Source organism: Zalophus californianus, chromosome 3, assembly GCF_009762305.2.
Source record: "Zalophus californianus isolate mZalCal1 chromosome 3, mZalCal1.pri.v2, whole genome shotgun sequence".
NCBI lineage: Eukaryota > Metazoa > Chordata > Mammalia > Carnivora > Otariidae > Zalophus > Zalophus californianus.
The window spans coordinates 160,452,872-160,596,001 of NC_045597.1; the positions used below are offsets into that span (position 1 = coordinate 160,452,872).

At 42.7% G+C, this 143,130-nt stretch overlaps 3 protein-coding genes across 6 annotated transcripts; 2 read left to right on the forward strand and 1 right to left on the reverse strand.

Moving 5' to 3' along the window:
• The first annotated feature begins 988 nt into the window (after positions 1–988).
• AOX1 (aldehyde oxidase 1) lies at positions 989–80,169 on the forward strand. Of its 4 annotated transcripts, none has more exons than XM_027589610.2 (35): positions 991–1,292; positions 9,599–9,656; positions 11,818–11,914; positions 14,111–14,219; positions 15,662–15,788; positions 17,567–17,628; positions 22,137–22,226; positions 22,906–22,986; positions 23,576–23,720; positions 24,598–24,690; positions 25,705–25,856; positions 26,047–26,140; positions 27,459–27,568; positions 28,565–28,749; positions 29,749–29,911; positions 31,367–31,459; positions 37,364–37,533; positions 38,186–38,312; positions 41,118–41,240; positions 44,611–44,707; positions 51,015–51,139; positions 52,796–52,929; positions 54,099–54,186; positions 58,218–58,304; positions 59,130–59,321; positions 61,021–61,248; positions 66,432–66,527; positions 68,841–68,969; positions 69,684–69,758; positions 71,188–71,240; positions 72,458–72,572; positions 75,701–75,766; positions 77,535–77,723; positions 78,428–78,595; positions 79,557–80,169. In XM_027589610.2, the coding sequence occupies exons 1-35, from the start codon at positions 1,248–1,250 to the stop codon at positions 79,605–79,607; spliced, it is 4,017 nt and encodes a 1,338-aa protein (XP_027445411.1). In that variant the 5' UTR covers positions 991–1,247; the 3' UTR covers positions 79,608–80,169. The 4 variants fall into 4 exon arrangements, with proteins under 4 accessions (XP_027445413.1, XP_027445411.1, XP_027445412.1 ...); XM_027589611.2 differs by lacking the exon at positions 991–1,292 and adding an exon at positions 6,317–6,430; XM_027589612.2 differs by lacking the exons at positions 71,188–71,240; positions 72,458–72,572 and having other exon boundaries at positions 989–1,292.
• Positions 34,521–36,212, reverse strand: LOC113919831 (nuclear speckle splicing regulatory protein 1-like). The gene is given in 4 exon segments (XM_035726686.1): positions 34,521–35,842; positions 35,844–35,962; positions 35,965–36,190; positions 36,192–36,212. Coding segments are annotated over 4 exon segments (1,674 nt in total). The 3' UTR covers positions 34,521–34,534.
• A 46,771-nt stretch (positions 80,170–126,940) lies between the features above and the next one.
• On the forward strand, positions 126,941–127,984 carry LOC113919805 (40S ribosomal protein SA-like). The gene has a single exon (XM_027589536.2). The coding sequence runs from the start codon at positions 127,005–127,007 to the stop codon at positions 127,890–127,892; it is 888 nt and encodes a 295-aa protein (XP_027445337.2). The 5' UTR covers positions 126,941–127,004; the 3' UTR covers positions 127,893–127,984.
• Positions 127,985–143,130: the final 15,146 nt, after the last annotated feature.

Consider the following 143,130-nt stretch of genomic DNA (forward strand, 5'->3'; position numbering starts at 1 on the left):
CTCTTTGTAAAATAAATAAAATCTTAAAAAAAAAATACTCCAGAAAAAGTTAAGTGAATATGGTAAAATGTTGACCATTGTCAGAGCTCAATGAGGTATATGGCGACGTTAGTTGTACTCCTCACTTTTATGTACTAACTGGAAATTTTCACAAAATTTTGTGTTCACATAAACAAAATGACAGAGGAAAGTGTTCTAGGTATATTTTTTAAAAGATGTTTTATAATTACTTGAGAGAGAGAGAGAGAGAGAGAGAGCGAGCAAGTGGGGGGAGGAGCAGAGAGAGAGGGACAAGTGGACTCTGTCCTGAGGGCCAGCCGGACCAGGGGCTCCATCTCATGACCTGAGATCATGAGGAGAGCTGAAATCAAGAAGTGGAAGCTTAACCAACTGAGCCACCCAGGTGCCCCAGTGTTCTAGGTATATTAAATGAAAACAAGTCTGGAAAATAACTAGTTTGGTTCTATTTGAGTTTTTAAAAGGAGTTACAGGCAGATTTCAAAAATGTAAAGATAGACCCCAAAATTAATACTGGCAAATTCTAAGTTGTAGGCTTACAAATAATTTTTGTATTTATGCTTTTCAGTATTTTCCAAGTTGCCTTTAAAAAAAAGTTTTCCAAGATTTTTATATCTCTGTTCATATTTACCAGATAAACTGTTGTTGTTTACTGGATAGACTGTGAATAGTGATAAAGCTTAAAAAAAAAAAAAGGTTTATCTCTATATCAAGGTAGCTCTTGATTTTAAAAAATAAATTTGGATAGTTCTAAAACTGTAAGATAAAGTTGTAAAACCACCGGTTGTCCTTAAGCTCCTTTCCTGCAAAGTTGGAATGAATGGGATTGTTTTATGAGGACTGCACCAGGTGTGGTGGGAGCGTGGTGGGAGCAGTGGCACAAAAAACGGCTTATTCCCGTCGTGCACATCTGGCTGGAAAGCCACTTAAAACCTGCACCAGTGAAAGACGCCCAAAGAGACGCCGCAGGACCTGCTGCACTTGCCGAGAGGCGGAGAGCGCGGCGCGGACGCGGGGAGTCGGCGCGAGGAGTGGAAGGTCCCGCCAATGATCTCGGAGGCCGGAGCGCTCGCGTGACGTCCTGGGAACCGGGCAGGATTTCCCCGCCAGGCGCACGGAATTTTGGGTCTTCAGCGGGACTCTCTCCCTGGGGCTTGGCTGCCGGGTAGGCTCTGCCGGCAGCGCAGTCGGCGACCCCGGGGCCCGGTGCGGGGCCGTGCCCCGCCAGCATGGACCGGGCGGCGGAGCTGCTCTTCTACGTGAACGGCCGCAAGGTGAGCGCGCTCGCGGCGGCTCCAGGCGTCGGAGCCGCTGTGCCCCCGCGCGCACCTCCGCCCCCACCCGGCAGGTGCAGGGTGTGCTTTCCCGACAGCCCTGGAGCTTCGGGCCCCGCTCGCCGGGCTTCCTTTTCCTTCTCCTTCCGAGACCCGCTGACCACCGACCCCACCCGCCCCACCCCGCAAACAGGAGGAGAAATGGCTACTCTTCCTCGTCGGGGTCAGTGCTGCCCAACCTTCCCCCTCAAACCCGGAACGTCCCCGTAGACGGGGAGCAGTCTATAGACGGCTGAGCCTGGGCTCTCGGCTCTCCCGTGTGTCTGGATGAGCAGAGAGCGGTTTAGACCAGAAGGACGAAGGAATTCAAACGACTCTTAGCGTTTCTCAGGTGAGGCAGTTGTGACTTGCTCAAATCACAGCAAGTTCCTGGCAGAGCTGAACCCAGAGCCGCGTTCTGGGGACTTGGAGGTCCTCCCTGCGTCCGCTGTGATGCGGCGTCTGTGCTCTCAGAAACCGGGCTGGCTCTGCAGAGCCTCCGCGAGAATTCAGGCAAGTGCTCCACCTTGGAGGGCAGCAAAGCCCCTGGGCATCCTTGAAAACACCCCTCACCCCCGATGTGGCCATAAACTGCGTTCACTCAACGCTGTCGCAGCCTATTGGCACCACTTTGCTAGGGAGAAACTGAGGCAGGAAGGAAAAAGGGCTTCCTTAAGAGATGACAACCAAGCAGGGGCCGAGCTACCTGCCTTCCACAGTGCCAACACCTTCAGAGCTACCGGTGAGCCCCGCTTCTGGGTCTAGGGAGCCAAACACTTTGCCCGACTGACTGGCGCCAGGGACGCACCAAGAAGCTGAGGTCTCACTGGAGGCCTGTTCTAAGGCCCTGATGGTTTTTTTGCACTTGTGGTTTTGTAGTATTTTTCTTAAAGAGGACCCCTCCCCCAAATTGTACAAGTTCTAGGCCCCACAAAACCTTCCTCTGACCCTGTTGCCTGGGTTCCACACTGGATAACATGAGCTTGTTATTCCTGATCTGTAATGGGGTCTCTTAGGATCCCCTCAGAGGACTACTGTGAGGGTAAAAATTGGCAGTGGGATGAAGTGTTAGCATTATGTCATTCTTTCTTTGCATGACTGAATGGCATAGCAAACAAAACTCTGGCCTGTTTATTTAGACAAACAAGGATTCAATTCCAGCTCTCTTACTGTGATGCCCTAAACTTTTAGAGCCCCAAGTCCTCTGTTAAAAGGGGATACTGCTACTTAGATCAAGTGATAATGCATTATTTAATTTGTTTGTTAAGGGTCTACTCTAGAAGGCAGTGTTCCAATGTTCTCAGGGGATGCAACAGAATACAGAAATGACAAAGTCCCTGCTTGCATGGAGTTTACATTGTGCTAGGGAGGCAGACAACAAGCACATAAGCAAGTGGAAATGTATAATGTCAGGCAGTGATAAGTGCTAGGACAGAGCATAGAGCAGAGTGAACAGGAGCTGATATTTTAAGTGGGATGGATGTTTAGGGCTCTCTGGAAGAGTGACATTTGAGCAATGACAAATATGAAGTGAGGAGCAGACATCTGAGGGAAGAATCCCCAGTGGAGGGAATGGGGGTGCAAAGATCCTGAGACATGGGGATTTCTGCATGCTAAGGGATAGCAAGGAGGGTGGTGGGGCTGGAGATACGGCCAGGGGCCAGATTGCTAGGGCTTTGTAGGTGATGGTAAGGATTCTGGTTAAACGAGGAAACTGGTTTTTGAGTCTAGCTTCTTCCTCATCCTCGGTTCCCTGCCCTCAAACAAACTCTAGTTGGATTTTTAACATAATGGCTAACAACAGTTTGTGCTCTATTGATTTTTAAAAATAGATAAACTGGTTCTTATCTATGGGCTCATTTTTATCTATGGGTCAATGTCCTGTGATCATTTGGAAAGTACACTCTAAAGATACCGATTCAAAAGATATCGATTCAATTTTTGCAGTTACCCTTTTAAAAGAAATCATGCCACTCTTCCCCTCTCCTCCTCCTCCCCCTCCTCCCTTCCAGATTGTTAGGTATGTGTGTCAGTCCTGGCAAGCAATCCTGATTGCCACATAGAATTAGAATAAAGTTTCTGGTTCAGAGGATGAGGGGCTGTTGAGAAAAGTGAGAGAGAGAAACCACCAGGGCAGAGGGCTCTTAAGGTCAAACATGACCTCTGGGATTAAAAACTTGCCTCTGAGGCCCTCTGCCCATTGTTTAGTTGAATTATTTGGGTTCTTTTGGTGTTGAGTTGTATTAAGTTCTTTATATATTTTGGATAGCAACCCCTTATCAGATATACCATTTGCAGATACCTTCTCTCATTCACTCGGTTGCCTTTGTGTTTTGTTGATGGTTTCCTTTGCTGTGCAAAAGGTTTTTTTTTTTTTTTTTTTGGTGTAGTCTCAGTAGTTTATTTTTGCTTTTATTTTCCTTACCTGAAGAGACATATCTAGAAAAATGCTGCTGAGGCAGATGTCCAAGAGATTACAGCCTGTGTCTTCTTCTAGGAGTTTTATGGTTTCAGGTTTTGCATTAAGATATTTTATCCATTTTGAATTTCTGTTTGTGTATGGTGTAACGAGTGGTCCAGTTTCATTCTTTTGCATGTAGCTGTCCAGTTTCCCCAATACCATTTATTGAAAAGACTGTCTTTTCCCCATTGTATATTCTGGCCCACTTTCTCCTAGCTTCATTGATCATGCAAGCATGAGTTTATTTCTGGGCTCTATTCTGTTCTATTTATCTATGTGTCTATTTAGTGCCAGTACCTTATATTTGATTGCTACACCTTTGTGGTATATCAGGAAATCTTGGATTGTGATATCTCTAGCTTTGTTTTTTTCTTCTCAAGATTGCTTTGGCTATTTTGAAATAAGTCATATAGAGAAAGACAAATACCATGTGGAATCTTTAAAAAAAAAAAGCAAGCAAACAAAAACAGAAACAGAATCATAAGGTAGAGAACAAACTGGTGGTTGCCTGAGGGGAAGGGGCTGGAGGGACGGGCAAAATAGGTGAGGAAAATTAAGTATAAACTTCCAGTTAAGAAATAAATAAGTTACAGAGATGAAAAGCACAGCATGGGCAATATAGTGAGTGATATTGTAATAACATTATATGATGACAGATGGTGACCACACTCATTTGGTGAGCACTGAGTAACGTATAGAATTGTATAGAAGCCAGTTAGGAGACTCTAGGTGGTGTGATTAGCCTCCAGTCTGTGCTTTTTTGCAAAATCCCCTCAGGTCACCAAAAGGTGTCATCAGGCAGGGTCTGAGGCCATCGGGAGGGAAGGCCAGTGCATATTGGTCAGACAGCTAGTTGCAGAGAGATTTTGGAAATTTTACTTGCTCCACCAGGGGCCCCCAGAACAGGTGACCAACTTAACATAGAGTATGGGGGAGGAAGAAGCCATAAATAAGTTATACCCGGGATGAACTCTGTAACACAGCTCAGGAACTAAAGCACGTTATTCTACAGGGCAGTGAGGTGTAGAAAACAAAGGTATGAACTTTTGGAACTAGTTTGTTTTGGGTTTGAGTCCTGTGCTCTCTGCTCTGCCACTTGGCAACTCTGTGGCCTCAGGCAACTTGCTTAATATCTCTGAGCCAGCTTTCCCCTTGGCAAAATGGGGCTAATAACAGTAACTTCTCTCATGGAATTGAGATAAAGATTAAATTCCACGGAGAGCGGTTAGCAAGGTGCTTGGCACGCAGCAAGTACTCAATGTGTAGAAATGATTATTAATATCTGCACCAGAAAATAATCTGCTTCATGTGCAGAGCCAGATCTGCCTGGAAGTGCCAAGGGGGCTGAAAAGTAGTCACTGAGCATTATTTGCTCAAAAAAATGTAGGGTCTTGATATTAGTATAGAAACTGCGATGAGCTGTCCATTAGCTAGTCTTTCTTTGGGTTCTTGGTCTGCAGAGCTGAAAAAGGAAATTTCTGGGGTGGTTATAATGATTCAGAGACAAGTGGAGGGGGTTGGAGGTGGCTTAGGCAGGGAGAACCCACAGTTAAGATGAATCTTAAAGCCACCGGAAGCTCAGTCAGAAGTGTCCGCCTCTGTTGTAAGGATGCTGGGGGTTATTGCTCTTCTCTACTGGGTCCCACAAATACATCTCTTTCTTTCCTCTCCTGGTCCTTTCACACATATCTCATTCCCTTTCTTAGTTTCCATTCTTTTACCACTTTCTTGCACCTCCTCATCTCCCTTCTCTTTCTTCTTTCTGCCTCTGTCTTGGATGTGGTGAAGACCCCTCAGGTACTAGTCACTGGCCTGGCACAGAGGAAAGTGATTTCTCAATCTTGTGCAGTATGAACTTGAAATCTCACAGAGGGCTGGCGGAGATATAGAAGGACAGATCCTTACAGCACTCAAGGCTGTACTGAGCCAGGAACATGTCATGACCCTGATCCAAGAACTGGCATCATCTTCCCAAACCAGAGTCAGTGAGAGTAACTCTGTTCCTCATTCCCTTCCCAGCCCCCAGCCGCCAGCTTGGCCCTGATCTCACTGTTTCACTCCAAGACCTGCCAGCACAGGGCGCATGCCATATCTCTGCTCCTACCTCCCCCTCCAAATAGGTCATCCACCAACTAAGAAAAATAAACACATTGCAAGCCAGGGGCACTTTGAACCAGACTCTAATCTCTTGAGACATCTCTTAGAACAAGTACCCAAACAAGCAAGGCCTGCTTCCATTAATTCCTTCCAAAAATATACAAATATCCCTCAAGCCTAAATGCTCTTCTTTACTATCTAAGCTACTCAGATCCTGTTTCATCATTAAAATTGGGCTTCTGTAAAATTTACCATCGTATGTATTAACTAGGATTACTTTCAGCAGTGAATGGCACAAACTCAAAAAACAGTGATTCCAACAAGATACAAATCATTTTTACTTTACATAAAAGGATATCTTGGGGCTGGTCCAGAAGCTTCCTGATGTCATCTGAGACCCAGATTTCTTCTTTTTCCTCTACAGCTGTTAAAATATTGCCTTATGGTCTAGGATAGCTGCTGGAGTCCTAGCCATTTCATCCGTTTTTCAGGCAGCAGGAAGGAAGAAAGGGAAATGCATGCTGGGATCCACAACAAGCAGGTTCTGCCATCATTCTTGGCACTTCTCTGTTTTTCTTTCTTTTCTTCTGTTCAGATGCCCCAAGACTGTGAGAAATCCTTCCTCGCTCCTCAGTGTTCTCATGATTATTTATTAAAGTTAATTAACATTTATTATGTCCCTATGATATATCCCCAGCACCTAGCTCAGTGGTTGACATAAAGAAGAATAACAGAAGGTGGTGATCCTCTCCCAGGATCAAGAGAGGCTTATACACACACAAATAAAATTATGATGCAGGGTACAGTGCTGCCACTCACTCCCAATGTGTGGGTGGTTTTTCCCCACACCACCAAGCAATTCCCTGACTCCTGAGTGTTTTACAATTCAGCTCAATTCTTACCCTATCTACCCAGAGATAGCATCAGGCTCCATTAAAGGCTCAGTCCCACAAGAAGGCTCCTCCCTGCCCTCAAATGCCAATCATAAGTTCAGGTTGTTACCTAGACTTCTGACTGACTATAAACCGGATTTCCACAACTCCCTCCTTATGTTTGATTAATTTGATTAATTAATCACTCACTTGCTTCCTGGTTTATTACAAAGGGCATTAAAGGCTATGAATCAACAGCCAGATGGAGATATAGAATGAGGTCCAGAACAAGGCAGCTTCTGACCCCATGGAATTGGGATATGGCACAGGTAGCATATGGATGTGTTCTGGTTCACCAACTTGGAAGCTCTCTAAGCCCATCCTTTTGGGCTTTTATGGAGGCTTCATTATACAGGCATGACTTATTAAATCATTGGCCGTTGGCAACTGATTTAACTTGCAGTCCCTCTCCCCTTCTAGGGGACAGGACCGAAAGTTCCAGCCCTTTAATCACATGGTTGGTCTTCTGGCAACCTAACCGCTAGGTTAATTCCAGAAGTTATCCATTAACATAACAAAGACACCTTGATCACACTCAGCACAAGAAATTCCAGGGATTTTAGGAGCTATGTACCAGGAACAATGGCTGAAGATAAAATATGTATTCCTAATTATAAGTCACCATGTCACATGGAGTCCAAAGTTCCCTGACAGATGTGTGGACATTGGCCATGGGAGCACAGAGGAAGCTGGTTACCTGGAGCAGAGGATGGAAAGGTATATTAGATGGCAGCACCCCACAGAAGAGAACACTTGAGCAGGACTTTGAATGATGTATGAAATTCTGCCAAGTAAAGAAGTTAGGAAGGACTTTCAGAAGGAATCCTATATCCAAAATGTAGTGAAGGGTAAAAGTCCTGCCAGCCCAGCCCGTTCTCCCATGTGACCAGTGTTCAAGATACATGGGCTGAGTGGCAGGAGAAGGTGGGCAGTCTGTCAAAAAGGCCTTGTAGGCTATGCCAAGGAGTTTGAATTTCTTCTTGTATTCCAGGAACTCTAGAATATAAATTTCCCTAAGACACATTCATTGTGCTCATTAATGATGCACCTTTTCTTGTTCTTTCTCCCAGAAATTCTGATTCCATAGGGATGTCATTTTAACAGGCACCCTGAATGATTCAGGAATTCCCAGCATGGTGGTTTGGCAGTCAGGAGGCAGTGTTGAATTAAAGCAGATGCAGATGATGATCAGGCTTGGATTTTAGAGAGGTCCTTCCAGTAGTGGTATAAAGAGTGGTATTGTGGGTGCCAAGAATGGAGGCAGAGGCACGTTAGGCAGCTCTGATAATTGTTCCGGCAAGAGGTAGTGAGTGTTGATCCTGAGGAGTGACAGTAGAAGTGCAGGGTGTTTAGAGAATCATTTTGAAAGTATGAGTGACAGGACTTGGTGACACTGATTGTGGTGGATTGAAAGAAATAAAAAGTTGAAAACAGCTCAGGTTTTTAAGCTGGGATGACTTAGCAGATGGTGAGGCTATTAAACAAGTTAGTGAAAAGAAGGGAAAGAGTAAGTTTGGGAAATAAAATAGTTTCATTTGAGAGCCTATTAAGTTTGGGATGCCCGGAGGGGCACTTCATTTTTTTTTCTTTTTTGTATTACAGTATGGGTATGTGTACCCCCCTGAAACACACACAGACAATCACACCTCTCACTATATTGCAGACTCCTCTAGGGCACAGATCTGACCTTGGAAATTGGCATATGTTTCACTTTCCCTGGCATATGGCCACTTAGAATTGAGGGTGAGGAGGCATCCATAGAATAAGCATATGTCCCCTACTCACCTACTTCTTAAAAGGGTAGCAGAATAACACAGTGAAAGATGAACTCTACTTCTGAGATTGTGAAGCAAATCATAGTTCTCTTTGTTCTGTGACTAAAAGAAATACGGAGTTTTAATCAAAAAAGAGAAGACATGATCACTTTGGGAAACATAACCAATCATGACATTTCAGTCATGCCATCCATTGGGTGTTGCTGTCCCATTGCTGTGCTGCAAGGCTGCCCACACACACTCGCTTCTTAAGTGTATCCTTTCTTGCACACCTTTGGATTACTTGGCATATACATTTTATCTTCTCTTGTGTTTCTTTGATCTGGGGGTCATGGTTGGTTGTGTTCTCTTTCTGAAAACTGTAATTCGAGGTGCCTGGGTAGCTCAGTCGTTAAGTGTCTGCCTTTGGCTCAGGTCATGATCCCGGGGTCCTGGGATTGAGCCCCGCATCGGGCTCCCTGCTCCGCGGGAAGTCTGCTTCTCCCTCTCCCACTCCCCCTGCTTGTACGTGCTCTCTCTCTCTGTCAAAAAATAAAATCTTTAAAAAAACTGTAATTCTTCAGCCATGATAAACACGATTTTTAAAAAAAATTATATCAGTATCTCAATATTCTATTCCAGCAGCCACCCCCTACCTCTTTCTTCCCTATTCTGTTCTACTAATACCTTTTCACTGACCTGTTTCAGACTTTTCTGGGCGAAGCTGGGCAGGCATCACTAGTGTTCCTGTTGTTAGAAACAACCCCTGCATTAGAAAACATTGACAATTCAGGACCAAGGACAGTGGCAAACTGGTGTTGGGGCTCAAGATTTCAACTTTACTCTTAAGAGAGATGATTTGTATATCACAGGTGTTCCATAAACATTTAATCAAATTGAAGATATGAGTAGAAGAGTTCATTAATGTGCATTGCCATCAAATTAGCATGAGCTTGCCCATGTGAATATCACAGCAGCTCTCTCAACTTTGTGTACATAACTCTTCTTTTCCTTTTGGTACAGGTAATAGAAAAAAATGTTGATCCTGAAACAATGCTGTTACCATATCTGAGGAAGAAGCGTATCCTTTGCTTTGAGTGTGTGTGTGTGTGTGTGTGTGTGTGTAGTGCCGATATCCTCATCAGGTGATGTTTCAAATATCTTTTTAGAGCCGCACTGAGTCCTATTCCCTACCATTATGGTTTTATGTTCTTCTTTAAGAAAGTCCTACGTTTTAGTTTTGTAGGCAGTGCACAGTTGTGGCTGTCAGAAGAACCAAATTCTTTCTAATCTCTGTTTTGGCAGTAAATATGTTGTATAAAATGGAGAAACTAGCAGTGGGAATTAAAGCAAATCTTAAAAGGGCTTAATTAAGCATCCTTTAGAATTAAGAGTCACAATATTGAATTCTATCTTCAAGAACTAATCATCATGCCCATTAGGGAAAAAAAAGCACAGAAATCTCCTGAAATGAAAGTAAAAGAACCATGGAGAAATTAAACCTGAAAATGTTACCTTAGAAAAACTTTCTAAATTTAAGTCATGTAAAGAATGGATTCTTAGCCTGCTATGCATGAACTCCAGTAGGCTTCCTGATATCTATAGACCCCACGAACTTATATGCAGAATTATGTGACAATGGGAATTTGTACATTTTTATTCCCTCTAGAGAGAGTGAGACTCCCCAAAGAGTACACAACTCAAAAGGCATCAATAACAATGTTCTGGAAGTCATTCAAGATCTTTGGACATAAAAACAATGGGCGCTGATTTCCTGGTTATCCATGGTACTAATGTGTAATATTTAAGATTTGGTTCACTTGTGAGTTACAGAAAATCCCAAATTACAGTAAATAAGATAGAAGTTAAAAGTTTATTCCTTTCTCATTGTGTTAGTTTCAGTTCTCTTGGAAGCAGACACCAGAAATGGGATTAAATGTGCAAGGGTTGTATTAGGAGAGATGCCTGAGTGAAAGGAAATAGTGAGGGACCTAGAGAAGGCTCAGGGAGACATTAAACCACAATGCGAGTGTCACCTGTGAAGAAGAGTGGATGAGGAGGCTGAGTGGGAGGGTCCGAGGATGCTGTGCAGTCTCAGGCATATTCATCAAAGCCATTGGGGGTGGCTGACAAGGACTCCATGTCTCTGCATAGAACTAAATCATTGGTGGGGAGCAACCCATGGGAGTCATGACCTCAGTGAAAACTGGGGTGATAGAAATCAAAATGCAGCAGCTGGGTCTCTTGGTCATTTACCCTCCCATGTTGAAGGAGGTCTATGAAACACATTCTCATGGCTGTCATACTCACATAAAGGAATCCCCAAAGTAGGTGGCTTAGGGCTAGTAAAGCAGTGTCACAACCTTATTTGGGAGCCAAGCTCCTGAGTCTTGCTGCCCCACCCTTCTCAGTATGCACCTTTCTCCTTATGGTCAGAGATGACTAACTGAAGTGTAGCCATCATATCTGAACTCCAGAAAATAGGAGGTAAGGGATGAAGGGGGCACCCCTCTCCTTTTGAGGACATTTCGTTCTGGAAGTCATACACAGCACTATGTTACCTCCCATTGGCCAGCATTGTCATTAACCCCACCCAGCTGCAGAAGAGGCTGGGAAAATGTATTTTTTATTCTAGGCAACCACGTGTGTGACTAAAAATTGAAGTTTCTTTTTTTTAAGATTTTTTTTAAGATTTTATTTATTTGACAGAGACAGCGAGAGAGGGAACACAAGCAGCGGGAGTGGGAGAGGGAGAAGCAGGCCTCCCCCCCCCTTTTACAAAAAAGGAATGGGAGAACAGATATGAGCATACAAGTAAGAGTTTCTGCCACCAGGAAGCAGAGAAATACAGTCAACATGGATAATAACACACAAATATTCCAAGAATGATTTACAATTCTACATTTTTCTTTGTATGTCATCAAAGATGCAGATAAGGATGAAGACAAATGTGCAATGTACTCATGCTTTCAAATACTCAGGCCTTTATATGTACAGACTCTTTTTTAAAGTTTGGCCCTGTTTTGGCAATATGATGTCCGATGGTTTTGAGAGGGAGGAGACCAAATATAATATACCAATGGAAATCAGGAATCCACAAGATTCTAAATAATAGCAGCTAAGGCATCATTTGAACTTAACTATATATTCAGGAGTCTTTTTGACGGTGTTGTCCTCTAAGGTCAGAGCTATTCTAGAAAGAATTTTAGAAAACACATTATCTTTAACTATGGTCTTTCCAGTTCGACTCACAGGAACTAAGTATGGCTGTGGAACAGGAGGCTGTGGTGCCTGCACAGTGATGATATCGCGATATACCCCCACTACCAAGAGGATAAGGTAGCTCACTGCAGAATCCAGACATGGTTGTATTTTTGAAGTCTTGAACTTTGTTTTATTCCTTCACTTGAGAAATATGGAGGAGCACCTGCTATGCCACAAGAACTGTGCAGGTGCTGGGGTTACAATGACAAACAAGATAGACATGGTCCCCGGAATGTGAATGGGTTAGAAAAAAAATGTACCATCAATGAGGATAACATATAGTCAGAGAATCCCCTTTTGAAAGGCTGTCTGACTCCCTGTGCTGTCTGGGAAGGAAAGGAAGGGCTGAAATAGCTGTGAAGAATAATGGCATCATCACACTTTTATAGTACTGTGACAGCCTAATAACTGACGTCCTTGCTCCCACCCTTGCCCCCCGCCCATGTGATGAATTCCATACGTCAGTCAGAAAGATCCCTTTCAAGTATACAACACTCTCCTACTTAAAAATCACCAGTGATTTCCCATTACATTTAACATCTTCTCTTTATGTTTGATACTTATCCTTCTTCAGGTTCACCAGTTTCTTGGATCTGTGGGCTGATGACTTACATCAGCTTTGGAAACTTCTCAAGCCATCGTCTCTTCAGATATTTACTCTTTCTTTCTCTTCCTCCCCTCCTCCCTCCCTCCTTCTCCCTCCCTTTATTCTCCTTCCCTTCCTTTGTCTTTCCTCTTCTCTCTCCTCTTTCCCCACTCTTCTCTCTTGGACCCCAACCATGCATATCTTAAACCATTTACATCATTCTGCAGCTCTCAGATGAGGGCTAAGGATCTGAGCAGTGGTAAGATTTCAGAGATCTGCCTGTATTCCACAGCCAGGTCACCTGCTTCCTGAACTCTGGGTGATCCCTCCCTGCCATACAGCCTGGCTGCCCACTTTCTAGTTCACCGGGAATTTCTCTTTGCTCTCCCATCTCACTTCCATGCTTTGGGAGATCTCTTGCAGCCATGCCTCCCTGTCTTTAGCCTCTAAAGGATGGCAACTGCCCTACACTCTGTGAAGCCTGAGTGCTTACAGCTCTGTTCTCCAACTTTCCCCCCAACCTTCCTGATGTGCCTGGAGAGGTTTTTTTTTGTAGCACTCCTTCCCTACCCTTAGTTTTAGGTTATTACCCTCAGCACTCAGTGAAGTTTGGTGGGGAAGAGTTTGGGGAGAGTGCAGTCCAGCTTTGTATTTTAATTTGTTACATCAGCCCACATCAAAAATTTGTTGAAAATTGGTGTGGTTTCTCCCTACTCCTGTCTAAGGCAGATTCTTTCTCCTCCATCCATGTCAGAGATTAGGGACAGCTATATCTCATCTGTCTTATATAGGGCTTGTACTTAATAGGGTTTAGGTCATTTAAGTTTCTTTACATACTCAGCATCTGATGAGTTTTTTAAAAACTATAATTATATAGCTTATATGGCTTGTTTTGGTTTTTAGAATGAGAGTGAAGGTCTCTTACAAGTTTCTAAATGAAGCCTTACAATTACCTACCTTGTGTGTCTCTCAACCTGGAATTCTACCATTTCTCCTATATTCACTATGCTCTAACCTCACTGGCCTTCTTTCTGTCCCTAAACACCCCAAGCTCATTCCTGCCTCAGGGCCTTTGCATGTGTTGTCCCTCTACCTGGAATGTTTGCTCCCAAAACCTTCATGTCTGGCTCCTTCAAATTATTCATGTTCCAGCAAAAATGTTACATTATCAGCCCTCTTTCATCACCTTATAAATAGCAATGCCCACCTCACCTCTGCAACTCCTTATTCCCTTTGCCTGTGTCAATTTATTCATAGCACTTCTTACTATCTCAGTTTATATATGTATGTATGGTCTATGTGTATATGTATTGTCTATCTTCCCTCAACTAAAATATATACTCTACAAGGGTGGGAATTTTATCTGTCTTGTTGACCAGTGAATCTTAGTGCCTCAAACTTCGCCTGGCACATAGTAGACACTTAATAAATATTTATGTTTAATTATAAATGAATAATATTCTTCCAATCTTTCTTTCGTGTGTGTATATGTATATATGGATGCAATACTGTTTAGAAACCTGTATATTTTGCTTCTAAAATATGTGCATGAGCTGAGGACAGGATGTATTTGCAAAGCCTGAGGCATCATACAAAACCTGCCATATTGGAAGTGCTGGGTGAATGCTCAGTCCTGTTTCCCACTGGGTACAGTGTACTTTGTGCTTCTCTTTTGCATTCTGAAGCCATCATGCCACCAATGCCTGTCTGACCCCCATCTGTTCTCTGCACGGGGCTGCCGTCACCACAGTAGAAGGCATAGGAAGCACCAAGACCAGGATTCATCCTGTTCAGGTGAGGCTGTGCTTCTTCCTCATAGGGTTTCTGAGCTTCAGAAAGCATGACAAGCCACAGAGGTTAATGCAGTAGAACAGTCTGAACCCTGCTGCTTGGTCACTGCCCGTACATGAAACCGAGCTTGAGCCTGGGAGTGAGTGACACCTGGTGTGGGTGTATTTTATAACTGATTGCTTAGAAATATGCCTTTGGAAGACTAGAAGACTTTTTCTTTTGAAAGAAAACCCTGATGTTGCTGTGTTTGGGTTTTTTTGTTCTAATTGGATGGGACCTATCTGTCTTTCATCTTCCAAACTCAAAAAACAAGAGCTATATGCATTGAGGGTTATAATTTTTTTTTTTTACAAAGTGGAAAATAACCTGATTTTAAAGCTGGATGAAGATCTCAGCTCCCAAAAAGATGTGTTAAATAGAGGACTTGTTCAGAAGACAGATAATAGGAGTTTTCATAAATCTGGAGGCTTTTCTCCTTAAGGCAATACCTTGTTAGAACTTTACCTCAAATGAAAGGGCATCTCAGACTCCTGGCTCTTTAAATTATTTATATGTTGCCCATAAAAATGCTGTTGCTACTTGTTTTTATCTAGGTTAATGAAGGTCACTTATGAGGAGAGGATAGAAGAGAAAAAAGATAGAGGCAACATAGAGAATACCCAAACTTCGCATTCCCTGGACTTGAAGGAATGTCGGGGACTGTTCATGTCCCGTGAAACCTCATTACCTAGAGGGAATGAATTCTGCCTGGACGCTCTTGTGGCATATGACTGTTCCCAGCTGTGACACATACTTTCATTTAGTGGCTGCTGCTGAGCTCCTGGTGTTGCAATGTGGCCAGCAGACAGCTTCCAAAATGGGGTTGCACCTTTGAGGTTAGACTCCAAAGAGAAAATGCTGGGAAGGAAAATGTTTGGTAGAGAAAGAGGCAATGTTTCCTTCTTGACTGTTTTCTGGATTAATGGTTGCACTTTGTAAACAAACTTCTATGTGCTGAAGTGATAGGGCCAACGTGGGCAGCTAGGCTTGGTTTGGTTTGGTTTTTTCAACATGCACACACTTGGCTTCACTTCTCAGAGGGACCTAAAGGGGGTAAGCTTTATTTCAGTGATTCCCATTCTGGACTACGTACTGAAACCACCGGGGAATCCAAAAAATATATGTGTGTGCTCTTGGTGTGGGCTGCTTCTTGGGCTTTGGAAATTTTAAGGTTCCCCTGATGATTCCAAAGGCTGAGAACCTTTAATGAAAGGTGAGGACCAGTAATCACAGCCACCCAGTCTGAGAAAAGGAGACACCTAGATGAGAAGGATTTTCCAGGGCCTCTTCTCCAATTTTATTGTACAAACAAGTTGCGTGGGGATATTGTCAAAGTGCAGGTTCTGATTTGGTGGGTCTGGGATAGGACCCAAGATTCTGCATTTCTAAACTTGCTGTGCTTCCAGGAGAGGATCGCCAAGTGTCACGGCACGCAGTGTGGCTTCTGCACCCCTGGGATGGTGATGTCCATCTACACATTGCTGAGGAACCATCCAGAGCCCTCTCTGGAGCAGTTAACTGAGGCCCTTGGTGGTAGGTTATATGTATGTGTGCTTTTGTTTTTAAATAATGGTGACAGTAAGAGGTGATGTTAGACCCTCACTGTGTGCCACATGCTGTAGTAATGCTGTATAAAGGTTGTCTCATTTACTCTTTACTATACCTGTGTAACATAGGCATTGTTACTATACCCATGTTGTAGATGGAGGAACTGAGGTTTAGAGAGAATAACTTAAAAGTTGTACCAGCAATAAGTGGAAGAGTTACTTTGTTCAAATTAGGATTCAGACAAGATCCACACATTGCACTTGGCTGATATATTCCTTTGTGTCTCTTAATTTATAAAAGTCTCCTCCCTGCCTGGGTGGCTCAGTCCATCTTCCCTGTCCCCCAGCTCGTGCTCTCTCTGACGGTCTCGCTCTTTCTCGCAAATAAATAAATAAAATCTTTTTTTAAAGAAAAATCTCCTTCCTTTTTTATTGTTTGCTTATTTTTTTAAGATTTTATTTATTTATTTGAGAGAGAGAGAGCACAAGCAGGGGGAGCAGCAGAGGGAGAAGGAGAAGCAGGCTCCCTGCTGAGCAGGGAGCCCAATGCAGGGCTTGATCCCAGGACCCTGGGATCATGACCTGAGCCTGAAGGCAGATGCTTAACTGACTGAGCCACCCAGGAGCCCCTACTTGCTTATTTTTACAAACATTACAAAGCCAGCTTATTCACTTACTCTTGGAAAAGGTCCAGTTTTCTCCACATGTCTCTCTCTCCCATCACTCTCTCCTATGGAGTGAGTGCTCTCAGAATCATATTAGCTATCAGAGGACTCATCATGAATTCAACATGAGATCAAAGAGATTGAGATCTTCTGGTGATACTCATTTCAAATAACCATCTTTCTCCAGTCTAGAGTGATTTTATCAAGTTCAGAAGCTCAGTGTGTGTGTGTGTGGATGGAGGAGGTCTTCATTAATAAGATTCTAAACAATTTTTTAAAATAATTTCACCAAATCCTGGTGAAACTCTCCATGGCTCTGTCTGTCTGTCTCCTGCCTCCCAAGGACCCTATTTCCCTGCCAGAGAACATGAGGTTAAAGCTCATGTGTCTAAGCTCTTCCACACACATGGAAGACCAGAGCAAATGGGAAAATAAAGGAGAGATGCAGCACATAAACTGTCTCTTGCCTGCTTTCCTTTAGATCCTGTTATGCATTTGATCTCATAGCTGTTTATAATGGGAACAAGGGGTTTTCAAATTTGCGGGGAATTTGTAAAGAGTGAGGATTCCTGGGATTAAACCCCAGATAGCTTGCTTCAGTGGCTTTGTTTTTTCAATAAGACCCCAGATTTGGAGGGAGGGGAGTGAATGTGGGCTATGGACCACTGGGAGAGAAACGCTGCCCTAATGATTTATTGTAAATAAATTGTGTGCCCAGTTGTTTCCAAAGTTAAATAATTGCCTTTGCTTCTATAAAATGTCTTTGGTCTATCAACTGAAACTTAGTTTTTGAATGTGCCTGTAGACCAAGTTTTTAGCTTGAAATCATTGTGTTCTTTGAGCACCTATCATAAGCAGAAGATGTAAAACTGCTTAGAGAGAGAAAACACAAATAACTGAGTTGTTCAGCTCTACTTCAGGACTCTCAACCTAATATCCCAAGTTGCTGATGAAAAAAATCAGACTTTTTAGATTATGTAGACTGAAATGTCAAACAGGGCTTTCTTCTTGGATGGAGTCCTTACTTCCATCATGCATTTGGCAGACTGTGCCTCTTTCTACGTTACTTGAGTAATACAGTTGAGTTTTTCTCCTTCAGGTAACCTATGCCGTTGCACTGGATATAGGCCCATAATTGATGCATGCAAGACTTTCTGTAAAGTAAGTAGAAAGGAATACATTTTTTAAAGATTTTATTTATTTATCTATTTATTTGAGAGAGAGAGATTGAATGCGGCAGTGGGGAGGGACAGAGGGAGAGGCAGAGAGAATCTTAAGCAGACTCTGCACTGAGTGTGGAGCCCTGTGCGGGGCTTAGTCCCACAACCCTGAGATCACGACCTGAGCCAAAATCAAGAGGTGGATCCTTAACCAGCTGAGCCACCCAGGCGTCCGGAAAGGAACACGTTATTGAGTGTATTTTTTTCTAGTGAAACAAAACGGTAGGGAGTACCAGATGTGATTAAGGGAACAACCATTGTTACGAATACAAGGCCCCTTCTTATCTCAGGCTCTGTGATTGCTGTTTGTTATTTGGTCTTGGGCAGGTGCTTACTCTCATCTCAACATTGAGCTTGCCCTGATAGTCACATAATGAGCACATAAGCACTTTGATATTGGCTGTGGGACATTGTTTCGAGGGTTTTTTCCTGATCTGTTTGGGTCAGGTGCCCTGCCCCCTGCAGCCCTTTGTGCATGCCCCTGTCACAGCAGTGGTTACACCATGGTTTCACTCCCATTTGCTGTCCCATCTCTCCATCAGACAGTGGGCTGCTTGACAGTGGAGGCTGTGCTTCTCCAGGGCTGGTCACCACGCACCGATTGAGTAGCCACTCAGTCACTGTGTGTTGCATGAATAAATGAACAAACAACCTGGGAATGAGGGACAGAAGATTGCCCTTTGGACATTAAATTATGAAATCAATATGTCATAAATAAGAACTGAGTGGTAGTCATAGTAATTGTGAATATATATCATTAGTAATATATTAAATATTATTAATATTGTTAATATTTATAGCTGAGTGCCAGACTTTGTTATAAGATTTTTACATATTTTAACTTGTTGAATAATCACAACTATTCAAATTTTCTCATGAGCTTAGATTTTTTTATTAGAAGTTAGTATGGATATGTTTATATACACTTGGTTCTTTTTCATAACACTTAGCAATATTGATTATACATTATGTTTCAACTGGTAGTCACCTGTTTTATTTAATAGTTAGTAGAGGGGACTTTGCTTCCTGCCTGGAATTTGCATTTCATCTCCAGCTTCAGCAACTCACCTCAGAAGACCAGTCCTTCCTGGGCTGGACCAGCTGCTTTTCCACCTAGGTGAGGACCAGTACCAGGCTAGACTCAATAGAGGAGTGACATCAGCAAGATGGTGAAATGGGAGTTTTCTACTCTCTTCTTCCCAAAGAACACCAATTTTGACAATCACTCCTGTGTAAGAGTGACTTATGGAAGTCGAGGAGTCCAGTGGAGAAATCTCATTATACCAGTGGAACAACAAGAACAATAAATCCAAGATTGTAAGCATTGAAGAGAGTGAAAGGAACAGTTTCACTTTATGTGCATCATCCTTCCCCCAAGGTGGCACAGTTCAGTGCCAAGTCAGACCTTCTTGGCTCATGATTTATCCCATGGGGGAATGTGAGAGTATGTGAGTGGGTATCTGGCTTCCCCAGCTGTGTGGACACTGCTAGAGAGGCCCACTTCTTTCTCACCCCATCCAGAATACTGAGGAGTGCTGGGGGCAGGAAAAAGTGGGAGAAGAGCAGCCAGGGCTCTGAGAGGGCATCAAGAGAACATGGATCCTACTAACCATGAGCAACAAGAAAACACGGGAAGATAATTCAGCAAGATCAGGAAAACAATATATGAGCTAAATGAGAAGTTTAACAGAGAGATAGAAATAATAAAAAAGAGGCAAACAGAAATTCTGGAACTGAAGAATACAATAAATGGAATTAGGAACAAGACAAGGATGCCCACTCTCACCACTTCTGTTCAACATAGTACCAGAAGTCCTAGCCAAACAATTAGGCAAAAAAAAGAAATAAAAGGCTCCAAATTGGGGAAAAAGAAGTAAAATTGTGCACATGACATGATTTTATGTATAGAAAACCCTGAAGACTCCACCAAAAAAATTGTAAAACTAATCAATGAATTCAGTGAGGTTGCAAGATATAAAATCAACATACAAAACTCAGTTGTGTTGCTGTATACTAACAAGCTATCAGAAAGATTAAGAAAACAAATCCTATTTATAATAGCATTGAAAACAATAAAATACTTAGGAATAAACTTAACCAAGGAAGTGGAAGATCTATACACTGAAAACTATAAGACATTGTTGAAAGAAATTGAGGAAGACAGAAATAAATGGAAAGATATCCCATGATCATGGATTGGAAGAAATAATATTATTAAAATGTCCATACTACCAAAACAACCTACAGATTCAATGCAATCCCTAACAAAATTCCATTAGCATTTTTCACATAAATAGAAAAAAAATCCTAAAATTTGCATGTAACCAAAAAAGACCCTAAACAGGTAATACAATTTTGAGAAAAAACAAACTGGATATATCACACATCCTGATTTCAAACTGTTTCACAAAGCTATAACAATTGAAACAATATGGCACCGGCATAAAACAGACCCACAGACCAATGGAACAGAATTGAAAGCCCAGATATAAACTCATGCATATATGGTCAACTGATGTTGACAGGAGTCCAAGAACACAATCGGGAAAGGATAGTCTCTTCAATAAACGGCTTGGGGAAACCTGAATGAATTGTACCCCTACTTTACACCACTCACAAATGAACTCAAAATGTATTAAAGACTTAAATGTAAGACCTGAAACCATAAAACTCCTAGAATAAAACATAGGGGAAAAATTCCTTGACATTGGTCTTGGCAATGATTTTTTGGATATGAAACCAAAAGCACAGGCAACAAAAGGAAAAATAAACAAGTGGTATTATCTCAAACTAAAAATCTTCTGCACAATGAAGGAAACAATAAAATGAAAAGGTGACCTACAAAATGGGAGAAGATATTTGCAAACCATTAAACATAGGGAGTTAACATCCAATTATATAAGGAACTAATGTATCTCAATAGCAAAAAAAAAAGTAATTTGATTAAAAATGGGCAAAGGATCTGAATAGACTTTTTTTAAAAAAGGCATACAGATGGTCAACAGGTACTTGAAGAGTACCCGACAACACTAGTCATCAGGGAATTGCAAATCAAAACCACAGTGAGATACCTCACACCTGTTAGGATGGCTGTTATCAAAATGTCAAAAGTTAAATGTTGGCAAGGATATGAAGAAAAGGGTATCCTTGTATACTGTTCATGGGAATGTAAATTGGTGCAACCACTATGGAAAACAGTATGGAATTTCCTCAAAAAATTAAACATAGAACCTCCATAGGATCCAGCAATCCCACTTCTGGGTATATATCTGAAGGAAATGAGATTAGTACCTCTAAGAGATATCTGAACTCCCATATTCATTGCAACATTATTCACTATGTGGAAATAACCTAAGTTATTCAATAGGTTATAACTTATATATAACTTATAACCTAAGTTATACCATCAACAGATGAATGTACACACACACACACACACACACACACACACACACACACACACAGAGGAATATTATTCAGCCATGAAAAAGTAGGAAATCCTGCCATTTGCAACAGGATGGGTGAATCTGGAGGACATTATGCTAAGTGAAATTAGCCAGATAGAGGAAGACAAATACTGTATGATCTCACTTATACGCAGAAGGTAAAAAAGAAAAAAAGTTGGACTCATAGAAACAGAGTGTAATGGTGGTTGCCAGGGGCAGGGACTGGGAGAATGAGAGATGCTGGTTAAAGGGCACAGGACTTTGGTTGTAAGATGAATAAGCTCTGGGTATCTAATTTACAGCACGGTGACTATAGTTAATAACATTGTGTTGTGTACTTGAAATTTGCTGAGAGAGTAGACCTTAATTGTTCTCACAACACACACACACAAGGATGGTAACTATGTGAGATGATGGATGTGTTCCTTAACCTGATTGTGGTAATCATTTAACAAAGTATGCATATATAAAACAATCACATTGTGGGGCGCCTGGGTGGCTCAGTCGTTAAGCGTCTGCCTTCGGCTCAGGTCATGATCCCAGGGTCCTGGGATCGAGTCCTACATCGGGCTCCCTGCTCGGCAGGAAGCCTGCTTCTCCCTCTCCCACTCCCCCTGCTTGTGTTCCTGCTCTCGCTATCTCTCTTTCTCGGTCAAATAAATAAATACAATGTTTAAAAAAAACCAATCATATTGTGCACTTTTTTTTTAAAGATTGTATTTATTTGTCAGAGAGAGAGAGAGCACGAGCAGGGGGAGCGGCAGGCAGAGGGAGAAGCAGGCTTCCCACTGAGCAGGGAGCCCGATGTGGGGCTCAATCCCAGGACTCTGGGATCATGACCTGAGCTGAAGGCAGATGCTTAACTGACTGAGCCACCCAGGAGTCCCCATATTGTGTGCTTTAAATATATAATTTTATTTGTCAGCTATACCTCAAGAAAGCTGAAAAAATACTTAGTAGAATCAGCAACAAATTCTCAATTATTTGTTTTTTCACCCACTAGACTTCTGGCTGCTGTCAAAGTAAAGAAAATGGGGTTTGCTATCTGGATCAGGGAATAAATGAATTACCAGAACTTGAAGAAGTAAATAAGGTCAGTGAAATGTAAATTTTTTATAAGGCTTTCTCAGGACATGAACAGAACCAACTTACTTTCAGGAAGAATAAATGGCTGCCTAACTTGACTCATTTGATGGATTTCAACATGTACCCCCCCATTCTCAATCTTCATCCCCCCCAAAAAAAAATCTGTCTTAACAACTTTATTCTTCATTCCAGATATTATTCTGGTCAAGTACAACTATCCATAGGAGAGAAAACACATTGATCCCTTAATGTCTCTTAGTTTTGTTTTGTTTTGTTTTTTTAAAAAAAAGCTTTTCAAGTCTTTTTTCAAGAGCTAGAAGCAAAGTGAAGACGTTAGGGAAATGGAAGAACTGGCAGAGGGAGAAGTGATAGGTGGCAATTTGGGGAAACACTCTTGTTCTCAGCTGCTGGTGCCTCCTCTGTTTTCCCAGACTGCAAAGAAAATGTTTGCTCAGGAAGTTGAGCTTTGGAGGACCATTGGCATCTGCACTGAGTTGCTAGTAACCAGGTCTGTGTTAGAGCCCTTGACTTAGAACCCAGAGAGTGTGGCTGGCCAGTTGGCTTTTTTTCTGTCTGCTGTATGTCTTTCTTCTTCTGACCTCATTCCACAAAGATTTTAAAGTAGTTAGAGTTGTCTGATGATAATAACTCCTGTTACTTTCTTTTTTTTTTTTTTTTTTTTAAAGACAAGTACAAAACTCTTCTCAGAAGAGGAGTTTCTGCCATTGGATCCAACTCAAGAATTGATATTTCCTCCAGAGCTAATGGTAAGGCAAAGTTGAGCTCATTATAGAGGAATTCGTGGTGAGATGTTTAGGAAGGGTATTGTTTATGGATCCTTTCAGAAGGTGATTGATTGGCAAATGCCATCTGCCATTCTTAACCCAAGGTCTAAATAGTATGGGACTAAGGCAGAGATGAGTGAATGAGGGTAGAGCCATCATGAGGGGATAGTTGACTGTTAAAGCAAGAAATTGTATCTATAAGAAAATGTCATCACAACATTTATAAATGTAGATATGTTTTCTACTTCCAGCTTTCTTGAAGTTTATTCTTCCATAGAATGGTTTGACAAAAGTAAGCATATTAAGATATTTTTAAATATTGAAATAAATTCCTTTGAGATATAAAAGCAGCAAAGGTAGATATAGGAGAACAGTCTCCAGAAGGAATAAAATATTTTTATATGTTTAATCTGAACTCTGAGTCCTTAGTAAAGTTTTACTTTTAGGTCACTTTTATTTTATTTTTTAAAAAGATCTCCATTTCCTTTCTCTGTTTCCTATCAAAATGGGGCAGAAACAGGTGAAAATGCTGTCATGAGATGATCTTGAATCCCTCTTGCTGTTTTAACAGATAATGGCTGAGAAACAACCACAAAGGACCAGGATTTTTAGTGGTGATAGAATGACATGGATTTCTCCAACGACCCTGACGGCACTTCTAGAAGCTAAATTCAACTATCCTCAGGCCCCTCTTGTCATGGGGAACACCTCTGTAGGTACGTAGAACCCCAGGGACCTCTTATGAGGGAACTGAGGAAAGGGACTTTGGAGGAAAGAACCTCATATATACATGTTCTCAGGAAAAACAGTCTGAAAAAGCACTTTTAATTGTTTAGACTTGACTTCCTCGGGGTTGCTCAAGAGACTTTCACAACTTCCATGACATAAGTAAATTCCTCTTGCCCAGAATCAGAGCAGTGCATAGAGTTGCGCCCAGGAGATCTGCTTCATAACAACTCAGAAGTAGCAGTTCCAGTGACAGCTGTCTTTTCTTTCCATGTGGCGATTGATCTTGGGCTCATATTTGAAGTTACTCTTTGTTTCCTTTTTCGGTGGTATCTTGATAGATATGAAATGGTTTTCTTACACTGCAGTTACTGGGTCTCTCTATTATGTCTGTTGTGAACTCAGTTTGACTGCCTACTTCTTTGAGGAATCTCCCAGTGTCCTCCCAAAGAGAATTTTGAGTATGCCACAAGTCCTCTCATACTAGTCAGCCAAGACTTCAGGCTGACGAGTTCAAAGTATCCTCCGAGTTCAGTGGAAGTCCATCTGGCTTGTCTCTGGGTGATTTGGCAATGAGCAGACCAATGGAAAGATCTGTAATTTTTATGTATTTAAAGATAATCACTTTTTTTGAGAGAGAGAGAGAGAGAGACTGTGTGAGCAGGGGAGGAGGGGCAGAGGGAGAGAGAGAATCTTAAGCAGGCTCCACGCCCAGCACGGAGTCCCACCCTGGGCTCAATCTCACAACCCTGAGATCGTGACCTGAACCAAAGCCAAGAGTCAGACACTTAACTGATTGAGCCACCCAGGCACCCAAAGATAATTGCTTTTAATCACAACTTCAAAAATTTTTTTTCTAATCCTTAGGGCCTGATATGAAATTTAAGGGTGTCTTTCACCCAGTTATAATTTCTCCTGATGGAATTGAAGAACTGAATTTTGCAAACTGTTCACATAATGGTGAGTTCTTATGGTCCCTGTTTTCTTAGTTCACATTCATTAATCAATTTATGTCCTTTGTCCAGCAGACAAGCAGAAAAAGAATTATTCCTAATTATAATATACAGAGATTCTCTCCTTATAAAAATGATAACATTCTGGAGGAGACCCAGGGAAGAATTCTCTATAGTTACATGAAATACTAATTGTCTGAATAGTCTGCTGAAAAACGTTCTATGTCTGCCTTATCAGAGAAATGTAGCAACTGTTCAATGAAGGGTATTGTGCTAAGTCCTGGATAGATGATAAAGATAAATAGAACACAGTCTTTGCTCTCCAGAAGCACAGTAGTTAAGAGAGCAGGTTTATGTATTGAGCAGTTTACAGACTGGCTCATCTCTTCCCACAAAGGAAATTGATTTAATGACAATGATGAGAAGTAATATAAATGTGGGTTTGGAGTCTTGCTCTGGAGTCTAATTCTTGACTATTTCGCATATTAGCTGTGAGAACTTAGTTGAGTTCTGAATCTCAGTTTCTTCATCAGTGAAATGGGGCTATTCTCTCAAAGATTTCTTAAGCTTCAAGGAGATTCTGTGAAGCATTCAGCATAGTAAAAACATTTAGCCTACATCACCTTCATCACTACCACCACCTCTGCCTTCATCGCCAGCATCACCAGCATCACCTCCATTAACACTACCACCAGCACCACCTCCATCATCACCTCCATCACCTCTACACCTTCATCACCAACTCCATCACAACCACCACCACCATCACTTCCACCTCCATCACCACCACCATCATCACCAGCCCCATCACCTCCATCACCATCTCCATCACCTCCATCACCACCACCACCATCACCTCCATAATCTCCACCACTGCCTCCATCACCACCACCACCACTACCATCAATAAGCAGAGCAGCAAGTATCCAGGAAAAAGATCCCATGTCTGTAACTTTGGTCTAATGACATTAACAGGTCAGCAGTGATCACACTGCATTAATTATAAATGATTTCACTTCAGAGCTGACCTTAGGTGCTGGCCTCAGCCTGACTCAGGTGAAGTACATCTTGGGTGAAGTAATCCAGAACCTCCCAGAGGAGAAGACACAGATGTACCGAGCTCTCTTGAAGCATTTGGGAACTCTGGCTGGATCTCAGATCAGGAACATGGCTGTATGTGTTTGATGATGGTAAACTCTGGCATACATGTCTTACGTGACTCTCTCTGACAAATCATGACATTCTTTGTTCTTTTAGAACAGACAAAAAATAATTCTCCAAAACCTTGCTTAATCCTTACTTTATCAATTGTGTTTTTATAATTATATAAAAGGTATTGAAAATAACTCATTATTTTAAAAAGTCTTTAGGGGGCCATATCGTGAGCAGGCACCTAGATTCAGATCTGAATCCCCTCCTGGCCGTGGGCAACTGTACCCTCAACTTGCTATCAAAAAGTAAGTGACAATTCCTTCTTGGAGATTATTAAACCTGTTCCTCTTATCCGTTTTTCCCTCTGGGGAGGCAGGAGGTCCAGTTTTGAAAATGACTATTCTTTGTAATATTAATAATTTTCTCCACCTTTCTGGATGCTGGAAATTTGCCCAGTCTGTTCCTAATTCCATACACTTCCAATGTCTTCATCGCTTTCTTTTGAGGCCGTGTGCTAGGTATTTTCCTGTACTGGTCACCCAACATTGGCCATGCTTTGTTGGTTAGTGTCCTGCTGTGACCTGAGTAGTAGAGAGAACTAAAGTCTGTCGAGAACTACAGAGCCCCTTTGTTGAAGACTTTCTCCAGGTGGTACAGGAGGGTTGTGGCACCCCTGTCATGTTGTGCGCTCATACTTAATTGTTCACGGATGGAAGCCTACAGACCTTTTTTTGTTGAAAATGGTTGGGCTCCATTCTGTGTTTATATGAGTTTTGTTTTTGAACAAAGTCCAGGGCTTTTAATATATTTCTGTTATTCCAACTTGGTTAATAGTTACTGCTAATTGGTCCCTTATAAATCTGTTTTTATTTTCATTTAAAAATATGGACTAGCCTTCTATTACCTGCATTGTTAAATACCTACTCTTCATATCACCTGAACCACAAAATTCTCTTAAGGAGGAAGGTTAGTATTTAGAGTTGTATGTTCAAGTAACATCCCTTTAAAACAATCATATGATGAGAAACATATCTTGTGTTGTGAATGTAAACATGAAAAGCTTATTAGCTTTCATCCTAAAGTCATACTACATTATAGCTTTAAGTGGTTCCTCCCCCAATGTATTGACTGGAGAACAGAAATTCTTTAGGTGCTGGAGAAAGATATAAAAAAAATAAGTCAGCACTTCACTAGTATACGTTTATTAAAGGCAATTTATTTATTCATTACTGAACGTAGTAGGGTTCCTGGTTATAAACAATACATGTTTGTTGAGTGACTTGATCAGAATATCAAGAGGGATATTATTATCTACTGCCTGCTTACAAAGCTCAGAATGAATTTTGCTGTTTGGGAAGAGGACTGTTCATGTCCTGTTCTATGTGATCTCTGGACTACTCTGCTAGATAGTTTTACTTATAAGCAAGCAAAGAAGCAAACAATAACAACAACACAGTTGGGACCTAGCCACAAGATGCCATTGTAGGGGGAAAGATTTGCTAAGTATAGAAAGAACACTTCTTTTCCCAGACAACCAGTTTCATCAGATATTTGGTAGAATTGTTTCCAAAGTTTTATTGTTTAACAGAACAGATTCCAGGAAAGTGTCATTTCTTTCCACAGAAGGAAAACGACAGGTTCCTTTAAACGAGGAGTTTCTCAGAAGGTGCCCCAGCACAGATCTGAAGCCTGAAGAGGTCTTAATCTCAGTGAACATACCCCACTCGAGGAAGGTGAGAATGTCCTTTCAGTCTCGTGCTTTCACTGTGAGTCTGAAGCTTGTTAATTCCAACACATGGTGAGTTAAGAAAAGGTGTTGACTATTTATAGGGGAGATTACAGTATTTGTGAGTACTTTTTACTTGTGTTATGCGTTCCCTGATCATCCCTAGAATCAAGAGACCTTTGTCTCAACCATTCTCTGTCTGCCTCTCTGTCTCTGTTTCTGTCTCTACCTAACCCAAACTCTGAAGTTACTTCCCTATAGATGTTTATAAATTCTTTGACCCATAAGGCTTTTCCCTAAAGAAGACTTGAAAATATTCTCTGCCTATATCTTGGGGTTTGAAAGAGGCTTAAAAAAAATGCACTTCCAATAGAACTTAGGGGAAGGAAGGACTTTGGACTCAAAGTGAATTCAGACTCAAGACTGAATCCTGGTTTCAGGATCTGTGACCTGAACTTACTACCAAAGCACTCTGAGGCTTAAATTCCTCATCTATAAAATGGGAATAATCAAGCCTGCCTTGAAGGGTGTAGTAGTTTGCTAGGGCTGCCATCGTAAGGAACCATAGGCTGAGTGGCTTAAACAACAGAACTTTATTTTCTCACAATTCGGAAGGCTAGAAGCCTGATATCAACATGTCAGCAAGATCAGTTTCTTTAGAGGCTTCTCTCCTTGGCTCATAGATGAGCATGTTCTCCCGTGTCTTCCCATGGTTTTCCCTGCTTATGTCCAAATTAACGCTTGTGAGGACACCATCCTGTTAGATGAGAGCCCACCGTAATTACCTCATTTTAATGTAAATACCTCTTTAAAGACAGAGTCTCCAATTACAGTCCCGTTCTGGAGTACTGGGGGTTAGGACTTTAACATAGCAATTTTAGGGGACACGGTGCAGCCCATAACAGAGTGTGACAAGGGCCCGAGAGGCAGTGTACATAAACTGTTTTGTGCGTCGTGGTCACTCACTGTATTTCTGCACATGCCACCTAACTTTCGCCTTTAGTGGGAATTTGTGTCAGGCTTCCGACAAGCCCAGCGGCAACAGAATGCTCTCGCCATCGTCAATTCGGGAATGAGAGTCTTTTTTGGAGAAGGGGGTGGCATCATCAGAGAGTTATCCATCTCCTATGGAGGCGTCGGTCCGACCACTGTCTGTGCCAAGAATTCCTGTCAGGAACTCGCCGGAAGGTACGGCATCCTGTCCTCAGACTCCAAGTACTGCAGCAGCTCTGTGTGTGGTAGCACACAGTTACAAGAAGAAAAAGCCTCACTACCTTCCTATTTAATGGCATGGGATTCCAGTACAATCTCATGATGATTTCCATGTGTCTTGATGAGAGTGAATTCTGAAGTGGGCATCACGTAGTCTGTGTGCGTGCGTGCGCGTGCGTGTGTGCGTGCGTGTGCGCGCGAGCGCGCCCGTGCGTGTGTGTGTGCGCGTGTGCGTGTGTGTGACAGAGAGGGCAGAGGGACGGAGAAGGAAAGAGGGAGAGACCCCATCTCCCAATTGTACAGTAGACACAGTAAGCAAAATAAGAAAATACGCATTTTCTACCATGAGAGAATAATTTACCACGATAAAAAATAGACTGTGGGAGTTTGTTTTATAATAAATGGCTAAAGTCATTGCTTACATGACTTTTGTTTCTATAGATAATACTAATAGCTGATATTTCTGGAGCATTTACTGGGTTATCAGTTACCATTTCAAAGGTAAACAAAGGGGAATGGTTAAAAGTATGAACTCAGTCAACCCCAATTAACTATGTGATCGCAGTCAGCTTACTTAACCTTACAGAGCCTTTCCTTCTCTGTCAAAGGGCGATAATCATCCCCACCTCATAGGATTAAATGAGTGAATATATACAAGGTGCTTACAACAGGACCAGGCATGCGGTAAATATTCTAGTGATATAGGGGTCAGTTACTGCTGGGGTAACGACTTAACACAAGTTGTCATTTCTTTCTCATGACATTCCAGGAGGTAAGTTCTACTCTCATTCTACTTTTACTGATGAGGAAGTGGTGGGCCTGGGCCAGACACCTTGAGAGTCAAGGACTGTGATTTGAACGTGGGTTGCCCAGCTGTGGAGCTTTTATTCTTATTCCCTGCATTCCACTGTCATTATTTGTCTCACACACGAGCTGAGCCTGTGAGGTAATGAGTCTTCTCTTTGATTCCCATAGGCCCTGGAATGAAGAGATGCTGGATGCAGCTTGCAGGCTGGTTCTGGACGAAGTTACCCTTCCAGGCTCAGCTCCGGGCGGGAGGGTGGAATTCAAGAGGACTCTCATCATCAGCTTCCTCTTCAAGTTCTACCTGGAAGTGTCACAGATTCTGAAGAGGATGGTAAATGGAACGACCACATTCATGATTTGAACATACTTTCAGTAGAACATCTCTCCCACTTGTTGGGTCACCTTCACGCATTTGACTCTCTTCTCTGGATTCAGCTTCATTTCTCTCACCTATAAGATGATGATGGCAGCCACTCCACAGGTTATTGTGAAATGGATCATCACAGGAAAAGGGCTCAGTAGGTCCCTAGTGCTTCAGAGGTACATGGGAAGACTGCCTTGTAGTCGTCGCCTTGTAGTCGTCTTGGTGATAGTAGTGATCACCCAGGCATTCTTTTACTGGTCTCCCTCGTGCCAAACAGTTACAAGATTGTTGGCTAGGGAGGACACAGCTAAAAGGGTTTCTCTGAATAAATTTTCTGGACCCAAAGGGAACTTGAAGCATACTGGCCTCATTAATCCCATGCTACAACCAGCTGACCAAACTAGACTAGAAGCCAAGAACGGTCTTCATGTGGTATAGAAATATAGAAATGTGGTATAGAAATTAAAGCGGTATGACCCCTTTAATAAGAGTCACAAAGTTTTCTCTTAATATTGCTTCTGAGGGTATTTTTTTATTATAGATGGAGTCAACTAAGAACCAAAAGGGTTATATCCAGTTTCTGAGAATGGAAGATTGACAGTGTATAAGTGACATACTCTCACCAGGCACTCAAAGGAGGAAAAATAAAGTCAACTGTAGACTCTTCAAATTAATAGCAAACTAATACAATTTCTTGGGTAAATCAAGTGATACCACTTAAAGCTTCTACCTTGTAGTCTTTTGCCTTCCATTCAACCTCCTCTAGTCAATATTGCTCTATTAAAAATAGTAGCCTTTGTTGGCTTTAATTTTTATACTAAAATTTTTTAATTGTAAAAAATAATCATTACGTATACTGTTGAAAGTCTTGTATAAAGACCCAGTGATCCATTTCTCTCAGTTCCCAAAAGTGTTCCTCCTAGGGCCCTGGGCAGCTTCCTTCTGTGGAGTTGTGGCAGGCATATAGCCCTCTGCATTTTCCTTCCTCCCCTGTTGACCAGGTGGTGCAACACAGTTTCACATTCCTTCGCAGTGATGTGTTTTGGCTCTCACTTTTTCCGGCTTGAAGATTCTCTTCCTTTCCATTTTATTTACTTAGCTCCTATCTTCCTGTTTTATTAGTTTGTAAGTCCTCAAATCATTTAGGAAAGCATATGAGAGGATCATAAGAAACATAAAGATGTTGCAAGTCAGTGATCTGTATTCAGTTGGTGCTTCATAATGTGTGGTATTAGGTATGGGCCTTCCAGAGCATGTGTCCTGATGGTCAGGGAGCTGTTGCTACCCCCAGGGTTCTGCGCAGAGCAAGTACCTGCTACATGTTAGACTTCCAAGTAGAGTTCCTTGTTAAGAACCATGGTAGCCTCCCTACCAAGACCATTCGGGCCTATTTTAAATATCTACAACGGTTCTACCTTTCAGGACCCTGTTCACCATCCTAGCCTTGCAGACAAGTATGAGAGTGCTTTAGAAGATCTTCATTCCAGACATCATTGCAGTACATTCAAGTACCAGGTGAGTGGCATTTTTTTTTTAATTCAAAGGGCCTGGCCTATAACTCCTTCACCTGGACACTCCACTAACCTCACAGTGATTCTCAAGCTTTCTAAGCTCTAGCTCCCCTTCTGGTGAACTCAGCCTTCCATAGTGTTAATTACAATTTCAAACTTAATGAAAAATTATGATGAAAAATAAAACTAGCAATGGCAGTTTTTAAAAAAATGTCTTCTTTGATCTTGAAGTTCGTCTGTTTGACTCTGTGGCCTTGTACCACTGACAGGCATGAGCTGGCTAGCCTGCCATACACTTTCTGCCCTTGGCATTGTGGAAGCCAGAGCACAACCAAAGTCACATTCTGTGTCAAGGCTGGGGGGCTGCTTTGATTTCATTTATAGAGGAGCAGGAAACACAGCCCTTGGAGGTTGGTGAAAATGCAGTAATGGTTTTTTAAAAGAGCTACTGATTTACTTTTTTTTTTGAATAAACAATTCTATATGCAGTGGATACATTGTTGAACACTACATCTGAGACTAATGATGTACTGTATGTTGGTTAATTGAATTTAAATTAAAAAACAAGTTTGCTTCCCCAGTCTCTATTCTCCAGGTATCTTTTCTGTGAGTTACATTTAGAGTTTGAATCACACTAAGGTCTAAGAGCTATTCAAGCGCTCCTAATGAAAGCTATTAGAACAGAATTCCTCATGACTTTCAAATGGAGTTTTCCACCACAACATCATAAAAATGCCTCCTGAAGTCATCCTGTTGGTAAACTGGATAAGATTTGATGTGTTTTTCCTTGAAATTATTATCAAGAAGCTTTACCTTGAGAGTTTTATTCAGTCAAGAACATGAGGAGGCTTTTGAAAGCATCAGTTCATTGAATCTATTGCTGGATTTAGTTGTAAAAGCTGGGGACGGTATGTCATAATGAACGTTGCAGTTGGTATATATCTCTTGAGGTTTTAGGTTCAGGATGTTCAAAAATTTAAGGACACCAAACTCCATTGAAAGTGATGATATTGAAAGTTTTAAAAAGCTGCAATCTTTCCTGGTATTCTGCAAAATATGGAAGCTGCAACCTTCAGCTTATGAATACCCTAACCTTACCTTCACGATGGAATAAACCTCTGAAAGGAACAACAACAACAAATTAATGGGCATTCAAATCATCCATAGAAAAGTGACAATCTTCACACAGTAGATAGTCAAAAAAGGGAGCTTGTTATTATAGAGTGCAAGGCCGAATTTTGGAAGCAGTTTATCTCCCACAGAGATGAGTTTTCTTTTTGTTTTCCTGTGGTTTTTTTACACACACACAAATATCTGCATTGCTAGAGCATCTTCAGCTCTCATGACAAACATTTCTCCCCAAATCAGTTCATTTCCTTTGAAAGTATTTTGACACCGTTTCAGGAGATCACCATTTTGAAGAGACAAATTCATTCCTCTGTGGTCCCTTCAGCCACATAACAAGCAGAAATAAGGAGTCGGGTACAGCCTCTTTCACTGGTAGATTCACCCCAACTAACTACCAAAAAAAAAAAAAAAGTATATCTTCAGCTAAAATAATCAGCTGCATTTTTTATTATAGACTAGTAAAAAGATATATTTTGGGATTTTTCTTCAATCTTTTCTCAGGCCTCACCTAGCAGGATTTCAAAAGGCTTTTTTTTTCAATGCTATGTTGTGTTTCATTATTGACAATAAAAAGTATTATGTTGTAGAAAACTCCCAGAGCCTTCACAGGTACTTAAGGATGTGTTTCCTTAATGTTTAAGCTTATGAATTACCTGGAATTTTGCTCTTCAGGATGGAAAAAAAATCCCTTAGGATTAAAAAAAAAAAATGTGGGTGATTTTTTACTCAAATGTTCAAGTTGCAAGCCCGCCACGGAACCCTAGCATGACACGTTGTGGGTATTTACAGAGGGAGTTGATCCTCACCATCTGGAACACAAAAAACCATACTTGATGGAGCACTCATAACATTTTTTTTTCTCTTGATCACCATCTCAGCTTCTCAAAGGAGAGAGACCAAAGGCCTGCTGAGAGCATTTGGTCCTGAGGACAGAGCAATGAGCTGTGTCACTGGGGCTGGTGTATGTGGGAGCTGCTTCAGATCCCCTTCCATCCCCATATGTAAAATTTCCTCTCAGTTTCCCTCTTTGCCTACATTCATGGCCTAATGTCTATCTTTATTTAACGGTGCCTGGGTCAAGTCCTAAATTATTTTTCTTCATAATCTTCTGCTTTCTAGTTGTGCATTATGTTCTAGTAACTACAAAATTGAAGTTTACGTTTAAATGAAACAAATATGGACACTAAAAGTATGCCTATGGGTAAGTGTATATTTTACTGTAAAACAGTAAATTTTGTGTGAGAAAGGAGTAAGTTCATAGCATCCACACATGTGTCGTGTACCAAGTTAATTTTAGAAATCACTCTACTTTCTGCATATAGTTGTCAGTCAACATTTGGCTGATATTTTATTTTTATTTTATTTATTTTTTTTAATTAAAAGATTTTATTTATTTATTTGACAGAGAGAGACAGTGAGAGAGGGAACACAAGTAGGGGGAGTGGGAGAGGGAGAAGCAGGCTTCCCGCGGAGCAGAGAGCCTGATGAGGGGCTTGATCCGACCACCCTGGGATCATGACCCGAGCCGAAGGCAGACGCTTAAAGACTGAGCCACCCAGGAGCCCCTCAAATCCATATTTTTATCTAGAATACAGTATTTATAAGCCTAACACCTCCCTGCAACAAAACCAACATTATTAGGGGAGTTGTTTGAATTATTTTTTAATGGCTACAGTGGAGCCCATTTTCCTCATTAAATAACTATAGGGACGTAACATTCTTTAAGTTGCCTGAATACAACCAAGAATGTGGTATTGGTAATATATATATCAATTCACTCAACATTCAAGAAAAAAGGACTTATTTTTTACTTAAACCAAAAATGAATTCTGAAAATATATTAAAAAACACCCTCCCAACCACTGTTAACACACTCCTTTGTGCCTTCACACAGCATGGTCAAGGAGTTACAATTTTTGTGCTTCCACAGGTCTTTCTATTTGGGCAGTTATCAGTCGTCTTCTTTCTCAATATATGTCTTTGCATTAACCCGTGCCATTTGCCTGGCCAGGTACCTGTCTCTAGCCGACATTACAGTCTCTTCATTGCTTCGCTTTGCGAACTTGTTCCCCACCTCACGTGGTCTCTCTTGTTCTCTGCCCATCTCTTGGCCTCCCTCCGTGAGTATGTGTTTTGCTCCCAGGGATGTTTCAGAACTGGTGGGTTTTTCTGGGTTTCTTTCTTTGTCCTTTTCCATATTTCTCATTTTATTGGATCTTTCCCAGTCAAGAAACCTATCCTTTGCCCTAGAATTTGGGCTGCTTTCTTTTTTGTCTCGGCTTCTTTCCGAAGACTGAACACTTATTTCTCGTTCTCGATCTCTGTACTTACCACTGTTTTCATTTCTGTCTTTCCTTGCTTTCATACGCTCTTCCTTTTCTTTGCTTTTCTCTTCCTTCTCTCCTCCTTTCTCACTGTGTCGGTCATGATCATTCCGTGGTCTATCTCTTTCTTGTTCTCTTGGGGAGTATTTCTCCCTGTCTTTCTCCCTTTTCCAATCTCTGTCATTTCTTTCTCTTTGGTCTCTTCCCCTCAGTTTATCTTCGTGTTCATTCCTCTTCCAGTGAGAAGCTCTGTGACTGACCTCTCTGTGCCTCTGAGAATCCTTCTTTTCTTTTCGGAAACCACGGTCAGTGTAATAGTTCTCATGATCCCTGGATTGTCTCCCTTGGTGCTGATCTTCCCTTTTCTCCTGAACTCCTGACTTGGACCTTTTTGTGTGGCATTTGGTACCATGCTCTCTTTCTTCACTAGAAGACCGTGAGTGCGCTTGATTTCTCTGATGCTTGGAGTCACTCTCGGAGGTCTCTGTGACCTTTTTCATTCTGCAGTTCACTTTATTATTTTCTTCCATTTCATCATCCTCACTATGAGCATAAAAGTCACAGTCTGCATCTGGGTTTTCCTCTGCTTGCACAACAGTTTGGAGACTGCATTTCTCACGTGGTATTCTGTTCTCCGAACTTACTTCATCAGAATAACCCCTTGATTTCTCTTCCTTTATCCCAGACCTGGCTTCACGAAAGCTGCATGTAGGTACTTCCTCTTCACCAACTGCTTGATTTAATAGGTGTCTATAAAATCCACTGAGATCTTTCTGCTTGGTTATGTCCAAACGTGCTTCGAGTGCAGCAGCCCTTTTTTCTCTTTCTTCCTCTTCAGCTCTCTCTTGCAGTTTTTTCTTATAGGCAGATGTCACAAATGCCTCCTTATCATCAAATTCTCCCTTCTCCATTTCTCTTTCTCTCTGTATTTTTTTTTTCCATTCTCTTTTCCTGTTCCTTTTTTCTGATCTCAACTGCTTTTAGTAGGTTTTGAATATACTTGGGCTTTTGGTCTTTTCCCAAAAGCAATTTGGGATTATTTTCCTCCTTTTTTTCTGCATTTCATCATAAATACTGTCATATTCATATACAGTGGAATCTTCTGCCAGGGCCTTCTGGATTTCTAGTTTGGTCTGTTTCATTGCTTGCTTCTTAGCAGCTTCCCTCTGAAGGCTTTCACTCACGGAGGTCTCATCATCATCATCAGAATCATTCCCAAACACTGATGGTTTTTGCAAAACAGGGTGCAACTGCTGTGCTTTCTTTGGCAAAATAAGCCCATTACTGCCTGCCCGGAATCGCCATCTTGCTCCCATCTCCTGGCTGATATTTTACTGTCATTTATATTATGAAGACAGTAGGTTTTTATTTTTTCCCAATAACCAGTAAAAATGCTGAACATGTTTTCAAATACATGTGCCACTCTCCTTTGCCATCTCGATGCTCTAGGCCTGCCCCCTGCCTGGACAGCCTCTGGTCTCTCAAGCCAAAGATTTATTTTTTGAGTCCTTCAAGTAGGTTGGCAGTGAACCAGGACCACTCTTCTTGAGTCCCATGAGCAGCAGAGGGCATCGGAGAAGTATTTCAGTTATCTTCATCCTGGAATTTCCACCACCCACACTCTCATCACCAGCCCCCTTAGCAGCCATAGCCTTCATGCTGGGCTCCAAGCTTGGTCTCTGTCCTATCCCTTAACCCCTCTTTCTTCATACGTCCAGGTCTTCTCCCAATAACCAGCCAACTAGGAAAGCTAACAACTCTCTCATATTTGAAATACTGGGGAAGACATCATGTTTCTTAATGTCCGCTTTGGTTAATGAAACATATTTAAGGTATTTAAAGAACCAGTAGCAAGACATTTTATTCCATGGGTCTCTAAGAAAGAGTAACATTAGTAAATCATTCCTCAAAATGCAGGTCCGTTTGTCTTCATTCTTTATCAGATTGTCTAAGTTACGAGTTTTACCAATTATTTCTTAACTTCCTCACTTGGAATAGAGCATGACAGCATGCCCTCAATATTTTATAAAACATAGTCATGATATCATCATGCTCTTCTGAAAAACGTTATATATGCCATTGCTTAGATACAATGGTAAAATAATTTTGATAATAAAATTGAAAGAAATATGGGAGCATTAACAAGAAGATATAATTTTACATTTTTAGGAAGAAATATTTATATTCATTTACTTACATAAATGGAATTTGCATTAGAGATATTTGTGTTCTATATTTAGGAAAAGGAGGAAAAAAGTAAGAACAATATCATGACTATACATCCCAGTTTGCCTACTCTATTACTGAAATAGGCTTATTGTCCTGGTGTTATTATTAAACAGTGACTATTTTCAGTTTCAAAAGTGTTCTGGCTTGGATGTAAATTGCATAGCTACCTTCTTATGGGAGATGTGCATAATATTATAAAAATGATATGTTGGTTACTGATTAAACAGAGTCCAGACTCAAAGCAGCTTCCTCAAGACCCAATTGGCCATCCTATCATGCATCTGTCTGGTATTAAACATGCCACGGGTGAAGCCATCTACTGTGACGACATGCCTACAGTGGACCGGGAACTTTTCTTGTCTTTTGTAACAAGTTCAAGAGCTCATGCTAAGATTGTGTAAGTGATGAAGTTCCTAATTAGATATTAATTATTGCCTTTTCGTCCAACTCACATAAGTGATAAGTAATGGTACAAAGAGGATAGGCTATTTGTTGGCAATATCCATTGCAGATTAGAAGGGAAATTAGATCAAAATGTAGGATTTACTACAATTTGTCCCTCCAGATACAGTTGGCCCTTGAACAACACGGGTTTGAACTGTGCAGGTCTGCTTGTGTGTGGGTTTTTTTTTTTTTAATGGTAGTACTATGAAAACATTTTCTTTTTTCCAGATTATTGTAAAAAAAATACAGTATATAAGACATATAACATGTAAAATATGTGTTCATTCACTGTTGATGTTATTAATAAGGCTTCTGGTCAATAGTAGGCTATTAGTAGTTACATTTTGGAGGAATAAAAGTTGTATGCAGATTTTCAACTGTGTAGGGGATCAGTATCCCTAACCCCTGCATTGCTCAAAGTCAGCTTCATTCAAGTTCAAGTAATAGCTTCATTGTCCCAGGAATTTGTTACCATGGTCTGGCAAGAACTATTAGAGCTGGGTGTATCTTACCACTCGAATATCTTATTCTCCAATTAAGCATGTTCTCCATGGTCTTCAGGCTGGGGGCTTCTCTGAGGACCTGCTCTGTGTGTTCTCATCTAGGTCTATTGATTTGTCAGAAGCTCTCAGCCTACCTGGCGTGGTGGACATTGTGACTGAGGAACATCTTCGTGGCGTAAACTCCTTCTGCATTTTAACCAAACAGGAGGAACTTCTGAGGACAGAGGAGGTACGGCATTTTTGCTTTCTGTTTCAAAAATAATTTCCTCAGTTAATGGCATTGCCTGTTTTCTTAAAGATGGCTTCAAGTTTGGCACATCATAAAAAATTCCAATAATTCTTTGAAACACCATATTCTAATGGTGAATGAACTCAAATATATTCATTTTCCACATAAGAAAAGAAGTTGACTAGCTCTATAAAAGATGCTTGGTGTTTTCCTATTTTCTAGTAGTAATCTTACTACTAGAGAGGAAGGGGCAGAGGGAGAGAGAAAAGAGAGGAATCTTAAGCAGACTCCACACCCAGCACGGAGCTCAATGTGGGGCTCAATCTCATGACCCTGAGATCAGGACCTGAGCCGAAACCAAGAGTTGGAAGCTTAACTGACTGAGCCACCCAGGCGCCCCTTTTCTTATCCTTTAATACGAGAATTCTGTCTCCCTTTCTGAACTTGGTCTGACTCATTTGTGTATACTGCCATGTATTCAAGAGGCGTTTTTAAGTGAGCACTTAATGTGGCTGGCCACCATAGCTGAATAAGACCCGGGTGGTCCTTACCCTTACAGAGCTTAAAGTCCAGAGGAGGTGAAGCAGACCTTTAATGCACTTCAACTTTGTATTAAGCTTACTTATTTATTCCTTTGTCTTATGTATCTCCCCTACCTAATAAAAGTCCTTGAGTGAGACCCTATGTTTGATTCATTTGCATAGTCCTCACACTGCTTCCCATGTAGCAGGGTAGAGGAACAGTGATAGCACTGTGGCCATTTAAAAGTTGCAGATGATTCAAAATGATTTGGCTATTGTGACTTAAGTTTTCAGAAAATGCAACAAGGGCAGTGTTCAGCAGGTTTTCTGCCTAACTCAGGCTTCTCAGTTCAGTGTTGACACCAAAGAGCTTCCTCCTGTAACAGTCCCTACTTCTGGCTCTTGCTGGCTGATTTAGTTGATAAAAATGAAATCTTGATGACTGAGGCAGGGCTGTGTGGGGCTTGCGGAAGACAGTGAGAATTTGCCAAATGTTAATTAAACAAGCAAAACCTTTCTGAGCTGCACGATAGTACTTCCACTGGGAGGTGTGCCGATGTTGATGATGAGCATCTCAGGGGCACATCTGTGTGCCAGGTCACTGGGGCAAACCCAGACATCGTGCAGAGTGGAGCGTGGAACCATCGTGAATGCCTTTGTTAGTTTAATTCCTTTTTAAAGTTAGGCCTTTAAAAAAATCTTTTCACTACAGGGTGGCTCAGTCATTAAGCGTCTGCCTTCAGCCCTGGTCATGATCCCAGGGTCCTGGGATTGAGCCCCGTGTGGGGCTCCCTGCTCAGCGGGAAGCCTGCTTCTCACTCTCCCACTCCCCCTGCTTGTGTTCCCTCTCTCGCTGTGTCTCTCTCTGTCAAATAAATAAATAAAATCTTTTTAAAAAATCTTTCACTGTAGAACTTTTAAACATACATAAAAATAGAGAATAGTACGATGAATCCCCATAGACCCATCCCCCAGCTTCAACAATTGTCAACATTTCAGCTTTCCTCTTCACTTATCTCCCCACTGTCCCCACCCATCCACACCCAGCAAACATACTTTTGTGTGTGGGTGTGGGTGTGCGTGCCCGCACGTATGCTAGATTTAACTTTTTTACTACCACAGTTTTTTCTGATGACAAAACTATGTGCTCATCGTAGAAAAGATTTAATAGTTTAAAGTCAGTTTTAAAATGAGTGATTAAATTTGAATTGTGATCATGGTTTAAGGTGAGAGAGAACGGAGCAGTCATGGTGAATTCTTCCAGTCCTATTTTCCCTTTCTGGAGCCTTATTTTTTGTTCCCATCAATTTTCTGCCTGTGTGAACTCCTTAGGCCCCTGCGCCCCCTGCAGGTGAAACGATGAAGCGGATGCTCTCTGCTTGCTTATGTCTTGGCTAGTTACAGGCTCAGTGTCTTCAGGACGAGCCTGTGCGCCACCAAGGTTTGGGACAGAGATTTGCTCACTAACAGTGTTGTGTTTTCCTTTTCTCCCTCCGTCGTGTCTGATGAGATGGGCTATGACCTTCAGGTCCTCCCTTTCCAGAAGCTTCCTCCCAGGGTGGCCCTGATCCTGGTGGCAGCCACAGGTCAAGCCAAGTGACTGGCTCTCCTCGGGCCCCGCCCCCACCCTCGGGCCCCAGTGCGTTGGCCTGGAGCCTGAGTCTGCTGTGTAACAGTCACTCCTGCCCCTCGTCAGCCACTTCTGCCAGGGAAGGCAGCACAAAGACCTGAGCTCCCCTGGAGCCTGGGTGTTGGTGCCCACCCACACAGGGCGAAAAGAAACCGCTCAAAGAGGCGGACCCCTCCAGATTGGTAGGGAGTGGTTTGGATAAGAAAGGGAACTTCTGAGGCTTATCTTAGGCAGCCACAAGACTAGTAGATCTCTGCACCCATCTGCCAGTTTGTATGTGTGGCCTTAACTGGGCCATCCAGATGGTCTGTACCACACCTTACTCTAAGGCTCCATCCTTGAAACAGTTCCTAGTGTGGAAACCGTACAGTCTTAAGGACAGGGAAGGAGTGAGGAGCCTCCATTTGCCTGCATCAAGCTCAAGGGTCAGCCAGGGATCACGTCTTGTCAGTGGCCTCCTCCAGCACTAGGGTCAGCAGGGCAGCTCTGACAAATGTGCTTTCTCACCAGGGCCTTTGTAACAGCTGCACTGCACATGTGAAGGGGCTCTGTACTGTATGTCTGGCTCTGTGCTAGCGGGGAGGAGGAAAAGGAATGAAAGGCGGGGGCCTGGCACCTGCGCTCCCTGAGCACAGAAGTCTGTCTGTGTTGTAGGTGTCCTGTGTGGGCCAGCTCATCTGCGCCGTGATCGCAGAGTCCGAGCTTCAGGCAAAGCGAGCGGCTCAGCGAGTGAAGGTTGTCTACCAAGATTTGCAGCCACTGATCCTGACAATCGAGGTAATGAGTGCAAGGGTGGGGTCAGAAGAGCACATTTCCCCAGGGGAGCCGTTAAAATGCTTTTCGCCTACAGTGACAGGAAAGAAAATCTGACTCCAAGTGATGTGCAATACTTAGGGGCTTTGTTGGCCCTGGACTGTATCAGTGTTGGCAAAGAACCTGGTTTTGTGCCTCTCCTCTCTGCTGCCCACAGTCCACGCCTTAGCCCCTGCAGTCACAAGATGGCAGCCAGGAGCTTCTTGTCCATGTCCAGGGAGGAGAGAGCAGCATTGTCCCAGCATTCCAGGCTCCAGTCCTGAGATCCAGCCTTATCAGGCCACTGAGGTCACACACCCATCTCTGAATGAATGATTAGCCAGAGGAATGGCGGACCTGTTGGTTATTGCCGGGCGGGGGGGGGGGGGGGGGGGGGTAGATTTCTTTTGAAGTGTATGGGCCACAGTGGGGTAGGAGGGGATGGAGACGTAAAAAGAAATCTGATCCCTGAAGGGGACTGGTGAGAGGAGTGCTGCATGGGCAGGCAGCAGTGTCCGGGACCCTGGGTTCACCGGCACCCGGACTTTGTTGGGGGCGTGCAGGAATCAGCAAGATGCTCTGTGCAGCAAATACTAGAGACACTCTTTAGATTCTTCAGTGCATATCTTAAGTGAGTATGAGGAATAGAATCCTGTGATGCCTGTCGGTATTTTGACCACTTACACCAATTGGAGAATTGCATTTTCTATCCTGTTTTTTTAGAAAGAAGTTAGAGATTTATAGAGATTATAAGACTCATCTCCATGAAATGATAGGGTGTTCTTCTGCATCCATTTCATTGGTTCTTATAATTTACTAAATAATGAAAGCATGCACGTTGGGAAAGCAGCATGAATAGATTAGATTCAGCACAGACAGACTCCATGGACTCTGGGAATACATTACCTTCACAACAAAATGAATCAGCTGTTCTCTAGGTGACTAGCGTGCCCTCTGGCAGAGAATGAGAAACTGACTTGGCTCAGACTAGTGTCTCCAGAAGAACTTGGCTTTGGTGTGTTTCCTATCATGCTGCTTTATTCCTAGAAACATAGCATTTGTTTCTGGACAGTGTTCTCAGTGTTTTAAAAGTAAAATAAAATCATGTCAAGAAGACAAACATACAGAAATTAAGCTGGAGTCAAGGAGTGATAAAGCTTCCCCAATTTTCCTGGCCGGTTTCAGATTCCAATGTTCTCTTCCCTTTTTAGTCAGATGTTGCCTGCTGCATTTGCCTGCTTTATACACTCAGTCCCCAGCATTCTGTTTTAGAGGTACTTCTAACTAAGAAATAATTTCTTAATTACTTTTCATAAGAAAGTATTTACATGATACTTCATCAAAATTTTGTTTACAGTCCTTTGCCCAGTACTGGTGGCTAAGTGTCTTCTCTTCCCTGCCCCCACCTGCCAGCCAAATGAATTTCCAAACAAGTAAACAGATGCCACCGTTCTCCTCACCTGCCCTCACTCCACCTGGCAGATCCTCAGTTGTTTGCCAGAAAATACCAGCCTCAAACACCAAACTTTGACACGTGGAGGAGAGCTACCTCACATTTTTCATCAGAGTTCAAGCTCTCCAAGGTCAGTCAACTGGATCAGAGTAGATTTAATCAAAATCTTTAGCAGGGAAATGTGCCCAGCTCTGTACACATTACAGTTTTTTTAATCACTTTTTTGACCAAGAAATATTTGGGAAATTGTCTCAAAGTTACTCAAAAAGTAAGCAGCAAGTGAAGTGGAAAACGATTAAACTTTAAAAAATAGGATTTATAAATCTTAACTTCTGTTTTCAACCTGGAATATCTGAATCTTAGATTAATAAGAAAGGCATATAAGTTCATTCTAGAAGGAACTGTGTTATCAATCTAAATAGGATAAAAATAAATGTATCTCTGTCACTAGCACTGAGGTTTAACCAAGCTAATGCTTTCTAGAATGTTTAACAGTTTGAATGGGGAAACTCCATCAAAACTCTTGGCTCAAGGGATCAGGCTGATGACCATGGTGAGACAAATATGCTCCTGACCATAATCTCCCATCAGTCATCATGATCAACAGCATGACCATAGCTAACACTTACACAGAGTTCACTACAGGTCAAAGCAGGTTTTAGACATTAACTCACTAAACACTCACAACAGTCCTGTGAGGAAAAACTGTTACTGTCTTTATTCTGATGAGGAAAGAAGAAGACGGGTCAGACAGTCACACAGCTAGTCAGAAATAGAAGCAAACAACAAACCCTCCATCAAGGAACCTGGGTCCGCTGGTGGTAAAAACAAATGAACCCACTCTTGGAGTGGGGGAAATGGCAGGATCACAATACAACAGTCCTGTAAGGTATGCTGGTAGGTCTGAACATCTCCTTGTGGCCAGAGGGAACCAGAGTTAGGATAATTCCTAACTGCCAGTAGGCTGGACTTTCGTGGATGGCCAGTAATCCACAGTAGGTAATGGTGGCAGGAGCTGGGATGGCACATTTGCCAGGGGACACAGGGATTACAGCAAGATAAATTCCTTGAATAGCTAAGGAAACCAGCCTATATGATTGTAGCTACCTCCCTGATGACGTGTACCCACACGGTCTCCCTTCACTAGGCACCCAGAGGAAGCCAATAGGACCAGTGTGTAAGTGGATTTGACATACCCAGACTGGGCGTGTAATGGAATCTCACCTCCGGGGTGGAGTCCCAGCTGCCCTACTGCCCTGCTCAAACGCTGTGCATGTCCTCCCAAATGAGGGGCGTGGGCTGGCTGGCAGGTCCACCATGATCCTTATCATTGGAATGTCTTTGGCTAGCACTTACTGAGCATTTATTATATGCCATGTAAGCCTTTTACATGTCTCATTTCATTTTATCCACACCACAATGCTCTTGGAGCTGTGTGCACAGCTGTATCTCCGTTTACGGATGAGGCTCGGCGAGAAGAAATAATAGGCCCCCAGTCAAACAGGTAGTAAATGGAGAGAATGAACATAATTCTGACTGGGTCCAGAGTCCAAGCTCTAAACCCCTGTGCTGTGTGGCCTTAGCTTCATACAGTGGGTTGTGGAATGAACAGTACAGTCTTCCTGGAAAAATACTAGTTCCATTCCAGGACTACCTTACATGCTGGGGTTTTTCCTGGGCATACTCTCTTTTGACTCGACAGGCACATTTGTATTGGCTCTGTGAGGAGTCTCTCTGAAGGCTGGTTCTTAGCCCTTCCCTGGGATTGTGCTGAATGGAAGAGCATGGGATTCCAGAGCAGGAGCAATGTTGGCCCGACTCAGATGATGCCCCACTGAGGGTGGCTACGGCCAGAGGGCTGCGTCTCTAGCCTACAGAGCCTCACTTTTCTGTTCTGTCCAGGAAGCCATACAGCACAGCTCCTTCTTTGAACCAGAGAGGAAACTGGAATATGGAAATGTGGATGAAGCATTTAAAGTGGTTGATCACATTCTAGAAGGTAAAGCTATCTGAAAAAAGTGAGGAGGGGGAAGCAGCCCGGAAGGCTTATGCGCTTGTCTAGTTTAATGCTACCTTTGCCTTTCAGAAATCACCTAGAAATCAGCTGAGAACAGGCACTTCATTCACACATGCATTTCCCTCTGTGTCTGTGTGTCTGTCTGTGTCTGGGGTGTGTGTGTGTGTGTGTCTGTGTGTGTCTGTGTGTGTCTGGGGTGTGTGTGTCTGTGTGTGTCTGTGTCTGTGTCTGGGGTGTGTGTGTGTGTGTCTGTGTGTGTGTGTGTCTGTGTCTGTGTGTCTGTGTCTGTGTCTGGGGTGTGTGTGTGTGTGTGTGTGTCTGTGTCTGGGGTGTGTGTGTGTGTGTGTGTGTGTGTGTGTGTGTGTGTGTGTGTGTGTGTGTAGAGCACAGCAGGGAGGTGAAGTGGGAGGCCCAGCCCCCTATACTGTGCACTGACCACCTGCCTCATCATGGCCGCAGTTTTTATACGATGTTATCTCTTTTCCTGCTCATAACCACCCTGCAGATTGGGAAACTGAGGCTCAGAGTGCTTGCAGAGCTTGAACAGTCATACAACAGCTACTAAGTGATAAAGTTGGTCATCGAATTGATAGCTTTTCTTAGCATTTCCAAAGCCCATGTTTCTTTCTCTTCCATCCTTTCTCTGACTTCTCCCTCCCTTCCTTCCAGACTTCCTTCCATCATGTATATGTGTAATTAAAATGAAATTTCTCTCTTAGAAAATAGTTGATTTGAATTTTCCAATAAAATTTTTGTAACTTTTTATTTTGAGATAATTTAAATTTACAGAAAATTTGCAGAAACATTAAAGAAACTCCCAGGTACTCTTAATTCAGATTCCCCGATTATTAACACTTTACTACACTTGCTTAATCATTCTCTCTTTCTGTACACACACACACACACATTTCTTCTGAGCCATTTGGGAGTAAGTTACATGTTGGTTTACCCCTGAATACTGGTGTGTATTTCCTTAGAGCAAGAACATTATCTTACTTAAAGAGTTATCAAAATCAGAACGTTCACATCGACACAATACAATTACTTAATCAACAGACCTTATTCAGGTTTTGCCACTTGTCTCAGTCATGTCCTTTATAGCAGAAAAAAAATGTACCATGGGTCTTAAATAACACATACTTTCCCCACTCTGCTCTGCTCTCATCCATGCTAGAGAGCCATCCTTAACGCCCGCCATGCAAGGTCTACTTTACCCAGATGCTGGGTGGGCATGGGCTTTCTGTCCCACATCTCAGGGCAGAGACTATCTCGTTTGGCATTGTCTGTCTTTAAGTGAATTTCCAGGGTATTGGCGTCTAGTGCGCGTTTGAAGCTATCATCACCCTAAGTTTTCTCTCCAACCCTGATCCCAAGCTCAGAAGAGTCCTAAGGCATACCATCCCCGAGCGTACAGCCAGAGGTCTGTCAGGTATAACAGCCCAGCTACTTGAGGTCAAAGCCCATCATGTTTCTTAACTCCACAGCTGTGTTAAACCAGAACATGGTCACAGGCTGCCTGGATGACGTCACCTGGAAGCTGTAGAAAAGACACCTTGCGCCATCGCCCTTCCAGTATTCTCTTGGCATGCCGTCTTATCAGTGTGTGACTTGGCAGGGCCCGTCCCCCTGCTTTAAAATTATTATGAATAAAATAATCCTGATCTCAGAGATCCATTGTGAAGATTCTAAGAGATAACATAAGTGTGCTTGGCATAGAGCTTGGCCCGTAGTAGGGAGACCTATAAGTGTGAGCAGTAATTACTCCTAGGCTGAGATGTTTCTGTTGTTCTCTAGGCAGGATTTTACAGTCTACTACTGAGCTAACCCCTGGCAGGTGCTTGTTTAGCACACCCAGTGTTTCCCGGCGCCTCCCAGTGGGAGCCATTTATGAGACCTGCCTGGGGATTCCTGGAGCTGCCTCCTTTCTGGAATTCTGGAATTGGGGGACCCAGGGTAGCACAGGAATGTGCTTTTGATGAGTTTTCACAGGGCTCCAGGTGGTTCTTAGGACTAGTGAAATGGGGCAAACACTCGAAGGATGGGGCTGTTTTCCGGGAGACAAGGAGGGAGCATTTTTAGTATAAGAGATGATGGTGTGAGCATCTTGGAAATATCCATTTTTAAGGGAGTTCCTCCACTTGGACCATAGTATGTTCTTGCCTCTGTTCTTGCCATGTGTGTTTTTGTGTGAGTTCAATTGTTTTTCTTTCCCTTGACATCTTCTTTAATCATTTAATTCAGTTAAGGAATTTATTCAGTCTCTCTCTTACTTGAATTTTAATTTGTATCCTGCCCCTTACCCTACTGATAAATATGAAAGTGATACAGGATGCTTTAAAGGGGACATTTATACCACTTTTAAGTTTTCATCTTCTTGACTCACTAGTGTGAGGTATTTTTTTTTTCTTACAATGCAGTTGTCATTTGAGTTAAGAATTTTTGGCCACTTATTTCAGCGGGAGGTAACTGGAGGTGATAGTTATAACAGCACTTTGCCCCTCAGGAATATAGCTGCTTTAAGAAAAACAAATATTTAAAAGATAAACTATGTGGAGCACTAATGACATCAAGTCTAAGACTGTGTTCTTGAAGGGAGTGAGATTATTGTTTGTTTTTATTCTCTGTGAAAATATATTTGGTCCCTTCCTAGCCCTGATGTCAAAGCACTGGGAGGGCATTAAAAGCCCCCATTCACAAATAAGCCAGCCGAGGCTGGGAGGCGTGTGATTGAGCAGGAATCAGACTGATCTAATTTTCCAACACTGAGGTGAACGTCTCTCTCTACGTGATGCCACTTCTCATTTCTCTCCTTAAAAATTCCGTTAGCCAGAACGGGCTTCACACTGGAGAGCACAGAAGGCAATCTGTGCAGCAGGATTTGCAAGAGATCTAGGAGCCCTGAAACCAAGATTATCTTCCCACATCCTGTCCCACTGGGCTTAATACAGATAGACTCCTGCATACCCTAATGGTTTTTCAGTCTTGAAGGGCTTCTTATTAAAATGGAAATGTGCCCGGAGGAATCGCTCCTAAACCCATAGTGGAATAACATTTTATCTCGGGGATTAGCTGATCAAATTAGTTGAGAGCAATACCCTGAGAGGAAGAGAGGGAGGGCCCTGTTGGGGGGAGGGCTGCAGGATGGACGGCGCAACGTAACAGGGTTCTAAAACTTGGCCTGCTTTCCAGGTGTGAGCAGAGAGAGCTCTAATAGGTTGTAGCTTTTCATGTTTTAAGTGAAGTAGGTATTTAACAAAATAAATTCTGAGTGGATCGGTGGGAACACTGATATGGTAAACCATGAATTTGAGCCCACTGACAAGTGGATTTTCCAATGTGTGGTCTTTGATAAAACCCTACATTAAAATTGAGATTTGAGGGGCCCTGGGGTGGCTCAGTCAGTTAAGCATCTGCCTTCAGCTCCGGTCATGATCCCAGAGTCCTGGGATTGAGCCCCACATCAGGCTCCCTGCTCTGCAGGGAGTCTGCTTCTCTCTCTCTGTCTCTCTCTCTCTCTCTGCCCCTTACCCCACTCGTGCTCTCTCTCTCTCTCACTCTCTCAAATAAATAAAATCTTTAAAAACATAAAATTGAGATTTGAGTTTTGACATTTTAATTTTTATATTTTATAAATGAAACATAATCTCATTTTTCTATATTTTTTTCTTTATTCAGATTTTGGATAAGATAGGAAATCCAGACTCCAATACAAAAGATTTCTTTGGGAATCTCCCTTAAACCATCTGAAAATCACTGTTATTGGATACATTCTTAATTTGTTAAAGTTCTGCCTTTCACCTAACATAATGGCTGGTCATAATTGTATTCTGTTTTTTTTCTCTGTTTAATTTTTTCCCCCTATCTTCCAATGACTTAGTTGAACATTTTTCAGCACTCCATTTTGATCTATCTGTAGTATTTTCAAGTCTATCTCTTTGTCTAGTTTTTCTGCTGGTAGTTCTAGGTGTATTTTACATATATATAATATATAATGTATGTATTACAATATATCTGGTAGCAACATTTTATCAGTTTGCACATAGAAATCTTGCCTTTCTTCACATCCTTTTACTCTCTCATTTGTAATAGTCTTAAAAAATTTCCTCTTTATACTCTTGAGTACTACATGAAACAATGTTGTAATTTTGCTTTCAATGCAATTTGTAAAATTCAAGAGGAGAAGGAAAGTCTGTGGTGTTTACCTGTATTTGTAGTCTTTCCATTGTTCTCTCTCCTTCCTGAGGTTCCAAGATTCCTTTAAAAAAAATCATTTCTTGTCTGTTTCAAAAACTGTCTTTAGCCATTATTTTAGGATAGGTCTGTTTAAGACAAATTCTTAGTTTCTTTCATCTAAAAGTGTCTTGATTTCTTTTTCATTCTTGAAGAATATTTTTGCTGGATATAGATTTCTGAGTTTATAGGTCATTTAACAGTTGAAGAAAGATGTTGTACCTTTCCTCTAGTCTCCATGGTTTCTGATGAGAACTCTGCCTTGTGAAGAATCTTCCCCCCCTGTAGGTGAGGTAGTGTTTTCCTCTGTCTGCTTCCAAGATATTTTCTTATTTTTACTTTTCAGAAGTTTGACTCTGGGGCGCCTGGGTGGCTCAGTTGGTTAAGCAACTGCCTTCGGCTCAGGTCATGATCCTGGAGTCCCGGGATTGAGTCCGGCATCAGGCTCCCTGCTCGGCAGGGAGTCTGCTTCTCCCTCTGGCCCTCCCCCCTCTCATGTGCTCTCTCTCTCTCTCTCATTCTTTCTCTCAAATAAATAAATAAAATCTTTAAAAAAAAAGTTTGACTCTGATGTGGCTTGGCATGGATTTCTATGGATTTATCATATTTTCAAATATTCACTCAGGTTCTCGAATCTGTCGGTTTATGTCTTTTGCCAAGTTTAAGAAATTTTCGGCCGTTATTCCTTCAAGTATTTGATGTCAGTGACTCAGATGTTCAGTCTTTTTATAGTCACACAGGTCCTAAAGTTCTCATTGTCTTTTCAGTCTCTTTTTTTCTGATGTTCAGGTTAGGCAATTTCTGTTGTTCTGTGTTCTAGATTACTATTTATTTCTTCTGTTGTCTCTATCCTGTTGTTGAGCTTTTTCCATTGAGCCTCTTAAATTTTGGTTGTTGTATTTCTTAGTTCTAAAATTTCCATTTGGCTCTTTTTTTATCTTCTGTTTCTTTGCTGAAATTTTCTATTCCATTTGTTTTAAGTGTTTATGTAAATGCTCACTGAAGTATTTTTATGATGGCCGCTTTAAAAACCCTTGCTAGAGAATTCCAGCATCTGTGTCATCTTGGTGTTGACATCTGTTGATTGTCTTTTCTCATTCAAGTTGAGTTCTTGGTATAATGAGTGATTTTCAATTGTATCCTGGTCATTTGACTATTCTGTTTTAAGACTCTGGATCTTATTTAAATCTTCTGTTTTTCCAGAACTCGTCTGACCCCATGTTCGTGGGGAAAAGGGGTTTCTTCCTTCTTATTGCTAGGTGAAGGGTGGAAGTCCAAGTTGCTCGTGTGGTTTCCAGTGATACCACCACAACGCAAGGTTTAGGGCATCTCATTATAGCCTGACAAGGGTGGAAGTCTAGATTTTTCCATCCAACTTTTGCAGATAGGGATGGGGCCACAGTTTTTTCACTGGAGTAGAGTGGTTATTTTATAAAAGTTTTCTTGCTAAGCTTCCCATCTCTTGGTCCTTTGGCTGGAGAAAGTAGGCTTTTCTTGGGGCCTTTCTTTCTGTCTTTTCCTATTGATATTTTGGGATTGCTGGCTTCTCTGGTACCAAGTCTGGGATATATGAAGCAAACAGCAACAACAAAGAACATAACTCACTAAACTCACCATGTGTGTTTCCTTGGATCCCAAACTTCCTAGCTGGTCTGCCTTCTCTCTACCTTTCAGAGTCGTCTTATATTTCTTTTGCATGTAAATAAATAAAGTTGTGTGCTGTATTTAGTAGAAGGAAACAAGAGAAGTGCATTACTCCATCTCATCTTGGACCAGAAATCTCCTTGGCATAGTGTTTTGACTGACTGTAGAATGTCACACATCTTTTCCTAGAACTTTGTGACCTACCATATTGGGAGACCTGACAGATACCCATACAGAACTCTGCTTCAAATCTGCAGATATAATGAAAGCTAAGTGTTTGTGGCCCTTAACTGTGTAGCTTGCTGACCTAGCAATAGCACTGTTGGTGGAATTTCTCCATAATGGGATAAGAGCTGGTGAATTCTACCTGTTTTATCTGAAAGCCTCCTTGACTCTGTGTACTTTCCTATAACAGGTGAAATACATATGGGAGGTCAAGAACATTTTTATATGGAAACCCAAAGCATGCTTGTTGTTCCCAAAGGAGAGGATCAAGAAATCGATGTCTATGTTTCTACACAGTTTCCCAAATATGTACAGGTAACATGGGGCCTTTGCAGAGGAGAGGTGGCTAAATGGTTTCTGCTGGCAAAATATACCAAGAGCAATTAGAGACAAAAATGTCACTGCAGGAACTGAAGGAATTTGGAGTACTAACAGCCCTATCCATTTGGGTATTAATAGCTATACAATTTCAAAGCTTTTAAGAGAATGTTATGAAAGTAGGCACCTTTTGTTTGTGGATATATAACTTCAGAACCAGTTATGGAGTCCGCAGATCTCTTTTGCTGTACTCTTGGCATTGTTAAGAATATGAAAGGAAAAAGAGGAAAGCCTGCCCTCCAAAGATTATAAGTACCTAACTCTCATGAAGCAGTTAGGAAATGGTATTGGACAGAATGGAACTCAATGCTTAATCAGCTAAGTCAGAATTTACACAGATGGAAGAATTAAGAGAAAGGAGGGTTTGCTGAGGGCTAGAATCACCCAGAAAGTCCATGAAGATGAAGTCTTCAGTTTGGATTTGTAGGGAGAATGAGGTTTGTCTAGATGGTGAGAAGAGAGGCCATTTCTAGGCAATTCCACACCAAGATCAAATGCCACTCATTCATCATTCATTCATTCACTCATTCCTTCTGTAAACATATAGGCCTCTGTGCTGTATGCCAGGCAGCATGCATGTGAGAAAGGAGGACGGGCACTGCCCAAGCTGGCATCAGGGATGCATTTAGGAATGGCTAGTTGAAACAGGGTGAAAGCAAGGGGAACAAAACAAAGGGGTTGATTCAGTAGGTCATACAAGCCGATGCTATTACCAGAGAAGGTAGAAATGTGGGAATGTGTGGACTGAGGCCTTTTAGAAGCTGGAACATTAAGAAGGGTCAGGTGAGTCCCATTCCAGTCCTGTCTGCTCCTCACTCCCTATGTGATTTGGGGCCCATTGCTTCATCCCCCTGGGGCTCCACATCCAGAAACATGACTTGTTAAGATTTAATGACCTCCAAACATTAGGATGGCAAGGAAGAGCAAGACCTGCATCCAGGGAGGACCCATAGGCCAACTCAGCAATAATCCAGATGGGAGGTGAGAAATGTCTCCAGTGGAGATAGCAGAATGTGGGAAAAAGATCCAGTCTGAGACACGTGTGCAAGGCCTCAAAATCTCACTGCTTCAGGAAACGTATCCCAAGGGATTAGTACATAAAGGATACTTTGGTTATGGTTCATAGGGGAATTTTCCAAAAATTTATTAGCACAGGGACGCCTGGGTGGCTCAGTCGGTTAATGCATCCAACTCTTGATTTTGGGTCAGGTCGTGATCTCAGGGTTGTGGGATTGAGTCTTACATTGGGTTCCATGCTGGCTGTGGAGCCTGCTTAAGATTCTCTCTCTCCCTCTGCTCCTCCCACCCCCACACCCCTCTCATGCGCTCTCTCAAAAAAAAATTATTAGCACAAAAATATCCCATTGATACTAAAAGGACCACTTAATGATAGTTCTTACAATGTCATAATAGCTAAATGCCACTGAGATCAGTTGTGAATGTATGCTTAGGTTATTGGCAACTGTCCTGTTATTTAGTATAACTACACAGTTTCTGTATTGTATACAACATTTTGGAATCCAAATGTGTAAAGGCTTCCCCACTCCCTTGCTGCAGATGGATCAGATTAATGGGAACTATTATCATTCGCAGGACATAGTTGCTTCGACCCTGAAGCTCCCAGCTAACAAGGTCATGTGTCATGTAAAGCGAATTGGTGGGGCTTTCGGGGGGAAGGCTTTCAAAACCGGCATCCTGGCAGCCATCACTGCATTTGCCGCCAACAAGTAAGTGGAGAAAATCTGCTAAGTAGACTAAAAATAAAATGAAGTCATGCTGTGCATTCTCAGTATTGGGGTTCAGGAGAAAGAATTTGGGTTAAGATTATTTAAAATCACCTATCGTATACAAATACACAAAGCTGCCATTTTATTACAACTTTTTAATCTTATATTGTCATACCAGATACTAAGAACCAAAGTGAGACTCAATTACTGAAAAGAATGAAAGCCACAGTAAAAATACCTAAAGAGTGGACAGAAACAAGTCCCAAATAGATGGTCGTTACTTGTCCTTAGCACCTATATGTGTATATAAGTCAGTTCAATGGTTTGAAAAAAGTTCAATCTTTTATAAATATATATAACACACACATATATAAAATCCTTTATGTGTATTTATATATAATATATATATTTATATATAATAACATATATGCTATATAATATAGATAGTAAATATATCTATATTTTAAATGTGTTCATACATAAAATCCTTTATGTGTATTTATATATAATATATATTTATATATAATAACATATGCTATATAATATAGATATTAAATATATCTATATTTATAAATGTGTTCATACATATATTTTCTTGATTTAAATGGAGATTTTTGCTTTTGTGATGCTTACCTTTATTTACATTGCCATTTCCCTTTAAGGATCTCAAAACATTACCATAGGAAATTGTCTTTGGAGCAGACACATTGTAGGCTTTAATTTCTTTGCTGAATAATATAAGTCAGTTCCGGTATTCCATGAAGCAAAATGACCTTCATTCAAGATCTGTCCTTTCAGGGAGCACTTGGTAATCAGAAACCACCTGAGTTCCTCCATTTGTAACCAGTCCATAATGTGGCCTTGGGACCACTTCCCTATAGCAGAGGTTGTTATCACAATGGGAAATACTCCCAAAGCAATACCCTAGAGCCCCTGACACCCAAGACCCTCCCTTGCATAAGTAGCGAATGCCAGGCATTGTACCCTGACCCAAGGGGAGGGGAGGCCACCGTGCTTGCCTGAGATCAGGACAGCCCCAGGGCAGTAGTTCTGTTGTCCTGTAATGTATGTGGATTGGATACTGTATACCAAAGAGCTACTATCTGGGAATCCCCAGATCTACTATCTTTGGTATACAGTTTACCACTCTTTCTTTTTTTCTGCTTTAGACATGGTCGTGCAGTCCGCTGCGTTCTGGAGCGAGGAGAAGACATGTTAATCACTGGAGGCCGCCACCCTTACCTTGGAAAGTACAAAGTGAGTAGAAGAAGAGTGGGGATGGAAAGGATTTATGTTATCAAGATAACATTGCATGGTTGCAGAGGGCAGCGTTGGGCTGCCTCTCCTGGGGACTAACAATGAGCAAATCACCAAACCCTGCTTCTGTTTAACTTTCTATTCCTTGTGTTCACTGATTATCGCCTGGTTCACATCTGCTTTACTCAAAGATGTCAGTTTGTGAAAAAGTCCTAAACTGGATTTGGCTGGTACAGAGTGAATGACTGGAAAACATGTGAGTATATATACATCTATGAAAGTAGATCTGATAACCAGACTACTTCCACATTTTCTAAAAATAGAATAATTCCCAATAGTGTTCTGTGAAATTGCAATTATTTGCCAACGGTTTCCTCATTTTTCAATAAATGTTATTTCTATAAAACTCTGTCCCAGAAATTCCTAGAAAAATTTCCACAGCAGAAAATAATTATTCTTTTGCTTTATAAGAAATAAATTAACTTGTCAGAATGGATTAATTGCCAAAATAAACAACTAAAAACTCTCAGGGGCTTAAACCTGTATTGTGTTATTTCTTGCTCAAGTAACAGCTCAGTATAATCAGCAGGGGTTGTGGAGAAGGGGAGAGGAGAGGACTGTGCTCCAAAAAATTATTCAGAGACTTAAACTTTTTCCATCCAGTAGTGCCACCATCATCCCCTTAGACTCCATCATGTGGTATGGAAGTCACAAGGCTCATATGGCTATTCACGTGTAAATTTAAATTAACTAAATTAAATAAAACAAAATTCAGTTCCACAGTTGTGTTAGCTGTATTTCAAGTGCTCAGTAACTACATGTGGCCAGTGGCTGCCATATTGGACATGTAGATATAGAACATTGCTATCATCTCGGAAAGTTCTATTGCAGAGCACACCTTAGGGACTCTGAGTCCTTTACTGAGTCTTCTGCAGAGGACAGAACACAAGGGAAGAGCGAGAACATGGAGTGTTGTGTGTGGGATGTTTTAGGCACCAGGTGTGTTAAATGTGGGCCTTGCTTCTGTTCACATGTGTTGAGCCAGGACTTTGTCACCTAACTACGAGGGTGGCTGGGCAACGTAGTCTTCTGTGTGCCCAGGATGAAAGATAACAACATTTGTTGAACACAGCATCATCTTCCCCACAACTGGTGTACCTGCATACATATTTTTAGGAGATAATGGATGTATTTATTTCAACTCACGTTCACTCTGAGCTATGTTTTGAATTTGGTTTAGTTTAACAAAGATTTATCAGAGTGAACTTTGTTCTGACAGAGATTACATTTTAGGGAATGAGGGGAAATAAAACTTACACATATGAAGTCATCATGAAAACATAATGTCAGGTTAAAAGATGAGATGCACGTGGTAAACCTATGAGGAGAGAGGAATATGAGTTGCAGTATGTTCATGAGACATCCTAGAGAAGGTGAAACATGGCCTTCAAGAACAGATGCGCAGAAAGAAGACATATGGGTGGTGGGAATAGGAAGAGCAAAAACACAGAGGAGGGATCAACATGGTATGTTTGATGGGGGTGGGGGCATAAGGAGAGAGGGCGAATTAGAATACACAGTAATTACTGAGGGGTGGTGGAAAATAAGGTTGGTTAGGTTAAGTGATGCCAGACTGAGAGATGCCTAGAGTTTCAGGATGGGTAGATCCTTGATCAGTCAAGTCGTAACCAAACACAGGTGCATTGGGGAAGGTAATATGATGGCATTGGGCAGGATGGCCCAGGGAGGAGAGAGGGCGGAGGCAGGCGGACCATCAGGCAGCAGCTGAAGCATTCAGACATGAAGTATTTTGGGTCTGAGCTGTGACAGTAAGATGTAGAAGAAATGAGTCCAAGAGCCATGGTAGTATAAAATAAAATAGGAGTTGGTGTCAAACTTGGCAAAGAACAGGGGAGAATAAAACCAGAAACATGACTTGGAGGTTTCTAGGAGAAAGCACCAAGTTGGAAGGAGGAACCGGTCTGGAAGAACAATGATGGATCTTGTTCCTTCACCAGTATGGTTCCTTGTACTTCACCAATATGGAACCTTATTAAAAGGACTTGTTACAATTACAGAAGCCTTAAGCATAGTGGTGATTATAATTATGAGAAAATGATGTTTTCTGATGTAGCGTAAAGACAGGAGATGATATTAATAACACTTATAATAGTAATATTAATAATTTATATTTAGAACGCTTGCTGTGTTTCAGTCACTCACCTGTAATTTTCTATGCATTATTTTATTTATTGCCATTTCGCAGATAGGTTATAGAGCTTGCCTAAGATCACAGAACTAGTTAAGTGGCAGAGCCAGAACTCAAACTTCTGGAATTCATAGGCCGTGTCCTTGACTACGACTTTGGTTTGAATTTGGTTCCATTCAACAAAAATCACAAAGTGAACTCTAATAAGTTCAGAGATACTGAAGCAGAGTGCAGATGGAAAGCACGGATATTGGATACATATGAATCACAAAGAAGATATTTATGTAAAAGACCTCGAGCAGCGCCAAATGCTGCTGAGAGTTTTCAGCAAATTGGGCCCTTTGAGAAAAATGTGCTGAGTCCGTTCGAAGCAGGCCACCAGATTCGGAGATTAGAAGATGAGGTGGCCTCGGGGGAGAAAGTTCAGGTAGAAACGTGGAGCCAGAATTCAAGGACTTGTGACAAGAAAGGGAGGTTACGAACTATGCAGTTGATTTGCTTTCGGAGGAAAGAAAAGGGCTGGTAGAACAGTAGTGATGAATTTTCCAGGAGGGATTTTCGTTTATTTTGCTTTTATATCTTTCTCTACACTTACTTTCTCCTTTTTTTTTTTTTTTATTATTTTCAGTTGTGGCAGAATACATACAACATAACATTTACTGTCTTAGCCGCATTTAAGTGTAGTTTGGTGGCGTTAAGCACGTTCACATTGTTGTGCAACCATCATCACCATCCATCTCTGGGATTCTTCTCATCTTGTAAAACTGAAACTTGGCACCCACTAAGCAATATGTCCCCATTTCTTCCACCCCAGCAGCCCCTCAGAAGCCACCATTCTTCTTGCTAGGAATCAGACTACACTAGGTGCCTGATATAAATGGAATCAAACAGTATTTATCCTTTTGTGACTGGCTTATTCCACTTAACATAAGGTCCTCAGAGTTCATCCATGTTATAGCAGGTGTCAGAATTTCCTTCCTTTTTAAGGCTGAATACTATTCCATTGTAGGTAACACATTTTTTTGATCCTTCATCCATTGATGGACATATGGGTTGCTTCTACCCCTTGGCTATTGGGAATAATGCTGCTGGGAACATAGCTGTACCAGTAGCTCTTCGGGACCCTGCTTTTAGTGCTTTCAGATAAATACTCAAAAGTGGGATTGCTGGATTATATTATATTGCTATTTTTAATTTTTTGAGGAATGGCCATACTGTTTTCCACAGTAGCTCCACCATTTCACATTTCTACCAACAGTGCGCAGGCAGTCCAATTTTTCCACATGCTCACCTACACTTACTATTTTCTGTTACTGTCTGGTTGCTTTTTTATAGTAGCCATTCTAATGGATGTGAGGTGGTATCTTGTGATTTTGATTGGCATTTCCCTAATGACTGGTGATGTTGAGCATCTTTTCATGTGCTGATTGGACATTTGAACACTGTCTTTGGAGAAATGTCTATTCAAATCCTCAGGTTGGGTTTTTTGTTGTTGTCAAGTTGTAGGAGTTCATATACATACTGGATATTAACCCCTTATTAGATATATGATTTGAAAATTTTTCTCCCGTTCTCTGGTTTGCCTTTTCACTCTGTTGATTATGTCCTTTGATATATGGAAGTTTTAAATTTTGCTGTAGTCCAGTTTATCTATTTTTGCTGTTGTTGCCTTTGCTTTTGGTGTCATATCCAAGAAATCATCGCCAAATCCAATGTCATGAAGCTTTTTATCCATGTGAGGAGGATTTCCAAAGTGACAAAGTAAAATGTAGAGAGACATCATCCCCAGCACCAGCATTAAAGATCAGTTCTCTTTTCCTAGGCTGGGTTCATGAACGATGGCAGAATCTTGGCCCTGGATATGGAGCATTATGGCAATGGAGGCGCCTCCCTGGATGAGTCATTACTTGTAAGTGCTTTAAGAAGCAAGTTCACATTCTGGAAAGTATTACATAAAATGATATAATTCAGAAGCTGTTCAATAGTTAAATAATATTTTAATAAATAAATAAAGATCCACATTGCAGGGATAGCCATGTGTTACTTACTGGTGCCCCCAGAGTGAGCCCAGAGATACTGGCTAAGTCTGTGTCTGTATGTTATCTCCATGTTTCCCGTACTTAGAGCTTTTTTCCCAAATGCAAGCATTAGACCTCAACCACGGCTCTATTGATATTCTGGCCTGGATCATTCTTTGTTGTGGGGCTGTCCTGTGCATGGTAGGATGTCAGGCAGCATTCTTGGCCTGTATGACTAGATGTCAGTGGCACAGTACCTTCTGGTCTCCGACAACCAAAAGTGTCTCTGGACATTATCAGGGAAGACAGAGGACAAAATCACCCCTGGTTGAGAACCAGTGCGTTAGACCAAATACCAAAACATTTTTTTTCATGCTCTGTAGGATATTTTATTCATTACATTCTGTAGACCCAGTGTTTAGAGCCTATGAATGCCTCACAGTCTTTGGCAGATGTCTGAAACCTGGGAAGAAAATACATTAGCCCTAAAATATGAAAATAAAAAATGATGATTTCAAAAGAAAAATTATTCAAATCCTTAAAAATGTTTTTATAACAAAAATTCTTTTAATTTAAGACATGGGTCTATTCTAGCATGTTTGATGTGATGTAGAGAGGGTTGGTCATTTCCTGCCTGGTTTTGGTCCTAGGTCTCAGGAGGGCAAAATAGGTATGGAAGGATGAGAATCTGATCACACCAACTCTGGCTTTCCCAGGTGTTGGAAATGGGACTTCTGAAAATGGAAAATGCTTACAAGTTTCCCAACCTACGCTGCCGGGCGTGGATGTGCAGAACCAACCTTCCATCCAACACAGCTTTGCGTGGCTTTGGCTTTCCTCAGGCGGGGCTCATCACTGAGTCTTGTATCACCGAAGTGGCAGCCCAGTGTGGTTTGGCCCCTGAGAAGGTACGGCTAAACTAGTCTCTCACACACAAAACATCAGGCTCCAGAGCAGGGAGGACCATTGGGGGTCATTCAGGTTGAGGAGTTTGGATCCAGAGGGGCTAAATGATGTGCCCGAGGTAACCCAGCTAACTAGTTAAGACAGAGCCTGGACTCCAAAGTTCAGTGACCCTACTCAGGCTCTTTCCCAAAAATCCTGGAGACAGAGGATATTGAAGAGGGAGCTTTGGATTCCAGCTCATTCAGTGAGAACTCTCCTTCGGCCAGGGATATAATTGCTGCCACCGAGTCTGTCAAGCCCTTCTTTTTTCTGCTTCCTGAACGTCTCAGGCAGCTGTCAGAATGTTTCAGTCATTTCAGTTACTAAAATAGTTTCCTTTCTGTTCCTTAAGTCTCGGTCCCAGTTTCATTCATTAACAAGCTCTGTGCCCCCCACCCCACCCCCATGCCTCTTGCACTCAGAATCCTGGAGCCGAGTTAGGGTGGGGAGACACGGCGTGCGTCCCCCACCCCCCCTCCCGGCTCTGTGCCTTCTGCTTTGCTGTTGGGGCAGAGAGGGAGAGGAGGACCAGAGGAAACAGCCTCTGCCCAGCAAGCTCTCGGCCCCTCCTTGCTGAGATGTGGCCACTTTTCAAGTATGTTCCTGTGGGCTCCATTTGTGCTAGCTCTCTCACAAATGGACAGCCTCTGTGAGGGTGGGTTGCATTGCCAGCCGCCCTGAGCTGGCACCTCTGGCAGGTTTCCTCATGCCTCTGCCCCATGCTGCAGTGAACCTTGGAAAGCCCCAGTCCCCACTTCATCTGCCTTCTTCTTTCCATTCGATGTTAGAATCGGTGGCCCTAGGCGGGAGCCATTTCCTTTATGTTTCTTGAACTCCTGGGGGTCCCTGCTCTTCCCTTCTGGTCGTCTCAGCACAGCCTCCTTCCCAGATATGCTGGTGCCTTTGGTAGCATAGGGAGAATTAGATAATGACCTCCTTCCACCCCTGGGGAAGTTGGAGCAGAAAACAGCCACCCTTAAAAAAACACCGCCTTCCCTGGGGCACCTGATGGCTCAGCGGGTTAAGCATCTGACTCTTGGTTTCAGTTCAGGTCATGATCTCAGGGTTGAGCGATCGAGCCCCAAGTCAGGCTTCGTACTCAGCACAGAGTCTGCTTGAGATGCTCTCTCTCCCTCCCTCTGCCCATCCTGCTCGTGCTCGCTTGCTCGCTCACTGTCTCTTTCTCTCTCTCATAAATCTTAAAAAAAGAATCTTCATTTGTTCTTCATCCTAGTTATCTGTTTAAACATAACCGATAACTAGGATGAGCAGTCTTGTCTTGCCACAGCTGAACAATCCAAATTGTGTAGATCATGTAGCCTGGAAGTTAAATTCAGGATTACCTTTCAACAGATGTTCACAAATGCAACTAGAATTAGAGGAGTCTACAGTGTACCAGGACTATACTGAGTTATATAAGAAATATAATGAAAGGATGCCTCCCTTTGAACTTATACCAGAGCAGCATAGAAAGCCTGTTAAGTGCTAACATATTAGATAGAGGCTTCAGGTAGAGAAGGCTTCAGGAAGGGCTTCAACAAGGAGTAAGTGGAACTCAGTTTGGGCCTGATGGGATGAGCAGAACTTGACTAGGAAGACAGTGGATGGACAACACTACATCTGTTGCCTTGCCTCCCGTTTTGATCTCCTTTTCTTTTATAGGTCCGAATGATAAACATGTACAAGGAAATTGATCAGACACCCTACAAACAAGAGATTAATGCCAAGAACCTGATTCAGTGTTGGAAAGAATGTATGGCCATGTCTTCCTACTCCCTGAGGAAAGAGGTTGTGGAAAAATTCAACTCAGAGAATTATTGGAAGAAAAAAGGGTTGGCCATGGTACCCCTGAAGTTTCCTGTTGGCCTTGGCTCAGTTGCTATGGGTCAGGTCAGTTCTCCAAACAGACCAATCAGAAGGTGTTGGGGAGACTTTCTGTGAAGGTGAATTAGCCATAGGCTTGCAATGCCTGTTTGTAAGCCTTCCCCAGAGCTGTCCTCCATCAAGCTAGCTTTCTCCAGAGGAGATAAGAGCTCCTTTGCAGGAATCCCCAGGGTTAGTGACAAGCATTCTTGCTGGGAAATCGGGAGACGTGGTATCTGCTTTTGGTCCTGGCATTAAGCAACTGAGTCAACTTGCTGTGGGCCCAGACCACTCAAGTTTGAAGTAAGATGGTGGGATGGATGCCTGCCAGCGCTCCTCTTGCAGCCCCTCTGTGCTGCAGTGTCACTGGACCATGAAATAGAGATGGGAAGCTGCACGGCATTTGGCTTCTGGAGGGTGGGATAAACTAAACCCAGAAGAGTAACTTAAATAATTTTTTAAAACAGAATTTTAGAAATTTGCTCACTTCTTAGCTGTTAAAAATGTGAAGAAATTTGTTCTTGTAGTTTCTTCCGTTGATCATTCCCTGCTTGTTTTTGTTTGCCACATCCCACTTGCTGCATGCATCTGCCCCCTCGTTCTTGACTGAGACGTACCCGAACAGCTGGTGGTCTGTGGGACCCTTGTAATCTGCGTTCCTACACGTACGTCTGCATATGCGCACATGTATGTACAGAAGGCGGCGGAGCCCTCAAAACTGTGGCCACTCCCCTCTGCAGAATTCACACCTTTCCCTGAGCTATGAAGAAGGAATGGCAGGTGCTTTGAGTGATGACAGATGAGGGGCAAATGGGGGCGGAGCTGTGGGGAGTGCTAGTAAGTGCGCTGTGTGCAGAGGGAGGGGAGGGGGAGGCCAAAACAAAAGGGCAGGAAGCGTCTTCCTCCATCCCTGTGCTGACCCGTCCACCTGACCATCCTGGCTCGGCTTTGGCATGATCCTGAGAATATTCCACGCTCGGTTAGACCAGTGGTGGCTCCAAGGAACATCGTAACAATACCAGTCGTGGTCTCTTGTGCAGCCCTCCCATTCCTCGCCTGTTTGTGACAGCAGAAACGACACAGAGATGTTTAGTCCTCTGCACACAATTTACCCCTACGAGGGAGACAGTCAGGAGGCTGTGCGCGAGGAATAAAGATTGTTCAGAAGGAGGGGAGAGGACAAAACCACCATTAGGAGAGTGTTAGTGAGCAGTGAATCTTGGTTTGGGGGTTAGACTGATTAGCGAGCAGCTGACGAAGACATGAGTCTGGTCAATCTGTCCCTGAGCAGACCAGCCAGGACCCCTGGGTAAAAGAATCCCTGTCGTTTACAGACCTACTGGCAACCCCAGGGCGTAACTGTGGTAGATGCGGTAGGGTGTCTCTATTTAACTGTTGCCCTTACCCAACATCTGGTCTCCACAGTAGACCAGACCTGGCCCATTTCCCGTATCAGAAATTTCTCAAAAATTTTTTATCTAAGAAATAATGATAATTACTGAGCACCCCTTTTAGATTTTGTCTCATTCAACCCCCAGGACAACCTATAAGATTTGTAGCGTCATTTAGTGGTGAGGAAACCGAGGCTTCAAGAGCTAAAATAACTTGCCTAAAGCCCCACATCTAGAGCGTGGGGGGGGGGGGCTAGGGCTGGAGATTTGTGTCTGAGAGGATCCAGGAGCAGTGTTTTCTCAGCTCCATCAAGCTGCCTCTCCGTGGCACCATTTGGAGGGAACTGAGGTGGGATTCAGCTCAGCTGGGAGGAAACCAGACCACAGCCAGCAGTACGACTTCATTCTCAGACCACCAGCCCTACCCATCTTCCCCGGAGACCAGTGGCCATGCTGGAAACACTGGTGTGGGGCCGGATCGAGGAGTCCGATCAGTCAAGCTGCTCCCTGGAAGCCGTGTGCCAAAAGGTGATCCCGAAGCAAACCAAACAGAGGAGGGAAAGAACTAGGAAGGATATTAGAAGGCCCAAGGCTGGGGGATTCGTAATGCCCCACTTCACCTTCGTTGGGTAGGTATGATTCTGTTTTATAGAAGGAGAACCTGAAGCCCATAGGTATTCCTTCTCTGGCCCAAGGACATCCAGCTATTAAGCCACAGAACATGAGGAGTGGACTTTGAGATGGTCTGGTCACATGTCTTCATCATCCCGTGCCATCTCCCTGAGCAGGGGCAGCCCTTGTGCCTTCGACAGCTGTGGGGCTCACGCATACCTCCCCTCCGATGTATTTAAGGACTAGCGCCGGGACATGGAAGAGCAGACAAGACCTAATTAAACTCTGCATCCCCAGTACCTTAGCATGGTGCCCGACACAGGGTGGAAACTCAAATGCTCCAGTGCCTGAGACATTTTGGGAATCTGTGGAACACAAGCAAACTGCTCACCAACCCCGGCAGCCCCTGCTGGATGATTCAGATTTCACAGACTAGGTCCCCGATTTGTGTCGGAGAACCATCTGTTCTCATGCTCCAGTCGTGCCGATTTCACAGATGAAGCTTTGCAGAATTTTGCTTTGTGGCAGTAACAATGGACCCTCCGGTGGTGCCACTTAACTGAACCAAATTTGATATTTTCAGTGCCCCGAGGGGATGGCAGCAGCACAGGGAACAAATTCCTCAGCAGTCCCACGCGGGCCGAGCCCCGTGGCCAGCAGGGTCACGCCATGGAGGAACTGCACAAGCCACTGTGATTGTGGCTCGGTGCATGTGGCAGCTACAAATTCCCACAAGCAACTTCTGAATTGCTTGCAGAGCCAAGGGGGCCAATACAGACTTTAAAAGTTCAGAAACAGATCAAATCTTTATGCTGTTGTAAACTCGTTTATCAGACTTTTATTGGGCACTTACTATGTGTGAGATACTATGTTGCATTCCAAGGATGCCTTAGGACATGGCCCTTCCTTTCAGGGGGCTTCCATTCTAGCAGAGAGCAATAAAGTGGTGGAGAATGGAGCCCGGAGCAGCCCTTGCAGCCATCCCTGGGCATCTGATGAGCAGCTGGGGCAGCCAGCACTAGGCTCTCTGTAGGGGATGCCACTCCCTAGCTTTACTGTTTTGAGAACAAATGGTCGGGATCACAAGATGATATCTCCAGGAGTGATGAGTGAACAAACAGTAAAACACTCTGCTCCATCCTCCCAAGGATCTTGGGCATGATTATCATGGCAACAATGCCTTCCTCAAGGTTCTAAGATTCTCCTTCAGGCTGAGAAAGGTTATCCCTATGTCCCTATTTGACCAATACATCCCTAGGGTACACCTGCTGGGGGTAACTTGAGCCCATTTTCACTGTCAGTGTCTTAGAAGCTTCTGTTTCACTGGAGTCATGTAAACCTTTGGGTACCAGTAAAGAGGCAGTCCTCCAAGTGTGGCTCATGGCCCACAAGTGGCAATAAAGGTCCTTCTGGTCATCAGAGAATCGATCAAGGAATGTAGTTCATTCCTTGGGTGTATCTGGTAATTGTCATGTGATTTCATTGACTTTCGCTTATGACCAGGGTTGTTTATTGGTAATCTGAGTAATGAAAGTTTACTAAAATTTTCGCTTCGTTGTATACCTATTAGCTTGTTACTAGAATTTTCTGAAGACCCTGCCTTTACAAATCCTAGATTTTTGTGCCATGCTGCCTACAAGCTTAGATATTAAGAAACTAGCTGACAGAGCTTTAAGTCACCCCTTGCTGGCCCAGACCACACCTATGAGGTTGGCATTTCCCAGTTGAACAACTACAGAAGTGTGCCTTGCAGGGCTTCCTGAACCGCAGTGGAATCACTGGGGCATTTTCGCTAGGACCACATGCTGTTAATACTACTCTTACACTGGAGACGCAAAGTGAAAAGGCCGTCCTTGTTTTCTGCAGCCTCCTGGGATATCTTCATCCCCCTTAGTCTAGCATGGACAAAATTGCAAGAAGGCACATTGGTGTTGATTATAAAACATTTTTAGCTAGAGTCTGGATGTTTCTGATTACAGCAGCCTTTAATTCTGTGTTAGCAGTTTAGTTCTTTCTGGGTCCCTGTGGGGAGCTATACAGTTAGATAAGATTACTTCCAGGTTCCCTTCCAACTAAAGCCCTATAATTCTGTGCCAGGATAATTTGGGGTAGGCTTGGCTCATTTTGCAGCAAACAATGTCTGTCTGTCCCATATTACTTGGGTTTTTGTTTTTGCTTCTCTCTGTCATACCTACAACTATGGGATTATGTGTTCATGTAAACAATTCTCCCCTGCCCCAACCTATCTGCACTTAACTTGGCATTTTACAACTGACCCCCCCCCCACAAAAAAACCAAACCCCAAACCTAGATTGTTGTTCCACTCTGGATTAGGAGATCCTCAAATGTCCTTATGAGGAAATAGCATTTAAGGAGGGTCGTCCTGCCCCAGCCTCAAAGCCCCAGCACTGACCTGGCTCTGCTCAGTGTTCTCAGGGCACTGGGAAAAGTATGCGTATTTCAGCAGGAGATGAAAAGGAAGGGATCATTCCCAGGGAAAATATTTTGTTTTATTTATTTATTTATTTATTTATTTATTTTCATCTGGTACTTTTTAATACCTTCTAGAATAGACTGACAGTGCAGCACATATTTGGTTTTTGAGGACAGTTTTTATGCTGACATCTGGTTAACATTAAACTACTAAAGTAAGGGTTGGCAAATGACAGAGTGGGTCAGGTTCTGTCCATGGCCTGTTCTGTATGTCTTTGAGCTTAGAACAGTTTATTACATGTTTTTCATTTTAATTCCAGTATAATTAACATACAGTGTTATATTAGCTTCAGGTGTACCATATAGTGATTTGACAATTCTTTGTTTGTTTGTTTGTTTGTTTTTTAAAGATTTTATTTATTTGAGAGAGAGCGAGAGAGAACACGAGCAGGAAGGGAGGGGAGAACACGGGGAGAGGGAGAAGCAGCCTCCCCGCTAAGCAGGGAGCTAGACTAGGGCTGAATCCAAGGATCCTGGGATCATAACCTGAGCCGAAGGCAGACACTCAACTGACTGATCCACCCAGGCACCCCCACTCACTCACTTTTTTACTTCTTTGCTTATTTCTTCACCTACTTATTTAATTTTTTTTATTGTTATGTTAGTGATTTGACAATTTTATACATTACTCTCCAGAGAAAATGTTTTAATTGATGAGACGTGATAATATCAGTCCAAATGATCATGGAAACACTTGTCATCTCTTCTGGATAGGCTGCTGCCTTGGTTCACATTTACCTGGATGGGTCTGTGCTGGTGACTCACGGTGGGATCGAAATGGGCCAGGGCGTCCACACTAAAATGATTCAGGTAAGTATGCAACTAGTTGGATTAAGTTGGATGTGTGCTTGTAGCTGTGTGTATGAGAGAGAAACCAAGCATGTGTATTTTCTGTTCCAAAATGAAAAAGATATGAGATTTTAGCTTTGACAGCTTAAACTGTTAAGCTGTTAATAGAAACTGAGTAAACCAGCCGGTTTTGTAACTGAATGTCCTAAAAGAACGTGGCAGAAGAGTCTCAGGTTGTCTTATTGCTATAGAAGATTGTGTCTTTATTTGTTGCTTTCCTTTGGGTAAGCAGGTCTCTCCCACCATCTGCAAACAGAGCATTGCTTTGAAACCTTTTGTAAACCAAAATGGCATAAAGCAAAGATGTAATTACCATTAATTTATATGAAAATAGGGGTGCCTGGGTGGCTCAGTCAGTTAAGCGTCTGCCTTCAGCTCAGGTCATGATCCCAGGGTCCTGGGATGGAGCCCTGAATCAGGCACCTTGCTCGGTGGGGAGCCTGCTTCTCCCTCTCCCTCTGCCTGCTGCTCTGCCTATCTGTGCTCTCTATCGAAAAAAAAAATTTATATGAAAATATTTTTGAGTCTTTCCAGACCCCCCAAAATTACCTCTCAATATTTTCTGATTTGCTGATGGACGCACAACATAAATGGAGATAAAGCACAGATGGTGACAGATGCAGTTCACAGCTCTGGCAGCTTGATGCTGAGATGCTGAGTGTGGCCCCGGGCAGGAGCTTGGGGTTCTGCTCTCCCTGCTGGGGGTGAGCGCTGCTTCTGCAGCCCTCTGCTGCCAAGCAAACACTGAACGCTATCTTGGCTCTTCACCTTTTTATTAAAAGTGAAAATCCTCTTCAGATTTATTTCAGTGAGCAAAAACAAGTACCAATGTAGGTGTTTTGTAAAAACCAAGAGACTCTCAAACTTTCACAAAGAGGGGGACACCAGTATTAACAAGTGAGTTGTCTTTTTTAAACCTTTGCTGGCTAATAAGATGTGTAGATGCTGATGTATTGCATTTCTCGCCCTTTTTAGGACTCGGAGCAATTGATAATATTAATCACATTGGATATTTCTAATCAAAGTCTACCTGTTTTTTGACTCATTCCCTTTAGATTAATTTTTAGGTACTGTTTCTGTTTTGTGAAGAATAGTAATATTAAAGATTTTAAAACATTTGGAAGGGGCAAAAAAAATTGTTAAAAAGACTCTGAACAGTTTCACCAGTTAGCAATAAGCACTGTTTTGAGGTCTTTCTTTTTTCATAAATTGCTAACATGCTGTTTATATAATTTTTTGTATCCTGTTTTTTTGTGTGTGTTTTATTTAAATTTCAGTTAGTTAACATACAGTTATATCAGTTTAACATACAGGGTAATATTAGTTTCAAGTATACAATATAGTGATTCAACAATTCCATATAACACCCAGTGCTCATCAGGACAAGTGCATCCTTAATCCCTGTCATCTATTTAACCCATCCGCCCCCTCCCCTCTGATAACCATCAGTTCTCTATAGTTAAAAGTGTGTTTCTTGGTTTGTCTCTCTCTCTCTTTTTTTCCCCTGTGCTTGTTTCTGGTTTTTTTTGTTTTTTGTTTTTTTTTTCCCACCTATCTATCTGATATAGAGTGAGCACTTCCTCCTGTGGTTAAGAATTCTTTGCAATCATGCTTTTTAATGGCTGCTTGTGGATGTATGTATAATTTATTTAACCATCCCCAGTTGTTGAATACTTCAGTTAATATGTTTGTATGTAAACCTGTCATCAAATTAATGACTATTTTCTTAAAATAGATTTCCCGAAATGGGATTCCTGGGTCATAGAGTGTATCTTAAATCACGGACACTTATTACCAAATTGTTTTCCAGAAAGTATGCATTTCATTACACCACTAACCAACTTTATCCGTTATGGCTTTTTTAAAAACCTTAGATAATTTAATAGCTGTGAAGGATAATATCTCATTATTGCCTTGATTTGCATTTTTCTGATTATAGAGCCTTTGCTAGAATTTTGCAGAGTGAGGTGGTAGGAAAGGCCTCAAGGTGTTGATTTCATGAAGATGTGAAGCATCTCCTTCTGTGTTGACTTGGGGCCTTGCCTCCTTTTCCTGAAAGTCAAAGAAACAAGAATGTGTGCTTAAGGTTTAGGGTCCAGACTAGCTATACAGGGTCTTTAGAAAAGAACTTTTTGTGGCTGGAGGAATTCATGGTTCTACCCGCCTGTCCCTGTTGCATGTATGGGGGCTCACACATGGGCTACTGTGTGGGTATATGCACAGGTCTGTGACTAAACAAAGTAATGTGAAAAGAATCTCTCCTCTAAAATTCAGGTGGTTAGTCGTGAATTAAGGATGCCAATGTCTAATATCCACCTGCGTGGGACAAGCACAGAAACTGTCCCTAACACAAACATCTCTGGAGGTTCCGTGGTGGCCGATCTCAACGGGCTGGCAGTAAAGGTAAAAATCATTGCCATGGCATCCAAATCATTAGCCCCACCAGGCCAGGAACATGGGTGGAGCTCAGAAGATGTTGAGATTTAATCCAGTTCTTACCTCCTTCTCACACCCTCCTGGTGAAAACCGTGCTTTCCCCCAGCGTCAGGCTCAGTACATGGTACAATAACCAGCTGCTCTCCTGAGCTGGAAATCCATCTCCTTTCCTCCCTCACTCCTGACATCTCATGGATCCTTCCATTCCACTCAGAAATATCTCTGTGTCTTTCGACATCCACTTTCTGGGAGTATCGCTGCTTGGATTCAGACTCCCACCTCTTGCCAGGACCATTACAAGGCTCCGTCTCTCCACTGGAGTTTTATTGCCTTTCACTCTGGCTTCATGTTGACAGAGTGAGCTTTCCCACAAAATAAAACTGACCACGCTGTGTTTAAAAACAGCGGTCGGGGGTTTGCCATCAGTTTTTCTGTTAAGTCCTGACTTCTTAGCACGGATTATAGGCCCCCCAACTTAGACGGTTCATCGTCAAGACCAGCTCACACTTCAACCCCACCCCTGGGAAACCTTTCACATCGCCTCTTAAAGGGTCGGTCTCTACCTTCTCTGTGTCCTGTGGGCCTCCTAAACAAACTCTGTAATGACACATATCTTACGGTTTTGAAATTAGTGTTTGCCTGAAATTATGATAATAATTTTAATTAAAAAATAATCCCTAGGATGCTTGTCAGACTCTTCTAAAACGCCTTGAACCCATCATCAGCAAGAATCCTCAAGGCACCTGGAAGGATTGGGTGAGAATCACTGTTACTTTTGTGTTTTATGTTGGGGAAAAAAGGAGGGAGGAAAAATGTGTGAATTAAATATCAGTTGAAATGGCACTTTAAAAGGTACTACAGGTACATAACGATAAGTAGAGGCCTTTTGGCTCTCTGCACGTGGAAACGTTTTCATAATATGGTAGAGGAACTCTTGCATCTGGGAAAATTCTCCATTAGAGAGAAAGATTGTTTTTCTACCCAAAGCCCTTGTTTTTAAGCCAGAATGAATTAATGTTTCTTCCGATGGATCCCAGGTATTTTCTAGATAATAGCTGTAAGTCTCTTTGTTCTCCTTTGGGTCCCACCGTTCCTAAACGGAAAGCCAACACTACAATCCTTCTATAAAAGTAAAAAAATCACATAAGCACTCATTTAGAAATAGGAAACCAAGCCACTGGATATGTATTCAACCAGTAGTAGGCACTAAATGCAGTGGAAATTTCAGCTGCTTCCTTCGATGTACTTACAACCCCGTTGGCAGAGAAAACGAACATTCTGCAGTCAACTAGCACACTTTTAAAGTAATAGGTTATAAAGTACCAGATGGTGTGGAATGGATGTCAGTAAAAGCTGAGAGTGTGTGTCAGGCTGACTGAGGATGTCACATTAAAAGCATCGGTCAGGGGAAATAGCATTTGGGGAATCCTCCTTAGAAATGGGTCCTGCTCTTCCACAGAGTTAGGACTCATTCTGTAATTCATATTCGTGGGAGCTCTCAGTCCTTTTGGGGCATCTTTATTTCTGCTCTCTGCCCTGTGCTCTCCGAGCCAATGAAAGGCAGAGAGAGCTTGACTGAAGAGAGATAACGTGCAAGACAGCCAGGCGTCTGCCCGCAGAGATGCTACCATTCAGCGTGCTTTCTTCTGCTGCACTCCTCACCTTTTCCTTTCTCGGACTTGGGGACGTGGACCTAACCCCCATTTTTCTGTCTATTAGTCAACTACGTGCACTGCAGAGTCAGGAGAACTTACCATGTCAGTGGTACAATGTACCAAAATTATGCCATTTTCCCAAGACCAATGAATACCTGGTACTAAAACTAAACACCCAGCCACCTCATTGTCTCCTGAAACATTCCCGGTGGATAGGCTGTCTTTCCAGAAGACTGAGTGAGGTTCTTCATCAGGAGAACACCTGTGGGCCGCTCTAGTCCTGACTACGCAAGGCAGTACGTACCTGGGCAGTCACGGGACGTCACAGGCCCCGAACATGTGCTGTTACTCACGGCAGTGATGGCAAGTGCTCGTGAGGGCAGAGAATGCAGAAAGGAATACCTTAATCTTGGTTCTTCCTGGTTATTAGTATTTAGATGAATTTCACCTAGAGCGAAACGAAGATTGAAGCCACAAACGATTCTTTCTTGAAACATCATCATCGCATCATCTTTGCTCTTATTTCCCAGGCACAAGCTGCTTTTGATGAAAGCGTTAGTCTTTCAGCTACTGGATACTTCAGGTAAAGAGTCCTTTCAGTCACATGCTATGAAAAATAGCAGCTGTTGCTTGAGGAAGAGTTTCACTTCCATTTGCAATTTTGGAAAGAAATTGATTTGGGTGACCTTCTATTAACACACTGTTATATACAACATTTAGCTTCTAGTTAATCCAAATGCCCAGAGAGGCTTCTGTTGGGAAAAATAGGCACATAAAATAAAATACGGCTTGAGCTGATGATTTGAATCCTACTGAGCGGTACTGGAGGGTTCTCTGAGATTAGTGCTTAGAACCCACAGCAGTGGCTGATGTTTTGTTGAAAACTTAGCGTATCCTTAAGTTAAGAGACGAAGGTAAGAGGATGCAAATTAAACCCATAATAAGATAAACACCATTTCACACCTTCTAGATTGGCAAAAAAGAAGAAACATGACAATAAGCACGTTGTCAAGACGCTGAACAGTTGTCACTCACCTACTTTGGAAAATGATTATCAGATTATTTTAATGGAAAATGAAAGCCATCAGAGAACAGGGTGAATCAGAAAGTCTCAACTGATTTGTCATGCTGCTAGTTCTCCAGGGAGTCTCAGGGCACTGGTCGGCTATCAGGAGTAAGTGTGAGAAGCGTTTTGAACGGCCACCTCCAGGCCTAGGGAAGCAGAGGAGAGAAGGGGAGAAAGTGCGGGCAAGCTGCTGGCCTGCGCGTCTCTTACACCCTGACATCCATTTGGTGTCCTTGAGGAAGAGTGAGGAACAGAGCAGGCGTGGAGACCAGAGAAGTAGCAAAGAATGAGAGCCAGGGGCCTGATCTTGCAAACAGAAGGCTGAATCCTGGAGCCGGAAGGAAGACGAACAGGCGAATGTGCACCCTTGAAATAGTGTTTGGTCTAAAATGCAGGTGAAATTCCCCAAACCTGATGACAGTAGGATGACATGATTCAATATTAACGAAAAGTAATAGATCGGGTAATCACAGAGTGAGCACCTAACTTCCAGGCATAAGGAGTCATTCATTGGTGAGGAGCAATTGAATGTTTTTATCAGACAAAGCAAATTTAATAAGAAAGAAGTATATATTCATTCAACAGATTTATCGCACACACTACATGCTGGCACATCATTGTACAAGTACATGCAAACTGAACACAGCCTCTCATGGATCTGTTTAATCATCAGCATCTGCAGTTAGGGGACTGAGTCACTTAACAACGCTCCTCAAGAATTCTGTTTCTTCCAGGGGCTATGAGTCAAACATGAACTGGGAAACAGGCGAAGGCCATCCTTTTGAATATTTTGTTTATGGAGCTGCCTGTTCCGAGGTTGAAATAGACTGCCTGACAGGCGCTCATAAGGTCAGTACCAATTGGGAAGGTCTTCAAGTTGTACCTCAGATACACCTAAATTCCACACATGACATCTGTCTGAGCACCGTAGGAGCACCATGTATTTGGCTAAGGATAGTTTCTCTGTGTTACCAGAAAAAAATTAGAAGCTCAGCAATTGCCTTGGTATTGTGGTTGCTTCCATGGAAAATGTCCGGCGGCCTCTTGTCTTTATTTTCCTGGCCTTTTTAAATGGAATCGGGAAAGAAACCACTTCAAGGAAGAAACACAGCTTAAAGAGAGCTTTCATGTAGACTGTTGGTCTAACCAGCAGTCCTGAACTCTTACATAAAATGCCATCATATGACATTTTTGAAGGATTTTGTAAGCATCCATAACCTGCTAACAAGCACCAAGGACCAATCCAGGGAAGTTAGTGGCCAGCTTTTGATATCTTTTATCTAGCTAGATCCTGCTTTTTAGAGAGTTTAAGGGCATCCCTATGCTTTTAAGGGATGCAATGAGGAGATACGCACAGTTTCTCTTTCTCTCTCTCTCTCTCACACACACACAGACACATGCACTTCTGTTTCAAGGAGAGTTTCTCCTCTTTTATCTGGGTCCTTGTGGGGACCCAGCTACAGTGAAGCTACTTACTGGCCACTGTTTATAATAATAAATGATCATTAATACATTCAATGGGACTGTGATACCCTCACAACTGTCATGTGAGAATCTGTCCCAAAACCTACCCAGAAGCAAGCTCAAGGTCTTTGTATTTCCCAACATACTTTGTGACTATATCTTGGATTATGATAAGATGTAAGTTTTCATTTAATAGGTCTCTGGCATGTATGTTTTTTAAAACTATAGTCAGCCTAATCTTTGAAACCGTATATGCCTTTTTTGGACCTGCCTGGTAAAGTATCTGGTTTGTTCAGATTCTAAGCCAGACCAGACCACTTTTGAGGAATCTTGGACTGGGACAAAACAGTGGTCGTTCTAAGCGTGGTTTTTGTGCTAGAGTAGCTGTCCTCTTTTAGTTCAGTAGAAAGTTCTCTCAGGCTGACTAATTTCTACATCACCTTCTCCCTCAAAGAAAAATTTGGTGAAAACCTAATCACTTGGGTTTTCTTTATCTGTATATGCCTTGGCCTTGTTAAGATCTTAGAACAAGGTAATAATTAGTATGAATAATTGGTATGAAATTCTAAGGTGTGTTCTTATAACTTAGTTGAACAATCTTAAGAGATGTGCTAAAAGGTCTTTTTATCAGATACATTCAAAAAAGCTAGATCTGTAGCTCAGGTTAGGTATACCCCTAAGTAAAGGGCTATAATGTAACATGCCACCAGGGGCCCTCCCTGGAGGCCTCTTGAGGCCTCTTTCTCAGTCATTCTCCTTATGTTATTAGAATTGTTCTTTTTTTTTTTAAGATTTTATTTGAGGGAGAGAGAGAGAGAGAAACAGCATGAGAGGGGGGAGGGTCAGAGGGAGAAGCAGACTCCCTGCTGAGCCAGGAGCCCAACGTGGGACTCGATCCCGGGACTCCGGGATCATGACCTGAGCCAAAGGCAGTCGCTTAACCAACTGAGCCACCCAGGCGCCCCTAGAATTGTTCTTACTCCTACAAAATTTCCCTCACTTTGAACCTACATCTATTTATTACTTATCTATTGCTGGGTAACAAATTACTCTCAAGTTTGGCAGCTGAAAATAACAAATATTTATTAACCGACAGCATTTCACAAGGTTGCCGTCAAGCTGTCAAGGGGGGCCGCAGTCCTCCCAAAGCTCCACAGTGGCTGGAAAATCTGATCCAAGCTCCATCACCTGCTTGTTGGCAGGAGGCCTCAGTTTCTCACTGGCTTTTGGTCAGAAGTTTCCATTCTTTAGCACAAGGACCTCTCTATGGGATGTCTCGGTGTCCTCAGGACACGCAAGCTGCCCCCAAACCCAGAGGGACTGATGCAAAGGAACAAGAGAGTGTGAGCAAGTGAGAGAGCACCCAGACAGTAGGCACAGTCCTTCATACCCTAACACCGGGGTGATGTGCTAGCACTTCCATATATCCTGTCTGTCGCACAAACTAACCCTGGTAGAGTGTGGGAGGGGACTCCATCAGGATGTGAACCCGGCATGCAGGGATCGTCATAGGCCACTTGGAGGCTGGCTACCGCAACCTAGAAATGCTCTCTTCAGCCCTAACAAAACACAGTGACAAACGAAAACTTTTACTAACACTGCAGACTTGAGAGCACCTCCCCTCACCAGTAATGGAGGCCATTGGTCTGCCAGAAGGCCAGCCTTGCTAAATGGTGTCACAGAGAACTTTACATTTCATAATGTCCTTAAAGAGGAAAGGTGTTTTATTATTTTATTGTAATAAAACATTCTGGATCACTCTCTAATTTTCTTAAGAAAAATGTTAGATGAAAGTCCCAAATCAAATAAGAAAACTCTTGGGTTTCCTTTGTTCCATTAATAGTTGTAAGTAGAATCTGTTTGTCATGGCAGAAGTCATTATGTCAAGTAAAAGAAGGTACAGACTTGCTGGAGAGCAAAGGTATTACCAGTAACCTGGCTGGGCCTGCCATAGTCCTCATTTGTAGCTTATCAGGAACTTTTGGTCACCAAGTTGTGCTTTAGACTTATCTTTCCTCTGCTCTCAAAATGAAGAATCTACAACAGCAGATAACAGTTGGAGACTTTTTGGCTGATGCACCCTGAGTTCTGGCCTTCAGTCAACGTCACCCAGCCAGCTGGACTCTGGATGTTGGGTTGTATGGTAGCCACAGAGCTTTTCAACAAGGATCATGAGGGCTGTAAACATTTTCTGTGTCATAGATTATGTCTGCTGCGCTGGGTTGAACTCAGTAAGTTACATCACTCAGCCGGAACAAAGTCAAATATTTTTCTCTCGTTTCTGAAGAAAAAAAAAAATCAGTGCTTAAGCTGGTTGAGTATGTGTATAATTTTGAAAGTTATACAAGATAGACTGGTGACCCAATAAAATCTTTGTTGATTCTTTCTCCTGAAATGTATTGTGGCCCCAAAAATGTTCTATACCAATGGCACCCTGGCAGGAACTGTTTCTCAGCCTTCTCTCCTAAGTTGTACTCATTAAAATAAACATTTTTGCTCTTTTTTATTACCAGAACATCAGAACAGACATTGTTATGGATGTAGGCTGCAGCATAAATCCAGCCCTTGACATAGGCCAGGTATGTGTACCTGCTTTGCCTCAACCCCATTTGTAAAAGCCAGAACCGCTGTGGGGGTCTGTAGGGAAAACATTCTGTCTGGCTTATTCGTCATGGTAGTTTTCTACCCCTGTAAGTCAGAATCCATCTATTCAGGCCAGCCACAGAACTCAAATCTCTTACTGTTTAAAAAAAGGGAAGGAAACAAAGATGTTTTAAGTAGTTTCTGAAGAGACATGCAGTCTGTGACTGAGGAGCTTGAGGGAGGCAGAAGAAGCAAGCCTCGAGGTGTCAGAATGCGCCCCACACCTCTGGGATTAGAAGTAGACTGGAGGCTAAGTGTGAAGTCTTGGGCATACAATGGGCTCTAGCTTCTGTCGGGTTGGGATAACATCAAACAGTTACAGCAGTAGCCATTAATAATAGGTAGCCTGTTTTGCCCACAGTTTTCTTTTATTTAAATTTGAAACATAACATAATAAAATGAAATAAAAATAAATAAATTTGAAATAATTGACAAGATTAAAAAATCACCGGCTGTGTTACCTAAGTATTCAAATGGCTAGTGTTTCTTGGAAACACAGAAAATTTGCCAACACTGGCGCTGCATTTCCACAAGGAAAAGTCAGTTGGCTCCCTTTTTTAAGAGAAGCATGTACTCTGTGATTCTATGAGTCAGGACTCACCTGGAAGCTTCACTCACTTTCCTTTCCTGTCTCCTACCTGTGGGCAATTCAGCTAACTACCCGCAGTTTAGAACATAATTGGAGGTACTCTCCAATCATGACACGTGTTCATGGAGAATGGGAAGAGTGGGTGGGTTGAAGAAGTCAAAACAGGCTTCAGGGAGGCCCCAGGTTTAGGGAATGAACAGGAAAAGGCATTCTGGGTGGGAGGAGAGTGGAGGACCTAAAGAAAGACAGGAAATCCAGCCTGCTCTGTGTTCAGGGGCAATGGGGGGCGGGAGAGGGGCATGACAACGGTGGTGAGTGCCTGCGTGCCCGTCAGTGGAATGGAAGGTGTGGCTGCAGGCAGAGACCAGTAGGGGGCTGGGTTGGTGGAGGCGCTCCAGAGACAGGCGCCTGCCTTAGTAGGTGGAGGTGATGGTGGCCTGGCGCGTCATCTAGGCTTTTTAAAAGGAAGATTCATCTAACATTGTGTTAGAGAAGAATCTCCCCGCAAATAGACGCAAGGTAGGCCGGAGGGTGGGGTGGAGAAAATGGCACACAGAGGAGACCCAGAAGTCAGGAAGATGTGTGGAAAGCCAATTTTGTCCACATGCTGACATCTAAGAATCGGAGCGTTTTAAAGCTGTGTAGGAAGCTCGGAGAGCACACGGTTCATATAACTAACAAGTGAGGAAACAGGGGCCAGGAATGAGAGGCCACGCCCACTTGCGAGCCAGGATTGTGGTGAGGTGAGGGGACTCTCCAAGCCCTGTCAGTGTGCTGGGGGCTATGGACAGATCGGTCAGAGGGTTCCTTCTGGCTCATGGCCCGAAAAAGGAGGGCCTTTGGGCCACAGGCTATTTGAGGCCTCTTCTAGGGCTACACTTTCACTGCCAAATTGAGATTCAAAGTCAAGTTCTTTGCCTTTGAACTGCGCACCGAATAAGATGTTCAGAAATGAGGTAAACTTCTAAGTAAACTTTCAGAGGCATCTTCCAGGACATGCTGCAAACCCTCTTGCGCTGTATTTTAAAAATTCAAATAAACAGCATGAAGTTGAAATGCTCCTGTTGGTTGTATTTTCTCATATATGGAAATTCTTTTCTTCCCCCCTCCCCCAGATTGAAGGTGCATTTATTCAAGGCATGGGACTTTATACAATCGAGGAGCTGCATTATTCTCCTCAGGGTGTCCTGTATACTCGTGGTCCAAACCAATATAAAATCCCTGCCATCTGTGACATCCCCACAGAGTTGCACATTTCTTTATTGCCTCCGTCTCAAAGCTCAAATACCCTGTATTCATCGAAGGTGAGCTGTGCTTGATAAATAAATGCATGTTTATGTGATTTGTGATATCTGTGCAGGGGGCTGGGGGAGGTGCCTTCATTTCTTGGTTGTTTGAGGTTTTTACCAGCCTTATAGAAGAAAAGGCCCTATTAAATATTTTAATTTTAAATTAATTTAACATTGTTACAACTTTTTTTAAATACTTCAAATTTTGGAGCCTAACATGAACTACTGTTACCATCAGGTTGTATCTGATCTTTTGTTTTGCAATAATCATCTCATACCTATGTCTGCTTTCTCCATTTGGCATCATTTCCTTAGGCAGGAATCCTAAGAATGAGAATACTAGGTTAAAATATCAAATTACTTTTTTAAAAGAAAAAAGTTACATGTATAATAATATTTTATAGGGGCACTTGGGTGGCTCAGTTGGTTGGGCATCTGACTCTTGGTTCTGACTTGGTTTGTGATCTCATGGGGTGTGGGATTGAGCCCCCCATTCTCCACTCTCAGTGGAGAGTCTGCTTGAGGATTCTCTCCCTCTCCCCCTCCCCCCCCCACACATGTGCACACTCTCTCTCTCTGTGAAATAAATAAATCTTTAAAAATAAGAACATTTTATATAGGCATCTATACACATGTTTACCTATAGATGCACATATACATATATATACATAGAGGTACAAAGAGAGAGTCATAATCTGGTTGACTTGTTTCTCTTCAAGGGTCTAGGAGAGTCTGGGATATTCCTGGGATGTTCAGTGTTTTTTGCCATTCATGATGCGGTGAATGCAGCCCGACAGGAGAGAGGCCTCTTTGGACCATTAAAGCTCAATAGTCCCCTGACACCCGAGAAGATTAGAATGGCCTGTGAAGATAAGTTCACAAAAATGGTATGATCTGCTCATAAAATTCTGAATTTTTGTTCCCTGTCCTTGCAGTCGGGTTTTATTAACTCACCACGGTGTTTTCCCGTGGAAAAAAAGGTGACAGGGATCCTGAGGGCATTTGAACATGGGAAGAGCAGACTGACCCTTAGAGTGCAGTTTTTCATCAGCCTGGTCCTGCCTGCCCTACAGCGGGGCTCAGTTCTACACCACTTGAAAATGAAGGTTCATTGCTCTTTCATCAGTTACGTGTTCCTCCTTGGTTTTGTTCCCTTCCCAGGATATATTGGTCAGGAATGGGAGTTCAGGAACTATTTCCTGAACCTAAGACCCCCAGGCCAAGAATATGGGCCACGCCAACAGTCTGTCCCACTCTATCCAGTCAGATACTTGAGAAAGTGTGTGTAATTCCTGATTTGAACTGGAGAGTGGGAGGGGCCCTTTCTGGCCCAAGCCCAAGAGCAGAATCCCTCATGCATCAACACCCCTGCGGAGCAAACCTCTCAGCTCTCCTTGGTCACATTCAGTGATGAGACTTGAACTGTGGGAGAAAGTCATGCTGTTGACAGTGACCCCTCCGACTGTATACAAGGTATTCCCTATATTGAGGGGAGAGCCCCTCCTACCGTTTCTGTCAGTGCTGGCTCTGTGTGCTACCCCTTACAGCTTGTCCTCAGCCCCGTGGATCATCTCTTCACTATGGAGGAACACAGAGACTAGTTCCACTTTTCATTTGTCCCCTTCAAGTGTGAAATGATGACTGTTGTAGCTGTTCTGCCTCGCAGTCCCGTCCGGCCCTCACACCCTCCTCATGCTGTCATTCTGAGGCCTCACTTTGTCCTGGTTGTCCTCTGCGTGGTTTTTATCCTGTTTCGTTTCGTTTCGTTTCGTTTTGTTTTATGCTATTTTTCACCTGTCACAAATGTTTTCCAAATTGCAAACGTCCACATTTGTTCTTTTATTCCAGATCCCAAAAGACAAACCTGGATCCTATGTTCCTTGGAATGTACCCATATGAATCAAATACAAACTTCTGGGGAAGTGGGACGACTCTTCCGCCATAGCAGTCTCTCCAGTCTTTGTGCTTTAAGACGCTAGGTCTGAAAGATAAACACTCAGAGTTTAGAAACCATTTCACAGAGTATTGCTTTTATATGATGCTGATTTTAAATGTTCCGTTTGGATTTTGATAGATAGGCTTAAGCAATTTAGAAATCATATTTTAAATAGCACAGATACTAACTGGTTTCCTCTAGAATGATATTCTCCATTACCCTGTTTCTTAAATCCACCCAGATGAATGGAATAGAAGATGATGATTTGTATGTGATTCATATTTGGCTTGTATCCACCAACAGAAATTACACTGTCTAGTGAAAGACAATTTTCTAAATAATTTTATTAGTAGTGTGAACTGAAAAGTTGTCATTTTCTCATATGTCCCCATTTGCTATCAGCCTCCTTTTATTGTCAAAATGGATCCAGGCACTGTATCCAAGCATCTGTGGGACTAAAGAAAAAATAACTGGATAAATTAGACTTCATCAAAACTGAAAACTTTTGTGCTTCAAAAGATACTACAAGAAATTGAAAGACAAACCGCAGAATAGTAGAAAATATTTGCAAATCATGTATCTCATAAAGATGTATTATGCAGGATGTATTTTAAAAAGTCTTACAACTCAGCAATAAAAAGATAAATAATGCAATTTAAAAATGGGCAAAGGAATTGAACAGACATTTCCACAAAGAAGATACATAAATGGCCAGTAAGCACATAAAATGCTTGAAGGCAATAGTCAGTAAAGAAATGCAAACGAAAACCACAATGGAAACCATTTCATTCCCACTAGGATGGCTATCATCAAAATGATGGATAATAGTAAGTGTTGGTAAGGATGTGGAGCAGTTGGAACCCTTATCCATTGCTGGGAAGAATGAAAATGGTGCAGACACTGGAAAAAAACTGGCAGTTCCTCAAAAAGTTAAACATGGACTTACCAAATGACCACTCCTAAGTATATAAACCCAAGAGAATTGAAAACGTGTACACACACAGACTTGTACACAAACGTTCATAGCGTTATTCATAATAACCGAAAGTAGAAACAACCCAGCTGTATCAACAGATAACAAAATACGTTACACAATATGTGGTATATCCATACCAGGGAATATTATTCAGCTATACAAAAAAATGATAATACTGATATATTCTACAACATGGATGAACCTTGAAAACATTGTTTAAATGTAAATAGCCAGACACAAAAAGCTACATATTGTATTATTCCATCTATATGAAACATTGAGAATAAGCAAATTCATGGTAACAGAGAGTCAATTAGTGGTTGCCAGGGGTTGAGGGGTGAGGGGGAGAGGGAAGTGGGGAGGTGATTGCTAACGGGTACAGGGTTTCTTTTTGGGGTGATGAAAATGTTCTGAAATTAGATAGTAGTGGTTGAACAACCTGTGAATATACTAAAAACCACTGAATAGCATGCTCTAAAAGAATTTTATGGTATGTGTATTACATCTCAATTTAAAAATAAAAGCATGTGGAGAGAAACAAAACGTGGGAAAGATTGAGAAGTTGTGACAATCATAAGAAATTTATCCCAATGGACTTCCCAATGGACTTCAGTGACAAGACCTCAATGGGGGCTAAGCAGCAGGACAAAAATCACTGGAAGGTTCCATTTGCATTAAAAAAATATCTACACTGAAGTATAAAATACTAGAGCCTAATGGATGGCACCTTCTCCCTGTCACACTCTCAACTCAAGAACTCTTGTCCCAAGGCCAAGTTAAGATGGCAACAGTTCTTCGTGTTTGCCTTTCATTGCCACATGGATGTGTCTCAAAGACACCTCAGACTTAATGGGTCCCAAACAGACCTCCTTGTCAGTACAGCCATCCCCGAGATGCTAAGCCAGAAGTGAGGGAGTGATCCCAGATGCCCCCTTCTCTTGGTGCATGCCCTTGTTCAGGCATGAAGTCCTGTCAGTCCTACCTCGGAGAAATTTCCTGCATCTGTGCCTCCCTCTCTTTATTCCCATGGCTGATATGTTAGTTCCAAGCCACCATTATTTCTTTTTTTTTTTTAAAGATTTTATTTATTTATTTGACAGAGAGAGCACAAGCAGAGGGAGAGAGAGGGAGAAGCAGGCTCCCTGCTGAGCAAGGAGCCTGACGTGGGACTCGATCCCAGGACCCTGGGATCATGACCCGGGCCGAAGGCAGCCGCTTAACCGACTGAGCCACCCGGGCGTCCCCAAGCCACCGTGGTTTCTAACCTATGTGGTAGTCTCCTTATTATTGTCCTGCATTCATTCTGCTTCCCTTCCAAACCATTCTTCAGATTAAAGTGAAAGTTATGTATAAGTTTATGGACACACACACACACACACACACGATATGATTATGTTACACCCTTGCTTAAAACCCTTCAATGGCTTCCTATTCATTGCACCGGAATAGTATCCCAAGTCTCTAAGGTGGCATATGTTCCCTCTGTGATCTGGCCCCAGACTATCTCTCCAGTGTTGTCTCACAACCCCCATTTTTGTCATCAGAATTCCCCATTCTGTTTCTCACTCTGGGGCCTTGGTCCTCTGCCTGAGAGATGCTGTCACTCCCATCCCTCCTTTTGTCTGCCACTATGTAGTGCTTCTTAAATTTTAAAATGCACACAAATAACCTGAAGGTGTTGTTAAAATGCAATCAAGCAATCCCAGAAGCAAGAAGGTGTGATGGAAGTGGTCCATCTAGAATCAAGCACAAGTAGGACCAGAAGGAACCCAGTTACCCTCTGCTGTTACATCGGCATTCCTCCTGCAGGTCATACAAATGGCTACGTGGTGGGGCGAGAGGCCCCTCATGACAAGCTGAAGGAGAAGGAGAAAGTGAGCTTGGTTCACAGATGGGTTGGTTGGAAAAAAGTCCAAGCTTGGTTCACAAATCAGTATGTGCATACAAGCCAGATATGGGCAGTGACTGCACTACAGACCCACTCAGAGGCGGTGAGGGGAAATTCTCCCAATGGGCAGAGTTTTGGGTAGTGCACCTGGTTATCCACTCTGTGTAGAAAAAAGAGTGGCCCGAGGTTAGGGTATATATGTGTAGTAGCAAATGGTTTGGCCAGCTGGGCAGGACCTGGAAGGGGAAAGATTGGAAGACGGGGGGCAAGAGGCTCATGAATGGGTATATGGGAATGGGCACAACGTGTCAAAATGTTGATATTGCACATTAGAAATATAAACTGTTCACTACATAAATTTAGAAAAAACAATGTGGAAAACTTACCTTTCTTCCATTCACAAAATAAGTTCATCTGACTCTTCAGAATGAGATATTGTGCCAAAATAATTGGCTGGATATTATGAAGTTGCATCAAAAACACTTGCTGCTGTGTCTGCCTGAGACCATGTTGGTGAAGGCTGTGGGGAACAGACTTCCTTTTGCAGGCTTCGTTGGACTTGTACACACATTTTGGAAAGTGAGTTAGTTGGGCCTCTCAGCAGTCCCACCCAGAAATCCCAGTTCCAGTTGAAATCTCCCACCATGAAAGAGGCACTAAACAACAAAGTATGTACACAAAATGGCATTTGACATTAGCCATCTCTGCCATTGGTCACCCCACTGCTTGACACGGTGGGCGTGGGAAGAGTCATGACAGCAGGGTTGGGTGCTATGCTTCCACGTAGCTGCTGCCACAGCTGAATGTGCAACCTGCCCCAACACAAGCCAGGACTAGCCCCCAAGTTAGCACCATTGTCCCAGGAGACCAGTTAGCCCCTGGGGGGCACACTTGACAACTCCACGCTGGAAGGAGCAGTGATTTATTTTAACAGAAATAGATACGCATTCTGGGTAAAGGTTTGCCTTGCCTGCCTGTACGGCCTTAGCCATTACCACCTAAGGGCCTGTGCAATGTTACGTGCACCCTCGTAAGATCCCCATGTAACACTGCCTCAGACCAGTTTACAGCCAAGTAAGGGCAGCTATTCTACAGCAACGGGGTGAGAGTGTGACCTGTGATCCACTGGTCTTTTCACATCTGTACCACTCAGAAGTGCAATGGATATTGCTCCGATAGAGCAATGGAATGGCCTAGAGAAATGCCAGCTAGGAGGCTTGGGAGGATGGAGCCCCATCCTCCAGGATGCAGGATACTTGAAATCCAATGGACAGTTAACAAGCTGGCAGAAAATATCTGGACACTTATAGCAGAATATGGTTAATATCCACTGTATATAATTAAATTCTTTAAATTGATAAGTCAAAAACCTAATAGAAAACAAACGACAGAAGAATAAATACAAATATTCACCAAATGTATACCAAGATGGAAAAAAACCTAAAAATAAGAAATGCCAATTTTGGACTGTCCCTTTTCCCCCACATATTTGAAAAATGGTAGCATGGATAATACGCAGTGTTGGTGAAGGCTGTGGGGGAAAAGACAACCTCTCATACATGATTCACCATATTAGCACACACATTTTGGAAGATGAGTGAGTTGGACCTAGCAGCATGCTTACCCTTCAACCCAGAAATTCCAGTTCTTAGAATTTATGCAGCAGAAATACTTGCTCAGATGTGCCACGTTAAAGCCTAAGAGTTTTCATTGCAGCATTGTTTGTGATAGTGAAAAATGGAAAACAAATTAATGTGAACTAATAGAGGAGAGTTTACGGCAATAATGAAAAGGCTAACAGACACATGAAAAAGTGCTCCACATCATTCAGCATCAGGGAAATACAAATCGAAACCTCAGTGAGATACCACCCCACATCAGTCAGAATGGCTAAAATTAACAAGTCAGGAAATGACAGATGCTGGCGAAGATGCGGAGAAAGGGTAACCCTCTTACACTGTTGGTGGGAATGCAAGCTGGTGCAGCCACTCTGGAAAACAGTATGGAGGTTCCTCAAAAAGTTAAAAATAGAACTACCCTATGATCCAGTGATCACACTACTAGGTATTTATCCAAAGAATACAAAAATAGTGATTCAAAGGGGCACCTGTGTTGAGAGCAACAATGTCCACAAGAGCCAAACTACGGAAAGAACCCAGATGTCCATCCACAGATGGATGGCTAAAGAAGATGTGGTGTATACATACAATGGAATATTACTCAGCCATCAAAAAATGAAAATTTTGCCATTTGTAGCAACATGGATGGAACTAGAGGGTATTATGCTAAGCAAAATAAGTCAGACAAAGACAAATACCATACGATTTCACTCATGTGGAATTTAAGAAACAAAACAGATGAACATAGGGGAAGGGAAGGAAAAACAAGGTAAAGACAGGGAGGCAAGCCATGAAAGACTCTTAACTCCAGGGAACAAGCTGAGGGCTGCTGGAGGGGAGGTGGGGGTGGGGGACTGGGTGATGGGCATTAAGGAGGACACATCATGTGATGGGCACTGGGTGTTATAGGCAACTGACGAATCACTAAATTCTACCCTTGGAACTGATAATATACTATATGTTAACTGACTTGAATTTAAATTAAAAATGTTTTTAAAAAAAGAAAAAAAGGTAACATTTATTAAGAACTTACTAGGTGCCAGGCACTCTTCCAAGTACTCTACATGTATGAGCTGATTTCATCCTCACAACAACCCCGAGAGAGGTACAGCCTCTTTGTCCATTTCACAGGCGAGGCAATTGAGGCACAGAGAGCCTAAGTAACCTGAAAAAAAGCAAAATTTGAAATAGTATGAATAGTTGATTTCACTTTTTAGAAACCAACAAAAAAGAATTCATGTATGTAAACGCGTGGGGGGGGGGGGGACATTCTGTATGTATATGGAGGAGTCTGGTAATCATTAACTCTGAAAAGTGAATATTGGGAAGGAGTTTTTTCATTTTATGCTTTATACACTTTTGTATTTTTGATTGTTTTTAAAAAAATAAGCATTTGTTTTAGAATTTAAAAACAAATACATTAACACCTAAAAATGCACCTGAATGCATTGTGTCTGCATGATTTAGTTCCATTTCACTGACCCAAGAAGGTTTTCTTGCTGATTATAAGAAGAAATTTTATTCCAGGGCGGAAAAATTATGCATTGTTTAAGAACTACATTGAGATCGAAGTTCAACTTGGCTTAAGGCAGGAAGAAAATGGGGGTAGCAGAGGAAGATGCGGAAATGAGAGGATTGGGAGCATAGCAGACAGGATTTGATTAGAGGAAAAACAGCAGACTCCTCAGTGCAGAAACAGACCCCAGGAGAAGTTTAAATGTCTGCCCTCCACCCTCCTCAGAGCCCTCCTGAAGGCAGATGACCACATTCAGGGGCACATTCAAGTTCTCTGATTCTCCCCTTGAGAGGTACAGTGAATTTCACGTGCATTCAGCAGCCTGACCATTTGGGGGAAAGCTTAATTATCCTCATTCTTCCTCCCACCAGTATTTTTAAGCTTCCCCTGTCCTAGGCACTGGGAACCAGTTACCTGCCTTCATGGAGCTTACACTCCGGTGAAGTTATTGAATGACTTGCCTTCGAGGTGGTCTGCTTTGACTTTTCCTTATATCCTCTGGATCTTTATAAAATCACACATAACCTCGCGATTGGAAGGTAACGAGTTAATGATTTGACCAACCATAATAGCTGGTAAACTGAAAAGGACATAGGAATAAATAGAGGTCATTTCAACTCCTGAAATACATTTTTAACAAGATTGTTTGGAGGAGGAAATGGCTTTCTTCATTCCAAGTAATAAAAGATTTTATTTTTAGGTAACCACACTCAAATTCAAAATCATTTATGTGACGGCTCGGCTTTAATATGTACTCAACTAGTTAGACTCATGTCAAAGTAATTGCTATTATAATCACCTAAATGCATTTTTCTTTTTTCGGGAAACCACTGCTGTAGTGAAAGCAATGCTCAGCTTCATTGTCCAAACTCTGAAACCACATCTCTGTCCCCGCCTGCCTGGGGCCCATCTTCTGCTCTCTCTTTGGAGCTACCGTCACCACCGCAGAAGGTGCAGGAAGCAGCAAATCCAGGATTCGCCTAGTTCAAGTAAGAGTATATGTTAACAAGTTCAGAATAACTATGGATTTAGGGGGCTTCTTTAGTGGCCTGAGCCATGGGTTAGGGTTTTAGAGGACCAAGATCACAGGTGAAGGTTTTCATCCCTTTTATAGGAAGAAAAGTTTCCCTTTTCTCAAGTTCTTTTATCCTCCGGATTTCTATATTACCATTTGAAGTTATACTTCCGTAAAAATGTGAGGGGAGGTGGTCCAGAGGGAGTGACACCCCATCTGTGTGACCTTGGACTGTCTCATTGCCTCAGGGAGGAATCCTCCCTTCAGGAAGGCTGTGGGTCCTATGCACACAGAAAGGGGACAATTCACCTTTATCTTGGTTCCTGTAATAAAATGAGAAAAACAAGGAGGCATAATCTATGTTTGGTCCGTGTAAATAGTCACACTACAAATTCTACCAGAAAAAAAAAAAAAAACTTCTGTGATTTGGATATTTAAATTTCGCATGTTATGTAATAGTCTTTAATCAAGACTATATTTGTTGAATATTCCCTAAACTGAGTTCTAAAGCCCTTGGGAGTGAGGATTATGTCTGTTCTAAAAATACCTTCCCAGACCATAAGGAATTGGTTGCCCTAAAAGTTGCTGGCAGACCACTGAGCCAGAGGCCAGAAGGAAGAAATATCACAGGGCTTTTTGTCCTTTTGCCTTCAAGAAACTCCTCAGGTCATCAGAGGTACAGGTGTATTGATCTCAAGGCTGATTTTGTATAGGATTTTTTAACTCATGTACTGAAGATGCATTAGTAAAAATGTCCCAAAGTGAATGGAACACCAGATGACCCTCCAACATCAGAACAGGTAGTGAAAAGTCAAAAAGCTGGAGCTCTCTTTATGAACAGAAGACTTTACAATAAATTCCTCCAAGTCCAATTCTTTTTTTTCCCCCCAAGCAGTAGCAGAATGAGAGAGGCAACAAAGTAGACGCAGATGATCTCAATGTCTGTGGTCTTGGTTGAATCCGAACTGAGCTCTAGAAGCCATGCCCTGAATTGACTTTGAGGGCTTCCTCTCCCACCTGCCTCCATGGAGTCTCTACCCAGAAAGCTTCTGTCAGCATCTTAAATGTGAACAATTACAGCATTTCTAGTGGATTCCTGACAGGCCTGTGCCTACCTCTGCCTTTACCAATCAGAATCCTCTGTCTCATTTCTGAGAGCTTTCTGCCCATCACTTTTAGCCTGGATCCTCTGTGTTCTTTGTTTTTAGGAAGTTTGCTAATGGCCATGGCACCCAGTATGGATTTTGCACCCCAGGCATAGTAAGGAGTGTCTGCACTCTGAAGGAACCATCTGGAGCCCTCCACAGAGCGGTCCATGGGAAGCTTGGGGGTGAGTCACAAACCCCTACACTGTAGAATGAATATTATCTTTAACAAGAGGACCAGAGACGCTTGAACATTTTCCTCCAGGGAAGTGGGCCAAAGGACTTGACATTTATTTGTTGATCTTTATGATCCATGCCTCTCAAGCGGTGTTAGCAAGGATTATCCATCCCTGTCTAGCAGAAGGGGAAACTGAGGCAGCCAGCCAGAAAGTAAAGTGAATTTTCCATATGACTAGTACATTCTTGGCACCAAATCAATTGTTCCTGATCATTTTAGTGTAACATATGTTTGGATAGCATATGCTTATCGAATCCATGTGCATGGGTGACTTTGATGAAATTGCAGTGTTAATGGAAGGGTGTCTGGAAATATTTTTAATTATGTACTTAGAGCTAACTAAAAGAAGCAAGGACCTCTGGGTTGTTTTCATTTTGTTGTAGCTGTTGCTGCTATAGTTGTTATTTAAGTATTATTAATGCTTAGGAAATCGTAGACTGTTAGGGATTCGGAAAAAATCACTTATGACTCGTAAACTTACATTCGGTTGAAATGCCTTAGGACTTTTAAAGTGGTATTTCCCCCTTCTCTGCCTTTTGGAAACTTTTAAATTCTTATTAAGTTTCATATATTCACTCTGTTCTATTAAGATACTTTTTAACTTTTATTCTATTATTTGAAAATCTGATGAACGTTGCCTTCGATCTGCACATAAGTTGTTGATTAAAGTATCAGACACAGTAAGCCAAGCAAAGAACTCTGAGAAAATTAAGCAACACTGTTAACATAGAGCTGTTGTTCAGTCAAGTGCAGACCCTCCTGTGGTATCATGCATTTCGATTTCTCTGTCCCCTCCACAGAGGGGGCACAGACACCATCAGGTGGCTTGTGAGATCCCCACACACTGTGTCTGCCAGTTTCTCAGTCTAGAAATCTCTTCTCAAAAGGCACTGAGGCTAGTTTTCCTGAGTACCCAGTCTCCTCTTTGGGCCCGCTGCCCTAGGCCCTCTCATCAATACTCCATTCCAAAAGAGATCCAGAAAGCTATCCAAGAGCAAAGTCAACCTCACCTAAATCCATCTTTTTGGAAGCCAGGATCCATGGTCACCTGTCTCCAGTGCTCTGGCCTTGCTCTGGTTTTCTGTGATGTTTCTAAAAGATTACTGACCATGGCTTCACAATCTCATTCACAAATTATTTTAAGGTCATGGGACATAATTCGCCTTGACTGATCTGACCATTTGAATAAATTTAAAGGCTAAGCCCTTTCTTATAATCTCCACATGTCCTGGGCTTCAAGTCTTTCTCTAACTATGCTTGTTTGATGCTTTTAATTTACAAAGCATTCCTTTGGTGAGAATTATGGAAGCAAAAATAGGAATAACTTCTGCCTTCTCTCTGACTTCTGTTAATATTCTATCTTCATTGAGCAGTATATTGAGTCTCTGATACATTTTAGGCTGATAGCATTTTCTGCAAAATACATCCCTTAGACAACTGGACATTGCTCTGTGCCACACTTTTGCCTTTGTTGTCAGTTTGCCCCAGTACTTCCATCATTTGCTCACATCGTTTCTTTGTTTTTGCTGGTCAGAGAGCAGTCTGGTTACAGTGCCTTCCCAAGTCCTTAGTTCTTCCTCATTTATAATTATATCCTCCAAATTACATTTCTGAGCGCTTCCTGTGCATTTTATGCTGTATTTTCTTGTTACAGTTTCTGGTAAATGGGAGAAAGTCCATCATTGTTCTGTACTTTCTGAATTTGGCTTTTTATAAGCCTGTGGCCCTGAGTAACAACACTGGCATTCTTCTCCTTCTCTTGTTATAAATCCAAACATGTTCTCCCCCAAACATTCTGTCACAGGTTCTGTGGTTAGCTTGACAGCCATTCCCCTCATTTATTCCTCTCATTTTTGAGCCAGGCAAAAACTTTTTAATCCCCTCTTCCTTAGAAATGGTAGAATTTTTTAAACCTGGGTAATTGAAGGGTCCCTTCCCAGCTGTATCCTTCCTCTGTTTCAGTTTTCTAATTTGCTTTAGGGAAGCCCCATCCATACCTTTGGTTGGATCAAGTGACCTGTGTTGTCCACCCTGCTGAGAGCTAGATGTTGGTTCAACAGATAGGATGGGATTGGAGGTATGAAGAGATCCCATATTGCGGCTGCTGAGGATACTTCAGACCAAGGAAGCTGGGTTCAATAAGCCAGAAGTAGGAGTCTCAACGTTTAGCCAAAAACTGGGGGCCTAGCGATTGATATGAAAAGCAAGGAAGACCAAAGATCAGAGGGTCCAGTTAAAAAACAGGAAGGAAAGAAGTAGTGAATCTAGATAGTTACCTTCAGCAAGCACTGCAGAGAGTTGTAGGCACATTTCTGTTTGTTTCTCTTCAAGCTCTCGCCCTCAAAGTCTCTACCCTCTTCTTTCCTTTCAGGTTCCTGGATTTCCTTTCATGTTTTTATATTTTATGATCATATGGCCTCTGCCTTCTTTGTTAGTTTTTTTTTTTTTTTAATATGGCCAGATACCATTAGTGGGTCTCATCCCTCTGGGTTCGGGTGATGTCTAGTAGACAACAGTTGCTTCACTGCACCAAAATTTCAAGTCCTCTCTCTTAATACCCCAGTCTGTGCTTTCGTATCTGGACACCCCCAAGTAGCTACCTTGTACCAAGTGCTTCCTATAGTCCTGGCTCTGTGCCAATTGTGCAGAAGACAAAACTGAAGTCCGGAGTGCTCAAGCTATTGCCCAAGATCCCATCACTAGCAAGTGAAAGGGTCAGGACTTGAACCCAGGCAATCTGGTTGTAGAATCTGTGTTCTTTTTTTTTTTTTTTAAAGCTTTTATGTATTTATTTGACAGAGAGACACAGCAAGAGAGGGAACACAAGCAGGGGGAGTGGGAGAGGGAGAAGCAGGCTTCCCGCTGAGCAGGGAGCCCGACGCGGGGCTTGATCCCAGGACCCCGATGCAGGACTCGATCTCAGGACCATGGGATCATGACCCAAGGCAAAGGCAGACGCTTAATGACTAAGCCACCCAGGCTCCCCTAGAATCTGTGTTCTTTAACCCCCTCATCTGAATCTGCTTATTTTCCCGATACCGTTTTCTTTGCTATTTTTCCTGGAGAATTACCAGCACCCCTTTACTATAATTATTACTTCCCCGCCCCCCCACGCACACAATATAACTAGTGTCCTCTTTGGTTTCATATTTTGGAGTATCATCCAGGTAAGGTTTTAGTCTTCTAAGGTACTTATTTCTTTCTCACACTTATTCACGAACCCTTCTGTAAGCATTAGTTGAGTGCCTTCTGTGCTATAAGTAGTGTGACCACAGTTCATACCCTTAGGGAGAATCAGTCCCAATCAGCATTTCTGAGTCAGGGACAATTCATGTCATCAAGGGACCCATGAATATGCAGAATTTTGTGCAAAGTGTGTGTGGATTCACATGTGACTTTCGTACCTGGGTATATTCACAGAATAGAACTATCATCAGATTCTCAAGAGTCTGTGACTGCCTCCCAGAAAGGTGAGAATCACTGGTCTAAAGGAACACAGAGATAACTATAAAGGACAGTGACATCCTGATTAGCTTGAGGCACCATGCTTCTAAACATGCTTTCCCAACCATGTGAGAGTACTTCCTCTTTGATCGGGTCAGTCCTTCCAATGTTCTATGATTTTTTAATACCATCTAGTGACTGTCAGGAACTTTAAAGGGTCTGAGATTTTACTTACAAGCTAACAAGATGGGCTGATACAGTTCAATGGACGCTAGCAGAACACACAGGACTCCTGTGACTCCTGAGTCAGAGACAAAGACTTTATTCTTCACAGCAAGGGTATAGCTAGGGTCTTAGCATTTCCTATTAGCTCCCCAAGCCCCAATTCCCACAGGGCAACATGGGCCAGGTGACACCAGATGTGCCGTGGGTTGCATTTCAGCAGAGGAACCCTGAGATTAGGGAGCTCAAATTTTTACAATGGGTGGTAAGCCACCCACAAGGTGATGTCCTCTTTAGGGTACTGGACCGTAAGCGTTCCTGCTAATTCCCTCACAGAGAGACACGGCTGCTTGCTATAACAACTCCTTGGAAAGATAGTCTGGAACAGAAGCGGTCAGCGCCTCTGCTCATGCAGCCTGTTCATCTCTGCCATGTGACTTGTATCCCGTGAGGGGTTTCCTCAGTCCTTTTCCTTCCTCGTCACTGACTTCCTGCTCTGCACAGTTCCATGGAGTGCACTCCAGAACTGTGTCCTAAATGTCTTCTGAGGACACTAGTTCAATCTAGAAAAACTACCAGGATTTTATATATGATTTTGGAGGTAGGGGAGGAGAGTCCCAGTTAGAACAAGGGAGACATGCCAAGGGCAGAGACGTGGCCTTTGGGTTGAAATATCACGCATTTCCTTCTCCCTGGGTAACGTCTGCTGCGGTCCTGGGCAGAGACCCATTGGGAAGAGTTGTGAAGCGTCTCTCAATGTTTAGTCCTGGTAGCTGCTGAGCCCGCTCTTCTGCATTCAGTAGCAAAGCATCACACCCATTACGTGGAATTGGCTTTCAAGGAAAGCACAGTATTGTGCATTAGAGACTCAGGTTTACCATTTTGCCCATCTCAGTGAGGGTAACCACTGATATCTTTCTCAGAAATGCAGGCAGGTAGCACCTTAGTGGCTTATTCAAAAGGAAAGGTTATAAAAATACCATATTCTGACTGAAAACGGATTAGGCCATCTTCCTAATGTCTAGCTTTGTGACAAGGAGAAGCAGAGAAGAGTCTGTTCCTCACACTGCCATTTCAGCTGCACATTTTATGGAATCACAGCCAAAGTAAAACATTTTTGTGAAATAAATGCCTGTCCTCTCTGAATCCGATTCCATCTCTGATTAGTACTAATGGTCTATGAGGAAGAGAGGAGAAACCATTTCCGTCTTTCATGTTGTGCAGAATCAATAGCCACTGAGCATATGTAACATTCATAGAGTAGAGCATTAGCGTCAGACCCTCCTCTGCCCACTCCCTCCACACACAGCCCCCCAAAAACCTATGATAAGTAACTAAGAGAGACAATACAGAATTATTAATTTTAAAAATACAGTTTTCTCCTGCAAAAATATACCTTATAAACTGCAGAAATTGTATAGCCAGAGATGGTTGGATTCCTAAATCGTTAAAAAGGAAAAAATAAAAGGATGTGGAAAAGTGAGAAATGAGTTAAGATGATGCCAAAGGGGACATGCAAGGAAATATGTCCACAGAAAAGACTGAGGAATGGAGATTAAAGAACTATGTAAACAAAATAGACATGAATAATCCATGTAAAACTTCTGTTATGGTGCATTGCAGCTGTAAATATTAGTATTACTTTTATTTACCTGAGCTGGGGAAGCAAGACAAATTGCAGTAAGATGTATTTATATATTTGCTCATTTATTTTTCAAGTCATTTATTCATTCATTATTTATTTGAAATTATGTGTTCTAGAATCTAGGTACCTTCCATTGTCACCTATATTTCATTTTGTTTCCTCATGAATTTAAAGATTACTTGAGTCAATTTAATTAGCCAGGACACTGTCATCAGGTAAACACAGAGGAAAGACCTGTGCCAGATTCCCAGGCTGAAATAGATAGAAGGGTTATAGATTTGGCAGAAGGAAGACTCCTTCAGGGAAGCCAGCCCCTGAGTCTCGTGGCAGCCGGGGATCAGTCTTCTCTTGGGCAGTCTGCTCCCCACACCTGTCTCTCAGTTGTTTTGAGCATTAGAGGCCTTAATGAATGGGAAGTGCTGGACTGTGGTAGACAACCAGGAAATTATAGTTGTTATTAACAATTACAGGCAATATGGTTATGTTTTACAAGCATGAACTTCGTTATCAAAATGCATAGCTTCAAATTCTGCTCTTCTTTAGCTATATAACCTGATAAATTATTTAACGTTCCTAAGCCTCTGTTTCCTTATCTGTAAAAGAAGATTATGATCATGAGGATTTAAATTATATCATGTCTGTAAAGTACAAATCAGGCTGAGCACATACTAAGTGCTAAATAAAATGTCTACTACAATTAATACCCCTACAACTACCACCACCACCACCACCACCACCACCACCATCATCACCATCGTTAATACCCCTTTTGGTATCACAACGGTAAGAATCCTGCTTTGCCATCCTTGTTTTCCTTTTATAGAGTTCATCTTGCTGTCAAACGAATGGGGAAGGGAAGTGTTGCTTGGGTCAAGAAGAAAAGAAGCCTGAGAACAAAGCTAGTGTGTCTTTCTTTCTCCTCTTTTATCTGCAACTTTCCATATTTGGTCTGTAAGGATTAACCTGACCAACAGGGCTTGGGGCGCTGGTGGGGACCTCGTGAACGTTCTGAAAGCACTTGCCCTTCTCCCAGTGCTTCTACCCCTTCCCTTCCATTGGCTCTCAACCACCACAAACCCAAGTCTTCCTGGGAGGAAGGAATGCCTGTGCTGGGCCTGTAGGAAATGGCAACTCGACAAAGATGGTTCCAGCATGGTGACACCAACTTTGGGAAGACAGGACCCTGCTCAAGTCCCAGCCTTGAAACTTTCCAGCTTGGGTTTAACTTCCTCCTCAGTATACTTGGGATAATCCTTCAAGTGAAGTATTAGATGGGAAGACTAGATGACGCACATGAGTGATGTACATAAAGTCCCAAACACTGTGACAAGCACATTGCTGTTACATAGTCAATGCCAGTTTTTCCTAATGACTGATGTTTGGAATTGTTCTTAGAACCAGTCTTGGCAAGAGATGGCTTTCTAGAAATTAGAAATTAAATAATTTAATTATTTATTAAATGGTATGATTTAATACATTATATAATTAATTATAAATTAAATAATTTGATAAAATTAAAAACTAAAAATTTCTATGTATACCCTTTTTGAACCAGTATTTCCACTTCCAGGAATGTATCCCAGAGAAATAATTAGAGGTAGGTCAAAGATTTACTATATATGCTTGTCACAATGTTATTTATAATAACAAAAATTAGAAATAAATGTTCAACAATAGGGGATCATTTAAATAAATCATGGCATACCCATATGATTGGAACTTCAACCCTTGAAAATCCTTTTTTGTGTAATAATTCAATTTGAAAATAAAAATGATTTAAGTAAAAAAAAATTTTAATTGAGCACTCTGACACCAAATTTGTAAGGAAAAACTTGTCTATATATACAGTATGTGTACATATACACAGCAAGAATAGAAATGGAAGGAAATACATTAATAGTAGTTCTCTTTGTATGGTTGCATTATGAAATTATCTTCTAGATTTTATAGCAACTCTACTTGACTTTTTTTACGTGAACATGCATTGTAAATTTTATAACAGAAAAAGTTTAAACAAAATAAAATTCCTATGGATGATACAGTAGTTACAAATGCATTCCGTCTGGGGGCACCTGGGTGGCTCAGTCAGTTAAACATCTGACTCTTGGTTTCGACTCAGGTCATGATCCCAGGGTCGTGAGATCGAGCCCCCCGCCCCCTGCCCCGTTGGGTTCTGCCCTGAGTGCAGAGTCTGCTTGAGATTCTCTCCTCTCCTTCTCCCTCTGTCCCTACCCCCACTCACTCTCATACTCTCTCCCTCTCTGTCTCTCAAAAAAATAAATAAATCTTTAAAAAAAGAAACACATTCCCTCTGAAAACCAATTTCACTTGGTTTCCAGCGTAGATTGGGAAGGAGAGAGGAAAAATTTAAAAATTGGCATGGCTGCTTATTGGTGACCACCAAATATCATTACCTGGGCTGGCAGGAAAGGGCCGACCTGCCCCTCGCATTTGCAAGAGCTGAAGCAAGAGTTCAAACCGAAGACATCCGCTTCTCTTCTCTTCCTGCCCAGCTCTGCCCTGCACAGATGCTCACATGTCCAAGCTCCATCCATCCCCCAGACGGGCATCTCTTGGCCACCACACAGGCTTAGGGGTGAGTTCCTAGTTGTACTTCTGCCGTCTCTGGGAGGAAGGACTGGAGCAGAGTCAACATGGGCCCTGGAAGTGGGTTTGGGGCTTTGGGGGCAGGGAATTCTGAGGTAGCGTGTCCCCACAGCTTGTGGCTAGAAGACAGAGTGCTGGCTGAGCGTGGAATGTCCCTTTGATCCCGAGGACTCCTTGCCCCTGGGGGAGGGGTGTGGCAAAAGAGGGACAGAGTGGGAACCCAGAGCAGAGTTCCAGTGACCTGAGGCCCAAGGATGAAGCTGGGAATAGATTCCTGGGAGCCACCTTTGATGCTTCTGACATCAATAGAAATATAAATAAGAATGAACTCCAGGATGTCAGTTTATATGACTAAAAAAATAACGTTATAGAAAATCTAATAAAGTGCTTAATCTAACCATTACTCATTCTTCAGCTGTAATTTCCCCTACATCACCTTCCTGCCGTGTGTCAACTAATCATGTTTCATTGCTGTTAGAACATCCACTTCTCAGTGGTGAGCTTCCCTGGAGCTCCCCCAGCCAGCACACAGAGCGGCACTTGGCAGTCCCCCAGGAACAGCTCTGTTGTGGAAAGCCATTTCCTATTCTGACTCACTCTTTTGCCACTCAGCTTCTGCTACCCCTAATTGCAGTTCATCTTTCTCCAGCTGGGCCCAGAGCTGGGCAGGAGCAGCCTTCAGGTTCCTCTCCCCGCCCCCCCCCCCGCCTCCCACCCCCACCTTCTCCTCCCGCCAGAGTGAAACCAGCAGCTGGTCTTGTCTTGCACCACCTCGTGCCCTTGCCCCCAGTCCCCTGCCTTTCAAACAGGACGAATTCAACACCTGCCTGCTAATGCCCACGATGCTTATCAACCTCTGACTTTGTTTTTACCAAAAGACTAAAACATTAACTGTTTTTTCTTAAGGAAGGCCTATGTCAAATTGTATGAAAAAGAAGGATTTCAGACCTAGGACTCAACCCAGGAACATGTTTCCACCTGAACTAGTGGTATGTTCTTTTTCTCCTGATTTATTTCTCTTTTCATGCCAACGATGAGGGAATAAACAGTCCCGTCAGCTCATCCCCAGTTGATACTTTCCAGCATCTTTTACTCAGATATCTTAACCTGAATGTCAAAAGGAAAATGTGAAACATCTTCAAGGCAAAACACACTCATCCTTATAACTTGTTTCTTTAGTTTTCATCCATTAAAAATAAAGCCAGGGTGAAAAAAGACTTAATATCTGTCATAGCAAATTTTACTTAGAATGTTCATTGGCTTGACATCAATTTGTCCCCATGGACAACTTTGTGTTACTGTCAGTCTCAGTACGTTGTGAAAGGCATTTTTTCTCCCAGGACCTGCCCCTGGGTGGACCCACCTTGTCACTGAACTCTCATCTAGTACAACTCTCCCTCCGTGACCAAAGCAGGAAAGTCACAGTTGATTCTGGTACACAAGCATCTTTATTAAAAATCCAAGGAAGATCCAGGGTACAAATACTAGGCCGGTGAGGGAAATTACCACCTCCAGATCTTACTTTCCTGAGAGTTTGGCAGAGTTTTTAAAGCATCTAACTGCCTCCTTTTATTTTTTTTTTAATTTTTTTTTAAGATTTTATTTTTAAGTAATCTACACCTAAGGTGGAGCTCAAACTCATGACCCCAAGATCAAGAGTCTCAGGCTCTGCTGACTGAGCCAGCCAGGTGCCCCTTTTTTATTTTTTTACGTGTTCCTCCAAGCGTCCATGGACCTACTTGTAATTGTTTCACAAACTTCTGTTGAGAGCCTCCCAAATGTCAGCACTGAGCTGGGCACTTGGGATACAGAAATGACGCACTGCCTGTCCCTTGGGAGCTCACAGTCAAATGCAGGGATCAGATGCGCCAGCAACAATTAACAGTGGAGCATACAGAATCTGGGAGTAGAGCAGAGAGCAAGAGGTGGGATGGGGAGAGACGAGAGAGACTTCTCCAGAGAGCCAAACTGAGCTAAAACTTGAATTGTAAATAGTAGTTATCAGGAGGTGGGGAGGGGGAATGAACGGGACATAGAGAGGGAATTCTAGGTAAAGTAAAAATCATGCACATTGGCTTGTGGCTTTGAAGAACTTGTAACTTTCAGGAAAAACAAGCAATTCCAAATGACTAGGCCGTGGCATGTTGGAAGGTCTGCTGTAACCCCACTCCTACCCCATAAGGTGAGGCTAGGCAGGGAAGAGGCGGCCAGATCCTGATAGGCCTATAATACAGACCTAATGGATATGGAGTTTTTGTACACGTAATGGAGAGCCATTACAGGATTTTGATAAAGGATATTTACAGTTTTGAAAGACCACTCTGGCTATTGTATGGAGAAGATTGGGTTATGAGTGAATGCAGGGTGACACGTGCGTATGGCTGCAGCCCAGGAGAGGGACGGTGGTTATCTCGGATTAGGGTGCTAGTAGTGGAGATGGAGAGAGAGGACAAATGGGAGAGATAGTTAAGAGGCAAAATCAAGAGGGATATTGGTGGCGGATTGGATGTAAGTGGGTGAGAGAGGAGCAGGAGGGGTCAGGAGTGACTCCCTGGCTTTCAGTCTGCACAGGGAGATGTGAAATTAGAAATGAGATACTGGAGCAGAAGCTCCTTTGAGGGATTTTCACATCCTTTTTAAAAAATCCAAAGAGGAGTGACAGGTAGGTAGTTGGAAGCTCGGAGGAGAGGTCGAGATTGAGTGTTTACAGTTACAAACCATTTGGGCTCAAAGCCAGGGGAACAGTGAGTACATAGCTGAAGAGAGGCCCTGGATCAAAGTCCTTAGGGGTTTCCAACAGCTAATGAACAGGTGGAAGGATGAGTGGACTCGAGAGAGTGAGAATGAGGGGTCAGAAAGGGCATACCAATCAGAAGACAGGAATTCCAGAAGCATTGAGAGAAGATGTTTTGAGAAGGAGAGAGTGGTCAAATGCACAAAGTATTGTTGAGAGATCAAACAGGAAGAGAACAGAGAGCAGTGACAGAAGTGGTGATGTCAACTATCACAAAAGCAGGAAGGAGTGTGTTGCGGGAGGCATGGGAAGGGAGGAAATGGAGTCAGGGAGGCCAGACTGCTTAGCACAATTAGCTGAGGGAGAGAAAATAGAGAGCACAGCAGCTAAAAGGGACCTGGGATGGAAGGTTTTGAGTTTTGCCTCTTGTGTTATGAAGTTTGACTGTTGATGGGAAGAATGCAGGTAAAAGGGAGACACTGAATACTTACGAGATGGGAGGAGTGGGTCCAAGGCATGGGCTGAGAAACGTCTTCTCCATTTCTTTCAGAAACCCTTCACTGAAGCATTCCTGCCTAGTTTGGGAGGAGGCCCACAGTACCCCCTAGAACTCTGCCTTTTCCCACAGGGTGTATTCTGCCCAACGGCATTGCCTATTTTCTCACGAGGTTGTGAGCTCAAGTCAGCTCTGGGAGGCAAGTATGGTCTTCACCATTGTGTCACCATTGCCTAGTACAGTGACTCTCAAGCTTTTGAGCTTTTGGTCTCAGGGCCACCTGTACCTTTAAAAATTACTGAAGACCCTAAAGAGCTTTTGTTTATGTGGGTCAATGGATGTTTGTAGTATTTGCAATTAAAACTGGGAAATATTTTAAATATTTATTTATTTACTTGAAAACAACATGGGCAAACCCACTGCCCATTAACATAAATAACACGTTATTCATGAAAAATAACTATATTTTTCCAAGGAAAAATCATTGAGAAGAGTGGCATTGTTTCACAATTTTTGCCTAGCTCTTCAACACTGGCTGAAGAGAAGACAGCTGAATTCACATGTCTGTGTCTACATTCAGCCAGACATGATGCCACACAAGATCCAGCCTTTGGGAAGCTCCACTGTAAACTCATGAGAGAATGAGAAGGAAGAAGGCAAATAACACGTTGCATTATAAAATCATTTTGACCTTGAGACCCCTGGAAGGGTCTCAGGGACTCTCAGGGATCCTTGGTTCCCCCTCAGGGAACCAGTGCCCTGACCTGTGGAGAGGAGCATATGAATTATTTCATTAACCAGAGCTTTTAATACGTCCCCAGGGACTTCCATCTCTCTGTCATCCTTTCCAACAGAACACACAACGGAAGGCAACAATGACAGAACCCTTATGATAAAGAACTTCTCATGTAGCCAATCCGCCTTTTATTATTGTTCCCATTTCCATTTCTTTAGTCAGTTAAGCAGCTTCTACCATGATTTTTGTTCAGTGTTGAAATTACTCAGTGTAAAACAATTTATGAAGACACGGAACTCTCACCAAAAGATTTGCCCTTTCGATGGCTCCCACAGTAAACAAAATAGTTCTGCATAAAATGTTTTTACAGGGGTATTATCAAATTTAATTCCAAGGAAAGTAAACAATTCAACTCCCTTGAGAAATGGTTCCCTTGTTTATTATTAACCAGCAGAAGTGGTTTAAACCATGTTTCTTCTGGACACATGGAGCCATTTCAGTTTCAGGGCACTGGGCAGGGAGCCTGACACCCTCCGGGTCATGGTCCCGTTCACATGAACCATCTGTGTCACCTTCACCAGGTCATTTGCCCTCTCTGGGCCTCACTGTTACTTTCTTCTTCAACACTAGGCCAGTGCTTCTAATCCTCGTGTGAAAGAGCAATGGGAAGCCAAGGGTTTTCCTTGAATACCATATTCTTTGCTGAGCACCATAAAATAGTGGCAAATTTAGTTAGGCTGAGTGGAAAAGGAAGTTTTAGACTTAGAAAATTATATGATCCCTGTACTGGATCAAACCAGTGGGCACAGAAGTTCATTAAAAAGAAAAGAAGAGAAAGGGGAAGAAAAGAAAAAAGTCATGCAATTCTGCACGGTCAACTCTCTGCGAATTATCCTCACAAAGAGTTATTTTTTATTTGTTCAGTCCATCTTACTGTCAACTATCACTTGTGGAGCCATGGCTTTTAGAGAAAAAGATGGGAGGAAAACTTTAAAGAAAGTCTGTCCATTAACTACCTGTGCTAATTGAGAAAAGTCCCAGTTTTCAACTATAGCTTGAAACCCCTCAATTTTGCAGTGGAAACAACAAACCTTCCTCATCGGCTTTAAAAAGTCCAACATTCTAGGCTTTTTGCCTCAACAAATAGCCTCTGAAAGCCAAAAGAGCTTCTAGTCAAATCCGTAATTGTAGATAAAGCAAAGCCAGGCCTAGAGAGATTCTGGGGTTTTCCTAAATTATTTGGCTCACTTGCAGCCAGGCTGGACTTAGAACCTGGGTCTCGTGTTCGCTGGTGTACTCCGTGTTTTTCCACTCTATAAGCTTGCCTGATAATAAATCGCATACACGCTCCAGTACACATATAGTTTATTGTCTGTTGATGTTCTATCATCATTTGTAACTTAGCCAACAATTATTTCTTTGGTTGAGAAGTTGACATTAGAAATCTCATCTCTGGCACATAAGATTCTTGTTTGTTTATAAGTTAAAATTTAATTAAAATTCACTTAGTTCTTTTTAAGCTATAAGAGATGGAAATATGCAAAGCAGTGAATTTAATTATGAATTGATTAGGCCACTGTTCTGTAAGTGTCTGTCTTCGTTTTTTTTGTTTTGTTTTGTTTTGTTTTGTTTTTGTCTTCGTTTTGTTACCCATGGTAGGTTCTGTTCATTCTTGTTTGGTTTGTGAGCTATAATGAAGTCTATGTGTTTGTCATTGAGATCAGCATTAAGTCTGCCTTTATCTATTGTAGTGGATGGCAGAAGATCTCAAAAAGAAATTTCTGACTGTCCATTGGGAGAAGACTGCCCGGATCACTGTAGAAACCCTAAATGACCTTCCAAGAATGAAGTACCCCCCTCGTGTGATGGGGAACACCTCTCTTGGTGGGCAGCAAAGAACCCAGAGTTCCCACATTCCCATATTGAAAATCAAAGTTCATGAAAGAAGATGTGAGTTGTAGCATCCAGTCACCAATGAAAATACATGCATGGTGAGTCAAACCTACCATGTTGCCCAACTAATAGCTGACTTGTTATATAACTAGTATCTCTAGCTCCTCAACAGCAATTGAGCACCTCTTTCCTACTCTGGAATGCAATTGGATTTTTTTCTGAGGTTAAAATTTCCATTCTTTAAAGTATCAGTAAATAGTTAAACAGATGTTTCTCTCAGGTTCTAGAGTGAAGAAGCCTGGAGATGGGTTTACTGCTTGGGTCAAATTCCACTCAAATATGGGGGAGGTTGCTGAGGCAAAAAAGCTTATTTGTCGTAATTTTATTTCACTTTGCCTATTAGGCTTATAATAATCACTTCTAGGTCATAGCATAACACAAAACCTAACTTGCTTCTTTTCCTCTTATGATAATTCTACCTTTTAGGGCCTGATAAGAAGTTTAAAGAAGTTTAAAGTTTAAAGAAATTTTCCATCCAAGGGTGATGTCTCTTGCAAGGATTTAGGGATTATTTACAGTGACTCGCATAGAAGAAGGTATGTTCCGTTTATTATAACAAAGTCCTTATGTTGCCGATGTTTCTGCTAAAGAAAGCTAAGGCTATTTGACACTAACTGAATCACAGGATCAGGCAGATGGAGGAAATCATATTTGGTCCTGTGATGCTGACCCACATCTGATCTTTTGAAAAGAGGATGTCCTTGGATTCAGGAAATCCTAGTAGAGATGGTTCATCCTCTCTCGAGACTCCATTTTCTGCTGATAGCTGGGGTTCCACAAACGTTTGTCAATTCATCCAGAAACTCAGTCAGCTGTCTCTAGCCACCTCCATTATTCGCGGAGTCCATATGCTGTTTGTCGCCCCCAGCAGCAGATGAGAACAACTGCCACAGTGTCTCCCACATCACCCGCAGCGTTGTCGGCGGCCCACCCGCCACCAGCTGTTTCTTCAGGGTCCCTCCTCCCACTCAGCAGGACCAATTTCAGTGACTGTCCCAAAGGTATCCAACAGCAAGAGCCATGTATTTTTTTTTTTTATGTTCACAATTTAGGACTCAATTCTCTAGATCCGTATTGCTCTGTTTTATGAATGTCATCGTTATTCAGTGTTTACCCTGTGCCAGGCCCTGGACTGTAGGCCAGTAAATCAAGCCGACTGAGAACGACAGGATTTCTTCCTGGGGAACTCATGGTATTATGGGAAAGATAGATATTTTAAAAGATAGTTATAGAGTGATATAATAAGTGTAATATTTGACCTTTATATTTTCCTTTATCATCAGGGGAATCTTCCCCCACAATCTAAGGAATGCTTTCCAACTTCTACTGTTTTTGCATTAACCCAGTTATAGCAATGTTTAATTTCAATTAAGGAGTATTTGGGGATTTTGAAGGAAGGAAAAGATGAAAACAAATACCCATTTCAGATGCTGCATACATTAATTGTAAGGCTAGATATAAAGTTATAAGCACTAAGTAAAATAAATACCTTGTGTATTTATCCCGTTATTCACACTTTCTCCTGTATTTTCTATTAACAAATCTGTTTGACTTTGATAATGAGAAAAAATAGGATTTTTTTAAAAATTGTGTTTTCTATCTTATAGAAATATACTAATTAGATTTGTACAACAAGAGCAGGGGTGATACTAGGGAAACTTCTACCTAATATGCTGTTTTCTGTCATTATTACAGTTTTTTGAATAACTGGAAAACTGTAGTTTACACACACACACACACACACACACACACACACACACACACACCCCCATCTGTTAGTGTTATTGATTCACCTCTGATTTCAATACTGCAGAGTCCCTTCGTGGTTCTGGCTTTTAATCTGAGAGATGAATTTATTTTCTCAATCTTTATTTACTTTGCCTTTGAACTTGGATCATGTGTAGTAAACATCCTTTGAAGGCTAAATAAATATCTTTTTTATAATCTCAAAGGGCAAGTGTTCAATGTCAAATCATAGTCATGTTAAAACAAATCAAATAGGGGTGCCTGGGTGGCTCAGTTGGTTAAGCGACTGCCTTCGGCTCAGGTCATGATCTCCGGGTCCTGGGATTGAGCCCCGCATCGGGCTCCCTGCTCAGCAGGAAGCCTGCTTCTCCCTCTCCCACTCCCCCTGCTTGTGTTCCCTCTCTCGCTGTCTCTCTCTCTGTCAAATAAATAAAAATCTTTAAAAAAAAATCAAATAAGTTTACGTCCTGAGTTCACAGCGAAATATAAAAGGCCATAGAAATGTGGACATGTAAATAGTTGTCGTCTTTCCAGATGAATCCTTAAGCTCTTCAACTGGGATACTTGTTCTAAGTTAGACTATTTGGTAAGCAAAACAGAACCTTATTGAAAAAAACTCTGCCCACAAATGAACTCATTAGTCACATCTATTTATGCAAATGAAAATTTAAATTATCCTTAATCAAATGGTCTTTGCTCCAAGAAGTACTAAAAGGAAACCTTATTTAAAATGAGAGCTGCAAAGTTTATTTCAGGTTCTTTCTACAAGAGCCTTGCTTTCTGTCCAACTTCCCAAAATTAAAGCATGAGCTCCCTCTGCTGAGTGAATTAATATATGTCGATGAAACAGGAAGGAGGAAGGCAAGCAGGCGGGTCTGCAATTACTTACAGTGTCACTTAGGATGATGCTTCAATTACAGACGATGCAGGGCTAATCATATGGAACTGGATACAACCTTAGTAGGAACTGAGAGAAAGGGGAGAATTAATGAAGGCATGGTGAAAGAGCTGTGGAATTCAAACCCAACCTTAAAGGTGGGAAGGGTTTAGTCAGGTTAGACAAGGAAACAAGTATTGTGTTAGGCACTGGGGATACGATGTTTTACTAACAAGAGGAGGGGGGAGAGCATGGACCCTGTCCTCACGAAGTCTACAGGCTGACAGCGAAGATGAATTTCAAACAAATAAGCACCCAAATAAATGGGGTGGGAGGGGGGTTAGGGAAGACTTCTCCTAGTGGTAATCAAAGGGTAAGTGGGAGCAACCAGGTAAAAAGGGGGGAGGGGGCACAGCTTGTGCCAAGGGTCAGAGACAGAAAAGAGCACTGTTGCTGGAGTCAGGGAGGAGAAGGCAGGAGACTGACCTCACAGCCTGGGGAGGGGGCACTGTCTTCGTCCCAGGAGCAAGAAGTGGTTCTAATGGTTTCCTTCAGTTTTTCAGGGATTCTAAGTTATTTTTACTCTTTTTCCTATTTTCTGTACTGACAAGGTGGTCTACTACAAGTGTGTGTTACTTAAAAATGAGAAATACGCAACATTTATGAAAGAGAAAGGGGGCATTATATGGTACCATAGCCCTCTTGCCCTACTTGCCTTGTGCTTTGTCAGGCTTACAGGATTAATGAAGGTATCTCACTTTCGGGCTGACACCAGGTACTGGCCCGAGCCTGGCCAGGTACAGGGCATCCTGGGAGATGCCACCCCAAAGCTCCCAGCCACAAAGACGCAAACATAAATCATCTGAGGACCTCAGGGACATGGCAGTAGATTCTCTTTACCCACCACCTGGGTATGGGTACTTCAGTGAGGATATTCTCTCATTTCATGTTTTTACTATTTCCTGATATAGCCATCTGTGTTTTTCACATGGCTGAATCAGATGGATTCCTTAATTTCACATCATTGTGGCATAAGCCACTAAAATGACCGCCTCCCTGGTCCCCCCCACCCATTACCCAAATCTTTTCTTTGGTTGTCTGTTAGGATCTATCCTGTCCAGAAAGATCTATATTTAATGGCTCCCGAAGGGGTTCTTCAACTTGTTACCTTAGAAAGACAAACTAATGGTTTCATCAAGAGTAACTGGCCTCTTAACAAATGCAGAGGAGTCCAACACAATTCACTCAGCCTTTTAGGGTAATTCTAAATTGTAACAACTGCAATCTATAATAGTAGCTATGAAATAGCGACTGTAACATAACACACATGCAAATAACTATATCACTGGGGGCAGAGTTATCCTTGTTAACTCCATGTCTCTCTGCTTGAAAGAATTGTTGGGCTGTGTCTGCAGCCCAGTCTAAATTCCTTCCGTGAGAGTGGTGGCCTTGTGTTTCTGCTGGCGCGTCGGGGACCCCGTGACGTTGGCATTCTAGCTGCCTGAGTTAGAGGCTGCATCTGTCTGCAAGGGCCCTGGGCGGGGGAGGATAGTCTCAGGCCTTGTACCTGCAGGTCATGGTTCAGAGCGAACTGCTCAGAGTTGGAAGCCCTCATCAGCGGCCTTCCTGGTGTGCAGCTTCCCCAGACGGAAGGCCAGGACCATGTGCCCTGCAGGCCTTCTCTCCTCCGCCCCCACTCCCCTCGGACTGTGTCACCGGTCAACTCTGCATCACCCACATCGTTACTGCTGCCGCGGGAAGGATTTTACAGTGCCCGGCCGGGAAGATTTCCATGCCTCAGGGATGTTTCCTGTCCCCTCCATCGCTCACATCCTCCTGCCCTACCCGACACCTCACCGTCTCCCCCCTGCTCCACCCCTACCCTATCTTAGTTCAGGTTATAACAAAACACCGCAGGCTGGAGCTTATAAACAACGGAAATTTATTTCTCACAGTTCTGGAAGCTAGAAGTCCAGGATGGTGCCAGCATTGTCACATTCTGACCAAGGCCCTCCTCCTGGTTCATGGCTGGTGCTGTCTCACTGGGTCCTCACATGGTGGACGGGACTAGGGCTTTCTCTGGATGAGTACCTCTTTTATAAATTACTTATCCCATTCGTAAGGGCTCCGTCCTTATGGCCTAATCACCTCCCAAGGGCCCTACTTCCTAATACCATCATCTTTGGGGGTTAGTATTTCAATATATGAATTGGAGGGGGGAACATAAACATTCAGTCTATAGTACCCCCCTGCCCCCTACACACCCTGAACCCCCCCCACTGCCAGCTTACTCTGCTTCCTTACTCTGTTTAACCATTTTTGTCTATTTATGCAAGGTACACATGCATCATTTCAGAATGAATTCTTCATACATAAATCATAATTTGAGTCCCTCTAACTCAGAAGTTAGAAGTGGGTGGCATTGAAGTGATTTTCACTATTTGTCTTCATGGTTTCTGTTGCATAAATAAGTAAAGGAATTCATGATTCCAGTAAGACATTTTTAGGATTTGCAAGGACATCTCTCCTGCTGGCATTTTTTATTCTAATTACCCAGAGTGAAAAGAAATGCCGTCCTCTATTTAATTCAGCATTCACAGTAAAAGCCCCAAGGTTGCGGATTCATCTTTCTTTTGGTCCTTAGGAAGCCATATTATGAGCAGACTTTTAACTTATGACGCCAACCCATTTGGAGTATAGGTAACTGCATCCTCAAGGTGGTTTCAAAAGGCGGGCTGCCAAACCCCCTTTTAAGTGCTGATGTCAGTTTTGTAAATATATTGAACACAGAGCGTTGGGATAAGATGAACCCTCATTGTTGTCACCGGATACGGAACTAGCTCTTTCTTGCTGTGGATAGCAGTGAGAGCACATGTGTCATGAGGATAGTGGGTAGAAATGAGACACCGTAGGTAATCAGAAAGTACCAGTGAAGCACCGCAACTTGTCCTTCTTCTCGATTCCTTATCAGGAGATAAAACGTTTGCGATTGAAATAAGTTTATGATTAGTGTTATATACAGCAAGGCTGTGATGTAATGGAGCATAGAGGTTTGTTTTAGGGGCAGATTTATTTTAATATCTTTTTGACTTTCTGTCCTGGACTTATATTTTCAGGCTTTAAGAGAGAATTTCCTTTTTTTTTTTAATTTATACTTTGGAATCTTTTATGGAAAAACTTTTTAACTATAGTGGAATCCCTGGGAAAAGATTCGTGGGGGTTACAAGACCCTGAGGGCAGGGTATCAGGAGCCAGCTGAATATAAAATATCTAATTTTATACTGAGCTTGTCAGACACACTAATTGGAAAGGAAAGTTTCAACAGGACCAGCCTGGGGAAGTGGCCCCTATGAGGTGAAACTGAAAACAAAACAGAACATTTTTTGGTTAATGGGCTACAAAAAATATGTCTCTTTCTCACTTGACTTTTGACCAAAAAATGTAATGGTCAGTCTGACCCCTGCCTTACCCATCAAGCTGGCTTCTGAATGTCTTTTACCTCTTACCACTCAAACCCACCTTCAAAGGATAAAGATTTATCGCCACGAGGGCCACAGGCTCTGTAAGAACACGCCCCAAAAGACTTCCCAAAATGTCCTGAGGAGGCCAGCACTATTGAGATAAATGTGTAATCTCTCTTAAGGAGCCAACTTCAAAAGGAATACCATTTATTTGCATGTCTGTGTTTCGGGATTGGGTTGAAAATAATCACATGACTTTCTGGCCATCTTTCATGTACTAATGTTCCTGTTGTCATCTGTACATCATTTGGTGACGTCACTATGCTCCTGAGTCATATACCCATGTTCACCTCTGTCCCTCTTGAGATATTTCAACTCTTTGAACTCACCCTCATGCTCTTCCCACAACACAGCCATCTGTCTTTATCGTCATATTTACCTGCTGATTCAGACCATTCTGGCCTGTAAATCACACATCGTAACTTTGGCACCGTGCCTCCCATAAGCTGGAGGAGTTCTGCTCTGTTAGCACAGGCAGGAGACTGTTTTCCCAAGGCAGGGTCCCAGGATACATCTGGATGGGACCACATCATGAGAGAGTCATGATATTATGAGTGGCTACTTTTCAATTTCACTTTAACTTTAGAATGCCCTTTTATAATAAAAATACTACCAGATTTAATAAAGTACAAAATAATTTCTGTAGTATATGGTACCTTTAAATGAAATGCTTCTCTCCCCCCTCCCCCGCCAACAGAAGGAACACCAGCAATTATTATTTTCTTGATGGAGCAACAAATGCAAGCCTTAAGCCAGGACAAGCCCTGGTTTCTGTTTTCATTACTGTCTCTAAAAAGGTACAAGATTATGAAGTTTATGATGTCCACTTTGATCTGTTTGTTTTAATGGTTTTATTTTTATCTTGAATTAAATTTAACATAATAAAAATAGAATTTTCAGCAAATACCCGATGCATGCCTAGGTGCAAACAATAATAACAGGTTAAATGTTAATCTGTTTCATTAGACAACTTCAAGACATTGCACTATTTTCTTCAAACACTCTGCAAACCTAGGGTCATTTAAATCACAAATCATGTCATTGAAAGGAGTAATTAGCTAGTTGTATAGGTGAGGGACTGAAGTACGAAGAAATTTAATTATTTCAATGAAGTTTCATGGTGAAAGGGAGGCAGAACCAGGACCAAAATTCTTATATAATAAAAATACTGAAACTGAATAGCATATTCTTAAATTTTTTTCAGTAAAATGCTTAGGGTTAGCAGGAACCCAACAACAGGGGGCAGCAGAGACCTCTTCTGCCTGCACATATTTTATGTTCCCAGTTTAGGAATGTGGCTTTTTCTGTGACGTGGTTTCAAAGGTGACAACGTGTAGCAAGAAGGTAGATTTGTGATGAGTTCTTGTCATCTACTAGTGGCTCGTGGCAAGGTGGTATCTCTGGGGCCTTCTCTCCGTATTTTATTGTAATTAAATATGCACATCCTACGTAGCTGGAATCTTGTGGTCCCACCCATCAGAGCCCAATGAATGACATCACCTCTGCTCCTAGGTTTACTGAATTGTGCCGCTGTCTTCTCAGGAAGCTGGCCTTTAAATCACCAGCACTCTCATCTGGGTTTTCCACTGAGAATCCTTTCCAACAGTCAATAAATTAGGCAAAGTAGAGCAATGAAAGTAGGAAACTGCCATAAATTCTCATTTGCCTTTCTAAGCAAACACCCGCAACCATAGTCCTGTTGGCTCCGTGGCTTCTGGGTTGGAAATGAGGAGTGGTTGCGGGGGGAGGAAGATGAAAGATAAAATCTGAATGTGAGAACAAAAAAAAAGGACCAGACTGAACCAGTTCCCTTCCCTCCTACAAGGCGCAGGGGTGGGGCTGGGCGGGGAAGAGGGGTGTCAGTGCAGGCTCCCTCTCCAATCTGCTGCTTCCAGACTTTTTCCCATGCTTCCGTCCCTTTCCTCCTGGTGTCCTCTCTGCCCTCCCCTGGGTCTCGCATTTGAGACCTTCCTGTGCTTCCCGGTCCCTCACTTGGGACTCAGACCCCAATTTCCACAAATAAAGGGCCAATGCCTATTCCTGCACTTGTCTTCAGCTCCCATTGAAGAAGGCAGTCCTACGCCCAGCTTAGCTGACTGTGGAAGTGGATTTCGTCAACTTTAACCTGTGCTTATCCAGCAAAACAGTCGTTTTCTGGGAACACCTTTTCTTCTATGTCCCCTGGAGTCAGAGTTCACCCTGCCACCTGCAAAGCTGCTTTTAGAAGTCCTGGGGACATAGGTCCTTCATTGGGTCTAGGGCCAGGGAAAGTACAAACTGAAAAATCAATACAGAATGTGTGTGTACACATAAACACATACATATTTGCACTTTCTTAATGTAAAAGTAAAACGTGGCCTTTAAGAGATTGACATATATAAGAACAACATCAAGGAGAAAATTTAAATCTCCTGAAACTTCCCATCCATACACAGCCATTGTCAAACTATTTTTAAAATATTAAAAATTTGATTCTCGTACAAATCTCATTAATGAGGAAAGCAACAAGAGGATAAACTGAATGGAAGTGGATTTGAGAGTCTGAGGGTACAGACGCTGACAAAACAGTGACAGAAAATTGTTAGTTTAGATGCAAAACTGGTTAATGTCTTATAGAGAATACAACTGTAACCTCTGAGAGCAGAACTGATTTGATTTGCTACTGGAAAAAAAAAATCCAATGTTATCATGCAAGTTCACAGGGTCTAGGTCCTATTCAATAGTAAATAATAACATTCCTTAGAGTAACGTCCCAGCGGGGCATCAGGTAATCCTTGGGTGGGTCTGCTAGACTGTTGCCATATCACATGGAAAGGGTATACAGTCATGTTTTCGCTTTTTTTCCAAGTTCTAGACTGTTTTTATTTTAATAAATTTTCTTCCATTCTTAAGAATTTTTAGAGCACATATAAATATACGAATAAATAAAACACATATCTTTACAAAGTGAGGATTAGATAGCATGTATAATCATAAATATTTTTTCTTTCACTTAATAGTACATCATAAACGTGGTCCAGTCTCTTCCCGGTCTCCTCTTCCTCACACCTGTCCTCTTTAGCTTCAGACAGATTAACAATGAGGAAAAGAAAAATCTGGTTTAAGCTAAATAAACTCACTTGGAAAGTCCCTCATCACATGGGGGAAGATCTTTGCATTTCTTAGCAGATATTTCTATCTTATAAACACTCCTGCTGGGTCAATTTGCTTTCTTTTCTTTTTAGAGTAGGCTCCACGCCAAGCATGGAGCCCAGCGTAGAGCTTGAACGTGAGATCAAGACCTAAGCTGATATCAAGAGTGGGAGAGGGGCACCTGGGTGGCTCAGTTGGTTGGGCGACTGCTTTCAGCTCAGGTCATGATCCTGGAGTCCTGGGATCGAATCCCGCATCGGGCTCCCTGCTCGGCGGGGAGTCTGCTTCTCCCTCTGACCCTCTTCCCTCTCGTGCTCTCTATCTCTCATTCTCTCTCTCTCAAATAAATAAATAAAATCTTTAAAAAAAAAAAAAAGAGTGGGAAAGTGGGACGCTTAACGGACTGAACCACCTAGGTGCTCCTATTTGCTTTTTTTTTTTTTTTTGAGAGAGAAGTGGGGAGGGGTAGAGGGATAAGGAGAGAGAGAATCTTAAGCAGGCTCCACATCCAGTACAGAGTCCGATGAGGGATAAATCTCACGACCCTGAGATCACAACCTGAGCTGAAATCCAGAGTCAGACGCTTAACCAAATGGGTCACCCAGGGACCCCCCCCATCTGCTGTTTTTTTAAGCATAGTGTGTAGATCCCCAGCAGCACCCCCAAGACCCAGTTGGACACTTCATCATGCATCATCCAGGTGTTAAATATGGCAGAGGAAAGGGTGCATTTTGTAATGACATGCTGCCTTGGCAGGAGAACCTTTCCTGGCTGTGGTAACCAGCACCAGGCTACATGCTAATATTACACAGAGAAGGGCAGAGCTGGAAGGCCAGTTATACCCAGTAGGTACTTAAAGGCATAGTGATCTATCAACAGCCTACTCAACTCAATACACTGAAGTATTTCACAAAAAGCAACCCCAACATTTAACTTGATAAAACAAAAGTTAAAAGAAAGAAAACTGTGGGTTTGGGAGTGGATACAAAAGTAGATCCCTGCGGAGATAGAAAGCTGGTATCTGAAGAAGCAGCGGTTACTATCTGAGAATGCAAAGGGTGAAAACAACTCCGTCAGCTCATGAGATCCCAAAGAGCTTTAATTCTCTCCACTGTTTTTCTGAATGTCCATCTTCCAAGGAGCCTGAATTCCTCGGAGTGCCGGGGACTGAGTATTCGTTTAGGAAACTCGAGGATACGCCCCCAGTGGAAGGTGAGAATGACACACTCTCCCCGGAGGACGCCTTCCCCCCCTAATCCTCCTTCGAACTTTAGCTATGGTTTCTGTCTCCTTCCCTTCTGAGACTGATTTTTATATCAATTGCCAAACCCTCTCTACTTCCTTACTTTCCATTTATGCCTCAACGTACTGCTTCTGCCAAGACCACCAGGGGCTCAACAGTTCTTCAATCAAAGAGACACGCTCCTGCCCTTTCTGCTCTAATGCCGTCTACACTGCAGACCATTCGGTCCTCACAGCTCTACTACCCTGGCTTCTCTGACACTACTCTCTCCAGTTTCTCCTTATGCCTATTTGCTCTTGCTTTAATTCCCCTCTGGGCTCCTCCATCTCTGTCTGGGCCTGTTATTCCTTTGGGAGCCCAGATCCCTTTGAGAGTCTAAAGGCATTGACCTTTCTCCCAGATAAAAAGGACATATGTTCTATATAAGTAGCACTACCAGCTACAACAGAGAACCCCCAAATCTTCACGAATTAGCACAACCAAGGCTGATTTCTTGATTGGACAAAGTCTAATGTGGATGTTCTCCTAGACATGTCTCCTCTGAGCATGACTCAGGGATCTTTTTTGTGTGGCTTTTATGTGGCTCAGCCATCTCGGATTGTTTGGCTTCCAGATGGGAAGTCAGGGCGGATGAAAGATGATTGTGATCCTGCCCCCATTCCGTTGGCCAGAACTCAGTCATACAGTGGTACTTAGAAGCAGGAGAAGCTGAAAAAATGTGGTTAGCTACATGCTCAGAGAGGAAAAGAATTGGATATCAGTGAACACAATGCTAAGGGTCTCCAGACTCCTTGAAGCCTAGAAAAAGAGCTACATTAAATGTTAGCGTTCCATTGGATCCCCATAGTCCATTGCTTGCCCTTCTTTTTCAAGGTCTTATTGGTGCTCTCACTGCCTCTCATCTTTTCTCTGCCCTCTTCATACTGAAAATTACCCACTATGTATCTTGAGCTCTGATCTTTCCCCTGAAGATCTCATTTTCATATCTAAGATATTTCATTTGGTTGGGCCATAGTCACTTCAAAATCAACAAGATCAAAACTCAACTAACCATCTTCTTCCTTAAGCCAATTTCTTACTCTGTTTTTGACCTTAAACAATGACCTTATCATTTACCTACTCAGATAAGGCAGAAAACCAAGTGGCATTTTTAATCTCTCCCTCACCCTCACTTCCTGCAGAAAACCCTCCCAATTACCTCTTAAATGTTGTTTAACTATTCAATATATTTCTCTTGTTTTACTATTTAAACTTTTTATTTTGAAAAATTTCAATCATTTAGAAAAATGAACACCTATAGACACTCTTACCCTGGATTCACCAGTTGTTAATATTTTGCTTCATCTGTGCTCCCCTCCCTCTCTCTGTTCCCCCCACACCCTCCCCTATCAGTGTTCATTCTTCTGAATCGTTGAAATTTTTCAAAATAAAAGATTTAAAAATAACAAAACATAAGAAAGAAATAAAATGTTAAATATCTATGTATACACACATATTCCTATAACATTATCCTTCATAATCACAGCACAACATTCTTGGGAAACTTAACATTGATAGAATAATATTTCTGATATAATAGTAATATATGAGTCTTATTTAGATTTCTCCTATAGGTTTGATAATGTCTTGAGGTTTGTTTATTTGTTTTTTCTGGTCCAGGACTAAATGCAGGATCATGCACTATATGTCTCTTTTAACTCCTTTAAAACAGTTTCCCAAACTTTTTTTTTTTTTTTTAATGGCATGAATATTTTTGAAAAGCCAAGAGAGTTATTCAGCGGAATATCCCTTAGTTTGGGTTAGATGGTTGTTCCCTCCTGAGTAGATTCAGGATAACTATTTTTGGCAAGGGTGTCTTTTGAGGGCATCACACCTAGAGGCCCATGACATTTGTGTGGCCCATTATCAGTGATGTTCAGTTTGATGATCTGGTTAAAGTGGTACTTCCAGGTTCTTCGTATGCAAGGGTGGCTTTCCCCTTTGAGATGAATAAGCTCTCTGGAAGTGTTCATTTGAGGCTGAATGAATATTCTGTGCCCCAGGAGTCTTTCACTCATTTTAATTTAATTTAATTAGTTAATTAATTAATTATTTCAGATAGAGAGAGAGGGAGGGAGCGAGGGGAGGGGCAGAGGGAGACAAACAGACTCCCCACTGAGCGGGGGCTCCATCCCAGGACCCTGAGATCACAACCTGGGCCAAAATCAAGAGTCAGAGTGATGGGGTTTTGGAATGTAGGTGAGGTTTGGTGGGGTGCGGTCCGGAGCCAATGACCAAGAAAGAATTCTTGAGACATCTTTGGTGCAAAATGGTGGTTTTATTAAAGCCCAGGGACAGGACCCGTGGGCAGAAAAAGCTGCCCCGGGTTTGTGAGGGGTGGCTAGTTATCTACTTGGGAGCTAGGGGACTAAAGAAAAGGGAGGTTTCAGAAGGATTTTCGTATGTTAAAGAAGACTCACAGGATACCTGGAGGCCTTGCCACTGTCAAGTTAAGGTTGTTTCCTTCTGTGTAAAATCAATGCACAGAAATCAGTTGCATTTCTATACACCAACAACAAGACAAAAGAAAGAGAAATTAAGGAGTCGATCCCATTTACAGTTGCACCAAAAACCATAAGATACCTAGGAATAAATCTAACCAAAGAGACGAAGAAGCTGTACTCAGAAAACTATAGAATACTCATGAAAGAAATTGAGGAAGACACAAAGACATGGAAAAACGTTCCATGCTCATGTATTGGAAGAACAAATATTGTGAAAATGTCTGTGCTACCTAGAGCAATCTACACATTTAATGCAATCCCTATCAAAATATTATCAACTTTTTTCAAAGAAATGGAACAAATAATCCTAAAATTTGTATGGAACCAGAAAAGACCCCAAATAGCCAGAGGAATGTTGGAAAAGAAAAGCAAAACTGGTGGCATCACAATTTCAGACTTCAAGCTCTATTACAAAGCTGTCATCATCAAGACAGTATGGTACTGGCACAAAAACACACATAGATCAATAGAACAGAATAGAGAGCCCAGAAATGGACCCTCAACTCTACGGTCAACTAATCTTCAACAAAGCAGGAAAGAATGTCCAATGGAAAAAAGACAATCTCTTCAATGGAAAAAAGACTCTCTTCAACAAATGGTGTTGGGGAAATTGGACAACCACATGCAGAAGAATGAAACTGGACCATTTCCTTACACCACACACAAAAATAGACTCAAATAGATGAAAGACCTAAATGTGAGACAGGAATCCATCAAAATCTTTGAGGAGAACACAGGCAGCAACCTCTTCCACCTCAGCCCCAGCAACTTCTTCCTAGAAACATCGCCAAAGGCAAGGGAAGCAAGGGCAAAAATGAACTATTGGGTCTTCATCAAGATAAAAAGCTTTTGCACAGCAAAGGAAACAGTCAACAAAACCAAGACAACTGACAGAATGGGAGAAGATATTTGCAAATGTTTCGTCAGATAAAGCATTAGTATCCAGTCTATAAAGAATTTATCAAACTCAACACCCAAAGAACAACTAATCCAATCAAGAAATGGGCAGAAGACATGAACAGACATTTCTGCAAAGAAGACATCCAAATGGCCCACAGACACATGAAAAAGTGCTCAACGTCACTCGGCATCAGGGAAATACAAATCAAAACCTCAATGAGATACCACCTTACACCAGTCAAAATGGCTAAAATTAACAAGTCAGGAAACAACAGATGTTGGTGAGGATGTGGAGAAAGGGGAACTCTCCTACACCGTTGGAGGGAATGCAAGTTAGTGCAGCCACTCTGGAACACAGTATGGAGGTTCCTCAAAAAGTTGGAAATAGAGCTACCCTACGACCCAGCAATTGCACTACTGGGTATTTACCCCAAAGATACAAATGTAGGGACCCGAAGGGGTACGTGTACCCTGATGTTTATAGCAGCAATGTCCACAATAGCCAAACTATGGAAAGAGCCTAGATGTCCGTCAACAGATGAACGGATAAAGATGTGGTATGTATATACAATGGAATATTATGCAGCCATCAAAAAAATGGAATCTTGCCATTTGCAACAACGTGGAAGGAACTAGAGGGTATTATGCTAAGTGAAATAAGTCAATCAGAGAAAGACAAGTATCATATGATCTCACTGATATGAGAAATTTGAGAAACAAGACAGAGGATCATAGGGGAAGGGAGGGAAAAATGAAACAAGATGAAACCAGAGAGGGAGACAAACCATAAGAGACTCTTAATCTCAGGAAACAAACTGACGGTTCCTGGAGTGGAGGGGGGTGGGAGGGATGGGGTGGCTGGGTGATGGATACTGGGGAGGGTATGTGCTATGGTGAGCGCTGTGAATTGTGTAAGACTGATGAATCATAGACCTGTAGCCCTGAAACAAATAATACATTATATGTTAATTTAAAAAAATTTTTAAAAAAAGGTTGTTTCCTTCTAGCAAGACATTAACAGTTGGGAGCTTCCTGGAGGAATATTACACTCTGCCCACTTCAAGTATCTGTCAATGAGCTGCAGGTTATAAGGACATTTCATTGTATCTACATTTCCTTCTGGAAGCTAGGTTATTGATAGAAATGCTTTGTTCTTGTAGATTGCTAAGACATTTGTAAACTGAGGGAGACTTCTGTCTTGCAGGATTGCGGTCTCTCTACATTAAGTATTTGTTTGTCCTTTCCTTAGCTTTAGGGCAGCCAAGAGTGCCTGAGGAATGTCACACATGTCCCACCTTGAGGGTGGAGGGTTGGGGTATCAGCTTCTGCTTTGTCCTCAGCTTGCCTTCTGCTCCCTCATCAAGAGGCTCAACCGACTGAGACACCCTGGCACCCCTCACTCATTAGTTTTCATGTCACTGATGAGTCTTGCCTGGCAATTCTTCTAACTCTCTTATGCACTTTACATTTATTACTTGGCATTCTTCTATAAAGAACTTTAAAATTTTTTTGTATCAATGTGGACTCAGAGTCTTTTTTTTTTTTTAATTAATGTGTCAAAATCCATTCTGGCCATTATTTTTGATGCTCAAATTGTCCTAAATGTGGCCAGTAGGAGCCCCTCCAAGCTAGTTCCTATAGCCTTCTAGATGAGGGAGCAGAAGGCTAGCTGAGCACAAAGCAGAAGCTGATACCCCATTCCCCCACCCTCAAGGTGGGATGTGTGTGACATTCCTCAGGCACTCCTGGCTGCACTAAAGGAAGAACAGATGGTTAACTGATAGAGATCCCAGTCCTGCAGGACCGGAGTCTCCCTCAGTTTGCAAATGTCTTAGTGATTTACAAGGAAAAACTTTCTTATCAATAGCCTAACTTCCAGAGACCCGTAACTCAAGTTTCCTGGAGCCGTAACATCACCCTCCCCTCCATGAAATTGAGGGAGGCTGAGGTGGAAGGAAATGTAAATAAAATTGAATTTCTGGTGCTGGGGTGGCTCAGTCATTAAGCGTCTGCCTTCGGCTCAGGTCATGATCCCCGGTCCTGGGATCAAGCCCCGCATCGAGCTCCCTGCTCTGTGGGAAGCCTGCTTCTCCCCCTCCCACTCCCCCTGCTTGTGTTCCCTCTCTCGCTGTCTCTCTCTCTGTCAAATAAATAAAATCTTTTAAATAAAATAAAGTTGAATTTCTTTTGAAACTGCCACCCATTGACAAGGACATGTGATACGAGGAATTTAACATTCCTCCAGGAAACTCCCAACTGTCTTCATGTTAGTGCCTCATTAGAGGGAAAAACAGCCTTAGCTTGACAATAACCAGGCCCCCAGTATCCTGAGAGTCTTTAGAATATGACAGTCCTTCTGGACACCCCCGTTGTCCTCACCTCCCCAACTCCTGAGTGTATAATCAGCCTGCAGCTGGCCTTTCCTCCAAGGAGCCCTGATTACGTTTAGTGGGAAATGGTGTTTAGAAACCAGATCTGATGCTACCGGGCTATCTTTGCTCTTAGGCTTTTTCAGTGGACAGAGCTAGGAAATATATATTTTTTTAAAGAAATGAGGCCATACTGATAACTCTAATTCCAATCTGACACCACAGGATTCTTCCTCACTTTTCCCCATTCCATATTTGCATCTCCCGTTGCCCACAGTGAAAACCTTAGTTTGCAACAATATACATGTACTTATTCATTTGCTCAATCATGCAATACACTCAAAATGGTTTCAGAATCACTACACTCAACACTGCCATATCCAAACTTACTAAACACAGTTAAGCTTTCTTTTTATTCTAACAGTCTTTCCCAGTGAGAATGTATAGCCCAAATATCAAGTTCAAAGATTACTTGGATTAATGTTTTTTGATAATATCAATTTTATATATAGCTAGGTTCATTTGTTTCTGGTTACACATTCAATTTTAGAATATTTTCTCCATTGCTGTTTACTTAAATTTTTATTATAAAAACATCCTCATAAATATTAATGGCTGGGGGCACCTGGGTGACTCAGTCAGTTGAGCATCTGACTCTTGATCTCAGCTCAGGTCTTGATCTCAGAGTACTGAGTTCAAGCCCCACATTGAGCTCCATGCTGAGTGTGGAGCCTACTTAAAAATGAAATAAAAAAATAAAATAAAAATAAATATTAATGGCTGTGTATAATGCTTCAGTTATTGAGATTTTACTAACAAGATATTTGGCTTAATTTCAGATTTTACAAGGATTTCTTCAGGGGCCCCAGAGAGTTTGCACAAATATAATTAGTAATTTGTTTTCCCCCAGTGCCCCTGTACACCTGAGAGTGTGACATACCATCTCCTACCAACCAACCTACCATGATTATCTAGGTGTGGCTGATGGGGGAACAGAAGGCAAGCTGAGGACAAAGCAGAAGCTGACACCCCTCCAACCCTGCCCCCATGGGGTATATATGACATTCCTCAGGCACTTCTGGCTGCCCTAAAGGAAAAACAAATAGTTAACCTGTAGAGATTACAATCCTGCAAAACCTGAGTCTCCCTCAGTTTACTTACAAAAGCCTTAGCAATAGCTTCCAGAAGGGAATGTAGATATAATTAAATGTCTTTATAGCTTGCAGCTCATCAACAGATACTTGAAGTGGGCAGAGTATAATGTTCCTCTAGGAAGGAAGTTCCCAACTATCTGAATGTTAATACCTTACTAGAGGGGTAAAGAACCTTAACATGACAATGGCAAGGCCTCTGGTATCCTGTGAGTCTTCTTTAGCATATGAAAGTTATTTTGGAAACCTCCCGTTTTCCTTACCTCCTCCAACCCCATAGTATATAATCAGCCACCCCTCACAACCCTAGTGCGGCAGCTCTTTCTGCCCACGGCTCCTGTCCCCGGGCTTTAATAAACCACCATTTTGCACCAAAGATGTCTCAAGAATTCTTTCTTGGTCATTGGCTCTGACTCCACCCCACTGAACCTCCCCTGCATTCCAAAACCACATCATATGGCGCCCAACATGGGGCTTTGAGTCTTTACATCTGGACTCTGAGCTTTGGTGCAGAATTGGTGAGTTTTTTCTTTTCTCTTCTTTACTCTCATTTTTGGGGCTCTTCAAAGAGTTATTGGAACACTTTCATATAGATTGCTCTTGCTGCAATCCTCTAGCCCGTGGCTACTCTATGGGGAGGAGAAAGCCTGCCTTTTGGCTGGAAGTCAGTACCCTGGCCAGGATGGTAATAAGACCCAGAAACTTGATGCCCTCTCTTTATTCCTGTCCTTATGCAAAGTTGTCTGTCTTGGGCACAGGACAGCCACCTAAGTGACTAGCACAGCTACCAATCTTAAGACTCCATATGAGGTTTCCTCCTGATCTAATGTGATCCCCTTCACATCCCTGGTCTAGCCACTTCTGGCCATGGGAACTTCACTGGGGGCCGGCCGAAACCAGTACCCAATGGAATAAAAGCCCAACCATGGACCGTTTCCTAGGGAAGTTGGCTGTGAAGACCACATGTGTTGGAATGTCGCTTAGATCATGATGGATTTCCATCTTTACTGTTTTCCGTCAAGGCCCTCTACTATTTAGGCTACAAAATTAGGTAATTTCCCCCTTGTAAAACTTTTCTAGTATTTTCCTTGGGTTAAAATGGCAGGGTAGTACGCAAACTTCAGGGCATATGATGGCACGGCATGGGTATTTCAGTCCATTCACCAGGCACCCATCGGCAGCCTAGGGTGCGATGGGGTAGGGGAGGGACCCTGGCATCTCTCCAGGGCCTTTTACAGCAGGAATGCCTTCACAGGAAGGCAGGATTGTGATCATTAGCGATGTCTTATTTGAGGGACACCTCCAGTTGCTTTTGACACATGGGAACCTCTGACATATCCTGCGTGGGATGCCACCTGGGAGTCAGGGGGGATTTGGTAACGGACCTTCTTTACTTTTCTGGGAGCATGGCCTCAGTAGGCTTCTTCAGTTCCCAAGGACTCTCCCTTGTGTGCCTTCTAACCCACTGGAAACAATTTGCATTTGCAAAACTTAGGAAAGGACTGAGCTCCTGTAACACTGCATGGCCTCCATGAGATCTATCAGTTAGATCTCTGCAGGAAATAGGGCAAATGGACCTAGGGTACCTTCATTGCTTGTACCTGGGCCTTCATTGCTCTACACCAGGACCCTGACCTAAGGGCCTCTTGCAGAATGTGTTTGCCTGAATGGGTCAGCTAGTAAACTCTCCTGACACTGGATGATAATTATCTAAATAGGCCTCCTCCAAATCAGGTTGCTGGAGGAAACACTAACTAAAGTTGCATTTTAACTAAGAATAGTAACATGGGACTAAATGAACTAAAAGTTGATTATAGTTTTGTACTCTTTTTTGAAACACTGCTGGCTCTCTAATGTTTGCTCTCCTAGATTAAGGAAACTTTATCTAAAGATCTGATTGTCTTTAAATGTTTGTTGTTTACCTAAGCTAGACAACTTGAAGTAAACTTCAGAGAAATTGCACAATAGTTCATATAGAAAATCTTCATGCTTTTTATTCTGTGGGGATAATAACAGGAACCCATGGACACATGATTATTTAAACAGCTGGAAAATGGGATTGATTCCCCAACAATTGTATAACTCAGCTATCACTTTGACCAATTCCATGTGGCTGGGATGACAAAATCATTCCCTAAAAGCCAGGGCATACCCCATTCCATAGGGTTAACTATGGACTTGTGGAGATAATGGATGACCCCACTTTCCTTGTGAATGGACTGGATAATGATGTGGGGATGCCCTTATCTCTTGACAAGTCTTCCCCCACTTGCCAGTGATTCCTCATTAATTAAGATATTAAGGCTAGACCTCAAAGAGGGCTTCTTGATGGCATCATCCCTCATAGTTATATTTATCCTAGAAGCCACCTCTGTGGATGTACAGTTACAAGTAGAGGCTTTAGCCAAGCATACAACAGCCCTCTTGGTAGGAGCCTCAGATCTCACAACAGGACAGTCCCTGTCAGTAATGACTTCACATCAGGTCCAGAATGTCTTAGAGAACAAAGGCCACCAATAGATGATAGGAGGCCAGTTTATTAAACACCAGGCAATGCTTATAGGTATGCCTGAAATAATACTTGAAACCTGTCAGACTTTAAACCTAACTACCTTTATGCCTGGACCTGACCATTGTACTTGTATAGAGCATAACTGTTTAGAGGTTATCGATTTTGTTTATGCTAGTTGACCAGATTTAAAAGATGCCCCTATTGAAAATACAAATGACAGGTGGTTTACTGATGACAAGAGCTTCATGGAAAAAGGAATAAGAAAAGCTGGGAATGCTCTAGTCAGTCTAACTCAGACTGTTGAGGCCAGAGCCCTGTCAGCAAACACATCTGCCCCTAAAGCAGAATTAATAGCTCCCACCTGTGCTTTGCAATTGGCAAAATCCTTAAAAATTAATATTTATATCATGACCCAGAGTCCTGGGATGGAGCCCTGCTCGGCAGGGACCCGACTTCTCCCTCTCCCTCTGCCTGCTGCTCCCCCTGCTCGTGCTCGCTCTCTCTCTGATGAATAAATAATTAAAATCTTTTTTTAAAAAAGATGTCATTATAGTGAATAAAATAAAAATTCTATGCAGTGGTGCTTTGATATTAATTTTCAGTTAATTCCTCATCCAAGAATTGGTGAGTCTTCAGCCCATTTTAGCTAAAGACTGTCCTTATCTTCTTTCTCTGCCCCAATTCTACACCATGTCTATGTCTCTAGTGTCTTTATTATCTCCCATGGCTCTGTGGCTGTCCGATTCATGGCCCTCTTGCACTCCACAGATTATTCTCAGTTCCTACAGACACCCAGTCCATTTGTCATTGCGTTTCCTCAGGGGCTGCTCCCACCATCACTCACTGCAAAGAACACCTCCTGCTCATTCTGTGGCCTCTAATCCAGAGGAACCTCCAGGTCTTCCTACCTCTCTATGCCAAGTGTCACCCAGCAGAGCATTCTACACCAGTGGACCAACAAAGTGGCAGGAATCATTTTCTGATTGATGTCTGGGTTAAACGGATCCTGTGCTAAGCAGAAACATAGACATCATAGAAAGAAAGGGAGGCTCCTTTCTTTAAAGTTCCTCCCGTCCTGCTGCTGTGGGGTTACCCTCACCACTTCTCACCTGCGGCAGTGGGACCATTTCCAGCTTCCATCTGGCCACCTACTTCCAGCCCTGCCCCTGTGTCCGCCACACACCCAGGTTTATCTTTGCGGCACATGGGCTGCTGCCACGTAAAAAGGCATGAGGCATATGTTCTATTTTAGTAGTTCAACTAAAATTAGGAGCTTAAGAGCTTCATAAAGGAGGTAATATTAAGTGGAATATTGAAAGAAGAAAAGAGTGAGGTTCAGTATACTGAAGGGAAACCACTAGGTTTCTGTTATGGGAGTCATAATCCGAGGGATGTTTCCTTAGAAGGCAGCCTCTGCCCCTTTTATGGGGTGGGTTGAAGATGGAAATGGCCAGAGAAGACTCTGGAATTTGAACAACTGCTGTAGTTGGGATGCAAGGAAATTAAGTCTCAGACAAGAGGATGGCTATTGAAATAAGAAAGCTGGATCCTGGAAATGCTGTGAGAGAAGAACTGAACGGCAGGATTTGAAGATGGATCAGTGTTTGGATGAAGAATGTGAGAAATTGGACTTAAAACTAAATTTTGCAAAGCAGTTAATCATTGATGTCATTAATGCAAAATGAATCTGGCCAAAAGGTATCAGAAAGGAATAAAAAAAAAAAGTCTTAACCTATTCGGAGAGTATCCAGTGAACAGCTGTTGATGACCAATCTTAAAAACTGAGAATTGTGCACAAAAACAACCGCAAAAAGTGGTCTGTCATTACTCCTAAGAAACAGCTACAGAAAAAGAACTTAAGCATTAAGATAGCTTTCTAGCTGCCTCATTTATTGTGAAAAGCAAGAAATTCATAGCTTCCTACTCTTTTCTGGGAGTAATTCTACTCTTTGTCTCTTGTATACGCAAGAGGATATCAGTGATTTCTGGAACATTCCACAAAGCTGAACTCGCAATCTCAAGTCATATAAAGTTGTGATTCTCTTGTTTTCCTCTCTAGGACCTATCCGTTTTGTTCTAGAACATGAGGATGGCATGTTAATAACTGGAGAATGCCTTCCACTGCTTGGTATGTGTTAAGGTAAGTGGAAAGTCATTATATTTCATACAAATTCGGTGATTCACCAACCTGAAGTTCCAAATATCTGCAGAGCCCTGTGCTCACCAGGATTCCCCAGACAGTGTGATTGCTGCACCTTTTTATCAAGCCTCACTGCTGCTATTCTATATGACAGTTGAGTCACTGCACATAAAAGGGAGCAGGGGTGAGAGAAAAGCTAAAAGAAGATGAAGATGTGAGCAGAAGCTATGGCATGTACAGATCTCCAGTTTCTGAGGCCCTCAGGAATACAGATATACTAGGATCTGGGTTGAAACTTATGCAAGCCTGCTTCATCCAATGCATTTGTAACCTAGTTATACAAATGTTCCCACTTCCCTAAAGGATATTCTTCAGGCAACTTAAGCACTGTGGAATATAGCTTCGAATCTAGAAGGAAGCAGAAAATACCACCAAGAATCTAAAATAACCATTGCAAAGCTGCAGCATTAAACCTCAGAAGAGTTCAGGCTGTAAGAAAGGCTCTTTGGTTCTCACTCAGAGCTTTATCGAGCCTAACTTACAAGCATGGGTGGTTTCCCATGCCACCACAGATTAGAAGCAATCCCTACTCAGGTATCATCCTCCCTAGGAAATCTCCCTGAGAGAGCCTAGATTCCCTACAGAATTAGTTCACTCAGCATCAGAATTCATGGGCACTTCCCACTTGCCAGATGCTGTCTCTCCTTCCTGGTACCTAGTACAGACTTTGAGCATTGAACTTCCCAATCTGAATCAAAGGTCTGATTATAGGCCAGTCTCCCTGCCAGACCATTGGCTTCTTGTGGAAAGATGGTCCCTGTCTTTGCATTTCTATTTTCCTAGTATCTAGCACATAAAATACACATAAAAGATGTTCAATGAGTGTGTGCTGAAATGCAGCATGTGAGAGCACACTATAAAGCAGTCAGGGAGGAAGAAGTCATACACGCCTGCCTTCCTTGGAGTGATCATTCATTCATTCCACAGATAGATAAGCAGTTGAGGGTCCTTTGATAGGACTTACCAGAGTATCAAGTCAACCAGAACAGTGATTTGAGAAAAACATCATTAAAAACAGTGGAAGAAACCCAAAATGCTTAGTCTGAGGAACAAAAGAGCTGAGGTACAGTCAAGATACAAGAAGTCCCCTAGGGAGGAAGGGCTGCATGTGTGAATGCTGGAAACAAAATAAAACAAAAACACAGCTATTGGTCAGCCAGGACAGAATTCGCCCCCCCTTCCCCCGTCCGCTCCCTGCAGTCTCCGAGCTGGGGCTTTGGATTTCCTCCCCTGCCCTGCCCCAACCCTCTGGCACCTACTGTCACACATAAGAGCTCCCCCACACTGACCCTCGGCAAACCCATCTTCAGCTGATTTAGGCAGCTGGGATTAGGACTCCAGTGCAGCCCATCCAGGGGGCTGGCCCTGCTCAAAGTTCTGAAGAGCTGTGGAAGGAAGGAGTAGAGCCATTCCCGGGTCTAATGGAAGATGCAACCGGGGAACATTGGATACGAGTGGAAGGCAGACTTCCATACTATATGAGAGCTGGCCAACATAAGAACTGCCTCCCTGATGCTGTTCCTCCTGGCCCACAGGAAGGGGTGCTTTAGGCCAGCTTTCAAACTATTTCACCATGTTTCACTTCTACAGAGCTCAGTCATCCTTTGTCCTCTCCCCCCGACCTCCTTCACCCTAGGCAAGGCCAGTAAGGGTCAGAGGACGTTCTTGGTGTCCGGAAGGAGGGCAGAGTTTTGAGACTGTCCCAGGCAAATCCCTCCTCTGCTTATGGCAAGGGAAACGGTCTACCTACAAACCTGTCAGCACCTCCTCCCCAGCCCAGAGCCTGGGCCCATCCTTGGCCCTCGTCCAGGCCCAGCTGCCCTTGCAGTGTCTCATGCTCCAAAATCACGGAGCCCCTCCCATGGCCTCTTTCACTCACTGTCTAATCCCTTGACAATGGGTTGGAAGACATCACTGGCGTCTTTGGCTTTTTTTCCACTCTGCCCCGGTATTTCTGCCTGTCCTAGAAGCTTCAGCACTTGTCTTTTCTCAACCTGCTCATTTCATCAGAAGGAAGCCCCACTTGTTACCTTTGCTCCCTAACAAAACCTTAAACGGAAACCCACATTGGACTCCTGAATGGAATTTTCATGACCCACCCACCTATGGTTTTATGACATGCAGGTTTTTTCTTTTTTTTAAATGTTTTATTTATTTATTCATGAAAGTGAGAGAGAGAGAGAGAGAGGCAGAGGCAGAGGGAGAAGCAGGCTCCCCGCCTAGCAGGGAGCCTGATGCGGGACTCGATCCCAGGACCCTGGGATCATGACCTGAGCCGAAGGCAGACGCTTAACCATCTGAGCCACCCAGGCGCCCTGACATGCAGGTTTTTTTGTTCATTCTCAAAATAAATATATTCTAATTTAAAAAGCAAATGTGCACTAGCACCTTGGAGGAAAAAATGCTGTCCTGAGATCCTAACTCCACAAAAGGCTGGGAATGACTGCTCCCAAGTGGCAGAACTGGTCTTTCCCTTCTTCTCTCCACCTGGCAATGGACTTGCTGATTCGAGGCCATCAGTACCAAAATGTTTTGGTTAGGTCATTATCTGAAACTTTGGACTTTACTTGAGGCTTCATGTTTTAAATATGCAGAAAGAAAAATGGAGAAGATCTCAGGAAATACTAAGGAAGTCTCTAGCCTAAAGGAAAAAACTCTGAGTATCCATAACACTCAACATTTTGAGATGTTAGAAAATTTTTTAAAAAACAAACATTAAGTTGTTCCCACTTCTACCAAATACAGAATATAAATTAGTTCAAGTTGCAGAAATACCTTTTATCTATTCATATAAGTATGGGCATATATACATCTGTATATGAAATACTTGTAATTTAAAATTAAGTAGCTGGGTCCTTTCCAAGCTACCCGGGGAAGGGTCCATACGGCGTTGTTTTGCGTTCCCGTCGTAACTTAAAGGGAAACTTTCACAATGTCCGGAGCCCTTGATGTCCTGCAAATGAAGGAGGAGGATGTCCTCAAATTCCTTGCAGCAGGCACCCATTTAGGTGGCACCAACCTTGACTTTCAAATGGAACAGTACATCTACAAAAGGAAAAGTGATGGTATCTACACCATAAATCTGAAGAGAACCTGGGAGAAGCTTCTGTTGGCAGCTCGTGCCATTGTTGCCATTGAAAACCCAGCTGATGTCAGTGTCATATCGTCCAGGAATACTGGCCAGCGAGCTGTGCTGAAATTTGCTGCTGCTACCGGAGCCACTCCTATTGCCGGCTGCTTCACTCCTGGAACCTTCACTAACCAGATCCAGGCAGCCTTCCGGGAGCCAAGACTTCTGGTGGTTACTGATCCCAGGGCTGACCACCAGCCTCTTACAGAGGCGTCCTTTGTTAACCTGCCTACCATTGCTCTGTGTAACACAGACTCTCCTCTGTGCTATGTGGACATTGCCATCCCTTGCAACAACAAGGGAGCTCACTCAGTGGGTCTGATGTGGTGGATGCTGGCCAGGGAAGTTCTGTGCATGCGTGGCACCATTTCCCGAGAAGACCCATGGGAGGTCATGCCTGATCTCTACTTCTACAGAGATCCTGAAGAGATTGAAAAGGAAGAGCAGGTCGCTGCTGAAAAGGCTGTGACCAAGGAGGAATTTCAGGGTGAATGGACAGCTCCAGCTCCTGAGTTCACTGCTACTCAGCCGGAAGTCGCAGACTGGTCTGAAGGCGTGCAGGCGCCCTCGGTGCCTATTCGGCAGTTCCCTACTGAAGACTGGAGCGCCCAGCCGGCCACTGAAGACTGGTCTGCAGCTCCCACTGCTCAGGCCACTGAATGGGTAGGAACAACCACTGAGTGGTCTTAAGCTGGTCTTCCACAAAGGCACACAAAATGGAAATAGAAATGGAAAAGGTTGACGGAAAATAAACAGTTTGTAAAAGTCGAAAAAAAAAATAAGTAGCTGGTCACTGAGGTAGGTTGCTGGGGAACCTGTGAGGTAGTTCTCTCTGGTTGCCTCTGAGAATCAAGTAGAAAAATACATTTCAGAAGGGCTGACATTCCTCCGGCCTGAATAGGGAATTTGATTATTGCCTACTTAAGGTGGCATCAATCCAGATTTCATCACTCTAATCCCCTTTGTACTTGGAACACTTTTCAGGTAATAGAAAATGCTTTACTCAAGCAAAATGCTTATAAGGTTCTTAACCTGTGGGCTCAAGGCCGAGCCTGCAAAACTAATCTGCTGTCCAATAGAGCTTTCTAGGGGGTTGGGTTTTCCCCAAGGAGTATTTGTTTTTTAAAGAATTTTTTTTTTAATTTATTCATTTGAGACAGAGATACAGAGTGAGAGAGAGAACAGGAGCAGTGTGGAGAGGCAGAAGAAGAGGGAGAAGCAGACTCCCTGCTGAGCGGGGAGCCCGATGTGGGGCTCAATCCCAGGACCTGGAGATCATGACCTGAGCCGAAGGCAGACACTTAACGACTGAGCCACCCAGGCACCCCTCCCCAAGGAGTATTTTTAACAGAGACTTGGATGGCAGCTATAGCAGCCAGATGCCACCTGCCACCAGAGAAGTTAACAGACAGGACTAGTCATCAGAAAAAGTCTTCGAACAGATAGAAGCACAATCTTTTCAGTTCTTAAAACTGTTGAATCTTAAATGCTTAATTTTTCTTCAGTATGTTCTTTCATGTTGGTTCCATAATATTCTACAGGCTAATCTCTGTCATGGACACACATTGTCTGTGGGTCTTACGAAGCTTGGCATCTTCACCCTCCAGGTTAGGGAGTTAAAAGTGTACAAAACAATTGGTAGGACAACTTGCAAGCAAGAATTTGATCCAAAGAATCTGATAGGATGCTGGCAGAAATGTGTGAAAACTCTTCATACTCTAGCAGGAAAAGAGCTGTAGAGGAATTTAACCAGCAGAGTTAATGGAAGAAGAGAGGAATTGCCATTATCCCAGTAAAATTCTCAGTTAGATTCCAAAGACATTTTATTATCAGGTAATTTTCAGAAATGCTTCTAAGTCTGAAAACAATTTTCTAAGAGCTTATAATAAAAGATGTATTGGTACTGGGCGCCTGGGTGGCTCAGTTGGTTAAGCGACTGCCTTCAGCTCAGGTCATGATCCTGGAGTCCCAGGATCGAGTCCCACATCGGGCTCCCTGCTCAGCAGGGAGTCTGCTTCTCCCCCTGACCCTCTTCCCTCTCGTGCTCTCTATCTCTCATTCTCTCTCTCTCTCAAATAAATAAATAAAATCTTAAAAAAAAAAAAAGATGTATTGGTACTAACTTTTAGAAAATTATCTATCAACTCTCAAGGTTTTGGTACTGGTTTGGCAGATATGTTTCCATTTGCTATAGCAGTCACATGCTATTGGTTAATGATCAATTACTGACAACAAAGAAGGCCTGTAAGGAAAACTGATACTAAAAACACCAAAGTGTGTTTTTAGATACAGATAATTTTGAGGACTACCTTAAGTCACAATCCCACTTAACAGCTGTTGTCATGCTTTTGTGTAACCCTTAAGTATGACTTTTGGAAGGCTTGTACTGGCCCTGCACCACCTACTCTTGGTTTTTAACCGATTGAAGTCACACGATGGTGAAATTGTTGATTTCCCTTTAGGGCTTCTCATTATAGGCTGTAAGATAAGCCCTTGCCTTAATCATTTCATTATTCCTCTGCAAGCACAAGGCATAAATGTCTGGATGGATGGATGGATGGATGGTTTGTTGGTTAATGGATGGGTGAATGGATTGTTATGTTACATAAATGAGAAGGTGAAACAACTTTTTGAGGTATTGGGTCTTCCTTTCTAATGTCTTTGAAATTGCTTTACTAGTCTAGAAAAATAAGATCCATGTTATGGTCTTTCCTACAAAGGCACAGTGGAATCAATGGAAAACTACAGAGAAGATACCAACATTTCTGCTAGCGATTTGTGCCATTGAAATCAAAGAAACTCAGATTCCTGAAAGGCAACGTTAATGAGTGCGGTTTTAGAACAATAGTTTTAACTGAGTTTTGTGAGATTACACTAGATTATTGAGAAAAAAGTTGAAAATATATGAACACTGCTACATAGAATATTCAGGGACTCCTTGCCAAAGAGATGAAACTCTACAAGATGTTTCTCTTGCTTCTCGCAACCACCTTCCCACGGGTGTCCCTGGGAAACAGAGCAACTCCAATGTGTTAAACTGCCCCAAATGGATTCATGTGTCTACTTCAGCAATTTCATTTACCACTAGATGATTTGAAAACATAATCCTTACTTTGTTAACAGAGATTTCTTTGAATAGTGTGATTAACCACACCCAAAATTGTGATTGTAACCAACCACTAAGTTCAGGGAAGACAGTGACTAGCTTAGTTTTTTTTTCCCCAAATTAATGTATATGTATATTTACTAACATGCCCAAAGTTGCCTGTGATCTGCCCTCCAGTCATACCTGTCTCCCAGAACTTTTTACCTGACAAGGTCCTATTTGCTCAAGACATTATCCCTTCTGCTCTGGAGAGACACTAACTTGAGATTATAGATTAATGAATTGCACCCACCTGGTAAAATCTGTATTTTAATGAGAGATTTCTAGAACAGTGCCTAAATCTCCATGTTTTCCCAGTTTAGCAACCTCTGACAACATTCAGAGCCCCATCAAATACATACTTGGACAAGGGGTTGCCAACCATTTTTTATACCTGACCACATAGCTGCTTAGTATACCTTCTTTCAAGGAAAAGTTGTTAAAATATATATTTTAGTGGCCAATGTTTTTTTCTGAATGAAAATAGCTTTACTGCTTTTTTAGAATACATTTTTTTATTTTTATTTATTAATTTATTTGAGAGAGCGAGAATGAGAGAGAGAGAGCACATGAGAGGGGGGAGGGTCAGAGGGAGAAGCAGACTCCCCGCTGAGCAGGGAGCCCGACATGGGACTCTATCCCGGGACTCCAGGATCATGACCTGGGCCGAAGGCAGTCGCTTAACCAACTGAGCCACCCAGGCGCCCTATACTGCTTTTTTAAAAATAAATAATATGCTTTTTGTAATTATATAAATAATACGCTTATTGTTATTATAAAACATGTTCACTGATACATTAATATCCTTTTCTATACCTCTCAATGCATATGTACATGTCTGTATAACTTTACACACTAGAGTTTCTTTTTTACATGCTGTATGTAGTTGTAGGCACATTTTAAAAGGTTTTGCCTTTTTTGTTTTGCTTTGTTTTGGGGGGTAAGGGAATATTGCCTCCCCCCCCACACACACACATACCCGCAGGTAACCAGTATTAATAGTTAGGTATACATCCTTCCATTTCTTTCTCCATATTTATATAATCATAAGTAAACATTCATCTACATAAATGGAGTTGTGGCATACAATATCTTAATGTCTTTATGTGAGAATATTCCCTCATCTGCTACTTCCTACCATTCTTCTTTACCTAGTGATTGAGTAAATTGAAACAAACCTAGTATCAAGCTGAGTGGAAAAGCCGTAGCTGAAAGGGAACTGTAATGAGGTGGGGGTGGCAAAGCCTCTCTGCCTCCCTCGGAATCCACATTATATACATTCCCTCTCAAGTCACTTGTCATCTGCTCTCAATCAAGAAAGAGAAAACCCAGAGCCACTCAACTCTGCACACCTTTACCTGGCACCTGCAGTGAGACTGATGATGTAATCGAGGCAATGGGTTGCAAACAGGATCTGCTACTAGGAGGTCTGGGTTTGTGCCCTGGTTCTGTGTGTTGAACCCTGTGTAACCCTGACAGATCTCCAGTTCTCATCTGTTTCCTCATCTGCAAAATGGGAATACAATAGTCAGTCTCAGAGGATTGTCAGGTGGATTAAATGAGATAATACATGTGAAAGCATTCTTAAGTTATGAAGTGTGTTAGATAACGTGGGAAATATAAAGGAAGTGTAAATCTTACCCACATTGATGAGATTAACATGGAATTGCTGCAGTCCTGGGGCAGCTGGCTGCTGAAGGGTAGCGCCATACACCCTCACGACCAAGGGCAGTAACTCCTCCGGAGAAGAAATGTGCCCATTCATAGGCTGTACCAGCTTCATCCCATTGGTGGAGTGACACCCTTCCATCCATGAAAAACCCTCAGGGAAGGCCCTTGGCCTAGATCACACCCACCAGTTAAGGCTGGGCCCACCGGAGCAGAGCAGATTCAAAATGCTACTTGTCAAAAGTGAAGTCGCTTTTAGGGCGGGACTGTTCAGGAAAGCCCTTCCAGACCCCCAGGCTCAAGGGCATTCCTATAAGCAAACAATAATTACCATAACATAAAAGCCCAAGCAAGAAAGCAGAGAGTCATGCTGGTGAGGATATGGCTGAATGTGCACAATTACAAAAATAACTATAAACATTTTACTACACATATCCTCAGACCTACTGCTTTCACTGCTAAGAGTTAACAGCTTCATTGAGATATAAGTCATATACCATAAAATTCAGCCATTTAAAACGTACAATTCAGTGGTTTGTAGTATATTCACAGAGTTGTGTAACCATCACCACAATCTAATTTTAGAATATTTTTATCACCCCAAAAAGAAACCCTGAGTCCACTGTCACTCAGGAATTTAACCAATGAACATATTCACGAAAACTTTTTTGCCAAGGTATATACACAAAGACGTTCATTGTGGGGAGATATTGATATAAGACTTAAAAAATCAATATACAAAGTATGCCTTATTTGGGACTTGTTAAATAAATTATGATGCTTCTATATAATGAACTACTGGGAAGATATTAAAACAAATGAGGTAGACCCATATATGTTGATATGGAAAATTATGTAAGAATTGTGTTTATAATATACCTTTTAAAAATTATTTCAAAATATTTATAACATTCATAAAAATAAATTCTAGAAGGAATTACAAGGAACTGATGTCAGCAGTTACTTTTAGAGGAGCAGGACTGATGAGCGTGCAGGGAGCTTTCAGTCTTCATCTCATGCCTTCTTGTATTGTTTGATTTTTCTAGGTACATGTTCATAATCCCTTCTATGGAAAACTTGAGGCCAGATATAGTTTGGAATTCTAAATTTTTTTATTTTAAAAGATCATATCTGTATTACACATATTACATAAAATCTTCAGTGGAGTCTAGAGCAACATACCCTATTTAAACGTGTTAATATTTCTGCAGTGAAGTGTATGATTATTCACACTAACTGGAATTTTTTGAAGACTATGAATCTTATAATTGGATGAGATTGAGTCAGATTTGTCCACCAAATTGGTTGTCAGGGTTTTTTGGAATTCAGAATTGCAGTTAAGGGGTTGTGGACTTACATTAGCACTAATTGATTTTTCTTATAATAACAGGGTGTGTGTGAGTGATGAAATAATGGACCACTTTTGTCTTTATATGTTACTTTCTCTTATTCCTTACTTATCTGCATGCTTTTTACTCCGCAGAAGCAGCTGAGAGTAATATGCTCAGAGGACTAAGGAGAATAAACTCACTAGGACAATGTCAGTCCCTAAATGACAACTAAAGGCAGTCTGCAATCTAACAAAAGGCAATAAGGTCTAAATTCTCCTGGTTGCTAACAGTTTGAGTCCATCTGTTATTGCTTTGCAGAGTAGGTGAAGCAGGGTGAAGAGCTCTCCTTGCTGAAATCAGCCGCATACTAAAAGAGACTCAGAGAGGAGAACTGTGCCCAGCAGGCCTTCAAACTATGACTAGTTAGTGCTGCAGAAACCAGCCAGAGGACTGTGAGACAGCTCATGACCAAAGTCGAACAATATGGTACACATTCGGGCGTTTCCTTCTCGGTTTTCATAGAACGGCACCTTTGCTATTCACAAGTGGCACACACCTTTGAATGAAACCATTGGTCCTGTCCCTAATAGCATGAAACTGTGGCTTTATTCTAGGGGCTTTGGGTAACTGTTCTTGTTAGTGCCTCACTGTCAAAGATTCTGGTACAGGTGGCAGGAAGAACCGATTTCTCATTTTTATTTCCAGGCTGCTTCTCTGGTTCAAGTCTACGCAGATGGGTCTGTATTGGTTGCTCATGGTAGAGTTGAATTGGGGCAAGGTGTAAATACCAAAATGAAACAGGTGAAAGAGGTAGGTTCAGTTTTGCCATCAGTCAAAAGTAGAATTTATGAAATATTCCCAGACACTGTATTATACAGTTTGGGGGCTTTGTGATGCAATGACCAAAATCGCCCACAAGTGTCCCTAAGGAGCTTATTCTGGATTACCAGGAAATAAGTCAGCTGGAACTTGGGAAGGGGGCTTTACCTCCCTTGTCTCTCACCAAAACTCCCCTTCCCCAGGGACCAGAGGGCTTCTCTCCCTCTGGCAGAAGGTCTGTAACTTCTCATGGGCTCCTAAGTCCAAGTGCTAGGCTGCCAACATTCCCAGAACAGTCCTACCCATAATTAGCACCCCAGGTTCAGACTTCCTAGTGCCAGACAACCTATCCATTGCTCCATCAACAAGTCTACTTTCTCACCCTCTACAAAGGGAACCCATGACAGAGTTAGGGCCCCACCTCCAGAATGTTGCATATCCAGCAGGCCTCTCTGTGGGTCATGATAGGATGGAGAATCTGTGCTTTCTCTCTCTCTGGGATTCCCCTTTCCACAATAAATCCTACTTTAACCCCATGCCATGTGATGTTGTAGGATTTGTCCTGACCCATGGCACTTGAGAGGTTTGGGGTATAGAAAAACACTTCCCATTTTAAAACTTTAAAACTCTTTATAAAAATTTTGGTTTGAAAATGTCTATTTGAACCATAGATGATGAATCTCCTTATCACTTTTTGAAAGAGAAAAAAAGCTTTTCTAATAGGTTTAGGTTATTGTCCCAGTTTCACTTTGGGACCAGCACATTCTGTTTGCCTGTGCAGGTGGCCAGCCATGAATTAAAGATACCAATGTCTTCCATATGCCTTGGCGAGATGAATACCATGACAGTGCCCAACACAATTCCCATGGCAGCCTCTACTAGTGCAGATGCCAGTGGAAAAGCTATGCAGGTGAGGATTTTACTGATTCCTAACCTTCTCTTAAGTCTCAAACCCTTTTCTAGAGGAGCCTTCTGCTCCAGTCTAGAAAATTTTTCCTGATGCCTTTCCCCAGGAGCACTGAGGTCATAGATGAGATCCCTGATGTATGGAGGGTATAAGTCACTTGCAGGATGAGAAGAAGCAGAGCCCTTCCATCCTAGGGATGTCCGACTCCAGAACCCAAATCTCTTCACACCACACTGCCTTGCTCTGTGCCCGGTCTAAGGATAGCTCTTGTGCTTGCTGCTCTGGACAATGGTTTTCACGGCCTTGTTAAGTATTCAGCAAATCGTACAGGAAACCTTAACATAAAGCAAATAAAAGCATAGCTGTTTGGGTTGAACTGGGCAAATAGGGCTCACTTTTTATCTGGCTTACCTCTAGCTTCTGGGTGGTCTTGTAAACCCCACATCTCCGTCCTTCTTCTGCAGGAAATCCCAGCCCAACCTCATAGTCTTACATTCCTCCCTTCCCTCAACTCTCAGTTATTCTGCATTTCCACCTCTTGTTCCTCCTTTAACTCCTACCTCAGCAGAATTCCTTCTTCCTCCCAAGACAGACCCTCTAACAGGCTTACCATCCTATACCCTCCTTTCTCCTCTGAGAGTCCATTCTATCAATTATCCCTGTCTTCAGATCTTTCTTCTGGTTCTTCAGCTTCCTCTTACAAATATATTCAAGTTGCCCAGATCTATTAAAAAACAAATCAAACAACAGTTGACTTCTGCCCTCAAAGTCCCAGAGATTGATCCACAAATAAGCTCATTTTTCCTTAGGAGCTTCAGCTTCAAGCCCCGCTGTAGAATGCTGGCCATTACATGGGAACACACTTGGAAATTCCTTTGCATAAACTGGAGGTAAGAAGGAGAGTTTTTCCATAAGATAGAGCTTAATCCTTACCCTGGGCATTCCCGAGTTTGGTTAGCTCCCTTTGGGCCATGCCCCACGCTTTTTTTCATTAACCTGGGAGGAGGAAGAGTCAGGGGTCAAAGAGGAAGGAGAGAGAGTGTGTGCCTAGCAGCCTCCTCCCAGGAGAGGAGACCCAGGGCTGCCTCTCACCTCTCCAACCTCCCTTTGATGGGGGCAAGAGAGCATCTAGAATTGAACTTGTCACTAGGAAAGCCCTTCTCATTGAAATGTCCTCACAATGAAAGCAGTAGCCAATAAAATATCCTTAGCCTTTGGCCTATTTTGGTAGCAACAGTCTTTCCTTTTAGAGAAGAATGGAGACAAGGAGAACTCTGGATTTCCCTTAGCCCACAGAACAGCCTTTCTTTCTGAACCTTTAGCCATCTCTACTGCAGGTTTCTTGGGCTGGCTTCCCCCATTTAATCACATAATGCCCACACAAGGATCTCAGAGCCTGAAAGATCCCACCCCACTCTTCGACCACATGATGGAGGAGCTAACCTGCACTGCTAAAAATCTGAAAACAAGACTCCAAGAACTTGTTTCATAATCAGCTTGTCTGGATTATATCCTGAGCTATTCTCAGGATTTGGGAATGTCTACATAGCAAACCAGCAGTGGAGGCTGCTCACCTTCTCTGAAAAAACAGGTGAACTAGCAGATGATGGTCAGTGGATTCCCTTAACCTTGTTAAGCCTCTAGACCAGAAGCAAGTATAAAAGGAATGTCTTCCACCCCTTCAAACAAGAGAGAGACTGTAGCCTATAATACCTACTCACACAGTTAGACAGGGGGATCTTTCTCCACCACCATCACTACCATCCCTCAACCAAGAAGCAGACTAAGTTCCCAGCACTGTACCTTTTACTGAGGGCCTTCCTTCCTGAAGCCACCCTCACCAGTGAGAGGGTAAACCTAACCTTCCAAAAAGTGAAATCTACAACCTGGAGCAAAGCCAGGGCATCCCTGTTAGCCAAGTTCAGGATGCTAAAGCCAAAAGCTGGTACTGTCTCCTTACTACTTCCCCTTCTAATTTTCCCCCTACCCCATAGGATGCACAAAGGGATCCCCTGTACTTCCTTACCCCCTCCAGTGTGCAGCCACAGATCCCCTACCTGAAGCCAAGCTCATAGAGGTCAGTGTAAATGGAACTTAGCCCATTCTATAGTAGTAACATAATCAGCCCTCTCCGTGGGTGGCTAATTTGATGTGTCACCTCATCCAACTTTCTAGGGCCCCCAGTCCACTCCCTCCTGTCAAGCCAGTTATACTCCAATTTCTCAGGAACTTTTGTGATGTTCATTTTTCCTATTAAAAGTAGCTGAAAATTTTATGCAATGTCACATAAGGGGATTGAGTCCTGGGGTCCCATTTTAATATGGGTGGAGTTTAAGGGCTTCCATCCCCGGAGAATCTAAACTTCCATTTGATTTTTCCATCTGTTTTTTAAGTTTTAAAGACTGACATTGTGTGTGATAGTTGATTTTTTTGCCTGTCTCTAATCAAAGCAGATCTATAGCTGACCCCCAGATCCACTTCATCAGCCTGTTTTTACCCACAAAAAGTGTAGAATTCACTATACTGTACTTCCTAGACAAAGATAGAAATTGTTCCTTTCCTTTGCCCTTTCCTTCGCACAAAGGCAAAGGTAAGCACAGGCTTCCCATCCTATACTCTCCTTCCTCCTCTGAGAGTCCATTCCATCAATTATCCCTGTCTTCAGATCTTTCTTCTGGCTCATCAACCTCCTCTTACAAATATATTCAACTTGCCCAGATCTGTTAAAAAACAAATCACACAACAATTGACTTTAAAATTTCTCAGGTGAGCACCTGAGTAGAGTTTTTCAACCTACAGTTCACTGCCTATTAGAGGATCATAGAGTTAACAGACTAGTTACAACCACCATTTTTTAATTGAGTAGAATATATTAGTGTAAAAAATATGAAAATGTTATACACATAATAAGGGAAACGATTTGTTTCTTAAATATCTGTGTGTGTATGTGTGTACATGCACACATGTTGCATAAGTGAGTGTACTGATAAAATGTAAAATGTGTATCTTACATTGAATTACGGCCAAAAACGTTTGAGGAAACACTGCCTGAAGTGTCCACATCCTATATCCAGGTCAAGTGCAATCCCAGTAAATTTATCTCATACACAACATAGTGTGATACATATCCTTCTTCTTCAGCCCTAACAAGCATCATGAACTTTTTTTTTTTTAAGATTTTTATTTATTTATTTGAGGGAGAGGGAGAAAGAGAGAGAAGAAAAGAGAGAGAGCGCAAGAGCAGGGGGAGGGAGAAGCAGACTCCCTGTTGAGCATGGAGCCCGACACTGGGCTCAATCCCAGGATGCTGGGATCATGACCAGAGCCGAAGGCAGCCACTTAACTGACTGAGCCACCCAGGTGCCCCAAGCGTCATGAACTTAAATCCATTCTGGAACAAGTTTCAGAAGTAACTTTTTCATGTGAATAATTTCATAAAAGGACAGGCTACTCAGAAATTTGGGTCTTGTGTTGTCACTTAGATTTTTTCTTTTAAACAGACTTCATCAAAATAAAAATTTAAATGTCATGATACATTTTGCCAGAATATATTTTCATATCATCAAAATCATCTGTTTCAGAAAATGCATAGCCTATGTGGAAAGGATCACAGGAGTTCTAGACTAGATAAAAACCTATGAAATTCCATAAGCAAGGCTGGATGCCACTGGAACTATGCAGGCCTGTGAAGGTGACCCATGATTCCTGCATGCTGCTTTTTCCAGAGAGCTTACAAGAGGGACAGCGAGGTATCTATTCCAGACCCTAGAAACAAGGGTATTAGTGGTAGAAGAACCTCCTTTCCAATGATTGTGGCCTTTTGAAATCCACACAGGGAAAAGGCCATAGTGATGCATCATAAATCTCTTTCACTTATTGACTTTTGTGAGGTGTGCATTTTTCAACCAAGACATGTTTAGATTACAAGAGACCTCTCGATCCAGCACAGCATACACATTGTCTCCTCATTTCCTCCTCCACCTACTCACCCAATCCCATACCGGTCTAGGCCATAGGACAGAGGAGAGTGGGGGGAACCTCAGTGGAGAGCTGGGATTATCAACCTGTCATATATCCTTTCCTTCCCTTTTGCCCTGGGAGGCATTTGTATCCAGGGCCCTGTTCCACCCCATGTCTCTTCACCTTGTGAAGCCTCCCAGCCTTGGAAACTCTGCACAGTGGGCTTCCATCTGCTTGCTCTCCTATGTAGATAGTTGAGGCATGGGGCCGCTAGGCCTGAGCCTAGACCCTGAGGACCTCCACCACCTGTAGCCACCTGACCCTCGGCAGGACACTTGGAGCGCAGGGACCTCATTTCCCAGGGTGGTTGACAGGATTCAACAGAAGGGCACCAGTGGCATCATGCAGAAGGCAGGTGTGAAGAACCACAACCATAGGCTCCCTCCTGCCTGCCAGCAGCACTCTGGCCTGCCCTGTGGGGTGGGAGGGGGGAGGGTGGGAGGTGGCGGTGAGCCTGTGTGCCTCCAGCTGCCAAGAAGATTTGACTCCTGCTGAGAACAGGCCTGGCCCCATGGTCACTGCTGTAGGCCCAGACTGAACCAGTGGGGCTGGGTTAATGAGCCACCTGTTAATGTCACTTGAAAGCCTTTGAAGGCCTTCCTGAGCCAAAATAACTCCCCTACCCACCTGCTGATTCCCAGCGTTAGTCACACTCACTGCTGGAGCGATGTCTGAGGTGCATTACGGGAGGTAGGGCATGATGGACCTGTTAGGTAACGGATTAGCCACAGGGTACGTGAGTAAAGAGAAGGTTATGTAATTCACAGTCAAAACCCTTTGATGGCTTCCCTTGCACTGATAATAAAACACATCATTCTTAATGTGGTTTCCATGATCCACGCTGCCAGGCTTTCCCAAAGCTCCTTGAGCCATGATTACCACACTCAGGCCAACACGGCCTTCTTCGCTTCCTCGAAAGGACTCGTCTTCTCTCTCCCTCAAGGCCTTTGCACACGTCACCTGCATAAGTCAGGATTCTCTAGAAAACCAGAACTAGGGTGTGTACGTGGATGTATGCGTATGCATATGTGTGAATAATATATATACCCACACACATATATAACATATGATTTACACATATATCCATACATACACATACATACACACGTGCATGTGCATATATACATATGTACACATATACACACACATATATACACACACAGAAAGATACTTATTTTAAAGAATTGGCTCACATAATTGTGGGCACTGACAAGTCCAAAATCTAGGGCAGGCCAGCAGGCTGGGAAGTCAGGTAGGACTTCTGTGGTACAGCTTTGAGACAGAATAGTTCCTTCTTCTCTGGAAAAGCTCAGTTTTTGCTCTTAAGGCCTTCAAGTGATTTGGAGGCTTGCCCACATTGTCAAAGGTAATCTCTGTTCCTTAAAGTCAACTGATTGCATCTGTTAATCACATCTACAAAATACCTTCACAGCAGCATTAGACTAGTGTTTGACCAAGCTACTGGGTACCATAGCCTAGTCCAGCCGATGCACAAATATAACGTCATACCGACTCCCTGCTGGGATTTCCCCTCCCATGGTCCCTCCCCTGACTACAGCCTTCTCTCCTCTTAGATGACAGCGTAAATATCACTTCTTCAGGAAGCCAGCCCTGTCCCCTCACCTTATGTAGGTAGGTACCACAGTTGTTCTTCCTTTTTCCTCTGTTGCCCTGCCCCGATTCTAAGCCCACCTTTGTGTCTGCTTACGTCCTCACTATCTCTCCCTCCTGGGTCTACGCTCTGTCCGGGCAGGGCCGCGGAGGTTCTGGCCGCCCCTGCATAGCCCAGAGATCATCTTTGGGTACAGGAGGAAAAGGCTCCCTTCCTCCAAGTGGTTGTGCCTGGGGAGTAAAGTGGGGCCTGGATTTCACCACACTGCCTGGAAGCCCTTGTTCAGGAGTCCACCTGTACAGCCAGGCAGGATGGGAGACAGTGGGTGCTGTCAACAGAGGACAGGGCCAATGAGTGTCCCTGACTCAGCTGAGCAGGGACCAGGTGCTGGGATGCTGAGATTTCATCCGGAGAGGACCACAGGCAAAGAAGGGAGGTTGGGGATGAGGAAGCCAGACTCAGGATTGGGGAGAGGGTGGGACTCAGGCAGTGGGAATGCCTTCACCATAGTAGGGGGTAGGCACAGAGGAGAAGCCTCCAGGGTGAGAGGAAGAGGTCAGTGAGGAACACCCGGTCTCAGGAAAAGGAGGACAGGGTGGGGGCATCCGTGGCAATAGCCAAGGACATAGAAACATATACCGTCAGAATTAGAATAGGCCCCAGGGGAGCTCTCGCCCCGAGACTCTCAATGGCAAGCCCCACCCACCAAGGGGACACATTAAATCTCCAGGGAGGGGCATGTGTACCTGAAAAAGCATTGACTCATTATTAGAGTACTCTAAGTTTATATTTTGGGAAAAGCTTTTTAAAGTCTATTACTTTCTGAATTTGAAGTACAGAAGATAAACCTCTGGCACTGGCCTGACTAGAAGTGTAATCAAAAAGCAGGAAGTTTCTAAGCCTTCACAGCTTTTGAAAAATAGCTCTCAGTTCCTGCTGTGGATAATCCCTGAAACTTTGGCCAGCTTTGCCAGCCCCACCCACACCATCCCCCGGGGCATCTGCATCCTGGGCCTGATTGTCTCCTGTCATTTGGCAAGCGGGGCCAGCTTCTGAATTGCCACCTGGGCCTACCCTCCTCCAGAACAGGGCTCCTTCAGGGCCCAGATGGTTCCCACAAGAGAAACCAAGCTCTGCTGCAGAGTTCAAAGCTGCCGGTGAATTTGTCACGAGGGACAGTTGAAAATGTCTTAGAAAGAACGAGCCCAGGCAGGCAGTGATTTAGAAGAGGCCAGAGACTGTCAGCCTGGACTGACACATGGTTAATCAATAGTGTATTTATTCGACAGACATTCTCGGAGCCCCCGCGTGGATCAGTGGCTGAGCCAGGCCAAAGGATACAGCAGTGAGCAAGACAGAGAGATCCACTCAGTGCCTTCCCAGTGGTCTGCTGGCTGGCTGCTCCGGGGATGGAAGGGAGGGGTCCCTTCAGATGCTTTTCTAAGCCAGGTCAGTGTGCCCTCCCCACCACGGGCTCAGTGTCTCAGAGTATGTTTATTAAAACTCCTCCCTTTTAATTTTGTCTTCTCTGCCCCCAGGGCCGGGGAGAGTCAGGAATGTATCTGGGGTTGTCTGTGTTCTTCACCTAACAGACACTAGGACTGCACCTGGCACAGAGAGGGGCCTGGCCCCGACTTTTACAACGAACAGCCAATTCAAATGGCCTGTGTGGATGGTCTGCAGAGGTGGCATGGGGTCCCTCCTTGTCTTTTAATTCTCTGCAACTCCTTCAGACATGCCTAACGTACTTGAGGGCAGGGAACATATGTTAGTTTAAAAGTAAATTCACAGGGGCTTCAACCCCCCCCACCCCCCGGCAGTTTATCTTCCGATATATCAACTCAGATTCACTTCTCCACACCTCCTGCCTTGCAAAAAGTGGTTGCTTTTCTTTAAAGAACTTACCAAGGGGCACCTGGGTGGCTTAGTCGTTAAGTGTCTGCCTTTGGCTCAGGTCATGATCCCAGGGTCCTGGGATGGAGCCCATCAGGCTCCCTGCCCAGCGGGAAGCCTGCTTCTCCCTCTCCCGCTCCCCCTGCTGTGTTCCCTCTCTCGCTGTGTCTCTCTCTGTCAAATAAATAAATAAAATCTTCAAAAAAAAAAAAAGATTTAAAGAATTTATCAAACTCAACACCCAAAAAACAAATAATCCAGTCAAGAAATAGGCAGATGGAATGAGAAGACATTTCTCCAAAGAAGACATACAAATGGCCAACAGACACATGAAAAAATGCTCAATATCACTTGACATCAGCAAAATATAAATCAAAACCACAGTGAGATACCACCTCACACCAGTCAGAATGGCTAAAATTAATCACTCAGGAAACAACAGTTGTTGGCAAGGATGCAGAAAAAGGGGAACCCTCTCACACTATTGGTGGGAATGCAACCTGGTACAACCACTCTGGAACACAGTATGGAGG

What these genes read in the sequence shown, in the direction of transcription:
- AOX1 (XM_027589610.2), top strand. Translation starts at nt 1,248, where the DNA reads ATGGACCGGGCGGCGGAGCTGCTCTTCTACGTGAACGGCCGCAAG. An exon ending in TCAGCTACTGGATACTTCAG is followed by an intron (nt 71,241 to 72,457) that starts GTAAAGAGTCCT and finishes TGTTTCTTCCAG; the next exon opens with GGGCTATGAGTCAAACATGA. An exon ending in AAGATAAGTTCACAAAAATG is followed by an intron (nt 78,596 to 79,556) that starts GTATGATCTGCT and finishes CTTTTATTCCAG; the next exon opens with ATCCCAAAAGACAAACCTGG.
- LOC113919805 (XM_027589536.2), top strand. Translation starts at nt 127,005, where the DNA reads ATGTCCGGAGCCCTTGATGTCCTGCAAATGAAGGAGGAGGATGTCCTC.